The sequence below is a fragment of the Anser cygnoides genome, chromosome 3 (genome assembly GCF_040182565.1).
Source record: "Anser cygnoides isolate HZ-2024a breed goose chromosome 3, Taihu_goose_T2T_genome, whole genome shotgun sequence".
In the NCBI taxonomy this organism is placed as follows: Eukaryota; Metazoa; Chordata; class Aves; order Anseriformes; family Anatidae; genus Anser; species Anser cygnoides.
In genome coordinates, this window is record NC_089875.1 from 112,720,453 (window position 1) to 112,863,704 (window position 143,252).

Here is a 143,252-nt window from a genome sequence, read left to right on the forward strand (position 1 = left end):
GCTCCTCCTGGAGCGCCGGGGTTGGGAGGAAGAGCACACCGAGCCGGGGAGGGCAGAGGGGAGCAGGGGACGGCCCCGGGAGGCTCCGGACCCCCCAGCGGGGCACCACCACCCGCTGCCCGGCACAAAAAGAGGTCCACAAAGGCACCTCCCCGGCCACAAAGGGCCCGATGCGAGGCTCACCCCAGCCCCGAAGGACCGGCCGGGGGGGCCCCGGGTGGCCGCGGCGTGCTCGGAGCCTCGCAGCGGGGCGGAGCCGCCGGCAGGTCGGGAGCAGCAGCAGCAGCAGCAGCGGGGCTGCTTTGAATTAAGGCTCCCGCCAGCACAAAAGGCCATTGAATCCCCTCCCAAACCACCACCCCGAGCCGGCCGGACGAGGCAGAGCCCCCAGCCCCCGCAGCCCCCCGCCGCCGGGCTCACCGGGAGGGCAGCGTGCAGGCAGAGCGCCAGCAGCCACACGGCCGCCGCGCCGATCATCCTTCCTCCGCGCCGGGCTCGGCACTGCCCTTTCCTCTCGGGCTCCCCTCTCGGAGTACGCTTTAGAAAAATCTGCCGGCTTTCACTCTTGAATTTCCAATATTTTCCTCTTTTCTTTTTTTTTTTTTTTTCTTCTCTCACCCTCCCTTCCCCAGCCGCTCTCGTGCTCTCTCTGCGGCGGCGAGGAGTTGAACTCTGTCTTTTAATGAACCCACTGCAACAACCTTCACCTTACGGCCACCCCCCGGCCGGCTCCGCCTCCCCTCGGCTCCCCTCCCCTCGGCTCCCCGCGCCGGCCCCAGCCCTGCCCCGGCCCGGCCCGGCCCGGCCCGGCCCGGCCCTGCCCGCCCCCGCGCTACCTGCGCCGCCAGCCCCCGGCCGCCCTCCGCCGGTCCCCCCCTGCCCGGAGCCGCTGCTCCCCTCGCGTCGCCCTTCCCCGATTTCCTCCGCCGCCGTGCTCCGGCCGAGCTTCCTTCCTCCTGGCTAAAAATAAGGAGAAGTTGGAAAGCCCTCCCTTCCCTTCCCGCTGTGGGAACGATGCTGTTGAACAACCCCCCCCCCCCCCCCCCCTTTTGTTTTCCTCAGAAAGAAGTGGGGAATGGGCCGTGCTGCTGGTGCTGGGACAGGGGTTTCCAAAGGGGTAAAATCGAGTTTAAAAAAATGCTGCTTCGGGTCTGCGGCACGAAGGGGCTGCTTTCAAAGAAGCCCCTTCCTGCCTGGCTGTGCCCTCCGGAGTTAAAAGCAACTTGAGCGCTCTCCTGCGCTCTTTGCACGTCTCGCCGTAGATAGTGCAAATGGAGCAGGCAATAAAATACAAAAAAAAAAAAAAAATCCTGCACAAAATACAGCACGGGCCGAGTTTTATTACCCCGCTCGCACGGCCGGGGCTGCAGTTCCTGTTTGCTCCCAGTCCATTCAGTTGTCGGGTTGTTTTTCTTTTTGCCTTTGTGTGTGTGTGCCAGCACATGCTGGAGTGTTGGCTATAAACAATGCAAGCAAATGTCTGCGCAGGCTTTAAAAGAAAAAAAAAAAAAAAGGAAAGAATTAAAAACACTTTTTAAGAGCTAGTGCTGCTGCTGGGAGTGCACGTTGGTGGCACTGTCAGTGGGCACCGCGTGCCTGTGGGGTGGTCGGGGTGGAGGAGGGACACGGCCAAGCTAGTGGCCATGGGGCCGTGCTGTCCTAGGATGAAAGGGGGGGGGCACACAAAAAAGAGCTGCAATCAGCGCTTCTGGTGTCTCTCAGGGCCCTCGGGCGGGTGTTGGAAGGGGACGGCAGGACCTCTGCCAGACTGAGGATCCCTTTCCGCAGCTGTGGCCCAAAGGCTAATAGACCTAATTGGATATTCAGTGTGGCTAAAACTCTCATGATTTTATCACGTGTCTTTAATTAGCTCTCTTTCTTTCCCTCTCTCTTACATTACGCGTGCAGCGTTCCTCTGAACAACCCCTGCCATGCCGCCTTTCCCTCAGTGGGGCCGTGGCCGCCATGTTCCGCTCCCCCATGCTGGGGCTGCTGGGGAGAAGATGGCGCCGCTGTGGCTTTGTGGCCAAGATGGCCACAGGCCGTGAGGCGGTGGGGCGGAAAGGCAAAGTGGGGTGGAGAAAGGAGGCAAAATAAAAACTATGGGGGCACGTGGGTGCCTGGCATGGCCACCACATTGCAGTCTGTGCTCCGGGCGGGACAAAGGGGTGATGGAGGCTGACAGATGTCTGGAGCTGGTGGCACCCAGAAGTGCAGCGCTGGTGAGGTGGGCTTCATGTGCAGGTGGTGAAGTCCAGGCAAGGGGACATCCCAGCTGCGATGGCGTGACGGGCAATTAGCATGCAGCCCCTCATCACCCTTCTCAGCTATTTTGATGTGGCAGAGGCCGGTTTGTCCGGGCTATGTCCAGTGCTGGAAGCTTGCGGACATGGAGGAAACGCTGCCATGAGGGCTGCCTCTGTGAGCTGCGTGGAGGCGCTGGCAGGGCCTCGCGACATATGGATTTCATGCGAGTGTGTGCGCGTGTGTGTTCGGGGAGATGGGAGACCAAATAGCACTGTGGTACTACTTGCTGGATTTGCTAGAAAACATTTAAAGCTTGATTGGGATGTTCTGGTCAGGATCTGTGAATGGGGTAAGGGGAAGAACAATGCTGTGTTTGGGAGCCAAGTGTTTTCAGTGACATTCCCTTGCCCTCTGCTTGATCATTGAAGCATGCTAAGTATTGTGGTTTCAGTCAAAAGAGCTCCATGCTGAAAAGCCAGATGAGACTTGTATGGAAAGGAGTTTCTTGGCAGCCCCGCGCTCAGGGGATGATACGAGTTGGTTGTCTCTGCCCAGTACAGTGGAGCTGTGGGGATTTCCCAGAAGTGGATCAAGGGCTTCCAGCAGCGTAGCCCAATTGAACTCGGCCTCCCCGGGGACGAGGGGCTGGTTTGAACTGTGTCCTGCCATGGGAAGAGGGGAAGCACAGCCGGGGGAGGAACCCAGCCTGCTGCTTCCGCCACCAGCGGAGGCAAGGGGGGGAGCTGGGATGGCGACTTGCTGTTGGGCAACCACCACCATTCTTCACAGTGTTCTGCAGCAGAGGCCATCGTCTCTTGTGCCCTGTGAATGTGAGTGTCATGCAGCAGTGGGAGCTGCCTGCCTGGCTTTCCAGGTGCTGGACCTATCTACAGCAGCATGAGGTGGTGGCCACTTTCACCGTGTGTCCTCTCGTCGCCTGTGACCACCAGCAGCTGTGGAGCCTGCAGGGCAGATGACCGCTGCTGAAGTCTGGTGCCGTGTGTCCATAGAGGGTGCATTAACAGAGTGCAAACAGATGGACTTGGGTTAGAAAAAGCTGAGTTCCTCAACAAGGTCTGGAGGACCTTGTGGTCACACATCACACCTCAGTGACTTCACCTGTAGACAAACTTGTCTAGGATATTACAGCCTGACACTTCGGGATGAAGAAGGGGAGTATATTCCCTAATACACGGGGGGAGGTTAGAGTATATGCGAAGAGTGAGGTGGCTTTCAGTGTACAGGCAGTTTTGCCTGCCTACTGGGGTTGTTGTGGAATTGACAGCTCAGCACCGATGGGTGCCATCTCTGGTTGGCTTCAGATAATTGGCTTCCCTGCTGCTGATTGCCTGTGTCTCAGCTGCTGCTTTTGTGACAGAGGGGAGACTTCCCTCTTGGGTACCTCAGTTAATTAAAGGGGGTTTATAAGAATGGGAAACCCACAGCACCTTATGTGTTCCACTTCTCTCAGCTATAAGGTGTCAACAAGACCTTGATTGAAAGCCTTGAATCTATTGATCACTGGGCTGCACAGAGAGGTAAGAGGTACACTTATGGGATGTTAAATGCATTCAGATAAAGTCTGCCCCAGGAACTGGTTGGAGTGAGGTGGGAAATGCATCCAAAACAAGTGGTTGTATTTGATGAGGGCTTGAAGCACTGTCAGTGAAATTCCCTTCTGTGTCTGGGTTTTTCCCATGGACGGTGCCTCAGAACGGTGAGCTGGCAACAGGAGACCTGTGGTTGGTGACCTAAAACCTGGGGGTGGAAGAGGAAGATTTTTTTTTGTCCTGAAAGGGCCAGGAGGATGTTAGGGCAATGTGGCTGGCGGTCTGTTTGGAGACTGCAGAGACCAAGAGGATTTGCAAAGTTTTATTCTCTGCTAGTCTGTTCCTTCTCTACTCCTTCCCCTTTAAGTTCCCTTTAAGCTTCTGTTACCCATGGATCACATCCTGCTCTTGCTAGCTCCCTGCAGCAACAAAAGAGCAATCCGCCCATGCCTTAAATCAATACCGAGTGCAAGAACAAGTCTGCGGAGGAAGCAGCCTGGGCCTTCAACCTTGCGTTACCAAAACTTGTCCACTGGTGCGCAACATTTGGCATCCAGCTCGTCTTCTGGGAGCACAGGCACTGCGGTCCCCAGTTCCCCAGACTGTCACTCTTTGTTCAGGGTCGCAGTACCGGCTACACTTAACTCTCTTCCTGCCTCCTCCCATGCCTGGGCGAATGTTGCTCAGTTTGTTTTGGCTGTCCCTTTGCGCTGACGTAGAAATAACTGATTCTGACCCTTCCGAATGCCGATGGTGAGTTACAGCAGGATCACCTGAACCCACCCAGTGCGCTTGCACGGTGATATCTGATTTTGCTTGTTCTGTCCAGCCTTCTTTGCAGTGAGTCAGAGATCTCTGAGCAACTCTGTTTGCCTCCTGGCTTTCCCTCCCAGGAAGTGAGAGACCAAAGCAGGTTCCCCACAGCTCACCCCAAGGCGGGGAGCGTGGAGCTGGCCTGAGGGGATGGATGTCTGCTCTGGGCTCCTTTCTGCTCCGCCATGTAATGCTCTGATGGAAGGGATGTCCTGGCTTATTTGGACAAGAATAAGTCTTCTTGCAAAAACTCTTTTTTTTCTTCTTGTTTTTTTTTTTTTTTTTTCTTTCAGTATGAACAATGCAATGCCTAGTGGTCCAAGTGTCATTGTGGCTGCAGCGCTGGCTTTATAGATAGCAGCTGAATCAACTTGGCTGCCTCTCCCACGGATTTTGGTGGCTTTTTTGTCTTCTCCTCCATCCCCTTTCCCTGGGTCCCGCTAATGACAACTTCTGGGTGGACACCAAAAACTATATAATACTCTGTGCCACTAGCCAAGTACTTCCCAACTGAATTTAGCAGAGCTTCGTTTGGCAAAAGCCCAGCTGGCAGTTGCATGCCACCTCTGTGATAGTTTTCCTAAACAGCTGTGATAAAAACAGCTGCATTGCTTTGATGCCGCACGTGAGGGCCTGGTAGGATCCTCCACGCTCAGAGCTGGATTTTGGGGGCTGGCACATCAGAGTCTGTGGAGGGTTTCCCATTAGCCTGCATGGGGTTTGGCTGAAGTTACGTGGATGTTGCCCACAAAAAAAGGCTGACTCGTTCTCTCTTAATGAGACCTTTTGCTGTAATTCTGGCTGGTGCTTTCACTGTTGAACTGTTTTGGTCTACCAGGCCCAGGGCTCGTGGACTAGGCAGGTATTTCTCAAAGCACTCACCTGAATAACCACTTTTTTTTTTTTTTTTTCCCCTTGGCCAAGACTCTTCAGTCTGTTCTGCATTTCTGTGATTCACTTACCCGTGTGGTTAGCTCAGGACAGCTCACTGGCAGTGACTCACACTGGCTTGCAGTGTGTGATCCCTCAACCTCTGTGACCCCAAATAATTTGAGCACAGAACGGGGTTTGCCCTGGCACGAAAATGAGCACGGAGAGAGAGAAAGCCATCACGTTTCCCAGGAGCACTCGGACGGGAGGCTGCTGCTGCTGGGAGCTTCAAAGAAGAGGGAGGAGGCACGGGGAGGCCAGAGCCGCTCTATTTCCACCACATCTGCTGCTGGATACCTGCTGGCTCTTGCAGCGGGTGTTTCTGTTGGTCCTACAGCCTGCAATTGTCAGGGGCTTTCCTCTGCGTGTTCACCAATACACATCGGTGCTGAGACGTGGATGAACAGGCTGGATGCCTGAGCTGCAGTCCCTCCGACTCACGGACGGGAGCTGGACACTTCACAGCTGCCTGCCGTCCTGTAGGAGAGGGGCTGTGATATTTCGTGCCTTTTTAGTGCCTTTTTAGTGCCCTGGCGACTGCTGTGAGAATAAAAAATATGCATAGCTTTGGTTCTACGGCCTCTTCTGGCAGTGCCACAGAGACCCATTATTTGCCTGGGAGAGGTAGGGATTTCAGAGGAATGAAGTACTTAATCTCTTATCAAAGGGCTCCTGTATTTCCTCTGTGTACTCCTCCACTGTCCTGGTTTGAGAGAGAGGCTCCTGGATGCTCGAATAACTTGCATAAAGCTGTAAAAGTTCTCCCTGTGGGATGTCGTGCCCGTTTCCCTCTGACCGTACCAAATGCACAACGTACCCTTGAAGTCAGCGAGCAGCATTTGCATAACCTGGCGCTGTGCTGCTGGTTAAAAAGTCCCGGATGGAAGTTAAGGACCTGTAACCAAAATCTAGAAGTGTTCAGTCCACGGCTGTACAAACGCGTTCACCGTGTGCTCTCACACTGTCACTTGCGAGCAGCCAAGTGACTTGGGCTAGGTGTTTCTGCTGCATCTGAATGAGCACGTATAGCTCCAGGAGTTCTGCCAAAGCAGGTTTAATACGCCCACGTATGCAAAAAGGGCTGTGGTCTGGGAAGAAGCAGATGCTGCAGCAGAGCAGCCATTGAGGGCAGGGTTAGGCTGCATCAGAGGCTTTAGCTCAATTTCAGTAACTGCCTGTTAGACGACATTCGTAGCATTGTGAAAAAATCTGCTTTTTTGATATTTTTCTTTTTTTTTTTTTTTTTTTTCAGTAAGCTGGTGTGATCTGGAGCCCGGACTATCTGAGGATCTCTGAGGAATGCTGCGCTTGGGCTAACTTCAGCTCCTATAACTGACTCCAGCTATCAGCTGTGACTACGCCATCAGTTTCGTGTGATATAACACACAGGCTTTCCTCCCGATTAACCAAAAGGGTGCATCCTGCTGTAATTATCATCCTTCATTTAGCATTTTGAGGCCACTTACACATTTCCGCAGATACCGGCTGGCTCAGACACTCCACCACCGTACCCCTCCGGGCGGTACGAGCGTCTCTCAGCCCTTGCTGTCACAGCGTTGATTCACCCACCGATTTTCCACCCGTCCTGCTGACCTGCGTGTCTGTGGGGGACAGAGCTGGGTTCTGCACCAGGTTTAAGCTGTGCATGGCCCGTGTGCCCGCTGCCTGCCCTGCTCTGAGCAGCACTGGCTGACGTGGTAAATTTTAATTAGGTATTTTAATATATTTTTTAATTGTTTTAGGTATTTTAGGTGTAAAATACACAGGTATTTGAATTGTTTTTTTTTTCCTCCCTTTTTAAAAAAATTCTGATTCACATATACTTCATATGGAGGCCTAGAGTGAAGGTTTTGCTGTGCATAAAGGTGCCTTTTTATTATTATTGTCTTTTAAAGATACCACTGGGTTCCCCAAGTGCTCCTTCTCCTCTTCCTCTCCTCCCAGTATTTATAATCAGAGGAGTCCTGATGCTTCATAGAATCATAGAATATCCGAAATTGGAAGGGACCCATAAGGATCATCGAGTCCAAATCCTGGCATCACACAGGTCTACCCAAAAGTTCAGAGCATGAATTTTATTACATGGTGCTTACAGCAGCTTTGAGTGTGTGCATGGGGATGCATATGTTTCATTTCTCCATTTCTCATCCCGTCCTATTCCAGCATTTAGCTGCTCCCACTCCCACCCCCAGCAAACCCTTCGGGCCTATCCCTACCTTCTACCCTCTTTTAATCACCGATTTGTTAAAAAGTTGCTAATAATTTCTGGTGCCTTCTGGGTGAAGAGACCCATGGCCTATATGCAGGTGCCTGGTGCCATCATCGATGCCCTTCTGGAGCAGAAGCTAGAGGCTAGGCTGAGGCAATCCCTTGGGGATGTTTCCTTGCCCCGTCCGGGTGTCTCGGGTACCCCAGGGTGCCTTGAATGGCACCAGGCACCGCAGTAGGCAACAGGATCTTCTCCTGGGGCATGTGTCCACATGGAAGTGTCCACACCTACACAGCAGAGGCTGTGAGCTGGGATCCCGGGAGGATCCTGGGATCCTCTCTGAGAGGACAGCGGGAGCTGCACAGCACCCACAGAGACGTGGAGTGACTGATCCTTAATGCCCCAACAGATCTCCGGGCTTTTGGTTCCCCGTGTGTCCTAGGGAGGGTAGGGCTGGGTGAGAGCCCTTTTCCCAGCAGGACCCAAGTGCGTAGTGCTCCCAAAGTGGGGTGAATAGCCAAGCCCCAGGTTCTGAGACACATGCCATTTCAAGGAAATGGGAGATACCATGTGAGTCTTTGAGTACTTAGGATAGTCACTTTTTGAACAAAAAGGCTTTTTTTGAGAGCCACGTGGCCCACTTGAATGAGATCAGCGTATAGCCTGGAGCTGATGGGTGAACTCTGCTCCATTCATCCCATCCCTCCGTGTGGGGGGAGGAATTGGTTCTGTGGCTTGCGCTGAGATCGTCCATCCTTGGCTCTTCAGCTCTCCGTAACCCTTGCTTAACGAGCAATTGCTTTCATCGTTCCACCAGCCTCCGGGCGGCAGCATCTATGCAAAGGAACAGGGAACAGGGCTGAGGCCGACCCACCTGGGAGAGGAAACCTTCCCAGGACCTTGCTTGTGTGAACTCGTGGGCTCCTGACTCCCTCCTCCTGGACTGAGCCTGCGTGGGGAGCGCTGAGAAGAGTTCCCGGTGCTGTATCACGGCTCTCAGAGAGGGAAGGCGGTAAGGATTATCCGTGGCGTGCGAGCCTGCCTTGTGATCAGCAGCCCAGCAAGCCAGCCCTAAGCAGCCTCCGGCGCCTGCACCCTGTGGGAAGGGGAAGGGGAAAGGGAAGGGGAAGAAGGGGAAGGTTTGTCTCCCCCCTGGCCTCCCAGGCTTGGCAGGGAAGAAACGTGGTTCTTCCTCACACAACGAAGGGGGACTTCAGGAATAGACTCCTTCCTCCATTTCAGCTGCTACAAAAAAAAAGAAAAGCCTCACAGCATTTCCGGTTAAGGATGGGGATGTGCTGCTCCCAAGATGTGTTTTACATTAAGGGAGCCTGGGAGAATCAAGGTGGAGACAAGGATCTCAGGGGCAGGGCCTACCCACTCCCACCCGCGCGCTTCGGAGTCATGCTCCATCTTGTGCTGATGTGATGCAACGAGTGGTTCAAGCCCTGCTGCAAGCCCAGCCCAAATCCAGCAGAAAGTGAACCCGCCCAGCTCCCTGCGGTTAGGCCACGCTCCTGTGGGGTGAGAGAAGCGGGTTCAAACCCCTACCGCTGATAAAGGAAACTGATTCAAAGGAAAATAAGCTCTGTCCACGGGGCCGATGGAGGAAATGCTCCTGCACCACGCTGCTGAGGAGCACCGGCAGGTCGGTCACACTGAATGCTTCTCTCCTGGCTCCTGACACAGGGTGGCAGCTTTCTGACAGCCTCTGCGTTACAAAACCTAGTGTGTAACACCGGGCTGTGGTTCAGTCTCTGATAAAGCAGTTGCCTCCTGTCCCTAGCACAGGCACGGCATGAGCAGTCAGGAACAGCCCTGACTGTGTTGGAGCTGGGGTGCCGCCACTCTTTGGCCACCTCTCCGTCCTTTCCGAGTGCGAGGAGGTGACCCATGGCTGCTTTCCGTGACAGCGGTGCCACTTTCTAACCCCTTCTGGTGACGGAGCAGGGGAGGCCTGGGTTGCTCTGCCACGCAGGAGCGCTGCAAACAGCCCCGGCTCCTTCTGCAGCATCACTCTGAGCATCTTTCGGGGTGGCAGGATCTGGACATCTGCTAAGTTTTCCCAAATCTCTAGCCCAGTTCTGGACTTTGAGGAACCAAGCACGTGCCTGACAGGATCTGCTGTCCCCGAGAGAAACCAGGCTTCTCCATTCCCAAGCCCAGAGGTGCTCGAGTAAGCAATTTTCAGGCACAGATGGAGCCTGTGAGAGCTCTGATGTTCTTTACAACCACAGAGAATACTCCAAGTTGAAACTCTTCAAGCAGCGTGACATAAACACGTCTGTAGCACACGCGTCCTGTCACCAGCATTGTCCACAGACTTGGGACCGCTTCAAGCACTACCAGGAACTCTGTAAGACACGGACCTTTGTGTCAACAAAGTGACAGCTGCAGGTTGGGGACCAGGACAGGGACAGCAGAGATCAGATACAACACGTGGTTTCCTTTTTTCTCAGGCAGCAACACAGAACTACACCACCACCACTGAGCAAAGCTCCAAAACAAGGTGCCAACCACCCAGATGGACGATGACCAGCGACTGTTCTCCACATAAAATTCAGCATTAGGGCTCTGGGGTGACCTGATGACAACCATCGAGTAGAAAATTGTTTATCTGTGGAGCTGGCATTGGGTTTTCTCCCCAGCTGCATGACTTGGATGTAGTCTGCAATATTCAGCACCAGCCATGAGATCTTAAAACTCTTTCGCGATTTTTCTCTCATCTATATTTCCCTGAATGACATACAGTGGGAGCTGCCACCTCACTCTTTACTCTTTTTCCTAGGTACTAGCATGCTGAACATCAAACATCCTCATGGCGTGAAACTGGTCGACAAATCAACCTGATCACCAGGCTGCTGCCCAGCAGGCCAGGAGGAAAAATGCCTGATCCCCAGGGCACAGCGAGGAGTGACTACAGCAGTGTCTCAGTGCCATCAGCACCGTGAGACACCTACACATTATGGCCGCAGAAGCTTCAAGGTTCCCTGGACTCCAGTGAAAGAGTATGAGTGGATCAGCAGTCAGCGATGGAAGAAGCATTATGGCTTCTGTGTCCATAACGGGTCGCGGGTTTATGCAACAGCAAAAAGTGCACCCGCTCCCCTGCAGTTAGACCACTTCACTCCCCACCTTAAGCCAAAAATGGCCCTTTGAAAGAAAATCCTGGAGTAACAGAAAAGACTGGGTGCAGCGATGACAAGAGCAGCCACCGCTCCCAGCCCTCTCCAATGCTCGGGGACTCATCGTGGTTTCAGCAGGGCAAAGAAACTGCTGCGAGGCTGTAGCCTTATTCCCCCACTGGTAAACATTTTTCTTTAGGAAAACATGAAGTTTAGCTGCTCAGAACTGGAATCTGAATGACCTAATACAGGGTTCTCAAATAATTGACTGATTTTCCTCAGATCACTAAGTCGATTGGGTACCTTTTCAAAGCTGAGCTCCACAGATAGCAAACGAGAGACGTTAACTGAGAACAAAACGAAATGCTGGTTTCCTGCACGAAAAACACAAGACCAGATGTATTTCACACAGTGTTATTCACACATTTTCATTTTGATTTTTTACAGTATATACAAGTGAGCATTACATTATTCAATATGAGCCACCTGGAGTCAAACCTAATCAAACTGGTCCATAAACAATGTATATCAAAAAGCGATATTATAGCAAAAAGTCTAGTGGTTCTACCCAAAGCCTAAAGTAGTTGGAAGGAAAACCAGTGATCATGTTCCTGCATATAATTTGTGCAAAAAAAAAGGTTTTAGGATAGCAAGTGGAAGATGTTCAAGGTACTGAAAACACTAGGGATGATGGTTATAGGACTGTTTAAATTCAACCATGGCATGAGTGCTACTTGGACACTACCAATTTCTGCCTGGACATTCCCAAAAGCCTAATTTAATGCCTCATGTTGGAGAGAATGTCAGCTCTTCAGCTTATAACATACAACATTTATGCACAAGAAAAAAATACTCAGGAGAATTAACACATTCAAGAAAGATGCTCAAATGCCATCCTTTGTGCGACTACAGGAAAGCCCTGGCTCCAATGACAAGGCTTGTGCCTCTTGAAGGGAATTTTGTAACTGCCATTCAAAAACTATTTGGCAATTAGAAATGCCATTACTAAAAATAATTAGGCCTACTACATCACTTAATGCAGGCATTAAATGACAGATTCAGAAACTAAAGGTAGGCCAGAAGAAACTTTCACATTTGCCTATTAATGATTTAACACTATCATATAAAAAAAAAAGTAGCAACTCAGATGTATGCTTTAATAAGACTTACATCAACCTGATATAAACAGTAATACAACATAATTCCTTACACAAGTTAATACCACTACTATTTTCTTTCCTCATGATCAGAGCCCTACCATTACAGCCTTTTATTTGATCGATGCTCGACACTGCTTTCAACCTATCTTGGTGATCAAAACTTCGGGTTATGCCATCCAAATGAACGTTTTACACAAAATACTTACTTCGACAACATACAAAGCACTTTCTTTATCTTTCAGAAACTGAATATACAAAGTAAGCTTTTTTTTTTTTTCCAAAATATTTCCATAGGCAAAGGATTAAAAAGGATTTTAATTATACACATATGGTCACAACTCTGCCTTAAAAAGATCATTGGGAAATGTACATAAGGCCGCTTGTAAATGTACATCATCTTTATGTTACTGTTACAATGTCATATGTCCAGAGAAAAAAATTGACAGTATCATACATATTTGCTTTACGCTGGGAGAAGGCTATTCAAAAATACAGTACTCTTCTGTACAAAAAAATCATGCCACATTTATTAAGATGGAAGAAGCATTGGTTTCTGCGATAACCAAGTATTTCAGTCCACTTCTTTCTTGCTATGCTTATTATCCCGACTTAAAATTTGAACAGATTGATTTCCCAAAGTGTCCATATTAACAGAATCAACAGCTATGTTATAAACAAAACATAATGTTTCTCACAATAGATAAAAAGAAAGCCGGTTCATATTTCTGAAACCATATAAAGATAGAATTTAAAAAAATCACTCTTGATTTGCTGAAATAAATTTACATTATACAACACTATATGCCAGGGGGAGAAAAGGGAAGGGGGATATGAATATACACTAAAATGCAAATTTTTGTCCCAAAAAGGGTAAAACAAATTACATTTACAGCATGAAGGTTTACAAATGTACATCTGTACAACCAAGGTAAGCATCACTACTAAATTAGCAAGGCTTGTAATAAACATCGAAACAAGAGATTTGTTTTCAAACTGTAAACTTACACCTATTAACTACACGTATACAATGCATATATTTATAGGAAGCAAAAAAGCTATCTGGATATTTAATCAATCATGCTTAAATGTTGAGCTATCAAGTTTACTTTTCAGTGGCCCCTTTTCTCTTCATCAATACCTATTTTTTGCATCTACAGTGAGAAAGCAAAATAAATGCTCAACACTTTCAAATCCTTACAATTCTATATGCAAAATAAAAAAATACAAATCTCTACTCTTCCTGCATTGTAAAACTGACTGTAAAGTTAATACAGGGTTCACTCCTTTTCCAACAGTGTACTTTACTGAATGGAAGTACCACCATCATTTAATTCCTCTACCTTGTACAACAATTAAATATATAAGTATATACAGCACTTTTAGTTTTAATACATCGCTAGAGAAAACCTTAGGGCACTAATTAAAAAAAAAAAGAAAAAAAAAGTGTGTCCACAAAGTGGTGAAAACTGTCTTTTGAAGTTTCCATTGTTTCATTACTCCCTATTTTAATTTGCTGTGCCCAGTTTATTTTTTGAATAGTATGTTGTGAACCACCAAAACACAACTTAACTTTTTGACGTGTTAAATAATGTTTATGCAGCTGATCAATTTTAATCTGGTATAAAAGACTTCACACGAAAGGGAAAAATAAGGATCAATTCTATATACAACTCTATAAACCTGTTGTGCTATGATGTTGGGTAGACCTACCAGATTGCAAGCCAGTGTATTAAAAGAATACTGTACTTTTTCCCTTTAAAAACTATTTCAGTGACTTTACAAGGTAAAAATTTACAAAATATGTGACAGCTATTTTGATACAATTACATCATATACAGGCATTCTGTGCTTTGCCAGCCGTCCAATCTGATAGGTCTCCGGATCAGGGCTGGAGTTTTTTTTTTTATTATTTTTTATAATTCACTCCCCAAAAATATACAAAAGAATAAAAATTTTACAAATGGATGAACAAAGTCAATAAATAGATTTAAAAAAATCAGAACATTTATAGTTAAGTTGTATGTTTTGATCATTCACAATAAAATTTTTTTCCATTTCCTTTTTTTTTTTTTTTCTTCTTTTTGTCTTTTACAGCATCCCATTTGGTGGTCCACCAATTGGCCCCAGATCAGCGCTGTTCTTCAGGTAATACTTTTCCAACTTGGCCAGAATGTGTTTGCCATAGGTGTATTTACGCAGAGTTGTGATGTGGGGTCGAATCTGTAAGAAGAAACCCGTCATTTTTTTCCTCAAAAACTGTAAGCAGAGTTAGTACACTTGTGAACAATTCTATAAGAAATAACAGAAACCTGTCATTTCATAGTTTTGGAAGTTTCTGGAAAGCTGTAGAATTGGTGGATGAATCACAAAGCAACTGATGTACCTGTCACATTATAAATAATTCAACTGATGACTCTCCACTTCTGCTTTTAGATGATTGAAACCAGACTTTAGACTACTGGATTTCTTAAACATCAACAAAAAACAAAAAAAAAAAACCTCTTGGTACTACACAATGTAAACACACCAGGCAAACCTAAGGGGGGTATTTAAGGGGGGTATTTTCACGTGTGACCTAACCCACAGTGCCGGATGAGGCCGAGCTGTCCGATCCCTACTACATTCCCTGAATCCGACCCAGCACTTGAACAGCTGGGGGCACAGTAGTGCAACGGAGAACACCCCCAAAAAGTTTTCCCATGGGAGCAAATAGCCTGGGGCAACTGGGGCAATGGCATTTTTGTTTCTCTCTGGGTATTCTCAACTAGAAAATGTGACCACCTGTTGGAAGTACGGGAATCTTTTCAGAGGAAACTGCAGAAGGCTTTTATATAATAACAGGTAATGCTAATATAAATAAGACAAACTTGTCTTTCTTCTATTATGTTAATAAACATGACAAATAATTTCAACATAAAAGAAGTATTTTCACAGAAAAGCTGACACCAAAAGAGGATTTGAAATCCAACTTTTAGGACTTTTCTATAGATTTACATTTTCGGCTTACAGAACAGTGCTCAGAGACCTGAATACATTATGCCTTATCAAGTTCCCTCGAATGTAACATTTATACACCAATTTCTAGATTACAGAACCAGCTAGTTTTAAGTCTAGAGGGAAAGAGATTCTAACAGATAAGGTAGTAGTATAAAGAGAAAATTTTCTAAACCAATATACCTTGTGCATTATGATCTTCCGCTGAGCAGGTTCAGCCATATCAATCATCTTCTGAACAACATAGTTGGCGTACTGGTCCTTCATCATGGTGTATAAGGCACTGTGAGGACCATCGTTCTGGCAGCAGACCTCATCGATAAGTAAAGCTCTTTCAGCACGAGAAGCGTGAGTTACACATTTTTCTACCACATTGCTGGAAAGTAAGACAAATGCACTCCGTGACTTCGTATGTAACATTCTTCCAAGTAGCAATTTTACATTTATCTGAACAAGTTCAGGTGCCTTAATGTCACTGAAGAGTCCATTCTAAATATGTTAAGTCCCCATTTCCAAATCTTTACTCTGTAATACCTGAGGAAGGTAAAGGATTACCACCAAAAGTCATTTTCTGATACTTTTAGGAGAGATTCTCCACTGGGCCTATGGTAGATATACTGGACCTTGGGTTGCATATGTACTGTAGTACATCTGTTTTTAGTTGTGGACCCTTTTAGGATAGAGAGAAAGCCAGGTAGAAGGCTTTCTGCTTTTTGAATAAAGGATCTTCTCAGGAGCATGCCTAGATCAGAGAAACCCTCAAATATTTCTTCGTGTAGATGAAGTCCCCAACCTCCAGATGTCTCGGAAGCTGAAAATGCCATCCGTGATTATAAGCCAGCAAAAAAATTATTCTTGTCATGAGTTTGTGCTTTAGAAATTAAACAAGTTCCAAGGAGAAGAAGAATGTGAATAGTTCTATTTAGGCAAAGAAAAATAAAATCCAGACAAACTTGCTGCTTTGCATACAACTCATTTTTAAAAACCCATGCCCTCAAAATATCACAGCACATTTCTACTTAAGATTGGCGACAAGGTTAGTCTCACTATACCATCCAGGATGAATTCTGAAGTATATTTTCCTTTGAAAAAGGTGCAATCTACTTTCCAGTTAAAAGCACCGAAGGATGATTTTTAGGATCTAAAAAAGACTGAGTCTTCCTAGTGAATAAAATTCTTGTCATGCTGAAGCACCACGTTTTACAGCTAGCCTTTTTATGCTTGGAAATTGCTTGACTGGACTGATAGAAAAAAAACAGGAGGTCTTAGCTCAGCAGTGTATCAAGCAACTTCTAGGAGAGCTTTTCATCTGGCTCTGGGGATTCTCATACGCCTCTCCTTGGAGTCTGGAAGCCCATTCCCCGAGCTCATAGAGGGTGAACACAAGACACTCCATAAAACCCACAAAATCTCATTTGTTTTACTGGAGAGCTGCATTTCCCCTTTTCTTTCCCGAAATCTAGTATTTCACAGAGGGTAAGATACCACTACTGTTCATCTCTATAAAAATATGAAATTTCAGAAAACGTTACACAAGGGAAAAATAACAATCTTTTTGTAACGCGATAAATAAATCCAATACTACAACTTTAGAAGGTTAGTGAACCTTTAATATTGTATGAAAGCTGTGCAATACCTGGCAAATTTGTGCTGACTCAGAGCTAGAACTTTTCCTCTTATTTCTGAAACGATTTTACTCTTGTCTTCAGGACGACCATGCTCCAGTACATGTTGAATAACATAATTTCCGTATTGATCCTGAAAATAAGATGACTTCAATTTTCTTTTGTGTTCATACCAAACAATCCATGTAGCTATTGTCTATTTGTATAAACTTTCAACTTACTATTTATATGGATATAAGAAAACTGCTGTAATGTCAACAACACAGAAACAAAGGGATGCAAAAAATACTGCATCAAGAATTACTTAATGGACCACAAAATTTACATGGAAAATGGAAATACTCTGTAAAAATGGCATTTTGCTAGAGTACCTTTTATTCTCTTAGAGAAACAAGTCTTCAAAATTAAGATCATCACTCTGTAACAGCCGTAAGATCTCCCTGAAATTTGGTTCCTCAAGACATATACAGTCTAAGAGAGACTTTATATACAAAAAACTGAGAGGTAAACTAGACTGAAGACAAAGCAAAAGGCAATTCATGCCTTTTAACGTGGAAATTCCCACTGAACAAGTCTCTTCCAGTATTTTAACCTGATTCAATTTCAAAACCATTAATTTTCTTCATTTGAGACCAAGACAGGAAGTCATGTATAAGGTCTTTAGCCTGGCCTTCTTTTAGAAAAGATGTCCTAATTGTGTATATATATGCAACATATATTTTGTGTGTAGGAATGTGCAACGTACATTTCTGACAACATGTATTTTTGATAATTTATTTGTATTTAGATATTATTAGAAGTTATGTGAAGGACACCGGAATGAACTGAGAAACTACAAAAAGGCAATCTTTGCAATAAATAAATATAGAAAGAAATAAACCCAAAACCTAATTCTGTGCATGTACAATGTATACTTGAAGCTACAGCCAAAAGTGTAAGGAAAAGGCTTTTTATATCTTCTTTGCCTCCCAACTTCCAAATTCATTTTCATTAAAACTATGGAAGGAAAGAAAGACAAAAATCAATGTCTACAACGCTAAAAAGAAACAAATGCATTTAAGCTATTTCATACACTAAGAAACGGGAATAAATTATGATAATATCAAAAAGCTCTACAATGCGTTACAAAAAGGAATATACTAACCTGTACTAGTTGTTCTGTGTGCTGATGCAGTTCTTCTAAGATTGGTAAAGTCTGCTCAGCAGTGCAGTGCTCCAGAATACGCTGAATTACTCTACAACCATATGGATGAGTAGAAAGTACGAATACCTTAAAACAGAATTGCAAATTTAAGTTAATCCAACTGAAGTTTACAGATGCGCTACTATTACCATGTTCAAAACGGAACTGAACTTGTCAACTACTTCTATATAAATATGAACACTTTTGCCTGCTAGTATCAGAGTTCCATCTCCTGTAAAAGCTAGAAAAAAGATCAAGGGGCCATTTATCCTATCTCTTTTTATCAAGGACTCTGGTAATGATAAAGCTGCCTAAGAACCCAAGTTTTCACTATGATGTTTCTGGCCTGCTTAGCTGCAAAGAAAACCCTGGAAGTCTGACCCTCAGTTAAAAGGAAAGCTTGAAAGGTGAATAGTGTTTAACTTTGTTCTTCATTTTAAGATTTGAAGATTGTCTTTTATAAAAAGGAGCTCAAATACTGTAGCTGATTTTCACAACTTTCACATTCCCTCTCACACATATATAACATTTGTAAACAAGTATTTAAAACGTACAGTCATGATCTTACTTATTCTTTTGTCTACTTCTTCAGGTTTGTGTTTTGGGGATTAATTCAGAATATTTGAGAGTCAGTATCGGTCAGAACTGAACAGAGAGAGTCTTGGCTGACTAGACAGAGATCCACAAGCAGGTGACAAAGATACATAACCGTTGGGTGACATGACTGAAGTGCAGTATTTTTCATTTGCCATTTGAGATTAGCTAATATGTGTATTTTTTGAAATATACGACTTGGTTTTGTAGATGGATGTCCAGTAAATAGGCAGTCACATTTTAGTCAATGCGGCTCTACTTATAGTTTAGAAACTGCACCTCATCTACCCCATATGCATTTTTTGATGCAAGAAGACCTGCCCCTCAGCATCTTGGTACACCATTTACTGCTACGTACGACAATAATTCTGGTAGTGCTGTTGTAAGTGCGAGAGAATTTATCGTAGACTTTGCTAAGAAACACATATGGTCAGCCATTAAAGTAAAATTTAGCAACACAGCCAAGTTAGTACGATGTTTTACAATTCTTTGCGACTATAAAAGTACATGTTTGTCACAGAATATTAAAATCTTATTTAGCTGCAGCGTATTCTCTAGCCCGCGGCACAATACCAATCTTGTATGAATGTAATTTTGTTGGAAACATAACAAAAAAATCCTTAAATAAACAAATACCTTCTGCCTCTCACTTAACACTAGCCCATGTGTAGGGAACAGATTACTATTTCTTCAAAGTATTTCCTTAATGATAGGTATTAATTGGAAAACACTGAGACAGACGTATAAGCAACAGATAAGCAACAGAAGAAAAAAATGGAAATTTTAATGAAAAGTATATGCCACGGATCAGATACTTTATTATTACATCAAAAATAGCAACGTTAAAAGTTATAAAGGAAATTTAAAATTGCACATCACAAAACTCAAACAGCCTGGCCATAAGCCAAATACTTCTATCGGTATTTACAGCACATCCAAACAGGTTTTCCAGATCCTCAGCTCCAACATATTCATCTTTTTACAGCGTGTAAACTGTCTATTCAACAGCTTTTCCATTTTATCATCCCCTCCTTTAATCCTACTTAATACGAGCTGACTGGTAAAGTGTCAAATGCTATCTTGTATATGCAAATGATGGAAAAAGATCTGCAAATCAAAGCAACCCTACAGAAAAGGAAACAAACTGTTAACACTACCTGTCCTTTGAATGCATCAATGATGAACTGGAGCGACTGCGGCTGAACACACTCAATACATTTTTGGACAACATGGTTTCCATTTTGATCTTTCACACATTTCAGAACGTGACCATCCAACTCTTTCACCATTTCGTTCTGGAGAAAAAAAAAAAAGGTTATCTTTTCAGTGATTTTTTTTCTTCAAAAAAATGAAAAGTCCCCTTTTCATTCTAACTGTCCACTTTTCCTATTCACTGGTCATCTACTTGCATATCACAACCTTATAATTTAAACTATTTTTGGTCCCTAGGGCTTTTCATAATGAAGGGAACCATCCACAATTTAAGCAAGTAAAAAGGTGGGTGCTGTTAAAAAGAAATAAAATACAAAAAAATATTGTTCTAACTTACAATTACCTGCTGGTCAGGTGAGATAGACTCAAGTGCTTTCTGAATAACACGACAACCATACATCTGTAGGGCTAATGGCAGAACGTGACCACGTATGCGTGTTGCTAGGGCTAACTTTTGATCCAGGCTTCCAAACTAAAAGAAAATAAATATGCTGTTAACAAATGAAGACATGAAGTATGCTGGAATTTACATGACAGAGTCAGAACTTTCATGATGTGTTAAAGATTTACTGGGCCTTGAATGATTTTTCCCTTTTTACCTCTGACAGGTATATTTACAAAAGCTTTCCCCCACCCCTCAGCGCAACATTCTGCAATATTCTACCTTCCAGTCACACACCTGCTTTCAACTGCATGACTTTAAAGGCAGCAGAAAAAAAAAATCTAAGTAGTTTATACTTGACCGTCTGTAGGAATACAGAATAAGATTTAAATGCAATAACCCACTTATTTAGGCAAATGGTATCAGCCAAATTAATTACATCAGATTACCAAAACATACTAATTCAAATTACATATTCTCCAGCATCTCAAATACGTATTGGTCATTATACCTTACATCTTATATACGGTAAGCAAGTTGTAACAGGAGAAAGAGAAACCAAAAATAACAAAAAGAAGCAGCTGCCCTGTAGCAGCTTCTTGGTAACTTCGTGTGACTTGAAGGATGATTCCCACCATGAGCACTTTGGAAAATATAAAAATACCTGAGCTTTGTAGAGCAAAATCAAAATGCTTTTATATGCTGCCTGTATTAAGAGTATAATCCAACCAACATTTTTTAAGCAGTAGCTAGCTCCTGCCAATATCATTCCCTCCGCAGTGTCACTACAACCTTCAGTTTTCCTTCCTGTTTAACACAGAAGAGGCCAGACTGGCTTCAGAATAATGCAACCCTGTGGGAAATCTTAAACCCACACCTGTAGTCACCAAAAGCTCTGAAGAAAGCTCCAACAACTTGTCCCTCCCACTTAGATGATGAACAAAGTCCCTTAATATACATAAGGGCTAATGCATTTTTCTTGGGAACTCTTACGCAAAATTAAGATGAAACAACTCTCAATTATCAATAATTATCTCTCTTGAGCAAGATCAAGAACTTATATACAGTACATCATCCACACTTTTCAGAAGATATTCTGATTTTGTAGAAAGAATATCAGGACAAAAAAAATGAGCACACTATTTTGTAGGCTTTGTAGACTTATTAAAAATTATATTCCTGTTTAGAGTGAGCATCGTATTTCTAATTGGGCAACTTTTTCTTATTGAACATTTTCCAGCTTCACTTTCCATCCAACAAAGTATCTTGATATGGTCCTTGATTTAAAGTACACCATGCTTCAGGTCTGTCCTACGTTGTTTTTTTTTTTTTTTTTTTTTTTCCCACAAGACATAGGCATTGCCTTTTCTCCTCTCCATAGGTTGAATCTTGTAGCCCTTTGGTAAGGCAACAACAACACAAAAGCAAAGCAGTTTTAAATACTAATTTTACTAGTACTGAACGTATCATACAATAGCCCTTCCTCATTTTTTTTCTGCCTGAACACAGTGTTTGATAAAAGTTCCTTCAGAGCACTGGCCAAATTCACACATCTATTTATCTGGGTGCAAGAACATTTTCCAGACCCATTTTTTTGCCAAGATGCAGTAACCACTACGAGTATCCTTCAAATCTTTGTGTTCCCCACCACTAATTGAAAGTCTACGTAAATTAAGCTAAAAGCTTGAGTGTGCAGCCAATGCTGCTCACTATCATGTGCATCACCAGCGCAAAAGAAAGCAATGCCTATAATCCTCAAGCCTGTTATGGAAAAAGAGGGTGGAACAGAACAGAAAACACGTGTGCACTATTAGACCCCTGGGTTCTGTAGTGAGAGTCCAGTAGAACTCTGCTATGATGTTAAGAAAAAAAATAAATTTAAATTTAATCAGACTTTACAGCTTTTCATTCAAGTTTCTGTTCATACACTTTGTGTTAGGCTTACCTCAAAGAACTTCTGTATTACATAGTTTCCAAACACATCAGTCATCAATTGATATGCTGCTTGCAAGATCTCATTAAATACCATCTGGCGCTCAGCTGGAGTAGCTCGCTCTAGCTTTTGCTGTATAAATCTAAGTGCAAAAAATGTACATTATGCTTTACATGAACAACAGGAAAACCTCTCAAACACTGTTTCAATGAGACACCTCAACACTCTGAAGTGAGCATTCAACATTATAGAACTTATTAAAATGAAAGTAGTGCCTCTGCATATGAAAGGATGCATTTCGGTATAATGATCCTTAAAACTTTCATTTGAAAAGTATTAAAGATGAAAAGAATAAGAACAATAACTAAGTACTTGATGATGTATTGCTAAAAATGGTTTTAACATTCCAGACGCCAGCTATTTTGTTTTCTTAATCAACACCTTCTTGATACTTAAAAACTAGAGTTTACAAGCCTAGTTATAAGGCTGTTCCTAACCTGAAAACTTCTATAAGCAGCTAAATTTATACTACTGTTATAATGAAATTTCCTAGAAAAGAAAGGGGTCAGTGTAAGAGCACGTGCTCCAATTACTGGCATGCTTTGCATTAAGAAGAGTCCCAGCTCATTCGCACGTTTAATGTTAATATGGCATTATCAAAGCAGTAAAACATCATTAACTTTACTAGAGTAATTACCTAGAACCATGCTGATCTTGAGAAAATTCAACAATATGTCCAACAAGGTCTCTTAGTTGAAGATTAGGGAAGCGATTATTTCTGAAATCTTCCAGCAATCGACTGCGTCCAGAAGGCATAATATCAGACCTACTGTAACGAAGGCGTGAAGGAGGGAAGAGCTGACTGGTGGAGCTAAAAAGACTGGAGGTACTTGCCGCACTGCGATACTTTGCTTCTGCTCCAGGTGCTGCAGAAATATAGCGACCACTACCATTTGTCAGTCCTCCTACAAGGAAGCAGCTCTGTCAGTGAAAGCCGTAAGGAAAATAAACAACAGCAAAACAGTAAGTGTACTACAACTACAGATACCCTTGGAGCCAAAGGAAACAACAGTGGTGTCTCGTTATTTACGTTTACCTCGTTTTGGTTTGAGGAGTTAGATAGCTTTATCTGCCAAGAAATAAAACCATTCTCCTCCTCGTTTTCATTTTACGTGAAGGGCACCAGGAAAAGAAATCTCGTGAGAAGAGAATAACGAAGCAAGTAAAGTGACCACCCAGACATACAGAAACTTTAGGGCTGGGTGGGCCTTGGCTTAGCGGGCAGATTTCCACTTCACAAGCAACGCCGGTTCAGACTCTTGTTAGTAGTCTTGAAGTTAGCCAATTGTTTCAAAACAGACCATGAAATCTGAACTACCCTTCAGTCCCTGCTGAGGCACCTTTCTGTCAATTCACAGCGTGAAAGGGCCTTTTTGGGGAGGCACGTGTGATGCCTCTTGTCAGGCTGTACCTGTTCTGCAGGATATTTGATGACTTCAGCATCCCAGGCTTTAAATCTGGTACCTCTCTCTATGCACTAAACGTGTCAAATTTCAAAGCGGGTAACTAAGAATGCTCTACTTAATTCTAAAACAACCAAAAGACATATTAAACAAGTTCCTTTTAAAAACATCAAGTCCTTCTCTGGCTGTGAAAACATGCACCACTCACTACGTTTCGTCTTTCCTTCCTTTCTATGAGCTGAACTGCTTTGCTTTGGTCCTTTTTCCTTTTCCTAGTGGTCCCACCTACAGCCATCCTCTCCCAGCCCTGTGAATTTCCCCTCTCACACTGCTCGCCCATCACTTCTCATCCCTCTGAACTCTGCCACAAGGCCTCTCTCCTGCACAACAGGCAGCAATTATCACAATAAGCATGCAGACAATGCATCTTTTGCAACTACAGTATGCTTTCTCAAAGGAATGCTGCTATAAAACAAGCAGGACGTAATACCTCAACTCTAGTATGCAAAAAATACCAAGCTAAAACCACTGAGTAAAAAGTGAAAAAGAAAAAGTATTTTCATTTTCCCCACGAATTGTCTAGAAAGTAACTGAAAGCCCTGTCAAAGTCAACAGAAGCAACTAAATTTGAATTTAAAGCAAATTGCAGTATGTGCTGTTTGAATGGTGCTCTATTACAAAGTGAACAAAAAAAATGTATCAGCTGACAGTGCCCCAGCCAAGCCTTCTTTTGGTTCCAAGCATTTATAAGGCCAGGCAACAACACAGTTACAGTGGGCTGGTAACATATTAATGGTCAAGTATTTTTTACGAAAGGTCAAATCGAAATACCAGGATCTGATATGTTAGTGCTCTGCAAGACGTATCAAGCATCACATTTATTGAATTCTATAGGATTATGCCCTAAAATAAATATAGTATTTCTAAATTTTCCAAATTCAGTGGTAAGAATTAGTAAAGAATCAGTAAGTAATTTGTCCCACAATACCTTAAAAAATTACTATTTTTTTCTGTGTTTAAAATTAAAGCCTCTTAATTCTCTCTAGCCAGAAAAAAAAAACAGCTTCAACTATCATTTTTAGTTTTCATTGACTACAACTATTTCCAGAAGAGAAACGACAGCGACACGATACTAACAGACAAATAGAAAAGAAACCCAACATTCTGCAGGTGAAGCAGGATGCAGAGGGATGCTCTACAGTGATTCTCCTCCTAGGAACGGCCTTCTAAACAACAGAGAAACCATGTACCTGAAAACATGGCATTTGTGATCTAGATTATTAAAACACTGGAATGAAACCTATCTTCCTTGAAAGTGCTGTGCAGTAACAGTATTTCATGCCAGTAGAGGGCAGCAAAGCCCGTTTAAAAGAAGCCTTATTGGGCTGTTTTAACATTTCTACTGCTTTCCTGATCACATGCTCGATTCTCTGCCAGAAACTAAACGGATAGTTTCAGTTATGAGTTTACATACTGCATGGGTCCAATTAGCATGAACAGTCAAATTGCACATGGGAGTCAGGAATTGTTTCTCCATCTTTATGTAACAATATATTAATAATAATAATAACATATTTTTTCAACTTGAGCCTCCATGTAAGTATGAAATAAAGGCGCTAATTTATCCAACAATTAAATTAATAAACTTCCTACTTTTTAACAACTGTTCTATGTGTGTAGTAAAACTGCACGCATACAATTCACACTCAAGATTATCAATCAAGTCCTTCCTCAGTCTAATTTGGGAATGGTCCCTTTTTAAGGCTTAAGAAGACAATGCTGCACCTGGGAGACTCCTGTCTAGCCTGCAAAACTACCTAAGATGATCACAGTAAGCAGGGTCATAATACAGGATGGCTAAAAATATAATATATCCATCATTCCTAGAGAGAACTGTCACACTTCAAAAGCTTAAGCTGTAAAACCCTGGAAACTATTATAAAAACTGTGATTTGATGGACTTTTTTCACAAAAATCAGATTTAACTTTTTTTTTTTAATTTATTTCTGCGGTAATGTTGTAGTTCAGTGACAACTTTTCAGATTTGAAAAATAAGAAAGCCCGCAAAATAAAATCCTACTGCCACAGGTACTTACTTATACTCTTGTATACAGAGGACTATTTTCTTAAAATATTATAGTCTCATTAAATTCTCTGTCCAAAGCCATCTAAGCCTTAGTGTGGACACTGAAGGCAATTGCTCTCCTTCCCACAAGCTTTTACTATGAATGGCTTAGAACTGAAAAACTGAAATCTGAGTTCTAGTTACCCAAATCCTCGTGATGAGCCTACCACATCCCCATCCTCTTCAAGAACTCCTAATACTGTTTTAAAGAGTCTGACTCCATACCAGAAGGTAACACAGACTAGTTCTCACTAGTTATTTTGGGAAAAAACACACACAGAAAACCACACCCTACTGGATCAAACACCTAGTCTAAACTTCTCTGCAAATGCTGGCACTTCAGAAGACTGCTGTCAGGAATCCGTGCGTCCGCACAATTACAAACCACTGGGGAATAAAGCACGCAGCTTGTAGCTAATCACTTAGCTATCACTCCTGATCTTGTAAACGGAAGATCTCCAATGCAAGGAATATTATTAAGTTGTTTTACAGTTTAATTGAACCCAAATCCCAGTGCCTAGTCCATAGGGAAGAAGAGGCACAGAGGCATAAAAGGCATATAGGCCATCTAAAACAGAGCTTTACTAAGCTTTAAGGAGATAAATCATGTTAAATTATTAACTCCTCAACTTAGACAACATATTTAATGTAAAAGACAGTATGAAAAAATATTAAAACCTAGATCTATGCAGATTTATTGATAGCATTAGTCTGTTAGTACTTATTACCAAAGCATTTGGTTCAATTATTTCTAACTGAGACATAAAACAGATTTATTGCACAGAAACTGCTGTTTAAATGCAGTCAGCGATGTTATTTTCTAGTAAAACATATAAAATTACATAAACATGTTAAACTTGATTTCTACAAAATATTTTTATATCTGTAAAAAATCAGCTTAATCTCATCCTCAGCTAAAATGAGTAAACATTTCATCTACTCCTGGGAAATAATAGACTATGTACGTGTGTGTGAGACTATATATATACATGCATATGCATTTTAGGAATCAGTGCAAGTGCTTATTATGCCTGGTTTACCAAAGTCCTACAGAGTAGGTACACGACAGAGGCAACGCAAGGTTCCCCAGAATGGAGGTCCCTTGGCATAGCCCTATTACCCAGAACAACCCGTTCCTAAAAACACTGACCTGATCTACCAACAAGCTTGGTTTGCAAAGCACAGACTGAAAATAAGTACCTCCAAAAGCCCAGATTTTGAAAATCCTATCCCTAAAACCAACCCTTGAATTGCTTCAACGTACCACCCAACAAGTAAGCGCTGCCAACCTAAAGGAATTTTTATAACACGGGAAGAATACTTCTGTTTGCAACTTTTTGTCCCTGGGAGTGAAAGGGTAGTTCAAATTCATGACCTTGCTGCTCCAACTGATTACAGTAAAGAAGCAGTTACAAACAACCGATAAATCCCTTCAGATACAGGAAAACTGACACTAGACCAAAGTAATTAGTGCGTTCCCATTTTAGGACATTGGGTAAGAGTTGGCGAGAAGAGATAAAAACAGCAAAATATCACAAGTTTCTTGTAAAAGGGAAACTGTTGTGGTTTTTTTGTTTTGTTTTGTTTTGTTTTTTTTAAGCTACAAATTGCAGCAGTGTCTGACAAAGGGGTTATAAAACCATGCACCCTTCCCCACGATTGTGCTCTAGTATTCTGGTGGCTGAAACAGGAGCAACCGAGTTTGATGCCCATTTTAAAACAGGAGTTAAACTTAGCTGAACCTGTTGATACAAGCAGGCAGGACAACAAGTTTTGAAGGTGGAGGGAGAGCTGCATTTGACAGGCATTATCAGAGTACCAATGGAAACTGCATGCAGACATGAACTTACAATGTTGTTCTACTCTGAAAAGTGACTGGGTGACCCTTCGCAAAATACACTCCCTGCTCGATTTCAGGTGTAATTTCTTATTTGGCAAAAAAGCTTCACCTTTATTAGTTGTTTTTTTTTTTTTTTAATGTTAAGAACAAAACAAATCTTCTGAGAGTGTTGGATGAACACAAGCAGAATAAATTTAACAGGACAGACAACTGCAGAAAAAGTCTCCAACTTTTTGCAATGGTGCGCCGTGGATGCAACTGCACGATGACATAACACAAAGGGCAGAGTGCAGGAAATGCTAAAAAAAATTCACTGCATTTTTTTAATGAAAGCAAATATGCAAGAGAGCCTCAAATTCAAAACTTCAGATTGATTTGGTAAGGCAGCAAAAAGTTTACCCATCAACAAAGTCCACTGCTTGTGGAAGACGAAGAGGCTGCAAGCACGGAAGCCAAAAATGTGTCAATTTTCAGAGTACAACTGTACGTTCTGGCTTTTTACACACTGATCTAGTACATGATTTTAACAAAATATTATACTTAGTTCACACTGCCAAACAGTCTGAAATAGATTATAATCAGTATATATTAACATTTTTTGCTGATAGAGGTAGTCCTCTATACTGACTGCAGCTTATTTTCTCCAAAACTTAAAAGCCTTTTATTTAGCATTTACCAGATGTAAAGCAACACGACTTTAAATGTTTTGAATTTTAGATAATGCCTTCCAAAATTTGGCTTAAGTATAGTTTTCAGTAATATGAAAACTATTGTGAGAGTACTTTGGAAAGAAAGAAAGAAAAAGATTTCCATGATAACCCCATTGTCAGATGTTCAGAACTTTCTCAAAAGCCTCCATTTGGGCTGAAACTTTCCATGCTTGGTCTCAGCCCAAAGGTGCACTTTGTAGACCTGGAAAAGGAAAAAAGGTAAGTAAAAAAAATAAAACGTGCTGAAACATCCCCTTGCCCAGTTTTACTTTGGGTATTCAGCACATAACCATGAAGGGGATACTGAACTGCAAATGTAATATATTTAAATTACTTTTAACATTGTTACAGAAATCACACATTTCTCACAAAGTGTATTTTGTTGGGCACTTTTCATTATTTTTTTTCCTGTTTTATTTGCACTAAACCAAAGTATAGGGGTTAGGTTTCCTACTACATGCCCAGGAGTGCACACTGGAGCAACAGGCAACTCAATCTCATAATCGTACCCAGTTTTGTCGTACAATTTTAGCATTCAAATTAAATGTCTGCAAATATTTGCAGTAAAAAAAAGGAAGTTTATCAAGCAACCTCAGGTTAGAGGCATTCTCTTTTAAATATAATGTAGGCTGTGGTGGAGTTTCTTTAGATTTTAACATTTATTTATTTTAAAGATTGAGCTCCCGTGTCTTCTAGCTAGCTGAAAAAATTCTGAGATTACTGTCATCATTCCTTAAAAATACATCTGATAACAGAGAGCCACCCCTGACAAAGCTTTTGCTGTTTCTTTAATAAATACATTTTCTTTTCTTCCACCAGCCTGGCGGTAAAGCACTTGTCTTCCTGGCAAAGCATCGGGGCCGTACGGCAGCAGGCTCACTGATTCAGAATCACCTTTCAATGCACATTACATCGACAGCTTTGCTCACTTTATCATGGGAAGGGACAGCAGTGGAAGTCACTTCACTGCTCAACACAAAACTCGTCTTAAAATGTTCTTAAGTGGGAACACACTGGAGCACAAACAAAAATAATGCACCTTTGCTCGGCATACTGCAGACAGTTCACATAGTACAAAAGGGATGGGTAAATCTTACTGGGCCATCTGCAAGGGAAGAAAAATCAGCTGTTGGCCCGATACCGCAAAAAAGCTCGAGTGCCCTCCACTGTCAAATCAACGAGCATTTGACTGTGCTCTTCAGCCTTCAGGAAGGGGCCCTCTTCATTACAAAACTGTTTAACAGCAAAGGTAACGTGACATCTCTTATGCAACATATAATTTTACACATAGAAATACATACACACAAACAAACAAAACGTGGTTTTTGGTTTTTTTTTTTTTTGGTTTTTTGTTTTTGTTGTTTTTACCTAAATGCAAACTGGATGAGGATCCATGTGATGAAAGTGATGGCGGTGGCGTAAGTGAATGTCCTGGAGTTTGGCTTGGCAGAGGCATGCCTATTGGACTTGGAGAGGAGGAAAATCCCAGACTATTGTAAAATGGCTGCCCTATGGGTGCTAGGCTGCTACTAGATCTTTTGTACAAGTCAGAGCTAGTAGATAGAGAATCTCTCCTTGTGGCACTACTACTTGCAGAACTGCCAACTGAAGAAGAAATAAAAAGACCCTAATTACACAGTGTCAACTGAATAAAACCTAATCCCCAACTACAGCTGGGCAATAACAGATGCGATCACAATAATTACAGCAATCGTTATGACAAAGACAATTACTGTGATAACCACACATGCTTTTAAGTAAATCTAAGTGGGTATAAACATACCACTGGTAAGTAATTTCATCAATGCCCATGTCTTTCAACATTTCATTCTAGACTTCTCACAGTAATATTGCAGTACTCCATTTGAACACCCTGGCTTCAGGCGTTGGGACAAACACGAGATTTATGAGATTACAGTGTCACTGCATATAGTAAGTGCTTCTAAAGATATTCCCACTAAACTCTTCAAGAATTTTTTTCCAACAGAAATTATTAGTCAGCGATACTTGAGTGCAGGCAAAAGGCTAGAAACAAATTTTTAAGGGTTTAGAAAATAAACTATGTCACTATTCAGCTGTTTCTGAACTTCCTCTTGTTTGTGAGCCCCTCATCTTTAAGAAAAAAAAAAACAACAAATGACTACTTAAAATTCCCCGAGATAATTATGATTCTCAAAGAAGCATTTTGGAAAGATAATATAAAGAGGGAGTAGGCTAAGAAGAAGAGGAGAAGCAGAGCAGAGATACGAAAATTAAGGTGAGAAACTGAAAACATAATTTTACTGCTATCACTACTTCTGACAAACAAATTAGACTACAAGCTTTGTTTGGCTAACAGAGTATTAGTGAAGGACTGGTTATCCTGCACAGCATCATTCAGCAGGGCGATGAACAGTCTAGGATAAATTAGGAGAACAACAGAAAGCTTTTAGAAATGTTAAATTCTGTTATCTGTTGCATACTAGTGAAATATTTAACTATAGTGCCTATTTGAAACACTGGAAAATTATTATATCAATGAACCAAGACTATGGATATTTTGGTAATGTAAAGCTGCTTCTTCAGCTGAATTTGGAAGATTGGTTTCTACTTCATCTTAAAAACGAAAAGGTCCAAGTTTATACTTCCATAATCCTTACCCTCATCAGCATAAAGGTCGCCTGATACTTCCCATTTTAAGAGACTAGAGGTTGGCTGTTCCTAACATCAGCAACGTGGCTAATATTTTTCATGGCAAGCACCTCCTTGGACCAAACTGTTCAAAGAAGTTCTGCCCAAATGTCACAGCCATTTTAGGAAAGCAGGAAAGATGCTTCAACTTTCATGAAGTAATCCAGCCACCTATTATTTGAGAATTTAATGCTTTCATTTACTCAGATCATCACGCTAGCAACAGGAGACCTTTATTTTCATGCTCTCTTTGAGCCAAAAATCTTAGCGAAATCACATTTCATCCAAGTTCAGCAGAGATCTGGTACAGACTCGTCGCTGAAAACTCAAACTCCTGCCCATTCATGGCACGTCTGAGATGGCTGATAAAGGTTTTCCTGCAACTGTACTTCTAGGCTTCTGTGTACCATGCCAAAAACGGACTCTAAAGCTGCTGTCCAAGATCCCACCTTGTGTTCAGAAGACCCTCAGGCAGTGTGGAACGGAAGTGATCTACTTCAAATGCAGAGGAGACAAAAGCCAAACACAAGAAATAGACCAGAAAAAAAAAAAAAAAAACAGAAACCAGAACCAGGAGGAGAGAAAGGCAGACAAAGGAGCCAACAAGGAGACTGCAAGGAAACTGGCAGGCAATTTCGGAAGTGGTGGAACTGAGGATGGAAAAGAAAGCAGATCTGATGAAAAGTTAGGCTATAGAAAGTGTATGCAACTGTGGGGCAAAGAGCCTGGAACGGTTAGCTGATGATGGGAACACCACACAGTACGAGCAGCAACAGACACATACTGGGGGCAGGAGGGGAGATAAATGTTGCCTGGAAGCTGGGAAGGCACACATACTGGAGGAGAAGCCAGGAGGAAAAGATACTGGGCTAAATAGGCAAGGAGACTGAGAGTAAGAAGAGCAAATTAAGGGAACAGTTGAAAGAAATCTTGAGGTTTGAGACTAGTTCTACAGGTTCTGGCTCAGCTGATGAACTATGTGCGTGTTAATACAATGCTACAGGATGGATTGTTATTTTTCCAACTGACTATGGAGGGGGGGGGGAAGCTAAACCTTAGGGTTTCTCATTCAGCTAGATTACTGCAGCTTGACAAGTTACCACGAGCCAGCTGAGCTGAATCTTTACACACACACAAGCAAAGCTCACGGAAACAAGATAAATTGAATTAGCTCAGCCCTCTTTATCACTAAACAAATTTAACTGTGTTAGCTACAAGCCGAAAGAAGTCATCTGGGAAGCTGCTGTGGTCGATCTAATTCTCAGTTACCTGTTAAGCTGCAGTACCTTATCGTGTACCTAAATATTTAAAGTGGAGTGTGAATAACTTTGTAATAAAAGAGGACTGTAACGTGATTTCATTTACATGATACGCTCGCCTCTTCCTATTTTCTCCTTTGTTGCTCAGTCATTCTGCTAGAACAGGCTCAACTTTGCCTTTTTTTTTTTTTTTTTATTTTTTTTTTTAAACAGAGCTTCTCCCCCTCCCTCCCCGCAGCAACTGAAAACATAAGCAAGGTGTAAGGGCAAGATCAGTACTGCCATCTGTCAGACCTCATGGAATACGTTAACTGAAATCCAGCCCTTACAACACGCTTAGACAAGCTACAGATAAGCTGAAGCCTTGGCAAATCAAAAATTAAACTCGTTTTTAATTTGCCTCAACATGCATTAACAGCGTTTTTATAAGTACTCATCTGTGTAATTCAATTCATGTGTACATACAGCTCAGGTTTTTTTAATTTGTTGCTTTTTTATTATTTTTTAAAATCAGGAAGCATATTTTTAAGTGGCTGTTACGGCAAGTACAATTTATACTTGGCAGAAGGGCACTTTCAATGTACTTTTACTCCAGTAATACTACTAAAAATCTTTCAGGTTTACGTAGCACCTTTCATCAGCACTTCTCAAACTGCAAAAGCACAAGCTTCCTGCTTCCCTGTGGAAACTAGCAGGCTAATTAAATCACCTAGGACACGGCTGCAAGATTTCAGAACGTGCTGTCTGTGCTAAAGGCTTTGCACGAGGCTCTGCAACTGAACTTTGCTACAAGAAAAAGGCATCATCTCCTGTGCCAGGAAAAAAAAAAAAAAAAAAAAAGCTGTTCTGTTTCTTCTTAAGGAGACAAAACTAAAATTTGTATTGTATGGAGGTCCTTGTGATAATGCTGGATAGAGACTTCTGTGGCTTAAAAGTATTCTATCTAGAGACTTAAAATGGGTGCGCTGCATTAAATATGCAGATATGCTTATGACCACATCTATCAATGAAATGAAACTGTATCTAGAGCGGAACAGAGCTGCTAAGAATTCACTGAACTCCTGAAAGTAGCTGAGGAAAAATCTGCACTACAAAATACAGCACTGGGATAGCACGATTGTTTTGTGAGATTTACCTGCTGTGGCACTACAGAAAATTGTTAAGAAGCCCTACCCATCTGAGTGGCCTTTTTTTAAAAAAAAATAAATAAATAATTGAAAAAAGCATGTTTAGAGTTCCCTACTCCACTCTTTAAAGGCAGGGGTTAGAGAGGACCAGTGTAAAACTCTATTCTGGATTTCCTAGCATTAGTTTTGTTAAAGCAAATTGTCAGATTATTTTTTGAAAAAACAATACTGAGATCTCAGCGTTGGTATGCAGTAATTGGATGTCACTATTCTCCACTTAGTTACCAAATGAAAGGTATCATGTTTTAACACTGAAGGGTGTGTTTTTCCTTCTGTTTTTCCATATACTGAGCTATATTGTAATAATAGTCACTTTCTACGCCCCTTTCAACATTTTTATAAAGTCTCACGGGGCAATTTGCTTTGAAAAATACCATTAAAGTATAATTTTTTCTTCCAATTTCTACACATCTGCAGGATACATAATATAAATATGCTCCATATATCTCATTAAAATAATAAAAGTAAGCAAATCAGTTCTGTAACTTAGACACTAATAGGCCAAAGGAAATACGCTTTAGAAAAGACTCCTAACTTCCCTTCCTAATGCTGAACCTTAAATATAGGAAAACCTACCTTTTATATTTAAATCTGTGAGAATAAATTTCTGCTATAGAGCATACAAAAGATGACACTATTTTATTTTTTTATTTGATAACACAAACAGGAACATCTGTTGCTATAATTTAAGGCCCCAAACTCTGCTTAACTGTATCTAAGATTAAATCTATTGAAATTAACAAGGACTATTATTAGATTTTAAGTCCTTCCAGGACGACAGCCTAAATCCTCAAAAAATGTTATGGAAAGAAACACTGCAATATTAGATTAAATTTAGAGTATCATGTGATATTAAAAAAAAGAAAAAGATGGAAATTTTCCTGATATAGGAAGAACAACAAAAGAATGCGTATCTTAAAAGTAATCAATTGTTATTTTAAACATAAAATGAAGACATGTTTGCAAATAAAAAAAAATAAGCTTAATAAAAACTCAATATAAAGTTCTGGGGCAAAGTACAATGCTCAATATGGAAAAATATTTTGGAGGTATCTATAACTACAGGGTATTTTTCAAAAATTTATCTTGAATACAGACTGAATTTAAACCCCCTTTTTCCTCTCCTATAATTTGCTTTGAACTTGAACAACCTTTTTTCAACACTGTTTTTGGAAATGTATGTGCATATAATGTGTCTGGATACAGATACATTTTTTTTCCTTATCACACGAGTCTCACAATGTCCTCACTACGTTAACGACCTACCTGATGAGCCAAATCCACCAAGTGCAGAGCCGATAGCTGCTCCTAAAGAGCTGCTACTTCCAAAGCCAAGAGATGTACTTCCTGGTTGGCCAGGACCATGGGAAAAAAGGGAACTGTTTTGGGAGTTATTGGTCAAAGAGTTACTGCCATAAAATGAATTGGATTGTAGGCTACTATTTGTTTGCTGTTGCTGTTGTTGTGGCTGGGCACCAAGGGGCCGAAATAGACCGTTCGTGGCTCCCGCGAGATTGTTTGCTGTTCCTCCAGCTGAAGCAGCTGCAGCTGTAAAACACACGTTTTCAATCATCATTACTCTCTCAAACATTTCTGACTGAAAATGGACTATTCAGATCTAAATCTTATTTTTATGAAACCCTCTTAAACAAGCAGAAATTCACATATTAAAGGACTAAAAGAGACTTTATAATATAATACAGTCTTAATTACAACGGGAAAAAATGAAGACAGCATATGTTATAAGCTATTCAAAGATGCAGAATTTTCAGTGTAAACATGTAAGACATTACTGTTCACTGAACTGTGCTTCGATACTCAAACTCACAATGGCAGAGTTGCAGCTAACAAAGACGTCTTCAGCAACTAATGTCACAGTAGGAAGCTTATAGATTAACTTAAAATCTCATTTTCTAAACATTAATTCATCTCGTGTTAATATTTTGGATTTTAATTTAATAAATACGATAAATACACTGTTTTAATAAAGTGGTACCAGACTGAACCTAAGAAAGCTCTATAGTTTTCACATTTCTGATTTTCCTTTTCTGCTATCCATTAAGTATTTTTTTCCTTGCCATACTTCTCATGAAAAAAAAAAGAATACTTTCATAAGAAGAGCATAGCAAGGCCCCAGAATACTCTTATCATCTTCTGCCAGGCTGAAGCAATGAAATGATGCTTCCTAGAGGACACCATTCTGGGGAGCAACGAGCAGTGCATGTTATATGCATGGGGAGAGGAAAAGGGAAAATGTTCTCATCAGAGAAGCAACAGCATTTGCAGAAACGTGCCTGTATGTGGATGGGGAGTGGACTGTAAATCTGAATTAAAAAAAAATAAAAGGAAAGCCGCATCTCTGAAAAACATCAAAACAGCAGTGTGTGGTGGAGAAAGGGAGGAGAAAAAATAAAGAGCATGTATGGTATATCCTCTACAGCTGGAAAGCCTCACAGGATGCATACCAACCAAATCAACAATACAAAATACTAGTCAACTAACATTACTAAAATTCAGTACAAAATGGGAAGAAAGCTCCCTGTAAGACCCAGTACTTACCTGCTTGTGCTGCTGCAGAACTGATTATAACAGGGGTTGAGGCCACCAATCTGACTGGTGCTCCAAGGCCAGTTCTTGCTCCAGGGCCTACTACTAAGGCACCAGTCTGATCGTAATAGGCAGTGGGAGCTAGTACTTGATAGCCTACACAATACAGAATAAAAGAATTAGGAGTATAGGTTGTCTTGATTAGCCAACGCTTCTCTGATTTAAATATCTTGGCACCAAACCACGATAGGGAAAACAGCATTTCTGCAGTAGTGCCCCAGAACATCAACCAGACATCAAAAAAAAAAAAAAAAGAACACTGTAAAAGTGCCAAAATCTTCTAAAAGCCTAGGAGTATACATCATCTTTAAGAAACTAGAACAGCTAAATTTAGTGATCTGAAGTTGTGTGTATCTTCAAGGTTAATAAATCTAGTTTCCAATACCCCAGTTGAAAAGGGTACAGTAACGCCACAACTTGTCAGAATTGGATCACTGCTGAATGAGCTTTCTCTAGCAATTTTAAATATTCTACAATTCTCTCATACTCCTGAAAAGGTATTGAAACCTATACAGTTAAAGGGCCAAACCATGTGCAAGTTTGGCAACTCCTTACATTGCCTGGCCACATTTTAAAGACCACTGACAAAAATACATCATGAAAGGAGTGCTCCACACACACACACACGAATATTTTAGAACAATAAAAATGATCTAGTCCAGTCAGTTTCACAGAACACAGACTGTAATCCAAGTACCATTTCGTTCAGTTGACAGAGTTGGAACTGGGGGAGAAAGGAAGTTGAGTTGAAAACGGAAAAAAGCAAGCAACAGGAAGAAAAATAGTACATAAGACATGAATGAAGCAAAGGAAACGATACAAAAGAGCAAAAAGCCACTTATTTAGTACAAGAGCAAGAGGATTAATTTTCAAGCTCTGATACTTTATAGTCAAATTGGATAACTGGAATAAGAATCCCTAAAAATGGAAGACAAGAGCTAGAATAACCTAGGAAAGGATACTGACAACGGAAAGGTAGCGCTAATTTTTAGTTTGACTATTCCTATAAAGCAGTAAGAAAAGAGAATTTCAACATTCCTTCCATATTCAAATATATTACTCATATTATTAAGGAAAAAAAAAACCACAAGATTTTGCAAAAATCACCCAAACGACTGTTTTTGTACACGCAAGAACCAAGATTTTGCACATTACCTGAAGTCAATATTTATGTTGAAATCTAGGTCTAACAGAGGGCATAATTTCTTAAGTTCTCCCAGAAACAGGTACAGACCTCAACATAAGGACCAGGGCCTCTAATTCCAGGTGGGTACCTTCATCACCAGGCTCTCAAGTCATATTCTGTTCTCCTCAATTTCTAAAACAAGATGTATAATCTCTTCTGCTCAGATGCCTTGCTTTAAAAACAGAGCTAGAGACGCTAGCTGCCTACAGCCTGGTGGCTATGGGCAGGGAAGCTGGAGATTCAGGTCCAAATTCTCTCACACTATGAAAATCCGAAGATATGAAGGAGACTCAGATATTAACCGAACTGGAAAGGAGCAATGAAAATCCAGAAGTTCAGGTTCATTCCAGGTAGAAGATGAATGCACAGTACTGATTATGAAAACCCGTCAGCACTATCATCCTCGACCTGTTTTTTCTCACTGCTCATTATTTGCTTTGCATTCTAGGTGCAGGTGCATCTACCTTCTCTTTCCCCATCAGCAACACAGGGAGACTTAGCTGAAAAGAACCAAAGCGGGGGTCTTACAATGAAATTGGTCAGAAAACTTTAACTGCCGGTGCCACTGCCTGTTCCACCTACACAACTGAGCTGTGCTGCTCCACCACCTTCACCACTGAGACTGCCGCTTTCCCAAGCTAGGGAGAAGTGAGACTGACTACTTCCATGTTTAATTTAACAATATTTAATTACCTTTTCCTTTCCTACTTTTACTCATAGCATGTTCAATTGGTAAGATCATGTTGGTCCTGCTTTTGGTTGTTGCTGTATCACAGAAAAACACTTTTTCGAAACTCAGAACTGGTTAACAATTACCAATATTTGCTCTGCCCACCTACTCTCTCCAGACGTTCGAACCCATGGATAATGCTACAGCTACATAAAAAAGGACTGATCATATATTTACACCCTTGTGCTCACCTGAAACTAATACACAGCACTCTATATGACTTCAGGCCCGCGTAATGTAAATAAGCCTATTTTCCAATGTGAAATACTTGGGGTGGGGAAGAAAAAGAAAAATCAAAAAAAAATTTACACTATTGTAGTAATTAATTTTTCTGGAATTAATGCTAACGCGGTTTAATATGTTAATTTCAGTTTTCCTAAAGTAACTGACAAGGATGACCGCTGAATTAACAAACAGAAGCAACTTGCACTTGCCCTTTGTATTACAAAATCCGCAATTCTCTTGACGCTTACTTGCCACTCTCACACCAACCACAAACAGGTCATTTAAAACTAGTAATAAGCTAGGTCGTTAGCATTGAGATACAGCCCATCCAGAAGGCCCGAGCTATGTAAGAGAACTGAGGGATGCTTCCATACTCCTTGTCTCTGAAGTGACACATAATAAAATCTCTCAGCCTTCTACTCAAACCACCAGAAGAAAGCAACACAGAGACTATTTAATAGCTGAGACCTTGCCAAGTGCATCTGGAGTCTCAAAGCAAGGTCTAAAATGATTTGCTTTGACATCCTAAGTATGATTTCAGAGATGCCATCTCAGATCACGTAACTGAAGAGCAGCTCTCATAGCAAAACTGAAGCCTTCTGCTATCCCCTCCCTCATCACACCGTATTCGACAAGCTTTGCGCCCTACCCCGGAGAGGTATGCACAACGACAGACACTATTTCCCAGCTTTCACCCTCCTCAAAGGCATGATGGTGACTTGCCAGGTCTTCTCCACTCTAATTCCCTCTCTCCTCGTGTTTTATTTTTTATTACCTCTCCATCAAATCTCCTCCTCCCTGTGGCTATGCGATTTCCCCTTCAAATTAACAACCATCGAACCTCATTTCGGTGACTTCACATTCAAGCTTCCTGTGGTCTTAGAGTGGAACAAGAAGAAAAAAAGCACACTCTGCCTCCTAATCATATCCTAAGCACACCTTTCATCTTAGAACTCGGCTGCTCTATCTACACTTACTGTCTTAAGATCAGCAGGGAATACTAAAATAAACATCCTGGTTTACCAGTGTTCTGCTTTACTGAATCACTTCCAAATGTCTCCGAAGCCACACTTTGAAAAGTTTTTGGATTCTTGTCACACAAACCTTAAATGTTCTTAAAGAATGAGAAAATGAGAGGAGATTATGTTCTCTTGGCTCTTACAACCCATGCTCAGCGTTGCTCTTATCCATCCAATAATTTCTTCAGTGCCTTTCATTGGATAGTTCATACACTCTTCTCACTTTGTTATATATATAATAACACAAAGCTCTGCCCAGATCTCCTACTCCTTTCTCTCTATGCATCTTCCCTCGCTGATGACACAGGTTTACGCCAAACATATGTCAAAGTTTGTCACTTCTCTCTGCTCAAGTTGACAGATGTGACACTTCCTACTGCCAGCTCAATTATCTGCCCCTTTTAACACCACCACCCTGACACCTCTCCCCGCACTCTGGATCATAACCTGCAAGTCACTGTGGAGTCCCTGTGTAGAAAATTTACAGCTTCTTCCTTCTGAACATTCCCAAGATCCGGCTATTTTCCTCTGCATACAGATTTGAAAATTTATTCAGCTCTTCATCTTCCTTCTTTCTTTAAATGTTGCATCCTCCGCTTCAGTCTCCCAAGCTCACTGAGAACTGAACTGCTATATCCTTTTGCTTGTCTTGACAAAGATATACACAGCCTTATCTCTGCGCTTTTCCTCTCAACAAATCACATTCAGAACGTATTTTCCTATCAGTAAATGATTTAGACTTGCTATAACCATTGCAACTTGCCAATACCCTTAACTCCCTGTATACCTGCCACAATTAAATTTGACTTGTATTTCGTATCACTAGGAGGTACAGAACGCACAGCCCTGTGCAATGGCTCACTACAAATTCTTCTAGGTAATAAAACTTGCAATGCCAACAAACAGAAACTGTTGATTTTAATGTTTTATGCACATAATTCAGACAACTTATATATGTGTTCTTCACTCAGCGGGTGGTGAGGCACTGGCCCAGGCTGCCCAGAGACGCTGTGGATGCCCCATCCCTTGAGGTGTTCAAGGCCAGGCTGGATGGGGCTTTGGGCAACCTGGTCTGGTGGGAGGTGTCCCTGCCCATGGCAGGGGAGTTGGAACTGGATGATCTTTGGGGTCCCTTCCACCCTAAGCCATTCTACAATGACGTCCATCTGCACGCTAGATGCACCATTGCGGTCAGTGTCAGCTAGACTTGGGTGAATTGGATATAACTGAAGTTACACCTGACCTAGCCTATAAAAGCAACGAAGCCTCCAGAGTGATTAAGCCACCAGACACCTAATTTAGGGTAAACTGAGCAGCCCTGCAGCATCTGTACAGCAGCTACATCTCCTGGGAGCACAACAGCTCCTCAGGCAACTGAGGCCATGGAAATTCCCAAATCTGGATGACTAAGCCGAATGCAGCCCTCCTCTGTGATAAAGACTGGTTTTATTTGTAGAAACAAATGTGTACTGAACATAGACGATGAACTTGGGAATACGCTCCGACTTTGCCTCATGCATTCTTCTTACCAGAAACTGTCTGGTTTTTAAGAACTCTTGTTACTGAATGACTAGCTCCATTAGGACCAGAAGAATTCAAAATGTAACTGCTCAACTCCAAAGACCAAAGTATTTCACTTCTGATGATTTTAAAAGAGAACAATAATTTTTCTGGAAATAGACTTAGTGGCTTTCAAACATTCTCTTTGCAGTTCAGATGAGAGGGGGCTTTTGCCTTTTGTGCGCTTTAAGAACTACCCTTGAATTATTTAAGATGGATACTTTTAGAAAATAATGCCATATTTAAGTCTTCCTATAATGCAGGTCTTCTCACATCTGACTACAGCTGAGTGTCACAACCTTGTTACAAGGCACAGGCCACTCCACAATCCTCAAGCTCCATGTGCAAAGGAAGAACTAATAAGCAGCAATAACAAACAAACAAAAAAACAAACCACAGAACACACACAAAAAGGCACAGATAAGCCTTTGAGGCTTTTGCAAAGATGCCTATAGCATCTCTGATAAGCTGTACTGTTTGCAGGCCTCTGCTGCTTTGGGGAGGCGCAGAGAAACCACTTGAAAGGTGCTATGACAGCACACTTTGATGACTTCTCATTTTAGGAGGAAGAGAAAGATGCTAAAAGCTGCAGATAGTACTGCATGGAAGGAAATAAAAATTGCTGTTATAAAACAGCAAAGTACAATAGTCGGTCTACTCTGCAGCGAGATGTATGAAATCCCACTGCTGGATGAAGCACACAGTGCAGTCCCAGAGCATCCAGTGACAAACCATATCCACCGTCTGCAGGCTGCAAGGCATTTTCACAGTACTGCTAACAAGGGACACAACCTGTACAAGTCAAGTGCATTTGCAGCTTCCGTCAACTTTACCTGATTTAACTGTGTAAAACCTTAACTTTGATACCGAAGAAGGGCCAAGTATGCTTTAGCTGTTCTTGCTCAGGTAATTGTACCTAGCATTTAAAAAGGATGCTAAAATTCAAACCGATATTATGAATTTATGACACACGTACCGGGACACAGAATAACCATTCCCCAGAAATCAGAAGTCATGCCTGCTAAAAACATCTGAGCCTTCAAACTTTGGAGTACCTCCACTTCAAGCACATTGTGGTCTTCAGAGGAAATAAGGCAGTAACTTCCTTTTAAATTTATTTTTGGGTTCTGATTTTTAGATTTTAAATTATTATTATAATATGCCACAGGTAAAAAAAAAAAAACTTCAGAAAGACAAATTATTACTTCATGTTGCATCAGAGTAACTACTTAGACAATTCATAACCTTTTAAGACAGCATGTAGTTGCTTCATTATATATGAAATTATGTGATACCCCTTGTGCATACATTTGTAACAGCAGAGAAAATGCTTCAAATCAAAAATGCTCGATGAACCTGTGTTTGAAGAATCCCGTCCGATTATTTTATGAACATGTAACTATGTAAAACTCAGTTCTAAGCACTTTATCATAAACGAAGCAGGACTTTGATAGTTAAGTTGGTATTTAGTAACACCAATATTTTAACAATTGAGTACACTCTTAATTCACTGATAGACGTACATACCTGGCATGCCTGTAGCAAGACCCTGCCCAAAAGCCAAAGCTGGATTTGCTGCTGCAGCTGCTGCAATCGACTCTGCCTGCTGCCCTTGCTGACCCTGATTGGGAGTAAGTGGGCGCTGAGTTGCTCCAGCACGCAGAACCTGCAGCAGACCAACACGACACTTTCTTAAAAGGTGAAAAAGCAAGTCCATTATATGCTGCAAAAGGTCTAGAACAGTTGCTTTGCATATTTGATGCAAATTGATACTTAGCTCTGAATTTCACATTGTGAATACTCCACCTTATCAGTTTCAAGGATATATAAACAAAAACAAGCAAATGAATTTGCTCACAGGTGTGACAAAGTATCTGCCCTGCTCCACAGATCTCATGTATGCTCCATCAATGATAATGAGTATGAAGTAAGAAAGAAAATCTGAAAGTGGTAACATTTGTGATCCAGATTAACTGAACACTCGTCCTTCCTTGACAAATACATTTATTACTTGCTCACATTACTCTCAGGCATTGATCAGTGTTAGTATGAATACTTCAAAGCTTGTAGTCTAAATAATTAATACTACTCTGCCAACAATGCTGTAAAAATGCACCCATTAAGGTTTAAAAATTCATGTAACGCATCACCCTACCATACAAGTTTCCTTTATTATGTTCTGACAGCCTATCTATGGGAATCAATCAGATTGAAAAGTAATCAAAATTATTGCAACTACTTTATTCCTCTCAGCTTAAATATTTTCTGGGTCCAAAATAAGAAGAAAACAGTGTCATAGAACGGCTCGGGTTGGAAGGCACCTTGAAGATCATTCAACTCCAACCCCCTACATTGACAATATATCCCCAGAAAATATATTACATGTGATTTGTACCAACTAGATATTAATTTTTATAGACAAAGCAAAAGGCCACTGGAGAGAAGATACAAATTCAACTGTCGATGCAGTTCACCAATAACCATGATCAGTAGGAAGAAAGCTCCACCCAAATAGCAAAACAGCAATGAGGCAACTTGGAGTTCTTCATGGTAACTCAAAGTCATCTCTTATACATCAAAATCCTACAAATGGCAGTGAAGTTAACCATACAGCTAGTAGAAAATGAACTAACATTCATTCAAGCATCTATCAAGCGTAACATTATTGTAAATCTTGAATTTTTCGTTTGTGGAAAAAAAGGCCATTTGTTTGTACTGGAGTATCACATTAAGGCTTCAAAAATGCATCCAGAATAACAGTAGAAAATTAATATATTTGTTAAAATAGCTTAAAGAAAATCCCAATAAGTTCTTGTAGCAATTGCTTAGTCATAATTTACCAAGGTAAAAACAACAGGAAACATAGGCATGTTGTAATATAAACTACCATTCTCTCTCTTTTCCAGCCCTCATATTAGTTTTCCTAAATTAGTTTTAAATTTTACTTTAAGTACACACACTGTGTTATCTGGACAGGTAAACTCATAACAGCACAGCAACCTAGATTCAAGGAATTATTTTTCATCTATTTTTAGAAATTGAGATTGCAAAACAAGCCAAATATTTGGTATGTAGTAAGTGAATTTTAAGACTATGATAATCAGTAATGTAAAGGAATTGAGAATTAAAACGAAATCAAACATTAAGTTCATTAATATTCACTCATTGTTACAACAGAACAAGAAGGAGTCAAGTAAAGTCTTCTTGAATCTGATCTGCTTTACAGATTGAAAAAGTTAAGTTAGGGCTTTAAAGGCATGTCTCCTTTACACGAAGAACATACCGGTTGCTGTCCCTGTTGTGCCTGTGAAGCCGCTTGCTGATTTGCTGTGGTGTTTGCTGCTGCAGCTTGCTGCTGAAATAAATTGGCTGGATACACCCCCCATGGAACACCGTAATACTGAGGTGGAACCACAGCAGGACCTAAAAACAGAAAACGTGATTATTCTATCTGTTGCAGCCAATTAAAATAATTGTTTACATTGTTTGTAGCATCTCTCATTGATCTATCTTCTAAATGCCAAAACAAAAATCGGTATTAAAAAATAAATTCTCCCATATTAGCAAAAATGACACATTAACACAAATGGGTTAATTTAAAGGATTCTTAAGAAGCCATAACTTCTCTAAGAAAAAATAACCTTGTGAGGCTCAGGTGATAAAAGGAAAAACTTAAGAGTAATTAACGCTTAATCAAAGAACACTCAAAATCAGTTCCCACAGCTGGAAAAAGGATGTCATGGAATGAGCCAAATTCATCCCCCCAGCAGTGATTTACTGAGCCTTCGGCCATCCACTGTTCCTCCCCTTCCATGTAATTCCTTCATGTGCACATGACTACTGCCTCTCCCTCCCTGCCTACTAAATCACAACCCTCAGCGTATGCTTAATCTTGCACGCTTACCTTTCAACCTGCTGGTAAATAAACATTCTTCTATGGGTTCTATTATTTCTTCTTATAAACAGCTTTTTATATCGTTGTCTTGTACATAAATAAAATATGCAAATACATAATACATCTGTTCTACTGCCTTTCCTGTGAAACCACCAACCAGAGTTCTAGTGTTTTCCGAAATGTTAGGCTCAGGTCTGAGCACTAAGCTGGGACCTGAATACTCAGTAGTGTTGTTTCACAGCGCTATCAACTTTTAAAGAGATTTTCCTGGGCTTGGGGCTTATCTGGTGTCTGGGCCTCTTTAGCACACTGGAGACCCACTTTATTCTCATGCCCACTGGGAAGGAGAAAATCTGGAATTAGAAAACTCATGCACTGAGTAAAAATGTAGGAGGAAATGCCAGCTGTCTTGTCTTCTGAAAATAAGACGTTCTACTAATGTCAGATACAACCTTATTAATGATAAACTTTTTTTAGAAAAGAAGAAACCTAATTGTGGCTTGCAAAAGTCCTAAGGAAAGAAATGTTCAGAATGCACACGTAACAAGAACTGAACCCCTTTACAGAGTGAAAAATTTCAAAACTGCAAATATTTCCCTACAAGTCCCTCCTTCTAGAAATACATTTAACAAAAAATAAACAGGATGGACTTTCTTTCTAACTTCATTCAGTAAAATTATCAAGATAAACACTAGAAAGCATTCAGTTACCTGCTAGGGTGGCTGCTGCAGCTAATCCAGCTGCAGTGTATGGGTCAGTACCTGGAGGAGCAGCACTGATAATGTATGGGTTTGGCACAAAAGCAGCTGGAGCCAAGCCTGCTGAGAATACGCCCGCTACAGTAATAAACAGAGTTTAATTATAGCTAACATACTTAGCAAGCATTATCATACTCAAACCAAACATATCACAAGGCATATCTGTTAAAATCAGAACTGCTTACACTTTGGAAGTTTGTCAGAGCAGATACAGTATTATAAAAGTCAAAGCTTCTTTCTCTCCTCGCCAGTCCTTTGTTACTGCTCCCAGAGCCTAACAGCTTTGTGTTGCTGATATACAGACTCCAAAGAAATTGATCTCGTATACAGCTATCCACCCTTAAACAGAATGGATTATTCCAGGTGGAATTTACCTTGCCAAACATTAACCATCTACATGTCGCACTAGTCTTACAACTAAATCTTCATCAGACAAACCATCTGGTATCTTGGGTGCATCAGCCAGATAAAGAATCACCTGCTAGATGCATAAATCTCTTTTCACTGACAGTAGCAAAAAAAATAGTCAACAATCAGATATTTAAAAACCAGGTATCTGATTTAAACTATCCAGTTATGCAATGCTAACCCCACTTCCACAAGCATCTAAATTTGATGTAAAGATTGTAATGGAAGGCAACAACTGAAGAATCATCAAGCCAAGCACTGCTACCAAGATTTCCTCTTCAGCCAGGTTCACACACCTTCTCCAACGATGAGGCACCAACTAGCCAAGCAAGCACAGCACATCAAACTACGTTCCTCCTTCCAAATAGGAGGTTGGCTGCTAAATTTGTTACGAATGCTGAATGCTCTGTCAACACTTAGTAGGAAGGGGCTTCTTTGCAGTTCAGAAGTCAAAGCAAGGCATTAGAGAGGACTCGTGGTCTCACACAGATGTCTCAGCCTGCCGTGCTTCCAACCCCATGACTGTACCCCTCAGCTGGATGATGCTGAAGAGCCGCCACTTTTACAGCCCAGCTGTAGGCTGCCGATCCCTGCTTAAATCTGCCTGACCTGGCGCAATCCAGCTCAACAAGCTGATGGAGGAAACTGAGCCCCCACCATACCACAGGAGAGCGAAAGACAATAGTTTGGAGATGCTGCTTCCTCCTCCTTTCTGCCTTTCTGATACCGAGAACCCTTTTTCCCCTTGCAGTTAATGCACGGATGCAGAAACCTCAGCAGCCTGGTGGTGGAGAGCCGAAAGGGCCGAAATCTTTACATCTGTCCTACAGCGCCAGAATTTGAGGAGCTCCCTTCCGTAAATGAGGAATTGCTTCCTCGTACGTGCCAACCTCACCCGCTTCTCCCTCCCCAAATGCACATCTTTGCCACAGTGGCTGATAAAACTGATACTGGTGTCACTGAAACAGCCTCCTTGTTGAGCTGGTAGCGAGCTTCATGCAAGAACTTTATCCATTCAACTCATTCACTGCATTACTTTAACAGACAGCAAAAATTCTTGCTAAAGAATAATTCCAGAAACCAAAAGGTATTGTTTGATGCCATTAACAAAGAAAGAATTAATCAACCCAAACACTAAAAGTTTGATTTCCAAATTCTACTATATAATGGTTTTAGCTGGACTACCAAAAACATTGAACTGCATAACAGCATGACAAAAGTGCTGTTTCTATCACTACTTATAAGAGAAAAACAACTTTTTTTGAAGTAACTTTCATTTCTTTGCATACAACAGTTCAAAGTAAAAAAAAATACACAAAAGAATGAATCAGCATACAGCATTTTCTAGGGGCAGGACAGTCAATAATTTGGGGCATTTTTCAGGAGGACCACTAAAATCAGCCAACCAGTCTATATAAATTAGAATAGAGCAGGTGAAACAAAGGAGTATACCAGAGCATCACACACAAACATTTGCCACAGACACCTGCTGCACTCGACAAAAACCTCACCTATGTGTGGCTGCTGAGCTGCAGCCAGTGCGTATTGCTGCTGCTGGGCTGCTGTTAACTGTTGAACAGTCAGAGCATTAGTCCTCTGGAAAAGCTATTAGAAAGAAAAAAAACAAAGAAAAAAGAAGCACTTCAGTTTTCAAAAGTCAGGGCTATAATTGACTGGGATTTATTTATTAAAAAAAAAAAAAGAAGATTAAACCAAGCTTCTACCCTAAGAAGTTACTTAACTGGAAAATTATGCACCAGTATTCTTCCAGATTAAATATATATTTCCCTTTAACTACATCAAGGACATATAATAAAACAAAATTCATTACATGCTTAAACAACTATCAAAGAGGATAATGCATAACTTAAAGGACCCATCTGGCGTCTTTTCAAGTCCAGTACTAACCTGCTGCTGAGAATTGTAGTCAAAAAGTCCTACAGTAGCTCCCGAAGAGTCCATTTGTACCTGATTGCCAGGATAGTCAAATTGTAGAGAATCAAGACCAACTTGTTCCATGGCATCTAGATTCTGATTTTCTGGATTTGAAAATTCTTCTACCAGAGGCTTGTGGGCTGTAGGATTGGGAAGTGGACCTAATCCTTCTGTGGTGCTAGGATTGGGACCCAAGCGTTCAGCTACTTCTGTTGGGGAGGCTTGTCGACTTCCAGGGGTACGACTGTTTAGAAGAAATTCAAGATAGACTCTTACAGTCTTAAATAACACCGTCTATTGACAGAGTACAGCATTTCTACTTTAAAGGGATCCCTGAACACAGAGATGTTACAAAGGAGCACAAGAGACTGATTTTAACCAGCATGCACTGATGGCTCAAGATAAAGGATACATTTCATTTCAAAGCATAATTCCTTTTTCTTTCTTTTTTTCTTTTAAACTTTAGAATATACATGTCTCTAAATCACTGTAAGAAGAACAACAAACTAATCTTTGAGGCTATTTACAGTGAAGTGGAGTGAACTGCAATAACCTGTAACTTTTGGGATGGCTCTTTACTGCATGTTGGGGGTGACAGAATCACTATAAAACATACTGAAGAGAAATAATTAAAAATAAATAAAAGGACATGACTAAGTGGATCTCACGTCAAAGGAAGAGAAGGCAACAATAAAAGTTCCACCAGGAAAGACAAACATACAATGCAGCTAGTATCCTTCACATCTCAAAGCAAACAATACATTTTTCACCTCTAAGTAAAACTGAAAGTCCCTCATTTAGCAATCAATTAAAACATTTCATTTCCTACACAAGCGATTTAATAGACTACACCAGATGATTGCTCAGGGGAAAAAAGCGTCCCTAGTAAAACCCCATTAATTCCATCTCAACTTTCCTAAGAATAAACACAGCCCATTGTTCCGGAGGAAAATCCTTAGGATGGAGCAAAAATGTGAGTGCTCTTTTTTCTTCTGACAGCAAGTCAGAGATATGCAGCTGGAAACTGTTTACTGTGTCAAAACCCTGAAGTTCAGCTTTCCAAACGAGAAGAGCTGGAGGCGACTGTCTGGGATTTAGACAGCTACACTTAGGCATCTGTAGGTGCACTGGTGTTTAAAACCCCACTGAGGATGAAAATTTAATTAGTGCCATTGACAGAGCCTAGATAGCAGCTCAACTGACCAGTCACTAGGAATTAACTTTAGGGTGAAAACTGAATCATTCTCACATCTCCACAGCTGTACTGACTGCACCTCCACTGACTGCAGGGGAATCCCCCAGTGCACCTGCAAACACCTGCACGCAAACACCTGAACTGAGACGTCAACAGATTCACATCCTAAATAGATTCCCAACCCTGTATTTGGTTAGATTTAAGGTACCTTAATTTGGACTGGTATCTTACCTGCTGTTTAGACTAGCCTTTCTTTACTGACAATAATTTAAAGTCAGCTACCAGGAGTGAGCTGTGTGAGAGTCTATAATCCCTTAACACATTAGTTGTGTTGAGCACTGTGATTATATCTATCTATCATTTCTCAGGAAACACACAAATTCCAGTCAAGTCTGCTTTATCTGTGAAGACTGGGTTCATAACCAGAAAAAGCAATCTTACAGGACTAAAATCGTATCTATTCCAACACTACACTGCCAGAAGACTAATTCTAAGATAGAGGCACAGCCTTTAGTACCTGTTCTCCTCCCTCCTCAGGGCTCCAAAGCTGAAGTCCCTCTTCTTCACCAAAGCGTAAGGTTAATGCAAAGAAATCTGCTAGTACTTATGCACTTGCTAATATCAACTCTAAAGAGATATTTAGTGAGCTAAGTCAACAGCACTATATGTTCTACTGCTTTGGACAAAATACTTCAAGATAAAGCACAGTTGTACTAGGGTTTTTTTTTGTTTGTTTGTCATCGGTTGTTTGCTTTGTTTGTCACGTTTGTCATATTCAATCATCTATAACGTACTGGCTATCATCTAAGTATCCTAGCTAGTAACTGTGTCTTGCTCAATGAATAAACCTGAGTTTGAAGCCATTTAACATTCCTTATTCTTCCCAAGTGACACACAGGATCAAAAAAGTGAAGAACAAAAGGAAGAGGCAGTTATTTCAGTACGTATTTTAGTTTAAAAAATGCCATGAGTAAGTACAATAAAAATACAAGGAGGCAGACAGGACAAAGTTTCTTTGTTAATACTTATGTTTACTTAGCAGAGGATGCTCCTCATATTGGTGCTGTTCTTGCTATAGTTAAAGTTGTGTCAATACTTCAATTATAAACCTCTACGTGGAGGGCCCTATACCATCACTTTATACGGGCCATTTAAATCGGATGACCTTATGTTTTGAGAGGTTTACTGGCTTTGGATGCTTTTTTGCACTCGTTTTTAGTCATTTCCCTCTTTAAATAGTACAAAAAGTACTTTACAAACAAGTATTTTAAAACTGAAATAGATTCTGGAAAAGAAAAGTGGGACAAAATTTATTCTGCATTTGCTACTTATAATATTGGAAGCAAGTTTATTTCACATATGGCGGAATGCATCCGAAAGGAGGTAATTAGTTTGAGCTCTCTGATATGGTTGATACGTATTCTTTTCAATAACGTGTCCTGAAAAATAGGCCTGAAAACTCCTTCCTTAGCCTCAGGTGACTACATTTGTTTTTTTTTAAAGGATAGGAAATACTTACATATGGGATTCAAACACACATTTTAATATACTTGTTTAATTATAAACTAATGAAATCACAACTATTCGGTCACATTCATCACATTGATACCAATTTATGAGCAGCACTCTAGTTTTCTAATCCTGCTAACTCTTCTGTGTGACAGTTATAAATGCACCAGTCATTTAAAACCAAAGATTAATCCTCTAAAAACACCCAATTTAAAATGCATTTTATTATTATGGGGAAAAAAAAAAAAACAGGCTGGCTGTGCTGTCCTATGCGAGTTTGTACTTCAAAAACATTGAGCTTGCTCCATTTTGGTTCATAAGAAAGCAATTAAACTGTAACATCATTCTATATTGCGAATAGATAACATTCAGCTGTGTGAATAGAGAAATACATTGTTTCTCCTTAGCCAAATAAATGGTTTCTACAAAAACTTTTGTGGGGAAGTAGCTGTGTTAGACTGCGGTATCCACCAGCAAAATTAGAAGGCAAATTAAAATTCTGTAGGACTATCTCTCTACAACAACAATCAGATGCAAAAGTTATAAAGTATTAAAAAGAAGCAGAGAGAGAAAGGAATTTTCTTTGCAATTAAAAGGGTGAAAGCTTTCATCCCTCTTTAATTCACCACATCGAGAAGGTACTCATTTACTCTGAAGAAAGACTTTATTAAGATGAACCTGTCTCATGAGAAGTGATACACACACTAATGACATCCTAAGAAACATGTGGCACAGTGGGAAAGGGAGGACGTGAGGTAGCAGCAAGAATCAATCTGCAGCTGGATAATGCTTAAAGCTGACACACAAACCAGAACTGTAATAATGCCTTAAGAGACATGCTTGTCTTCTTGAGAAACAGTTAAAAGCTTACTTAAAATCTTTGCAATCGGCATCCATTCCATTTGGCAAACCTCTGCCATTTATTTTAGTAACATCCTCATCATCTCCTTGTTTAAGATCTCTGTTTTTGTCCTCCTCAAATGGAGAAGCCTTGCCTTTCTGATCTCCTTTCTCAGGTCCATCTGTTTCAGCATCTCTAGTGCCCTGAGGAAAAAGAATCTGTTTGATTCTGAGTATTTAACAGAACACAATAGGAGCACCACAAGGTGACCTAATTCTACACTACAGTGCACGTAAACAATACAAACAGTTTGTTTTCAATGAAATTGCATTTGGTGGGTAACTTGGTCATCAAGTTTCAACCACATGCAATTAATAACTGCCAGAATGTGAAAAGGAATGCCTAGATTTATAATGGAAGAGCTAACTCAACCTTAACTATAGCGGCACTGTTAAAGCAGTAACACCTCAAATTAAACTTTATCTTACACAGTTAAAACATCCAGTACATGAAACCCCCTTACACTGAAACACAAAATAGAAAGTTCTAAAATAAAGCCCATTACAGATTTTAAATTAATGGATTTGCAATCTTTTTTCCTACCTTTATTTAAAGGTATTAGGAAAGTACTGTTTTTAAGACAGCTATTTAGTCAAGATTCCCAAACCACTTCCCTCTGACCTCTTCTGCCCCCTCCAACCAAGGAAGAAAGGCAGATAGCAACTACACACTTCCTTCTAAAAAGAAGAGATAAAAAAAAATGGACAAATTAGGTGGAAAATATAACCATGTAAATCAGTAAGACTACAGTAGATAACTAAGCAAGTTTAACACTATATTACTTACAAAAGCTCCTTTCCTAAACCGGGAATCCAATTTATCAGCGGGAGAGGAACTTAACACATATTCTACCATGCTCACTCCAAGGCCACCACTTTCTGATCGCGGAGACAATACAGCATTTACTTCACTGTTTCCATGAAAACCCTGTCCAGGCTTTCTCTGTACCATAATAGGCTGGGACATAGAATGGTCTGTTAAAAATAAATAAATAATCACAATTGTACTTTCTGAATACAATTTGTTATATTTTTGCATTTCATTACAGATGAGAAATGAAATGAAACCAAAATGCAATTACATAAAAAATTCCAAATCTCACTTTCAAAAAGTATTTCTAGCACACAACCACCAGTGCAACACAGATTTCTACAGTTAAAACAAAAGGAAAAACGAAATTTAACATATACCTAACACTTATTGTACTGTTTTACTTTGAAATAACACTAAACGCGACTGACTTTTCAGTACATATATTCATCACTTACGAGGAGTTCCCCATGCAGTCTCTCTCCACTCATCACCAAGGAATATCCCTTTTTGTCCATCTTTTGCTGAATCATCAGGTTCCCAAAACTTTTTGGCAGGTAGAAGCTGTTTAAAAAGTGAAAATTGGTTAATTTAAAATATGCTTATAGATAGGTAAAAAAAAAAAAAAAGCCAAAAAAAAAACCAATATAACAAAGAGGACAGGCAATTTGTTTTAGAGAGGCCAATACCAAAGTCAGCTTTACATAAGGAAGCGTGCACAGCCAAGAAATAATGAAAAAAAAGACTAAAAAGTTGTTGCTGATGCTGCATAAAAAATTGTTCGAATGACCCCAACAAGACAGATTCTGAAGTTATGAAGAACTGATAGTGAATATAGAAGCAGCTCTGATAGAAAGTTAATCACATTAATCCCTGCGTTAAACTAAGTCAATCCTCTCAGAAACGTTAACATAACACTGCCTCCTCTCTGTTTTGGCTCAGAAGCTTGGCCTTCAACTAACACCATCATAACGAACAGAAACAGAAGCAGTTCGTTATAAAGCTCTGCTCACTCAAACACATCACGTTCCAAACTTCAGAAAGCAACTAACCCACACCGTGACAAGTCAGCTGCTCCAGACCATGTGGATCTGCTGGTTACAAGTCGCTGACCACCACATTTGCAGCCTCCACGTACCAGCCGTTTCATTTAGCTGTATGATTTTTTTCATTACTCCTTCTAAAGCAAAGTTTCAAGCTCAAGTTGAAAAGTTGTCAGTATCAGAACCACTTCTGTACTGCCTTCAGGAACAGAAGGCTTCGCGTGACATGACCGAAGCACCACACAAACAAGAATCTCTCTCCTGTTGCTTAACTGACAGACAAAAATCATTCAACTTCACATCTGCCTGACATGAGCCTTGATGAAACTATTAACAAGAGGTTTTTTTCTTAATGTAGCTTTGAAAGAGTTCATGAAAACTGCTTAAAGTAGAGGTTAAGACTGCCATTAGCAGGTCACAGATATTAATAATGAAACAACAGAGGTGAAAGGAGCTCCCCTCTGGTAACTTAAGGATTGCTGATTGATGTTTCCTGTGTCTCCCAGAACTCTTATCACAAAAATATTTTGATTAACTAAGCTACATACTGAAATCCCTGCGTTCTTTATATAAAAAATTCAGTAACACAGAAAGACTTGGGTTAGAGATGACCAACAGCCAAAGCCCAACATAACTATTTATGGGATTGTACTGTAATTGCAGGAGTATCGCAGTTATGACCTGCCCTGACAGATGTCCTCTCCCTCAATACATGGGAGAACCACCACCGCCTTGGGAGCACCAGGATGTTAATTTAACCACAGGTTTAAGAGCTGGATGAAGCCAGCCATCAGAAGGTTTGAAAACAGATTCATGGAATTTAGAACTACGGCTCAACTAAAAAGCAAAAGATTGCAAATTTCAGATCAACCTAGACAATCTATTAATCTTCTTCTGCTTCATGTGGTAATTTTGTACCAAGCCCACGATACTATTTATTTTTCATTTTGTGACATTATTATAACAGCAAGCAAGCACTTCATGACATCTGTGAAATGTCAGTGTTGAGAGAGGGAAAGAGAACCACATTTTATATTAAATGCAACCCAACAGAAATTCAAAGATATTTCCAGCTGAGATTAGAGCTGTAAGGAATAACAAAAGCAGAAGTCAGAAAAAAACCTGATCAAACAGTGTCTTAGGTGTCATAAAATTAGCAGGTACCTTCCAGTATGAAAGTGGAGCATCGTTTTTACAATTCCACCGTCACACAGGTGTTCAGACAAAACTATGGCAAACAGTAAGCAAATTCAAGCAGAACACACTGCAACACTGGCTTTGATTTCAAAACTCATTTGCAGGATTTCTGTCAGAGGAAGAAACTGTCCACTGATAAAAAGGTGCACAGGCTAAAGTACGTGGATTAATTTCTGTTTGTTTGGGGTTTTGTGTGCGTTTTTTTTCTTCTGCTTGAAACTGCATACTCAAGTTCCAAACATACACTCAACTTCCTACAGCCTTACCTATTCCAGTACAGAGAGAAAATCTTCAACTCGAAACATAATGCCATCATCTATACCTCAAGAGGCTAAATTTAAGATTGAACAGATTTAAAGAAAAACTTTTGGCTGAATTTAACACATACAAGAAGTCCCTCCAATATCTAAATATTTTTTTTTTTTAAGATTAAAGAAAAAATGAGTAATTGTGTTCCTGTTTAAGAGGCAAGAAAAAAATCATTTGATTAGTTCCACAAAAAAAAGGTAATCAAGAACAGGTCATCACAAATATAAGAAGTAACTATAATCACCTTGCTTTACCCTTTGGTATGCCTTTTGCTCAATATTTCCTGCATTTAACACAGTCAGTTGTAGTTGAAGAGAAACTTTACAAAAATACATCAATTCCTAATTCAAAATAATGGAAAAAAATTGCCATATTTCTTACTAAGCTCTTCCAACAGTACCCTCAAAGTATCTTTTCCAGTACTGGCACTGAACCCCGTTATGTCTCTGCTAGATGAACAAAGCCCTTTCTATGCATAGACGATAACCACTTACACTAAAGCTGCCTCTCAACCAGCTCAGATAAGTAACTGCAGTCTCAATTACTGGGTCTTAAAATAAGGACTTTTTTTTTAGGATCAGAAGTTATTCCTACACAGCTTTCTACAGTTTCTCCAAATGAAGTCTTGACACCAGAAATGGATACACTCTCCCTATAACAAAATTTATGTGCATATTGATTCTCTCATTTTCTGTAAGAAGAGATGTTATTGAATAAAATTATTTTATATTCTGTTTGACAATTAATTTTTATGTATGCCTGTATTAGGTCAAGTAAGGGTCCTGAAGCCCAATATGCCAGCCCTGAAATAGCAAACAGCAGATGCCCAGAGAAGAGAAATAGCAACACGTGTCAGTATTTCTTCAGAATATCATCGTGACCTTGAGGGTCATGATAGCTTCTGCGAGCTGGAGCCAGAAGCAGCATCTGCGTTCAACCAGTCTAACAGCTAGTTTTAGGAGACCTTTTTAGAAAGATGCCTGCAATACAGCAGATCGCTCGCTAATAAAACTTTAGGCTGCTTCTTTACAGAAGGAATGAATTAGCAGTGAATTGCAAGACAGACAGAGGCCGAGGATCATCCCGTGACTCTACGAACCGGTACTTCTGGCTCACGTTACCAGTCCTGTTCCCGATACTGACTCACACCAGGCTCTATCGGAAGCCAGCTCAGATGAATACCTTCACAGAAGGTCTTCCAGGATGTATTATTTCCAAATATTTTCTGGTACAATGAAAACAGATTCTGTACTATATTCCTTTGTGTTAGCACCTGGAAGTGATACTTGCTTGAGGATTCACAAACAATCTTAATTTCAGTAACGATGTGAAAAGTAAGACCTAATGGGCTCCAAATGTTAGGAAGCATTGAATCCCAGTGGGTGGAAAAAAAAGATCGAGAAGACTAAGAATTATGAACAAGAAACTAAGTTCAATTCAGAGATATTTACCTATCTATGGAGAAAAATTAAGGGAGAAAACTCCCCGATAGCTAGAAGCAGAGCCCTTGAAATGACCTGCCTTTCAAGCCTTCTGAAGCAGTCAGAATGACAGAACTGCAGGGGTTGGAAGGGACCTCCAGAGACCATCGGGTCCAACCCCCCTGCCAAAGCAGGTTCCCTAGAGCAGGCTGCCCAGGTAGGTGTCCAGACGGGCCTTGAATATCTCCAGAGAAGGAGACTCCACAACCTCCCCGGGCAGCCTGTCCCAGTGCTCCGTCACTCTCACCGTGAGGAAGTTCTTTCACATGTTGGTGCGGAACTTCCTGTGCTCCATTTTGTGGCCATTGCCCCTCGTCCTGTCCCCACAAACCACTGAAAAGAGGTTGGCCAAATCCCTCTGTCTCCCACACTTCAGGTGTTTAGACATTGGTGAGATCCCCTCGCAGTCATCTTTTCTCCAGGCTGAACAGACCCAGGTCTCTCAGCCTTTCCTCACAGAAGGAAGCACAGAACGTACAACTACCAATTCTAGTTTACACAGCTAATTACGAGGGTATTTTCTCTAATAGTTTGGACAGCTGTTAAAACAACAAAAAAGAAGGTCAAAACATCCTGGAATACATTCCATGAACTAATCTATTGTTGTGCAATACATTAAGAAAATTACTAAGTCAACCCACTGATTTGAAAAGCTGTGTTAAATGAAGACACCTGGAAGACACTATCAAAATGAAAGGTATAATAGCCTAGTAAGCTCAGGGTCGCAATATAATACCAATCTCTGATACTAGATTACTCCACCAGAACTGCTTTCTTTTTAAAACAAATCTTCATAGTTCTGCAGAATACATTAAATGCTTCATTAACATCAGAAAAACCAAATAAGAATAGCAACGTGTCAGCCAAGAAGTGTTCAGCACCTAGAACATGACATTTGTTTTTTGTAAGTTAAAGCTTCCCTTCAGCATACAGTCCTGTAATTTTTTTCAAAAAATTAAGCAGAAATATCACTCATCACTGGTTCAATTATCAAAAAGCTTTATCTACTATCCAGCAAAACAAATGGACCAGTATTTGAAATCTTTGTTCAATAGGAATTTATTTCATTACCATATCCTGCCATGGCAAGTAACCCTAATGCACGCTGATTACTTTTCAAACAGTTCAGGTCCTTCAAAGGCAGTTCCCTGAGTTACCCTCTATTACCTTCACAGCTTTTTCAAAAAGTACATTGACAAAAAAAGAAAAAAAAAAAAAAGGAAATTAAAAAACTCCTCCTCTCCACCTAGCTAGATTAAAATCTTCTTTTAAGGAGTAATTAACAGGAAAGGCATAGTAAATTACCACATATTTCTGCTAGGCTGTGCCAGTGCCTCTTTCCCTGAAGCCAAAACCCCTTGCAGATCCTAGCCTCCTTGGCTTGTTGGAGGTAGCAACTGTTTTGCTCATTTAGACAGAGTGGCAATGAAAACCTGCCTCGTTTCATAAAACTGAGCAAGGTTTCAAAGAAATGACATCGTCACTTCCCCAACAGTATCAGTCATCTGCTGAGACTGACACAGTAACAGCACCCATCCCAGTGCTCTTGCAAGCCACTTAGTTCATTCTTCACCTTAGGAAGGAGATCTCAGCGGCCTGAAAAATCAATTTGGTCTTAAAAGAAGCTATATACTCCATTTGATATAGTTTTTGACTTCTTAGATTGTATCAAAATTTCCAAACCTCCCGCTGGATTTTGAGCCCTCGATAGTTACCTCTCCCATTCCCCGAGATTCTAGGGCAAGAGCTTGAAACTCATGATTCATCTCATCCACAGATCGGACCTGCAGGAAGGGAAAAAAAAGAGTGATCCGTTACACAGTCCAATGTGTTTTCACAAGTTTAGCCTGCAATACTCCGCATTTTTAACACTTGAGAGCACACAAAATTTGCTACCCAACCTACGCTGGACCTGAGTCTCGATCTTGTGAACGGCCACGGTTAATGACCAGTTTAATGAACGAAGTTAATACAATAAACAACGTGCAAGAAATTCCACGGAAAAACTTAAAAACTATAAACTTCATATATCCAGACGGAAATCACTCACCACGGAAACAGGGACAATATTGTATTTGCAATAAATAAAGGGAAATAGAAGACCTGAGCACTGAATATAGTTCGGAAAGGGGATGGCTGGTTGCACACAATGTTACTACGTACACTTAGCAGCAAACAAAGAAAAGCTCACAAGACGGGTCACAAAAACTACTCGTAGCGCGTTGCTATCACAGCCTAGTAAGTGACTGCATGACTGCACGAGCACAATTTCTCTTGCCTTCTTCCAGGAAATAGCACTCTTCTGTGTGTGCGGGGGGTGGTGGGGGTGGATTTCGTATTTTTAAACACAGAAGGTGTACTACAAGTGCAAGAGCTGGTGCTGAGACAAGCAGCCCCCTTTTCCACGGCATGCAGCACCAGGGGCGTTCTCTCCTGAGAAATTTGTTTCCACCAGGAATTTTTAAAGCCATAATTAGCTTAGAAAAACAAATAAAGGGAAGTTCGGAGTTGTTTCTTCTCTTCCCGTCTTTCTCACTAGGGAGATGCAGCAGGGTAAAATAATGAAAACAAATTCTTCAAGTGTAAAGAAAGGAAAATCGAAGTTTTCCTCCTGATGCCCGTCTCTCCCAAGGCTTTTGTCTCCCCTAATAAACCCACCTGTTCACATTAACAGATACAGCAAAATAAAGTTATTCCATACAGCTGATAACACATTAAGACCACTTTTAAAAAAAATACTCAAATGCTAGGCAAAGAAAATCTTGTGCTTATATTCCGGCACAAGCAGCTTCACCAATTCGTTCTTAGCTTTGAGGAAGTTTTTATTGCCTGCCAATAGATGTTTTAATCTCAACATTCTACTCTTAAAGTACTGTTATTGCCCCATAATCATTATAAACCATTACATTTGAGGTTGTGTCTATACTTCTGAAAGTTCACAGATCAAAGATGAAATCTTCTCTCTGAAAGTCAGATTTCGAAGCCAATTCAGAACAATTTCGGTGAGAGCAAATTGAGTTTCATAGCGAATTATGAAAAAAATATCAGCACCTTGGCCTTTTTTCCAGAGATGCTGACATTTAAGTTAATTATGTTGATTTTATTCTTTTAAACACTGTAAGCAGATTGTCATGTATCTTTAAAAAGAAAGCTAAACACATTTTTCAAATTAATTTAAAATTAGGTTAATTGTAAACTATGTGAAACAAGCTCTTCATTAGCTCAGAGGGATAATCAAATCTTTGTGCGTGCACATGGAAAAATGAGCTGTAGAAGAACAGGAATTTTTTAGAAAGGAAAACTGAAGTTTCAAGTTTTGAAGAACTTCTGAATTTATTAGAATTCTGTCTGTAGATGGCTGGGAGACTTGAGTATCTTACCGTAAGCCGCTCCCCAAAATAAGTCATGCACTTTAGTTTCAATTACAATTCAGAAGTACTTTAGGTACTTCTGTCTCAAGATATGTGGTTGTGGTCTAACAGGACTTCTAAACAAAATTTATAGCTCATGTTTGCCAAGTTTACCATGAATTCTACCCAAATAATCACCGTTCAACTAACTAACTAATTAACTAAATAAATAAATAGGTGTCTTTTTTGTACAAGACCTAACAGCAAATACTTATTTTTCCCCAGCTCAACAAAGTTCAAGCACAAGGCTACACGCACTTCCGAATCTCTAAGAAAAGGCACTCCAAGAAGCGGGGTAACAGCGCAGCTAACTCTTTTTTCCTGCTGAGTTTCAAGTCAACTGAAGTTTCCTGAAACTGAAAATAAACTTGAGTACGCTGAACTTTGGTTCTGCTCACTCGCCCCTTTCTTACAAAGACGAAATTTAAGTTAGCGTTATCTCTTGCTACCAGCAGCACGAAAAATAACAGTCCTATTACCGGAGCAAAGAGGGTCCCAATTTGCCTTTCCATCAAGGACAGCAGCCACAAAATGTTGTCCCGTATCATGAATACAGGTTTCAGATTAGCTTGCAGACTGGCGAAAATGCAAGCAGCACTAATATCTGGAGAAGATCTGCTGTTGTCAGTGCTAGCCCCGATCTCTACAACCACAGAAGAAAACATCTACAACACAGGCAAGCCAGCTACACCTAGCACCACGCATACAGACCTGCCCTCTCCCGAGAAAAGAGACGTTGGGTAGTTATCCACATTACCAGGAAGTTTTAATTATGTTTTCTCTAACTCAGTGCCAACGTTCAGCTAATTCATATGCTCCAGAAATATGCATTTTTAAGATACATTTCTCTTGCAGAAAATACGGTCTTACCTTAAGAAAATCAGAATATTCAAAAATGTTTGAGAAAACTTTTATTCCTTCCCTGTCTAGCATAATTCATAAAACAACACCAAAAAAAATCCTTTGAATTTTTTTTTTTTATTAACAAACATACTCAACATTTACAAATTTTTCATGGTTTTGGTTGGTGACATCTATTTTCTCGTTGTCTTCTCCCCCACAATCACTCTGAAGTCTGCTCTTCCTCCATTTGCCACCTACCTGCTCTTGGAATTAGCTGCTAGATCTAATCTTAGTTTTCAGGAGCTGAAAGCGAACAAACATTTCCTACTAGGAGAAGCTGGCAGTCGTTCCACAATTCTGATACATGTCAGATCATTCCCCGGGCCCACTAAATTACACACGAATGGAAACGACACACCAAAAAAAAAAAATCCTTTCGGTATTACAATTCTCACACAGTGATGTTAAAAGGATGGATCAGAATTTTCTATCAGTATGTGAAAGGGGAAAAAGTTCATGGATACTCTGAAACCGTTCTTTTTCCACTTCCACTGAAACTGGATACAACGTGCTGGCGTACATTAGTCCATTATTCATCACAGTATTAAGCAGGAGGTTTTAACGCTGAGTCCAAAAATAGTGTTGGTTTTTTTAAATATAGACGCTTTCCTTCTTGAATTTACACTCCCTCTCTGCCCTGTCTGTAATATATACCAAAAATATATTTTAAATCTAAACATATATGTAAAAACCTTCTTTTACTCTGTTCGAACTCCCGGAGTAGGGCTCTCATTTCGACTCTGTCTCGTTCCTACCTCGCGGTCTGTCCACCAGACAATCCTCCCTCTGAACGCTGCAACATCCAACCGCCAACCTGAGCTGATGCTAGAGGTAAAAAGGCCTAGGGATCTACTGCTGAGCGGGTCAGCTCAGCCATTCTTCCCGTGGAAGCTTTCGCCACTTCCCTTGCAATTAACTCGGTCGTCATTAAGTAAAGGGTTTAACCTTTGATTCAGGTTTTTCTTTCCCTTCTCTGCGCATGGGGATTTCACCAGCCCAGCCCGCTGAGCTGGCTGCAGCACGGATTTGGGACGGGGAAAGCAACGAGCAGGAGCTGCTCCGGAGCACGGTGGAGTCGAGCACCTGCGGTACCAGGTGGAAACTGGAAACCGTGCCCTGACCTCGGGGTGGCATCAAGGAGCCGGGCTGCTGACTGCACGGCCATCTAGAATTACCCCAAGAAATGCTGCTTAAAATTATTTCCCCTACTGGAATCTAGGCACCTGAACCCTAGGAGAGAGGTAGGTACTCTCTCCAATATTGTTACAGAAGTTATATGAGTATTATATAGGAGAGAGTAGTGGTGCTCTCTCCAATAATTCTGAATCCTGCTAGAAATAAGCTCCTAAATATTTTCCGTGATAAAACAAGCAAAGATAAGCCCTTTCTAAATATATATATTTGGGAGAAAAATAATAAAATTAAAATCAAAAGAGAGATGATCTTCTCACTTTACACACCAGAAGTGGGCTAACAAGCTGACCGGGAAGCCCATAAGCCACATTTCCTGCATAAAAACATTTGGATTCCCATCTCTCCCTTCCCAGTTCAATACTGTAACCCCAAGACAGAGAACACAGGATGGGTTTTGCTGCTGAAGCTGTGGTCCTAGGCGAGATTCAACATCTGGCAATTACAACAGCGTGACTGGAATGAAAGGGAAGCTGCTGGTCGCAAGGCGAATGCTTGAGCCTCCTTCTGTGTTTTGCTGAAAGACTTCAGTGCAAAATTCCTTTTCAGTAGTTTTCTACAGGGGGTGGCTCTTCTGCAGCTTTTATCTTCTTATATATAGTATATTCTTACGGCAGAGACTTCACATCAGCAAATTAAACTAGTATAGGTACACAGAAATGGCGGTATTTTGAAACACGGTACGTAGCGACTCTGCCAGCCCTCCAATTAAGTTAAATTCTGTCTTGTACTGTTATGTTGGACACTTGACGAGAAATACAAAAAAGCTCATTTAACATTTCAGCATTTTGAAATGACTGAAGAAAAATACTATTTTTTGTATATAAATTAAAGCATTAGACAAATCTAGCAGAGATTTATAACGAAGAACAAGGGAAAAAAATGCAACAAGCCTAAACTGCAAACCCCAAAGCCTCTATTATCAAATACAGTAGTTCAGGGCCGTACACATGGTTTTCTACTCCAGAATATGTTGCCAGTTTCACAGTTTCCTTACTCTAGTCTTGAGGCTCGCCAATCCTGTGTCCAGATAACAGAAGCGCTTCGGCAGCTGAATAAGCAACTTCTAGAATCATAAGCAATAATGGAACCATGTTTTGTATCTACGTTAATTACAAACTGCTAAATATTTAGCGTAACATTTTAAGAAAACAAGGCATTTGTTTGACTAAAACAGCCTTTGGCTAGATGCATCTACTCACACCTCTTTGAAGCATCAAAGAGCCAAAAGCTCGCTCAATACCAAGCTGCCCAGTAGACGTTTATGCTCCTGAGTTAAACATCTACAGGCACAGTGCATTTTGAAAATAAGTAATATTTTCTGAGCAACATATACGACAGTAACACAACTGCAGACTTGCCTAAATACTCCAACGTGAATTACAAGACAGCTTAAAGAAGCAGTCTAAGAAAACAACATCATTAGGCGTTTCGGAAAAAACACTTAGGCAACCTATTTTAAGTTCTAACACACATCCACACATTAAAAATCTCAAAAGGACAGTATTTTCCCCAGTATGTACTTGACGATTTTCGTTTCATTAGTGTCCTAAAAACCCACTGAAAATTTCCACAAGCAAACGAATTAATTCTTTAATCTGTATATTTTAGGTTTCTGAACTGATACTCTGAGATCTAGATGTTTACTTTTGCACTCCATGACCCTTCACACATTCGGATACTCTAACAAAAGGAAATTTACTGTCAGTTTAGTTGCCCCACATCAGCCATCACTGCATGTTACTGTTCCTTAGAGCACAAGTTTGAGAAGCATCCCTACCAGTGACAGTGAAAAAAATGAATCTACAATATCGAGGTAGTATTTTTGTAGCACATAGTGAGAAACATGCTGCAAGAGCACTTCCTGACCCACTGAAAATGCAAGGCACAAAAGTGTGGGGTGACCCCAACACCTGACGTGTATACACAACCACCAGTGGCTGGGTAACCCTCTGCTTCCTTGCTTGCTTTTCTTGTTTGTCAGTAGGGGCACCAGGAATCTGGAATCATGCAGGCTGAAGAAGGGAACTTCCTAAATTCCTACAAACAGCAATAAATAAATAAACAAATAAAATACATATATGTATCAATATGCCGGATGACATCCCACAAGACACTGGCACAGCTGCCAATTACAGATCCATTTCCCAGTCCTCTACCAACAGAGAGTAAAAACCAAGTCCAACAGGACACCGCCTCCACCAAGAGAGGCAGAGGAAAACGAAGCACATCTTTCCACCTCCTTCGGTCCATTTGGTGGTTACGCTGGCCCTGTGAGATTCAGAAACCTTGGGTTCTGTTCCTGGCTGTGAAATGAAATGTGCTCTAGGAAACCTGCAATACCACTCGTTCCCCACAAACAAGCCTTCTGTCATGTAAGAAACTTATCTCTTCCTTGCACAGGCTTTTACGCCTCTTTCCACCCAACCAGCACAAGTTTTGCTCAGTGGCACAAATTTTCCTCAACTACCGTCAGATGTCCTCAAACTCAGGACTTTAATCCCTACAGTCACCCACAGGCAGGAGTACCAGCCTCACAAATTAATAATAACGCGGCTGTGAAACCAGAACTTGCAACTGTTCCTAACAGTCACTGTTTGCTCCATTTGAAGTGATATGTTCCTACATGCCTTGAAATACAAGCCAAATATCTTGGCAGATTTCTCAATGAAGTCTTAATTATGTAAAAAATTAACCTCTCCAAAGAGTTTCTAGGGAAGGTAACAGGAAGACAAATATTACAGAATTCTGTAAAATGAAAATCTGAAGTTGCTTAAATGTTTAGGTATAATTTACCCGACAGCTTCAACGAGGAAAGAAAAAAAAAACCATAAAAACTTGTGCAGTGAGAGTTTTTGTGAACAGGAAATTTATTTTAATTTATTAAAATAATATTTACCCACACATTATTTAGACACTTATTTTATTATTTAAATGAGCTACAAGGAAAGGCAATTCTTCCCCCCCAAAAAAGGGGGGGGGGGGGACTGACTGAACTCTACTCTTTGTAAATCAACTGAAAACTTTCATACACAAAAATTTACAGGTTTATCTTCAGCAATAAACAGTTATGGTTAAGGTGAGACTCTTAACCTTCCCCCTACTGCACTGTTATGTTATTCAGCATCTCTAACCCCACTGCAGAAATATTCCACACACAAAAAGGGAAGCCGCTAAATCCATTCAGGTTTGAAAACTAAGCTGTGAAACAAAGCCTGAATTGCAGTTGTCTAAACATGCTCATTATTTAATTGATGCTGATTACTTAATGTATGCACATTGCAAAACTGCTTTTTTCTCATTTTAAAAACCTGCACTTTTCTTGTTAAGCTAGTCAAGTAGCATCACCTTGCCGTAACACGGTGGTAGGTGACACCGGTAAGGTAACAGGAATTGAGGAACTCATGAGGGATTTCCACCCATTAGTATTTTATTCTGTACTGAAAAGCTTTGTCAGTGAGTATTAATACTATACAGCTACTGCTATCAGGAAGCGTGACATGGAAATGATGCACTGCTATTTTAAGACACCAACCTTCGTGACTTCATAATTAGCTTTTATTCAAAAAGTTAAAAAATTGACAAAAATTTCTGTGCTCGGTAGGTTATATGCTACGCAAAGGCATGAAATTTGCCTTTTCTGAAAATGAAAACTTTGTACAGAAAAAATCATCTACACACAGACAGGAACTAGGGACAATTTATATATAGTAATGATTAATTAAATATACATCTACTACATTCTAACAGAGTCAACAAGCTTTGATTCAATCTGTTAACAATTCATAAAGAATCAGAACAATTAAAATGTACATGACTAGAATCAAGTAAAAATCTCCATAAATTAGCTTTCTACACTGTAATCAAGGCTTCTTCTTTGCTAATGTATTTTTTTTACATAGCAAACAGAAAAGTGAATATAATTTAGATATCATAGAATCGGAAACAGGGAAAAAGTGGAAAAATAATAAACAATGTACCCTGAGGAAAAAAAAAGAGAGAGGTCATATCTCCAGCAGGTAAGAGGGAACCAGGGAACAGCAGCAGTTGGATCTGTGCTGGGTTTACCTGGCAGGGTTTGGTAGTGAGGGGCTGCAGGGGTGGCCTCTGTGAGAAGAGCCCAGCAGCTGCCCCATGTTAGATAAGAGCCAGTTTCAGCCGTCTCCAAAGGGGCCCACCACTGCCAAGAGCCAATAAGCGATGTTGTCTGCACCTCTGTGAGAGAAGATTTAAGAAAGGGAAAAAAAACTGCTGCACGACAGCAGCTGGGAGAGTGAGGAGTGAGACCCAGCCCTGCAGCCCCCAAGGTCAGTGCAGCAGGGGGGCAGGAGGTGCCCCAGGCACGCAGCACAGTTCCCCTGCAGCCTGTGGAGAGGCCCCTGGTGGAGCAGGCTGTCCCCCTGCAGCCCATGGGTCCCACACGGAGCAGATCTCCACGCTGCAGCCCGTGGAGGAGCCCCCGGTGGAGCAGGTGGATGTGGCCTGGAGGAGGCTGCGGCCCATGGAGAGCCCCCGCAGGAGCAGGCCCCGGGCCGCAGCTGCAGCCCGTGGAGAGGAGCCCACGCAGGAGCAGGGGGTCTGGGGGGAGCTGCCGCCCGTGGGGGCCCCGTGCTGGAGCAGTTTGCTCCTGGGGGATGGACCCCGTGGTACGGAGCCGTGTGGGAGCAGTTCTTGAAGAGCTGCTGCCTGTGGGCAGCCCCCGCAGGCTCAGTTCAGGAAGCAGGGGCAGAGAGTGACCGTGAAGGAGCAGCAGCGATGAAGTGCCAAGGACTGACCACAGCCCCTATTCCCCATTCCCCTGCCCTGCTCGGGAGGTGGAGGTAGAAGAGGGTGGATGGGGGGAAGGTGGTTATAGTTTCTCACTACTCTAGTCTCTTAGTGATCAGGAATCAATTTTATTAATCTCCCCATGCTGAGTCTGTTCTGTCCATGATGGCACTCGGTGAGTGATCTCCCTGTCCTTATCTCAACCCATGAGCTTTCTGTCACCGTATTTTTCACCCGTGTTCTTTTGAGGAGGGGGAGTGAGAGAGCAGCATGGTGCAACTTGTCTGCCCATCAAGGTGAAACCACCACATCTTCTCAAAGTGATTACTAAAGCCAGAGACGAAGAAATGGAAGTGCCTAATTCTTTAGCCAGCGAGTTGAATCACACTAGTACAAAGAAATTCACAATTTTTAAACTTCTCACTCCCCTATGTAAGCACGGACACCTAGCTGCTTGAAGGATAGCTGCTGCTAGAACACACAACTCCCCTGCATCGCCACCATAAAACGTCAGTGAAAAAAACAAAGTTTCAAATGTATGTCAGTCAGCACCAACATCTACCTTCGTTCTTCAAGGCGCTACTCTCTGCGTAACATCAAGGACAGCGGAGAAGGTTATGCAGAGAACACTAAAGCGTGCTTGTTCCAACGCATTTTAAAATAATTACTATAGGGAAGAGTATGTGTCTTCTACTTTATCTGCCTACAGCAATGGAATGGACACACAGAAATGGCTGTTATCAATTTTTTCAGCTGTTTGCTAAGGATGTTCTCTTTCGACAACACGCATTTTGAAATTAGCCATAGATTTCTACAATTGCCTAAAAGCCGAAAAAACAGCCAACTGTACAAAAACCTACAAAGAGACTACTTCTAATTCAATAAGCCTCATTTCTAATTCAGTAAGAGCAGCAGCTTAGCCTTGGACATTAATATCCCATTAAACGTTAGCCAGCATAGTCCTTCAAAGGAACTTAAAAAAAAAAGTCTCCAATAACACCGCAGACTGATGACAATTAAGCTACTGGAAATAAAGTAGGCTATTTACAATTCAAATGAAAATAATAAAAGGTTTGTAACAAAAATGAGTTCAAAGATTGGCATTAATACATCTGCGTAACAATAGATTAAAAGCCAAATTCTTCAATCTTTTCAGTTAGAAAACCAAAAATTTAAGCGCACTTGTCTATGAAGGTAGCTATCAGCACGTAAACAACAGAACTTACAAGTAGAGAGAAGCAACAACTGTGGGGGAAAAGACAAGCCCCCAAACAAACATGTGTATTACCAACACTATGAATAACCATCTATCAAATTAAAGGAGATCTTATGTGTTATGTGCTACCTCCCTGCTTCCCTTCACATACTTACCCACCACTATGCTTCTTGAATTCCAACCTCCTGTCTTCGCTAAAGTGAAAAAGCTTTCACATAAATCTTCACAAAGACACATAAGCATCCCGATTACCCTGACTTTACTGAAAACTACCAAAGCAAAGTAGTTCAAAAAACAGAAGGCAGCACCTCCGTGCAATAAAGCAGTGTTACACATTTTCATAAGCCCTGGTTTTAATCACACGAAAACAGAAAGCTAAATACATTCTACATCAGCGGGTAAGAACTTGTATTTGAAAAATAATTAACAATGACCCCAATTTAAAATACTTTTATTTCTCGACAACTTGAACAACAAGATATTGAATTAGAAAATACGAAGAAATACATCATAATTGCAGAAAGCCTGAATGACTACTTGCAGCCATTTTTTCCAAAACTAACCGGCTCCCACCAACTCATCCTGGGTGTCTACACAAACTCCTCTAGAGTTCCTCCCAAAAGTATTAGCTCTGGAACAAAACTCCACTATTGGACAGCAATCAGGTTTGGAACGAGGCTCAGGCATACACCCGCCTAGAACCAGGAGCACATGGGAATAAATGCAAAGAAACCTCAACCAGCTCCAGCAGCAGTTTGGGGTCTGTGCATCCCATTGTGTCAGTCTCCAAGGCGCATGAACGTGTCTGCTGCTTGCAGCCCACGTTCTCCACGCCATCTCCAGAAGCAGCACTACCATTCAGATTTATGCTGCTGTCAGTAATTCCTCACAGACCCGAAACGATTCTGCACAGAACTACTGCTGTACAAGTATAAAGGATAATTTATCTGTATGTAAATCAAAGAATGCTGAGATGACTGCGTGCCATTTGTTTTGCTGGAGTACCGTATCAGACTCACTACAGTAATTACTGAACAAGAAAGCATAAAGGGCTCTGCTTCAAAAAGCTTTCAGTCTAAGTATAAGGCAAGTTACAAAGACTGATACAAGAAACTGAATTGGTAAAGTAAGAATAAAGTAACCATTCACACTAAGACACTTAACAGTGCACAAGTGCCAGGTATTCGGAGGCATCAGGGCAGGCAAAAGGTTGAGGTATGTCAGAAAGCACAAACAAATTCAAAAAAAAGTACAAGCACACTTGTGAATGTACTTACAGTAATAGATGCAACCAGTACTGAAATTCACAAAGAGGAGGTAGCAGTTCACAGGTTGACAGCATCTGAGACAGTATGCAGATGCGGGGACTGGCCGAGTAACTCAGAGCTGAAACTATCAGCTGTGGTTCGAAACGGTGAACAGGGTATGTAGGAAGTATGCAGATGCATCAGAACAGCGAACATGACTGGAAGGAATGATTCAGTAAAGGTCTCTGAAGAACACCTTACATGCAATGAACTTGTTTGTACAAGGCAGAATGTGACTGCAATTGCTCTCCTCAGAATCACAGAAAATCCCGAGTTGGAAGGGACCCACAAGGATCAGGGTCCAACTCCTGGCTCCGCACAGGACCACCCAAATATCAGACCAAGTGTCTGAAAGCGTTGTCCAAACACTTCCTGAACTCCAGGAGGCTCAGTGCTGCGACCACTGCCCTGGGGATCCTGTGCCAGTGGCCGACCACCCTTTGGTTGAAGAACCCTCCCGACGCAGTTCTGTACCGTTCCCTTGGGTCATTGTCCCGACCATTAAGACAGCTATTCCACGTGCTGTGTGCTCAAAACTGATAAACACAAATCAGGTATCTGCAGAATTCATAGCTAGAGAGGGTTTCCCTCTCTCTAGATAAAGAAACATATTACAGACAAGTTCCCAGTGCTTTTTGGTCTGTTAAATTACATGAAAACACCTTGCAGCACGCCATAAAATACACTATTTTACCTAGTTCTGATGAAAGAGACAGGAACAACAGTTACCTCTTTCCAGCTATGAAAGTTAAGCCTGCTGCCAGAACTGTGGCAGTCTCAAGCACGTAATACAGTGATTTTTCAAAAATGCACAGTGCAAGACTTTTTTTTTAGTGCATAAGAAGTCACCACCTTAAAATTCACCCCAAAAAACCTTGGGGGACTTCCTGCAAATTATACAGCACTAGTACGATGAAAAATGTCATGAACTTATTAAACGAGTTTTAACAGGGCATACGTTTTCCAAAAGAGGAATCAAACACCCTCACCTGAGCTCTCTGTTAACCAAAACAAAAAAATCTTTCTAACATTTCTCTTCGTAATTTGTGGGGTTTGAAAAGTTTTGCTAGTTTGCAAATTTGAAAAGCTGCTTAAAACAGTAATTTGACATTCATTAACTGGGTTTCTAGTTAAGTGGAGGAAAATGCTCCTGTGATTAAATAAAGAAAATAGCAAAATATAATTAAAAATGCTGAAAAACACCAAAAGACAACACTTGTAACAAGGTTATTACAGAACCTGTGAGGCAGAAACAGAAATGAACCATCTCCAACACAGCTTCAGACTGATGTAAACTTGACCAGGAGAAGGAAGCATCAATCATCTAGCACAAAACTTACGCTTTTGGCAGGACTCTATTTACGTGCTGCATAGTTGCTTAGCACCTGAAAGTCTTAACTATCTGTTTATGAAGGCTACTTTGAAAAAAAATTAAAATTTATTTAACAACTGAAACTATTTTTAAACTAAATTAAAGGTGCAAAGTTAGGAAATAAAAAAAAAATACGGTGTGCAAGCTCACTCAGATTTCTAGGGATGGTTTTACGTGGGTTCTACAAAAGGAAGAACTAATGATTCAGGAAACGCGACTCCCACTCTAAGGTGAGAAAACAGATTTTGTTGTTCCCAATTTGAGCGATGAGACGACGATCGTTGTTCCAAGGGATGGCTACGTGGATGTGAGATCTCATACGGGAAAAATATCTCCCCATTTCCACTGCACAAATGTATGTGCGTATCTTATTTGAATGTCAAAAACAATTTTATTGTTTAAATCGAAGGCAAAGTTTTTGCTAGGAATTGTCCATTTGCTCCTGGAGGCAACAACGTTAAAACATTTGCACATTTTATTAGTTTAATAACAGCCACGCATTTCCTTGTAGCTAAATTAATTCAAACAGATCCTCGTGAAGTCATTCTCAATACTTGTAAAAACCCATACACAGTTTCTCCTCCATACCACGAGTGCAAAAAAGCTCTGGAACTTAGTAAGACACTTCTTTGCTCTATTACCCCCTCCCACCCCAAAAAGGATTTTTTGTCAGCAGCCATTCACAGAACTTCTCCAGAAACCTATAAATTCTACCAGAAATGAGTTACAGCAACTGAAGCCTAACTGAAGCTTTGGGCAAAGATGCAATTTATATTCTTTTGTTTACAGCGCCGTTATCCTTAGGAAGCTCCAAAAAAGCTGCTACAATCACGGCATTTCTCTTTTGCTTCTCCAGGATCTGACAAAGAGGCTCTGGCAGACCTAGCTGCAAGACTTGAATGTTTTCACCAACAGTTCCTACCCTTCCCCTCTACTAGGACAAAGAGAACAGAAGCAGCTAACCTCATCTTCAAATTCATATCTCCATTTAAATAAGTTGACGAACTTCTTATTGGTATGAGGGAGTAGTAGATAGGGCAGACAGGGAGGAATACAGAATGAACAGCATGGACAGCATCCCCCTGCTGTACCTCTCTGCTTCAGCATGTGCAAGAACATATGCAAGCACTCTGACATCCAAGCAAAGATATCCTGAACTTCCCCAAACCCTCATCTGTGTAAAACCAAACATTACCAATTGACTGCTGATCACTAAGCCTCAAAAATTCACACAGAACTGACGTGCATTAATGATGATCAGTAACCTACCTGCAGCCCTAAGGGGATGTTAATGAAAGGATGATGCCACAGCGGACAGTGGTCTTCCTCAGATATGGTACCAGCAAAGAATCTGATGCACATTTTTGTTCTTAAGGGAGGGAGAGAAAAGGCAAAAACCCAACTGAGGCAGTTTTTTATACTTAGCTTATTATCCTTTATAACTATTTCCGATATTAAATATTCTAAAGGAAGATGAATGAAACCCAGGTACAGTTAGTTCGAGACTGAGAAATTTGTGCTTAATCCTGTCATTCACTGAACAGACGTGCTCCCTTCTGGTTTATTTTAAGGGGTAACAACGGAGGCCACCTGACTCAAATTACAGTTTGGGATTTGTCATCTTGGATCACGGACTTGTGCATGCGTTACGTTTCAGCTAACCAATGCCAAAAGACTTTTGGATATCGTCTCTCATGCAAGCGAGTGCTTCTCCAGCCTTGCCCTCCCTTATGATGCCAATTATTCTGCACAGCCCTCCCCTCTGGCGAGTAGTTCAACTCTTCCCAAATGAAGTTTTCGCCATGCGAGTAACTGTTGTCCATCACTTTAATTTCCTGTTGCTACAGCTGAGGCAACCTTAGAAAAACACAGAATACAAGTGTTAACAACATCACACGTTCATGTGACTGTTACTCTGAAGCCTTCTTTGAGCCAATTATATCAGCCTCCAGGCAGAGTGGCTACTTAATTTAAGACACTGGGTCAAACAAGTTTTCACATCAAAGATTTTTCCAACTCAACTGAGAGGTAAATTCCATTCAACTGTGGTGTGTTTGAACTTCCTTGCTCTTCTCTTAAATGTGAGCGGCACCTCAAGTTTTTCCACCATGGTCTTCATGATGAAGGTGCAACCCTGGCTATACGTACAGACTGGGTGACGAGACGCTGCAGAGCAGCCCCGCAGAGAGGGATCTGGGGGTTGTGGTTGACAGCAAGTTGAATATGAGCCAGCAGTGTGCCCTGGCAGCCAGGAAGGCCAACCATATCCTGGGGTGCATCAAGCACGGCATTGCTAGTCGGTCGAGGGAGGTGATTGTCCTGCTCTGCTCTGCGCTGGTGTGGCCTCACCTCGAGTACTGTGTGCAGTTCTGGGCACCACAGTACAAAAAGGACATGAAACTGTTGGAGAGTGTCCAGAGGAGGGCGACGAAGATGGTGAAGGGCCTAGAGGGGAAGACATGTGAGGAGCGGCTGAGGTCACTGGGCCTGTTCAGCCTGGAGAAGAGGAGGCTGAGGGGAGACCTCATCGCAGTCTACAGCTTCCTCACGAGGGGGAGCGGAGGGGCAGGCACCGGCCTATTCTCTTTAGTCACCAGCAATAGGACCCGCAGGAATGGTGTCAAGCTGAAACAGGGGAGGTTTAGGCTAGACATCAGGAAGAGGTTCTTCACTGAGAGGGTTGTCACGCACTGGAACAGGCTCCCCAGGGAAGCGGTCATTGCACCAAGCCTGTTGGAGTTTAAGAAGTGTTTGGACTGTGCTCTCAGACATATGGTCTGAATTTCTGGGTAGACCTGTGTGGTGCCAGGAGTTGGACTCGATGATCCTTGGTGGGTCCCTTCCAACTCAGCATATTCTATGATTCTATGATTTCCAGAGCAGCACGCATTAAGCTGCCAGTACTGCCACGGAACTGCAGGACCATCCAATCCACTTGATGCTTCCTCATGCTATCAAGGCCTCCAATGCTACAGTTTATTCATATGAACTGCTTTCCAACAATTGACACTTCACTGATAATTACCATAGTTCATTTCTAAATAATCCCTTACAAAAGGACACTGACAAGCAATTTTTCAGTCTTAACAGCAGCAAAAATTAAATAGCCTACTAGACAAATAATTATCTTTATTATGTTGTCTTGCCTTATGCTTAATAAGATGTTCAGTTCTTTCGCAGACATTTCAGATGGCTTTCAAGAAAACAAAATAAGGTTTCTCTAGTCTTCCCAGGAATGAATTGAGCATGTTTATTAAGTTATTATTCTGACTTAGAACAGACTTCTTCACTTCCTTAACACTTCAACTAATTCGAAGATTCTTCAAAATCCATCGGTGATTCCAACCAAGTTGATGTTCCTCTTAAAAACAAACTGCGCACAACTGTATTGACTCACTTCTCCGTACCACTCAGTCAGTCAAAAGTCTCAGGTATCTTCTATTATGGAAGAGAACACAAGGCTTTTCCACGTTCTGTGTTTACTTTATCCTCCTTCTAAGGCCTCGGGCTTATGCGTGTTTCTTGCCGTAAGAGTTATAAGGTTTCACATCACCATAAGAATTTTTCATATATTATAAATAAGGATTGCTTTATTTTTACTTGAAAAAAAATCCCTGCTGAAATTGCTAACTTCCATTTTGTATTTTACTTTCTATACAGTTTAAGTTCTTACTGGAAGCAGTGGAGCTAGAGCTCTGCTGTCTTACAAAAAATGGTTCAGTCTTGCTATTTATATCTAAAAAGCATTTTTAAAATTGTTTTGGCAGTCTCACATGCTGTGACTTCACTAAAATGTGCTAAAACTATGTCAAATCCACAGTTTTAAGATATGCTTAGATAATGTATGTTGAATAAAAGATTTCAGTGTCTTCATTTCTACTTACTTAGAACAACTGTTATCTACTACACTTATTTCTATTAATGTTCTTTGCAATCTCTCTCCAAATGCATCAGAAAAAATTATCTCCATATATTCATCAGAGATCTTATCTACCCAATGCTTAGAGAACAATAGTGACTAGTTGAGTTCCTACCAGTCTGCATAAATTAAGGTTTTAGAAAACCCACTTGATCCAGTGCTTCTAAACTCAAGAGTTGCCTCTTTAAAGTAAATAAATAAATGCAGTAACTTCTCTCTTAACAAAAATCCCCTAAAGCACTGGCACACAGAGGAAGACTCAAATCAGAGAACTCAAGCGGAGAAGTCTCCTGATCTGTACGTGATTTCTGCTAGTTCATGTTTCCAAGGATGAATGGGAACAGTGAAAAACAGCAGAACAGAGGCAGTATTGATTACGGCAAGTTGGAAGATACTATTTTCCTACAGGTAATAATGCACAGCAGTTTTCCCCTCACCAAATTTTTATAGTGTATAAAATTATGAAAGCGCTACAAAAAATAAGAGTAGTTCCCTTGAATCTCTCACCCAAGTTACCTGAAAACACACCTTATGTTTATGACATTTACCTGCTAAAGGAATGCAGAAATATTTTGATGGATCTAACCAATTATTAAACAAGGCTGTTGATTAAGATGTAGCTCTGATTCCCACTGAGGATGGAATAATTTTATCTACACAACCTATGAGCCTTGTGAAATGCTAGTGAAAATCAGCACAGCTGCCTTTGTAACAGACTGAATGTTAAAAAAAAAAACACATTTTCACACATTCAGGAAGTATGTCCAAGTGGACAAGTAGAATATTGCAGTTTTCTTTTTAAAGAGCTGCACTACAGTTTCTGTATAAATGTAACGCAGAAGGTTATATAGCATAGAGCTGAATGTCAGGGCAAAAGATTTATTTTGCTATACTGATCGGTGAAAAAGGAAGAAAAAGAGTGGAAGAGTAAAACCAGAAAAAAAAGTCAAAAGCACCAAAGAATCAGAAAAAAAAAAGATTGGAGAAAAAATAAACAGACAGATACTCCTGGTTTTAAGAGCAGCACATTTTATTTACACTTGCTCCTGCGTTTACTACATCTTTGGAACACATCCCGTAAGTTCTTGTGCTTGGGAAGGTAAAACAAGTTCCTTGTGGCCCTAAGGGTGGCACATTACAAGAGTCACTGGGGAAAAACATTCCTATCTGAAGTTCAAAATCAAGTTTTTAAAGAAAAACGAGGAAGCTCTATCAATTAAACACTTGCGAGTAAGAGCTTAAAACTGGATTTTTTTTTTCCCCCCAGGTTATCATCTGCAACAGGAGTATGTTAAGTTTTGATCTACACTTAATTGTACTGCTTCTATTTCACCTCAACCAAAACTTTTTACCTGCAAGCGTAACAAGTAAGATTGTGTGGAAAATCCGTATTACTTCTCATAAAGCTGGCAAGAAGCTAGTCCCTTTTTAAACTAGAAAAATTGTTTTGCATGAATTCAGGTTTTATTTGACAGCATTCTGATGAAAACAAGGTACTCCCAGAAATATGAAATGCTTATACACATTACATGAAAGGTCCAAACTGAGCATTTGGAAATTATTTTACGCAGTTTGATTTATAACTGCTTTAATAGAAGTAACTGAGTATTTTAGACTTTGGATTGCTACAGGCTTTGAAAAGGTGGCTTAACTCACACGTATCTTTCTTAAAGATGGGGACTGAACACCAAACATCGCTGTTTCAATGTAAAACAAACAGGCTACCTACCGAACGATCTATATGAATGCTATCTCCTGTGGGCCAGCGGTGTTTCCTGGAGTAGCCACTCAGCTGCTCACCAGCCTGTCTCTGGAAGAAATACCCAACCATCCTGAGAACATCCACTGAGGACACTGGAAGCACCTGACACTGCAGTTGCAGGGATGGGGTGAGGAGTGTTTCCACCTGCACTGAGCCCTGCTGCTGCTCCAACTACCGTTCCAGCTGGGGCAACCCCTATTCCAACCCCACTTGCTTCCTGACCAGCGTTGGCACGTATCATTCCTCTGGTCTCCTGCCAGGCCACTTCATTCATGCCTAGGAGGACACATGGAACGTCATTCCACATAGAAACCTAAAAAGAAAAGGTCTTAATAATAACACAAAAGGCTTTTCTACGTATCTTTAAATGCGCAGTTCTTAGAATTAGGATTTCAACAAAAAATCCAAGCCATTCATTGTCAAAAGTTTTACTGATTTATTTAAACTTTAAATTTTAAATACCATTATCAAATTAGGCCTCTAATAATAAATAAAATACTTTTTTCAAGACAGTATATTAATATGGTAGAATTTCATATATTATAAATGGTTGCCTGCAAATTTTCTAGCCAGAAACAATCAAAATATGATTTCAGATCATAATGGCAGTAGTTTCTTTTGCATTATTACTCAGCATGATGTGTAATACCACTAACTCTGTCATACTGTTATGTCTGATTTTATACATTTGTAGACCATGAAATGAAGTAGCACAGAAAACTAACTTCTCCACCTGAACTACATCTCATTCTTGTATGTCAACTTCAGTTTTCCTTTCAAGTTTGGTACGCTATGTAACTAATGGACATTAAACTCCACTAACCCAGTACAGTATAATATATATTATATATTATATATTATATAGTATATTTTGGGTTTTTCATGAAACAAAAATTTCAGGCTCAGATTGAAATGAAGTTTGCCAACTCCCTTTTGAAATACTTAGTCTACTTGAAACGAGTATAAACAACAATAGCAAAAATTGCTCTCCGATGTTGGAAAAATCCTCTGCAGGTAAAAGAAAATAAAAAAAATAAATACCTCTCCCTGGACACACGATTCTCAGTCTACCATAACTGACGTATTATCAATCTTTAGTAGGTAAACGGTCTAATTTCTAAGTCAATAGGACTACAAATATAAGAAACCAGATCTCCTCTACAGTCTTAAGTAAGCACTTTCGTGGAGAAAAAAAAGGAATTACTTGAATTTTCAAGTTACAGAAATATCTCACTTTTCATGCTAAACAAGAACGTCAAGTCCAAACAATAAAAACTGACATATATAGAAAGATACTTAACCAAAATAGGACACTTAGATCTGAAGATGTAGACAAAAGGAACCACAGCCCTCTAATCCCTCTACATGTTCCTACATTTTTAATCTAGCCTTTTCGACTACTGCATATCCAATCATTAAGGGAAAGTATGTATGTGTAGATATATGATAGCAGGATGGTTTTATAATCTTGAATAAACATGGCTTTGTGAATAACAAGATCTAAAGCTACTTTGTCTTATTTGTATTGCTACAGTAGGTATTTGCTTTACTATGGAAACATGTTACTAAAATCAGTCCTGTGGCTTCTCCACACTACACAACTCATTCAGCATTCACAGAACTGAAGTTTAAGGAACTTATAATGGAGATAAACAGCAAGATGCTTAAAAAAAGGATCAAAAAAGTAGTATTTGCTATTTCTAGCTCAAACTGCACAAGGTTAGTAGAATCCAGTGAGTCCAGCTTTGTATTTAAACAATAGGCACGTGTAAATACTCGTGAACTAAACACACGAACCCAGCTTTTTCAAAATCACTTCCCCTTTGAAGAAATTTGTTAACGAATTCCATGTAAAACTTCAGACCAGCCACACAGCATAGAATTTATACAACTAGTTTGATACCTCAGTCTTAAACTTCTTTCTCAAAATAAAAGGATGAAAACTAAAAGCAAAGTTCTCAAACACAGGTCTGACACAATCTTTTTCAATTAGGATTTACCTGCAGAAAGCTTTAAAGCATAAAGACAGGCAGACCTATTACTTCTAACAGAGTTCTGCCAATTCCTCAGTGAAGTAAGAAGTAACCTATTTTAGAACTTTATGAAAAATTAAATCTGGAAACAATAAAAATTATGAAACGTACATCAGATCATTTAGATCAATGCACACAAATACATATTGTAAAATTGTGCCTGTTAAAAAGGCTGCAGATGTGGTATTAGCACAGCCTGCAGAGGACAGAGGATCACACTGCCACTCTGAAGTTTAGTGTGGGACTTGAATGCAGAAATAGATGCAGACTTGGAACTAGCAGTAATTCCAATTTTAGATTATTACAGAGATACTCTTGCTGTATTTCAGAGTTTTATGCTTTTTTCTCTACTAGAAAGATGGTCGTCATAACCTCTTCAGACACATTTCTTCTGTTTGTCTAGAACTGTTCCTAAATAGACGTGTTTAGAAAAAAAAGTTAACGAATTACGAGATAGAATCTTTAAAGATATTTCTAGAGATAACACCTGGTCTTGATTTGTAAGCTAAACATTTCACATAACAGCCTGGAAAACACTAAAAGCCACAGCAGGTATTCTGAGAGGGACTTACACTCAACCTTGCCATAAAGCTTCAGCGTACAAGCCATTACTATAAAATAAATTTTATAGAACTTGTTCGAAATTACACCGAGGCAGCTAGGACTGAATCTGTTCACATGTTCTGATGCCATTTGAAACTCTTTTCTACTACGTGATGATGAAGTGCCTCCGACTTCGTTATTAGAAGCACGACATAGCTGGTATTTGTTGTTAGGGCAGGAGGAAACAAGCTGTTAAGCGAAAGCCTTCTTGTCCCTTTTCTGGGACAGGAGCCTGGGCACTGGCTTTGTGACAACACTGGAATGGTCGCATTGTGTGGAATAATCAAGACAACAGCTATGTTATGGGTGGGGGAAGTTCACATCAGATGAGGTAAGCATCTTCAACTAAATTTATTGGAGATCAGAAAGAAGATTGATAACACTCACATACCTATACACGTGACACATACAATGAAAAGTATTTATAAAGCAAGTCTGTTCTACGGCCTAGTGTGGTTTCCTTTCTAGATTTTCTATCAGAAATGTTTTTAAAGCAGGGCATTAATGCTTGCTTCACAAGAGAGCCCAACACAGAAATAACATTCAAGAGAATTTAAGGTTCTTTTTAGTGCAATGCACAGTGAAATTTTCTTTTTATACTTCTACATTCAAAAAAAAAAGGCATGAAGACATGCAAGAATTTAAACAATCTACTGGATTACTTGCCTCTGTGTATAAACACCTGGTCTAATCTTTTTGGGGTTTTAGTAACCACTGTACAAAGAAAAAAAAATGAAGTTATCAAAGAGAATGCTTTTAGAAATTCTACACATGCAGATTATTCAATACACACTCGTATCATTAAATCAAAGGGGAAAAAAATAAATCTAAAACTGAACCAGAAAATGCTGCTGAAAATCAGATCTAGTTCACAGTACTCAACAAGCTGATGTCCTGGTAATATACTTGCCCCAAACATCTGCAATACCTTGCCCAATGAGAACACGGCAAAGAAACTCTTCCGAGAGCAAACCATGAGGAAAACACGTACCCAAAGCTTTCAGTGCACCACAAGGCTACACAACATCCCATACACACTGCCACAATACAAGAGAGCTTCTCTTTAAAACACAGGCAAGTCCAGCTTCTTCAGCCAACCGCTTCTCGCACTATGAACTCAGTCATGACATCAGATATGACCGTAATTACCTCAGCACTGTGCCAGGATCCCAAACACCAGAGAAAAACATTAAGTAGTAGAGTGATGCTACAGAAAAAAGCGACAATTTCCAGTTAACCCTGAAAAAAAACCTATACAAATAACATACTTCCCTACCTGCAATATCTACAGAATAAACCACAGAACAAACCACAGAACGTGCATTATCAAGCAGTTTCTCACATGCATTTGCCTACTAACCATTCTGCTGGGACAAACTCCAAATTTTCAACTCTCTGAACACTTCAGAAAACCGCCAGGTGATTTCGTGTCATTTCTACACATGCAACCCAAGCTATACCACCATCAAATTATCACTTGCCTTTTCAGTCTAGCCTCCTTCTCCCAGCAAGCTAACACACTGTGCTCAGATTGGCACGGAGTTGTAGATCAGAGAGAGGCAGAAAATAATTCAGCTTCTCAACAAAACTGAATCTATTGTCAACACTTGGTTTTAGACCTAGACACTGCTAAATATAACAGAAAACCACGTTCTATATCTGAAAATGGTAATGTGAGGTAGTAATTATGTCTTAAATGCACTCATGTTCCACAGCCCAAGATCCATACCATCGACTCACGGTAAGTAAAAAAGCCTCACCTCTCAGTTGAGACTCAACAAAGAGAATAAAAGATACACTAGGAGAAATCTCCAAGTACTCCGTTAATATGTTGCACATGAGTGACAATTAGGCGATACAAAAAAGTTTTACCAATTCTCATTTGCAATGACCTATATAGCTCGTGCGCAGCTACACCACTCCGAAAGAGCATCCAAAATCCAGCTGATAAAAACCTCTTTTATCGCATCTCCCGTAAAAACACGCTGCGTGTTTTGGTGGTCAGCTATCGTGCTCCAAAGGGCGAGCCAGACGGGCATAAAGCATCCCGAATATATTCATTTTCTCTCAAGGAACTGGAGCCTGAGCTTATGAAAAACACGAAACAGAACAATGCCAAAAATCTTTGCGCAAGGACTGCCAAGGAGATTAAAAACCCGAGCTGTAAGTCGGATCCACTCGGACAGCTGGCATTTTTCTCAAGTTTTTTTTCCTTATTGTTGTCTGCGCGGCCAGGTCGGAAGAAAAATTAAACCCGAACACTTCTATCAAGCGTTTGGCCTTCTCGTTCCACCCTCAAAACGCGTTTAAAAAAAAAAAAAAAAAAAAAAAAAAAAAAAACAAAGCCACAAGTTTTCACCATTCCGCTTAAACAAAGCCCGCTTCACCCCAACCCCACACGATTAACGAAGGGGGGGGTCCCAAAACGGCGCCCCCACGCCCCCCGGCGGGGCTCCCCCCTCACCCACACCCCCTAATTCCTCCCCCCCAACCTTTCCCCAACCCACCCCGGGATGGGGGCAGTTCCCCGAGGCCCCTTTTCCCCGGCAGCCCAGGAGCACGATGCCGCCCCCCCCCCACCCCCCGGCCCCTCACGGCGCTCCCTCCCCACCTCGGCGCCGCTCCCCGGCGAGGCGGGAGGACACAAAGGCGGCGAGGCGCGGGCGGCCGCCGAGCAGGCCCCGCGCCGCCCGGGGACCTGCCACAACATGGCCCCCTCCCTCCTCCTCTCCCCTCCTTTCTCTCCCCTCCTTTTCTCTCCCCTCCCTCGGCGCGCAGCCGAGGCCGGAGACAAAAGGGGGCTGGAGGAAAGGAGGGGGGCGGTGGGTTGGAAGAAGAAGGGGGGGGGGGGGATTGAAGGAAGGGGGGGGGGGTGTGAAGCAGCGCGGCCCCGGCTCTTCCACCCCTTCCCCGCGGGTACTCACGGGCTGGCTGGCGGCGCTGCTCGCTGCGATGGAGCCGGAGCGGGCCCTGGGACACCCCCGCCCTCCTTCTTCCTCCTCCTCCTCCTTCCTCCTCCTCCTCCTCCTCCTCTCGGCGCCTTCTCCTTCCTGCCGCCTCCCCACCCCCCCCCTCGGCCGCGGCGAGGGGCTCACAACAACATGGCGGGAGGGCGAGCCCGGAGGGAGAGGAGGGAGAGGGACAGCGAGAGCGCGGCAAACCTCCCTCCCCCCCTTCCTCCTCTCTCCTCCTCCTCCTCCTCCTCCTCCTCCTCCTCGCCGCCTCTCGCCCCAGCGCATGCGCTCCCCAGCACCGGGAGGGAGGCGGCGGCGGCCCCCGGCTCCTTCCGCCGCTCACGGCGCCTGCGCCGCCATCTCGCCGTCCCCTTCTCCTTCCCCTTCTCCTTCCCCTCTCTCCTCCCTCACGCCCCCCTCAGTCCCCCCCGGGCCGGGGTTTGGGGGACAAAAGGGTGGGCGAGGGGCTGAGCGGCGCCTTCCGTGCGTTCCGTCCCAAGCGGGCGGCGCGGGTCACGTTTTGTTTGTTTGTTTTTTTTACAATAAAGAGAAACGCATGGCCGGAGTTATTAATAAAGTAGTGCGCCGGTAATTGGTATGTGGTGGTGTGGGGAGGATTCGATTGTTTCCTCCCCTTGAGAGTTAAATATTGGACCGTGAATACCACGCTAATAAACACTGCTAGCAATGGGGCTTTGTCAGACACGCCGAATTCCAGCCTAAATTCTACCCATTTAGTAGCCCCAAGGAAAGGGGGGGGGGGCTCTGCCTGCCCGTGGCACTTCAAAATACAGCTTTTGTCAGGAAATGTGCTATTTTGTCTTCTTAGTTCCTAAAGGAGCCCCGCTGGGGAATACTCCATTTCAGGAAGCGGCACGCGGATGCCATCCACAGTCGAACCGTCAGGGATCGCGTTATCGGTTACGCGGAGCACGGCCGCCCGTAGGCAGAAGGAGGCCTGGTCCGTGGTCCCAGGGCTAATTCTGGGTGCTACAGGACAAGAAGAAGAGAGCTGGGGTGCAGGAACGCCACACGTGTCTGCTGCCGCTCGCTGCAGCCCTTTGGGGACGAGGTGTTGTGACCACTAACTGCGTTCTTAAAAATAGGGGTGTATTGAGGGAGAAAACTCGCTGTTTTCACTGTTTATAGATGTGATTAAAAGCACAAAAGCTCCCAGCTCCCGATAGAGCTGGAAGCGTTTTCCCAAGAAATGAAGATGATTTCTTCAGCTTAATCCTAGTCAGCTAAGTAGCCAGACGTCTGATGCTGCTAATCCCTGTGATCCCCAGCGTCCTGTCCCACTGCCACCTCCGGGCTCTCCAGGGGGGCTGCAGGGCCAGAAAGCCAGATCCCCTGCTTGCTTGAGGAGAGAAGGCCTCCAAGTTACAGCCCCCAATTCACAACCTTCCCTTCATGCGGGCAGGCTGGGACTGAAGAAACCCCATTAACGGTTCTTGCCCTCCCAAAGTTACAACAGCAGCTGGTCTATGTTATGCCAGCTCTACAGCGCAGACACTTTTGAAGACCCAGTTTGTCCGGGATAATTCTGATCGGCGTCAAACTGTGCTTGTATAAAGCATTAAGTGTTCGGGAAGAATTCAACGTATACACGGTAAGCACAAGCTTGAAGAACTTCTACATCGAGCTGCTCCTCAGTTCTGGAAAACCCCAACTGATCAAGAAAGAAACAGAAAAATGCTCAAGTGCGATCAGTTCAGGATTTGTTCTGAGAAATATGATCACTGTTATTTTCTGAAGTGTTTTTCTAATAAAGAAATACCACAACCACATACATTGCAGTTTAACAACATCTCTAAGGTTTATGGCTCACACACACACACAAAAAAAAGTTCAAGAAAAGTCTTCCTCTCTCACCTTTCTTCTGAGAAGAAACTTCAAAAGTACTTAATACTTTAGATATGTTAACTTGGTGTCACTCCCTTACAAAATGCTTTTCTTAGCTTTTTTTTTTTTATTATTTTTTTTTTAAAGGAGGTATTAACAGCTGACTGGGCTCTGCTTACACTCCAAATGTTTCTGATAAACTAAACTAACACAGTTTTGCTTTTTTTTTTTTTTTTCCTGTGAATAATCATCCTCAATGAAAAACACTAACCAGATGTACAGCCTACAGTTTAGAAAAATACACAGGGACGTGGAAAACTGGGATAATGTTGCCTTCCTCCACAGTATACCTGTGCAACCATAGGCAAGTCAATTAATCGAAGAGCACTGACTCAAAATGAAAGCTGCAGTCCTAACCATCCCCACTCAGCTAGTGTCTAATCCTGAAGATGTCTATGTTTTCTAAAGCCACATACTTCAGGTCGTACAACTCTCCACATGAACAAAATTCCTCTTGCTGTGCCAGGACATCCACGTCTGCCAGCAGTTCTGACAGACCGGGCTGTTAGATCTTGTGTGGCAGCAAATAATTAACCTGAATTAATTAAAACAGAGGTATTTCTCCATGGAAATTAAACAACTCGATACATAGACCTTCTCAAAGCATCTCCAGAAAAGAAGCACGTTCCTAAGGAAGGCTGCAGTCAGTTAAACCAGTGTGAACCCCTTTACACTTCCAGGACTAGGGAGCACCCAGCTTTGCTTCCTTTCCTTAAGCCCCACAGGTCTGATTTCCTTACAGAGCATCCTGAACATCACCAGACTACTTCGGCTGTCCTCTGCTGCAGCTCGGTCACGGTGCAGAGAAGAATTCCAGTTCCTTCGTCTCAGATCTTCTTGCTGGCCTTGCAGTCTAACTACCACGCTACTGCCTGTGAGGAGCAGTCATAAAAGGGTGAGCCTGGCTCGGCTCTCTGAAATAAGAGCCACAGTTAACTAACTACCTACCGCCTTCACAGGGAAGCACAGCACTGCAGATCTGAGGCGATTAGAGCTATCTGTCCACATTCCAGAGCAGGGCCCTGGAGTGGTGGTATATACCCTCAGCACATCCCTCGTTACCTACATCTCTGAGATATGCTGACCCAGATGTATGCTTTGTGCATCCACAGGAGCAGATCCTGTTCTGAAGTTATTAATTGTCCCACACGCTGCATAGTACATCTGGGCAACTAATGCACAGTCCTGGATTCCACTTTGTCAACAGACATACAATTTGTTAATTAAAAAACCAACAACAACAACAACAACAAAACGAAAGGAATTCTGAAATCCTACATTCACCAGACACACTGCTAAATGCATGGCTATAGGAATCAGTTGGCACTTCATGTTTTAGGCCACCTGTGACTGTGATACTTAGGAGTGTTTACTGAGATAAGAACTCTAGCCCAGTGCACCCAAAGTCCCCTTTGGCCAGTCTCTCCCTAGGGCCTCAGAGAGCTCTGCTTGCACGCTGCAGGCTCTTCATACAGAGGGACTTTCCCACCCGCACATCCTTTTGCCAAACCATTGCTCCACAAGCACAGCTGTTCCCCGCCATAGCCATTCACCATGCTAACTCGGGGCTGACTCTTCAGTCCAGTTGCTTTTGCTGATGCTGTTGCCTTAATTCCTACAAACTTCACAGCCTGCTCCTGTCTCAGTCCTCTCTCTTCTGACAGAGAAACATTTGGGCCCATGTATGCAACTGCCTAATTTTAGTGGTTAAAGCTACACATTTTAAAACCCTTTTCCATGTGTGTATGGGGTGAAGAACTCTTCCGAGTTACCTTAGCATCCTCAAATTCCCCATTTAACAACATAAAAACTGTTACAAAAAGGCCTTCCTTTAGTATGATTCCTGTAAACCATTCGCCAGCAGCCACGCTACCAGCGTGCTGAAGGCCAATTCCACTATATTGCTCAAAATTGTTCATTGGTTTCCCCTGTCCATCTATTCTTTTGTGGGTTTTTTATTTTTGGACAAGCTAGCAATTGGCATAAGGTACTAAGTACAAATGAGAATGCTTCAGTTTAGAACCAACAGAAGATTCAAAGCTGAATTTTAATAATTTTTGTCACTGATCCAGTTTTTGGGCTTCCTCATTACTATGCTGTTGTTTCCAAATGTAGGGAGGCTGAATTGCCCTTCAGTTAGATGGTCATTGCTTCTGTAAACGTTATCATCTTTTCCAGAGGAGCTGTTCTGCAAGAGGTTTAAAGGAAATGCATGAAGGAGGTATCGCTGAATGGCGTGCGCAGCCCTGCGGTACGTCTCCCTGAACTTGTTACAAGAAAGAGGTATCTTTTGTGGAAGCGCTTTGCCAAGTAAGTCTATGCTAGAATCACAGAGAAGGTGTCAGCTGAGCACTTGTTTCACCAGTAAGACAGCTTTTCTCCCTGACTCATTCACCTCCTGGTAATTGGCTGAGGTATAAACAAGGTTCATAAACATACCTCAGAGTCACAACAACCAGAGTCGGTCATTGTAACTGAACAAGAGTGACTAATGACATTACTTCGTGTACATGAATGTGAATAGCTGCGGAGTGGCAAAGCCAGAGATAACGCCAGCTGTTTTTTAGATTCATATTCACCTCATTCGCAACAGAGTGGCTATCAGTGCTTATCTCCAGAAAAAGCCTGCGTGTCTCAATAGAATTATGTTTTTCTTTCCATTGTAGAAATAAGTTCCAGAAACCCTTCATGCTGAATGCAGACCATGGCTCTGAGAACTGAGGATCCTGTATTTTACTCTGTACAAAGAATGACGCCTCAAAGATAAGCATTAAATTGATTCTCAGTCATTTCATATATCAAGCGGTAATAAGTAAACACTCTAATTTCTGACAGAAGGGAAAGAAGTTCAAAGAACTATCCCAGGCAATGGAAGTAATCACAAGAGCTCTGAATAAAAGATAATATTTTCTTTTGTGCAATTAGAAGAGGAGGAAGATAGTTTAGACATATCAGAACAAGGGAGAGTGGGAAGAACACGGGATTTTTTTTTTTCTGCTAAGGAAAACCATTCTAAGAATCCTAACAGCACGTCCGTAAATTGTAATGTTGTTGCATGAAGTTTCAGTAACTTAAATGAACTGGAAGTTCTCTGAATTCTTACAGATCAGGAGCCATAGTACAGAGGATAAACTTGAACAAAGATCTGCGACAGTACTGTGTGCTTCTATCACTTGTCTCTTCTCAGGTTCATCAATACCTCATATACCTATTGCTGTATCCAATACTGATCCTCCTGACCTCAGCAGGTTCTTCTTATAGGGATCAAAAGAACTAGCTCTGCACCAAGGGGACTTTGCTTAAGGTAGCCTTGGACATCAGTGATCATCCTTGCACTTGTGTTGTAATTACTATATTTTACTACAACACATCCTTACACTTGTGTTGTAATTTACTGTATTTTTTCTTTTATCTTTAATGATACTTGAAGCTCCCCAGAATTTCCTGTTCTTACTGTGTCAAGAGGGCTGACCAAAAGCAACAGAATATGTCTACATGGCTGAACACATCATCTGAATACCAAAACGCAGCACAGCCATATCGACTCAGAGCTGGTAAAGGCCACCCTTCTGGCTTGCCATTTTCCTGTGAGGGCACACCCACGAGCCCTCCTTGGCACATAAAGAACGCAAAGCATATTCTATGCCAAATGTGCCTTCGGAGCAACAAGGCATCGCACAATGAATACACAACGCCAGAGAGGGATTCAGGAAGGAAAATACTAGCTTGCTTCCTGCACATAAACAAAATGGTCGAGCACTGTAATACTGAAAAGTAGGTGTCAAAGTTATGCATGCATTGCATAAAGTATTGCATAAACAGTGCCAGTGTACTCGTACATATGTGGGCTTACCTTTAACTACATCTGCAGGTTTTACAGACTTTTGAAGTACCTCTTCTGTTTCCAACGCATTCCTCTTCCTAGGCAGTTAGTTAAACACAGAGCCAAACAGAAAAGCCATCGCGACGATATAAGCTCTCCCTCCCTTGCAGTACAGGACCCCTGTCTTCACCTAATCTCCTATCTGGGCCCAACAGCCGCTCCTGCACCCGCACCCCCCAGCGCAGGGGTGGGGGCCCTGAGAGCCAGCCGTGTCTGTGGCAGAAAATGGAAAAGGCGGGGCGAGAAGGAAGAGCAGCACTTTGTTTTTCTGCAGGAACCGCTCGGGGAAGAGCCCACCACCCACCCAGCTATGCCCTTGCTGTTCCTGTACCACTGGGGGCAAAGAGCTTCGCAAGTGGGAAGCAGAGATTAGCTGTTCAAAGGGGAATAATCAATTCCCTTTCCCCTGGCACAGGAAAAGTAGGCACCGGCCCACACCCCACGGCCCGAGGCTTGCTTTGCCTACTGGCTTTAGCTGGCTCCAGACGGAAATCCAGTTCAGCTGGAAAACTTCTTCTTCCCTCCTAATACATCCTGTTAGTGGACTGCAAAACAGGAACTTTATGTGTATAAATGAGAGTCCCTTTCCACTCATTTTAGCTAAGGGCTAAAAACTGGAAGACATCTGTAGATTCACCCAATTGCATTCAAGAGAACAGCATTACTTAACAGGGATTCTTGGACATCATCGTTATGTCACGAATTTATCAGCTGACTGCATCACTGACAAGGGCAATTAGGAAGCTATGATCTAGGACCAGAAAGAATCCCGCAAGCCTTTAAGCACAGTCCTTTTCATCATACAATCTCGAATGAAAATACCAAATGGAATTATAACCTGGTAGGATATTTTTTTCCCCTCTCCCACACACACTTCCCCTGTAAGGCCCACAAAAAGATGTGTAATTCATTTCATCCTTTTATTCGTATCTATTTATAACTTCAACCAAAGCTACAGATGGGAGTAATTACAATCTCAACACATCACTTTCTTCCCAAGATCATTAGTTTTTCTATTGGTAACGCCATGAAAGACGAGCCATTAACTGCAAAATACATGTTCCAACTTCATAAAGGACCAGCCAGAGATAGATAGAGAAGAGCATCATAACCTATGTGGCTTTTCCAGGCAAACATTATTTTTTTTCCTTGACATTTGGCAGAGTCAAAGCAAGGTTATAATTAAATAGACTGTTAAAATTAAACGCCTGTGCTGGCTTTTTAAAAAGCTAGGCAGTAACCAGCATGGAGATGGGATGAGCCCCCTTGTCCCTGACTAAGCTTATCCTAGGATGAGATCGACTTCGCAGTGCTCCGAGCATGGCCAGGAGCCCGTGGTACAGCCCATACCCACTCCACAAATGAAATGCTTTGAGCATGCGTGGGCAAAGCCTGACCTCGTGCTGTGCCCGACGCGGCGCTGAAACACATCCCACCCCAGAGGCGGGGAAGAACAGTGGAAGGCAGATCTGCCCCACATGCGGATGGCAGTGTGAGGCAGGGATAAGACGACCCAGCCCTGCCCTGCACTCGCACGGTGACCAAAAGAAGGCAAACAGGCAGAGGGGCAGCCCACAAAACTTCCATGAGCTGCTGCAGGCCATGTTACTCTGTTTTTCTTCCGTGGTGTGGTTCTCTAAGTGTCTTTCTCCGTCCCCATCCAGGCCCTTTGCTCTGCTGCACCACCAGAGCTGGATGCAAGAAGAAGAGCGGCAGACGGGCGAGCAGCTCTTCAGGCACTTGGGCTGTTGGGAGGAAGATGCTGTCACAGCAGCGATGGCAAAGGGAGCAGCCTTCAGGCCCCCAGCTGCACCCCCCAGCCACAACACTGCAGCTGCACAGGGCGGAAAGGAGCAGGCACAAAGTGCAGAAGTGGCTCTTTCAATGGGTGTAAAACACAGCGTTGTAATTCATTTAACAAACGGCACCTCAGCTGGTCCTCTGTCCTGTTTTCTAACAGCCAGTATAACCATGAATGTCACATACAGGACAGGGGTTCATTAAAAAATTGGTGTTTTTTCGATCAAGTCTTGAGGCTTCGAGTTATATACATCCAGTCGCTTTGTCCCCTTTTCATCTAAGAAAAATTGGAATGATTTTGACCAGTAATATTATGATGTTTTAAAAAAGAATTGTACAGACAACACTGTTTTTTATAGAGTGATACCTAACATAGTGAACATGAAGTTATAGATTAAGCTCTAAGCATGCGTTGTAAAAGTTTGTTTTAAAAATAATAAACCATTTAGTATCGGTTAAAGTACAATTATACATCTGTTCATAAATTCAGGAGAGGATTTAAGTGATTAAACAGAATTTCCAAGTTGAAAATACAGCCGTGTTTTAATTCTATTTTTTTTAATCTTCCTTAGCAGAAAGTTTTCAGTGAAAATGTTGATTTGTATCCTGGTATTTAGAAAGACTGCACTCATTTGATAATGAGTCTGCAAAACAGACTTCATATAGCACAAGATAATCTGATTTTGAATTAAACTTAATAAATAAAAATAATTAATTCCAAGATTTGAAAGGAATCCTTAAGAGTGCAGACAGGTGCGAAGAGATTATTAAGGCAAATTTAAAGCAATGCTGGGAAGAGAAAAAGAAAATAGGACATGTTTGGAACACTGTATATTTACGCATATATACACTATTTGTGTATATGGATATATAAAATCAGGAAATATGGATGTGGACAGGAATGAAGGAAAAAAATGAATATAGTATTCCTTTCCTGGGATGTATCAAAATGTAGCAACAACACATGGTGTAATAACTGCAAGGCCAAGGCAGGGAGTTCTGGAGCCAGCATAAGTCTAAGGCTGTTGTTTTCTGATAGTTTTGGTTTTGTTTTGTTTTGTTTTGTTGAAATCACTACTCCACCAGCCTGGGGGATGAGCACTTACACAGATATTCTCCTGTTTCCCTCCATGGGTTTCTTGGGATTGTCTCTGCTTGTATTGGTTTCTGATGTTTGCAGGGTCCACTGGTAAAAATGCAATCTTTATTTGCCTGTTTACCTTCAGAATGCTACTCTAAGCATATTAGAAGCAGAATTATCTTTTCTAATTTCATTATAAACCTTTCTAATGAAATTGTCTATTTTTATTTGATATTTGTTTAAACTTCAAGTCACTACTCCTGACCTTTGCAAGCAGCGGCGGGATCAGTACTGATAAAAGCGGTAATTATTTTCTTTTCAGCTATGGTTCTGGTTTTGTGTCACTCCATTACTATTTTCTGTAACATTTCTTTTAATTAAGTGTATTTCCATGAAACACTGAGGAGTGGGGCTACTACTGCCCTGTGTCCAGCTCCATCAGGCAGCACAGAGAAGGTACAGTACGACAGGAGTAACTTCCTCCTGAACACAGTAGGATAACCGAACAAAATGTTTACTATCTGATTGGCAAAATGTGGGATACCAACTACCTCTTCATGCAGAAAATCAGCGAAACTAAAGGAAATCTTTCAAAGTTTAATAGCTGCAGACCCAGAACGTGCTGAGCCCTTACTGAGCAGCAGCAGCAGCCTCGAGCTCACCTTTCGGAGGCCCCAGCTGGAGGCTGCCTGCAGACCCAGCCGGAAGAACTAATTCAGTTTATGGTAAGTTCTTATTTTTGAGATTCCCTCCTAATCCCCAGGGCTCAGATATGCTATTGTAACATGGCAGGGCAAGGCAGTTACTGTCCAAACTTACACAAGCTCAGTGTTAGTGATTATTGTGGTTGTGAAGCCCAGGGCTGCCACGCATTTCTATTTTTTTCATCCCACTCCCAGTAGCCCAGGCTGTTTGCTTTTGCCAGCTGCAGCTCACACACATTGGCGTTTTTAGAATCACAACCAGAGTTTATTTGCTGACCCCTGGGGGGATAACCAAGCCCTGCTGGCCCCTGGGTCAGACAGTCCTGGCGAGTCCAGACCAACTCCAGTGGGGTGAGGCTGGCTGGGGTCTCAGCTCCAGGAGGCAGTGGGGAGGCAGGGGATCAGGGTCCAACACTCTAGGGCACCCCTTCTCCAGGCAGACATCTCTAAATGAGTCCTCTTTTCCTTCTGCTATTTTCATGCAGGGCACCTGGGACATGTTTTCCTTCTGCCCCCATTTTTTCTTCTGGGCGCAAGACCTATTTCAGAGCTCCACTTTCCTAGCCTTTACTCCCTCCCTCTTTCCAAGCAGGCATCTCTAGTTATATTGCAAGTACAGATACCACGATCTGCCCGCAAATACAGCTCAAAGCCTGCATTGTGGAGGTGAGGGTATCCTTCTTGGATTCAAGGCTTCCCGTGTTCTCAAGTAGAGAAGGCCATCGGACCCACATCTGATGTCCAGGATGAGTTCTCTAACTGTTAGCTCATCTCACACAACTTGTTTTGTTTGTTTGTTTGTTTGCTTGCTTGTTTGTTTTCTAAAGAAGAAAATCTTGATCCTTGCACTTTTTAAAATTTATTTATTTTTTTGGTGGGTATAAAGGTGCCTGCCTGAGAAGGAACTTACAGGCTATGGCTTTGGCCACTCCATCCTCAGACTGTGGGTTATTTTTACTTCCCATTCTGAGATTTATAACTCTTTCCCAAGCACAGTACAGGGAAGCCAAACCTATAGCTGTGTTCCAAATACCACTCCTGGGGCCTAAAATTAAATATTGCGAAATAGTTGCCCACATGTTTTGTCTAGATCTTACTACTGACATTGGCCTTTACCTTAAATTAGCTTCCTCTAGTCCTTGTAGCTATTGCTGGGATAAAAATAGCCCTAATGACATTGTGGAGAATTTTCATCCACGAATCCAGTATGCTGTCTATTTGTGCTACATTAATTTTTAAGAACTAATATTTATTGTAGGATTCCTTTTTAATCTATAATGCAAGATATAAAAAACTAATGTAGAGTGAGCCATATTTTACTGGACAAAGCTGCTTTATTGTTCAGAGACCAGTAGATGGCAACCACCCATCGCAATGTCAAAGGTACATGAAAAGTGAGAGTTGCTTGGGTAGCAGATTTATTGCACAACAGCTTGAAGAACAAAGTTTTGCTACTCCCCAGAAGGGGAAAGCAGTATTTTATTTTCACTCCTGATCATACACTTTTTTTTTTTTTTTTGAAGTGGAGTGGTGAGGTGCACTTTTATATAGCCAGCTTTGACAAATGCATTGATAATTGTGCCAATCCATTTGGCTAAAATATCTTATGGCTACTCCACGCTGCTGATACCTGCCAAAAAATGAATGAAGTCAATGGAAAAAAAATCCAGAGAAGTCAGACTGTCTCAGCTTCAGCAGGAATAGCCTCAGGTTCTTATCATGATTAATTAGATTCATTATTACCTTAGGTAGCAGCAGTTAGAACTGAGTAACAAAGATCTTGGGATTAGAAATAGATTCCCTTTAGGAACTGACTGAGGCTATTGACATACCAATTAATTAATCCGTGTTATCTGAGTGGTCTTACAGAAATTTTGACATGATCAAGTTTGAAGAAATTCAGTTTCTACAGCATTAGATTAGAAATCCTTTATTTGTACAAGCAAGAACTGCAAAGGTTTGAAAAGCTCCTCTCAGCTCCTTCACAGAGCTTTACATTTCTACTTCAGAAAAGATCCTTCATTAAAACAGGAGAACAGTTATTGAAATAGTTCTGTAACATGACCAGAAGGGTGCTTAGCTACCAGTAGTCACAATAAGTTTTCTTTCAGCATTGATTTAGCCATGTTTTGTGAATACATTTTCAGATTGGATCAATATACGTAATATATGTATGGATGCACACAGAAGTAGAGTGTCTACTGTGCAGAAAAAAAAATCAGGCCTTTAGACCTCTGAAGGATTTCACTGTCACCTAATTTTAAAAAGAATATGCTACAGATAGCTAAACCAGCTAACAAGACAAGCACTCTCACTTAGTAGCAGTAAAACAAAATATTCTGCCAAATGTGCCTGCTTTCAAGTTTTCCAGCACTTTGCAAACCATTAACTTGAAAGGCATTAATTTGCATCCTTGCAGTACAAGGTGCATACATTTATTCTCAGAACTCACATCTTTACTGGAGAGACTTAAAAAACTTATTTGATACAGATAAAGTAACTTTTCATTTTTGTTAAAGCTACAGTGTGATCAGCTGTGAATTTTTATAAGTGACTTTGAAATTATGACTATCAAAATGGGATCCATTTCCTGGTGAGTACTAGTGAGTTGGTATTAGGAATAATATCTAGCAAAAAGATAAACTTTTTTCATGATTTTCTTTGTCTGATAATAAGATTTATACTGAAAACCTACCTTTTAATGAGATTTTCTTTTTTTTTCTTTTTTCTTTTTTTATCTTTGAAGAAATTAAAACCTGAAGCCTGATGCTAAAATTTATTCTACCTTATTTGCTTTAGCATGAAAAATCGTATGAATCATATACCTTGTTTTTCTTACGGGTGCATGAGTTTTGTTAAGAGTCCAAGAGTTATCCGTAGAAAACTGCAAAGCTAAGAAGATTATTTCATGAAAATAAAAGCAGAGAAAGAGAAATCTAAATGATTTAGAAGAGAAGGAAATTTTAGACAAACAATAAAAATACTTCTCTATTTATATTCATGCTGTTTTTAGCTGGAATGGTTGAGGACAGATAGTTTTAAAGATTCAAGGTCTGCTGTGTCTATGAAGGGCTGAGGAAGGTCTTGCCCCTTCTTTCTGGCATCTATCACAACAGCGGTCTGAACAAGACCACCAGGGACAGTAAGTCTCCTTCTTTATGGTTGCAGTCAGGAAAGTTTACTCCATGTCCAAAGGAATCCATATGGACGTTCCCTTCTGCTCAATGCTTCGCACATATAACAGATCACAAAACACATCCTCATGCGTTGTAACAATCTTCAGATTTCTAGCAGAACCCTCCCCAAAGTCAAAAAACTTATGTTAGGTAAAAAGTTGCCAGTGGCATTGCCAAACGGTTGCGCTTCGACATTTCTCTTGAGCGTGCAATGAAATGTGTATATGATGAGCGGCGACAAAATCCTCTGATGATCATGGTCTGGTAAGAGTCTTCATACCTCATGGACACTGGCAAAAAGGGCCCATAAAAATTCATTTGTTGCCTCTTCACTCTTCCCCTGTGTCTTCTGAAATTTGGAAAAGCCAGAACTGCCCCAGGTACTCTGCAAGAAAGCAGTGTCTGGATTGTTGCTAGCAGAACACTTCTGCGTCTTTGATTAAGACACTGGAAAGGTTCCTCGCTGAGCGGAGCCACAGCGTGCTGGGTGGCAGGCTTGTTAGGGTCACGTTATAGTGGGGAATGAAAATATGATTCAGCACTGAAGGAGGTGCTTGAGCATTGACTTTGAAACGAAGAATAAAGTACAGATTTGCAATGGGATTTTGCTTATCTTATATTTTGCTTCAGGTGCCATTTGAAGCATAACTTAAAGGAGAGGCAATCAGGGACACAGTCCGGTGAGGTGCTGCGTGATCCTGAGGTGGTGCCGAATGCTCTCCATTCCCATTGCTTGTAACGACAGCCAAAGATCATCAGACTTGGCCGCATCTGAACCATCATAAATTAGCGAGATAAGACGGGTAATGAAAGAATGCAAAACAAGGAAAGCGAGTTTGTATTTCTTGACAGTGTTCTGTGTGACTCTTGTAATTATTAACCTAACCCTAAAAGCCTGAGGTAGTTCTTACTCAAATGACTCAGTCTTATTCCACACTTTCTCTGAGGAAACATCTCCCAACAGGTCCATAATGAGGAAAAGGAAGACAACACATTCACCTCATTCACCCGCAGATCCGAGTGAGGGAAGGGAGAAATTGAGACTGAAGCAAGAGGTCGGCCTGATTAGCGGGGTGTCGTTAATTGCAGGCACCATGATAGGCTCGGGGATCTTTATGTCCCCCGAGTGGGTGCTACATCACATGGGGAGCCCTGCCAGCAGCCTGCTTATCTGGGCAGCGTGCGGTGTCCTGGCCACGTTCGGGGCCTTGTCTTACGCTGAGCTTGGAACCGTAATTAAAGAGTCTGGAGGCGAATATATTTACATCCTGAGGATTTTCGGTTCTTTTCCTGCTTTCCTTTTCGCCTACACTTCTGTCATCCTGGTGAGGCCAGCTGGTTTGGCGGCTGTCTGCCTGAGCTTTGCTGAGTACGCCGTTGCGCCCTTCTACCCGGGCTGCTCCTCTCCGCAGGTTGTCGTCAAATGTGCAGCTGCCGCCTGCATCCTGGTTTTAACTATCATCAACTGCCTCAACGTGAGGCTGGCGACGTCTATCATGAACGTTTTTACAGCTGCCAAACTCCTGGCTTTGTTAGTGATCGTGGTGGGCGGGCTGGCGCTGCTGGCCAAGGGACAAACTCAGAGTTTTCAGAATGCTTTTCAAAACACGACCGCGGGGATCGGGACGGTCGGGGTGGCGTTTTATCAGGGACTCTGGTCCTACGATGGCTGGAACAACCTGAACTATGTAACCGAGGAACTGAAGAAGCCTGAGGTGAGCGAGCTGGGTTTTACTTGCTTGGTGCTGCTGCTAATGTGTTTGTTGCTGTCCATTAGCGTGTTAAGAGGGGTAATCAAGGGATTAGAGCTCAAGGAAAGACTGCTGAGCTTCCCTCCTGTTTTTTTTTTGTTGTTGTTCTGGGGCAGGACACCTATGGATGTGTCTGGAAAGGTTACAGGGTCTTTAATCAATTTAGCATCCTACCCACAAGAAAGCACTGCCTAAGTAGCTGGGAAAAAAATATCTTGGGGATGAGCTTTTGTCTTAGAGTTCAGAGGACAGCACTCTGGACACCTAGACTTATGCAAAAGAAGCACTGCAGCCTCTCTTCTGCTAAAATTCATAAAGGTTTCTTAACACCAAGTATTCCAAAAAAAGATTTGATCTATAATGTGTCGTTCAAAAACCACTTCTTACTCCTTGTTGCTTGGAGGGGAACTTTAGAGAAAGTCGAGCCTCACTGGAGAGGGAATCTAAGTCTGTGAACAACCCGTGTCTTCAAATATCTGCGTTTTGGGCATTGTTCTGTCTGTGGTATAGGCAGCGAAGTAGCTCACTCACATTTCACAGCAGCCCTCTCTGTGCCACAGAGATCACAGATCAGACACTACAGCAGCGTTGACCCTCTTTTAGAAAGAGCTGTGTGAGTGCAGCAGGTATAGACCGTGCTTGTGCAGAGCACATGATATTACAGATTAAATGAAAATATGCAGTTGAATATTAATCTAAATGGCAGCAAAGATCCCAGAGTCACGTGGCACTTGCTCCCAAAGGACTGTGTGCACTGATACTGAGACCTTGGCAGGGTGGAAGCCACAGCATAAGGAATTGCCATATCTTGTCCTACAGTGAGAATAGGGAATGCAAAAATTGATATTTCAGGTTTTTCAGGTTTTTAGACATACAAATTTGCTTTGTGATCACCTTGCTAGGTTCTCTTTTCCAGTGCTTTCGTCTGCATAAAGCAGTGTTTGCTGATTTTTGTGAGCCTTAAAATGGTCCGTGGAGTTCCAAGATAATATCCTATCATTAAGAAAAACAAAATTCCTTCCTAGAGCAAATTTTCCGTGTGCTGCCCAGCTTTGATTTAGCCCTTAGAGTTGTTAAATATGATGCAACACCCACTTCAGTGGGATGTTCATGGGAAGATGTATCACATCAAGAGCCGTAACACGCCAACAACAAATAAATTGATATTAAAACAACCAAGAAGCTTCTTCTAACACTGTTGTCACCCCTTTTCCAGGTGACCCTTCCCAGAGCCGTGATGATTGCTATTCCCTTGGTTACCTGCCTGTACTTGATGGTAAACGTGAGTTACTTTGCAGCCATGACTCCGTCTGAACTGCTGACCTCGGGAGCTGTGGCTGTCACTTGGGGGTGAGCTCTGCTTCTGGTAACAAAGCAGCCAAAGCAGTCTAACAAAACATGGGTTTTCCCCTGAGTTTCAGGAGATTTAGGTGCTGTTCCCAGTGGGAATGGAAGCAGACAAGGAAGCATGCTGACATGCGGCTCCCTGTCACCTTCAGAGCAGCAGGTAGCCTTCCCTGACCAAAGACCAAGCTGACCAGCCCCGTCTGGCCCATGGTCTCCGAGGTCTGCCAAGACGTGGTGTTCTGCAGAGCCCCCCTTGCTCCCCATCCCCACTCATTTACACTGGGAAACTGTGGCTCCCCTCCAGCCCATGCTTTTCCCTGTGGCGAGTGGCTGTAAAGAAAGGGTGAAGAGCACCAGGAGCATCTCCCCCGAAACAGTGAGGATGCAGTAAGGGTATTATGGTGGTTTCACCCTGATGGGCAGCCAAGTTCCACCACACCGCTCTCTCACTCCCCCTCCTCAAAGGAACAGGGAGAAAAAATATGGTGAAGAAAAAGCTCATGGGTTGAGATAAGGACAGGGAGATCACCAACCAGTTATTATCACAGGCAAAACATACTCAGCATAGGGAGATTAATGTCATTTATTGTCTGTTACTAACAGACTAGAGCACTGAGAAACTGAAAGCAAACTAAAACAACCTTCCCCCCAAACCACCTTCTCCCTCCTCCCCTTGAGCAGTGCAGGAGAACAGGGAATGGGAGCTCTGGTCAGTCCCTGACGCTTTGTCTCCGCCTCTCCTTCACGGTCCCTCCCTGCCCCTGCTCCCCGTGGGGTCCCTCCCACGGGATGCCGTCCTTCCCGAACTGAGCCTGCGGGGGCTGCCCACAGGCAGCAGCTCTTCAAGAACTGCTCCCACACGGCTCCGTACCACGGGGTCCATCCCCCAGGAGCAAACTGCTCCAGCACGGGTCCCCCACGGGCGGCAGCTCCCCCCAGACCCCCTGCTCCTGCGTGGGCTCCTCTCCACGGGCTGCAGCTCCGGCCCGGGGCCTGCTCCTGCGGGGGCTCTCCATGGGCCGCAGCCTCCTCCAGGCCACATCCACCTGCTCCACCGGGGGCTCCTCCACGGGCTGCAGCGTGGAGATCTGCTCCGTGTGGGACCCATGGGCTGCAGGGGGACAGCCTGCTCCACCAGGGGCCTCTCCACAGGCCGCAGGGGAACTGCTGCTCCGTGCCTGGAGCACCTCCTGCTGCACTGAGCTTGGGGGCTGCAGGGCTGATTCTCTCACACTTTCTCACTCCTCTCTCCCAGCTGCAGTTGCACAGTTTTGTTGTTGTTGTTGTTGTTTTTCCTTCCTTCAAGCTGCTCTCCTAGAGGCCCAACCAGTGTCACTCCCTGGCTTGGCTCTGGCCAGCAGCGGGTCCCTTTGGAGCCGTCTGGAGCTGGCTCTGATCTGACATGGGGCAGCTGCTGGGCTCTGCTCACAGAGGCCACCCCTGCAGCCCCCCCGCTACCAAACCCTTGCCATGTAAGCTCAGTACAAGTGAATATCCAGGCCTGGGGACTGGGAAATGTCCCACATTTTAAGCATTTCCAGAAGAGTGGAGAGAACAATGTGCTGCCCCACCAAAGTAGCAGCAGTGGTTTGGGAGAGACACAAAAGCCAACTGGGTTAATCCTCTCCACTCAGCACCTGGAAATTAGACCAGACCAGAGTGTGTTGGTTCAATTTCCCCATCTGCTTAGAAATTGTTTGCACCTTCCATCGACTTGAAGTGTTTAGTGATGTAGAATAGGCTCTGTGTGCAACAAGGATTTTAGGATAGGAAGGAAAGGACTGTTATGAGAAATGTAGGCAGCAGTGACTTTGAGCCATCTGATATTCCCACCAGAATATCCAAACTCAGTCTAAATATTTCCAAGGACACAGAATCTATGATATCTATAAATGAGTTTGGCAGAAACGATGACACATTATATCCAGAGATGGTATAGCTGCTCATCCTCTTCCTAAAAAGTCAGCAGTGGCTTTGCCACAGTTGTGCATTTCGCAAGATCTCCAGTTTGAAGATCTGAACGAGCTCTTGTGTTCTCTAACAGCCTTTCATGTCATTATAAGCAGGAGCTTTTAAAGGCCTAGTGCTTTGTTTGAACAGGTTACAAAGCCTTACTAAGCCGCAGTGTCATGAACTTTGTCTGCACTTCCTTTCCCATCATTCCTGATTAACAACTTATTTGTGAGCTTCCTCCTTTTTAACACCTCTCGTTTTCCTGCCTGATTAACCTTTTCACCCCAAGAGCACAATTCAGGAAGAAACTTTGAACTAGCAACTGGAAAGCTGGGCACTCAGAAGCCTGGGGGACAGGTGAATAGCCACTGGCTAAGGAGGGTGTAATGTTTGTGGTTCATGAGCAAGAGGGGCAGCTATTCAGGCCATTAAGGAAGGAGAGGAGGAGCATAAAGAAGCCAGAGGAGGGCACTTTACATTTAAATGCATTTATTCTCCATGTAGTGAGGAAATTGCTAGATCGAAACATTGTTTAGAGGTGAGAAGCGCAGCCAGAAAATGGGCTCACAAAACTCTCCCCAACAAGTCTTTGGTGCCAGTGATTTAACAGATCTCAGTTCACTTATATGAAATTGTTCATGGGAGCCCCCGTAGTTCATTTTGAGAGCCCAAGCAGCGGAACACTAATCTCAGAAGTGCAAAATACCCAATTGCTAAATATTTTATTACAAATTTTGTGATATAAGTTGTATTCCCCTGAGATCTTGAGGTTATGGAGTCTTGCGATCATGTGAGATGCCCAGATTCCATCATTTTGAAAAAAGGAAATTTTCAGTTCTCTATGACAAGTAACTTAATAACTTGAATCCCAAAGGCCCATAACCCAGATATTAAATTTATATATTATGTTTTTGAAATTATTATGGTACATAAGCTGCTGCCATAATGTTGGAAAGCCCAGCTCTTGATTTTTGAACATTTGGGATTGGTGATATTAAAAAATGCTACATAAGGCTTAAAGTCACACAATTCAGATGGAAATCTGTCCTAAAAAAAAAAAAAAAAAAAAAAAGAAAGAAAAACACTTTCAAACTTTGGATTTTTGCCAATTTGATGAAGACTGTGTTTGTGTGTTTGTACATGTATGTGATAATTACCCCAAACTACCAGCACTTATTACTCAATTAATATTCTTCGTGCTGCTTCATTCCTAAAGACAGGCTTCACTTCTAGGTGAGAAAATTACATATCCTCGAAATATTTGTAGCCCTGCTACTTCTTCTGTTCTGAAGAAAGCAAAGTGCAAATGTCTGAGCATGTTCTAAAACCAAACTTCTGAAATTCAAACTATTGCTTTGGTTCTAACCTGGTTCACAGAACAGAAATAAGTGCATGTGAGATTAAAGGGTTAAATTCTTATGCCTGTTGGGGAAGGGGTTATAATGCAGGATATTTTTTCAGCTCTGGTGGTAATGGTGTTTCTGTATTTTCCATTCTAATATTGTTGGCGCTAAAAGCGTTTATCCTCAGGATTCACACCACAGCAAGCGTACACACACAGAGTGAGTTTTGTGTTTTGTGACAGCTTTGTACACCATTGCAATGTAGACTGATTTAGATGTATATATACCAGGCAGGAAGCAAAGCTGCCTTTTCTGGATGAGACGAACAACTAAATATTATGGGAATGGAGAGAAGGCTTTAAATCATTAGAAAGACTTTAGGGAAAAAAAATTAAAAAAAAACTTTCAGTGAAAATAATGGAGAGAAGAAACCTGTCTGGTTCTAGGATGTGTATCCAGTACACCTGTATGCTGGATGTTATGATGTGAATTGTTTCCCACCTCAGGGACAAAGTCCTGGGCCGCTGGGCATGGCTCATCTCCCTGTCGGTGGCACTGTCTACGTTTGGCTCATCGAACGGCACGTTCTTTAGCGGAGGCCGCGTGTGCTACATTGCTGCGAGGGAAGGCCATATGGTAAGGACCAAAAAAGGGGGTCTGGTTTGCTTTGAGCAACTCTTATCTTCTTGTGACACTAAATCAGAAAGGAAAACACCGCATGCATTCAACTGGTAGAGCAATAGCTCTTCAGTGGTTTATTTATCGATCAAAGACATTCTGCCCCATCCTTTTGTAGTATAGCATATACATTCACTCCTGACTTTCTTCTCCAGTCACATAAGTTCAGAAAGCTTCTGTGGAAAGACACATGGCTTACATCTAGCTTGGATTTTAAGAACAGCTTTGAAGCAAACAACTGTGGTACTGCTCTCCAGGTAATACTGAGCTCACCAGCTTGTCCCAGGGGTGTTCCAGGCTTCCCCTGGGGTGGTCCAGTTCAGTTACAGCAAAGGATATCTCTGTCACTCAAGCTTCGTAGCAATTGCAAGGTGACACTGATCCTTGAATCTTCCCTAGCTGGGGTTTTTAATTAGTCTCATTAGGTGGGGCCAAATCCAGACAAAAGAGCAGACTTCAGCGGCCTGCCAGTCCCTGTGGCAGCTGGCTGGGACTTCCCCGGTCCCTCTGGTAGCCAGCCCGCCCCTGGCTCCCAAACCACTTCACGTGCCCACCAGCTAACCTGCCTCGATCGTCACCATCGATCACACACTCGTGTGATCACCCACACTCAGTCTGGTTGCTGGCACGGCGGACATGTAGGCCTCAGCCTCCAGGCCCCCCGCACTACACCTGCGTCTTGGCTCCGCTTCGCCCTGTCAGAGCTTGAGCTGAGCTGCCTCGAGGCATGCTGTGCCCTCCATTTCTGCTCAGGGGCAAAGGATACCACTCTGCATCAGCTCCACTCCTTTGCACAGGAGGGAATCTTTTACAGATATGAATGACTGGGGTGGTGGCTTCTCTCACCGGTGACAGTGTCTGCTGCATCGTGGCAAGCTTTCTGCCAGGCAGTTCACAAAATTGTGGATATGAATGTGACCATACCAACCAACCATCCCTCTTGCCCCATTTCTCTGAGCTTTAGCGGAAGTACTTGGATATATTTTGGTTGAAAATTAAAATAAAACAAGAAACCTTTCCATTACATTAACCTTTCCAAGAAACATTTCCAAACCTTTCCAAACCTTTCCAAAAGAAACCTTTTCCAACCATTCCTTGCTTCACCAATGAAGCAAGAAATAAAGAGGCTAGTAATCCTCTCCACGTTCTGGAGCAAATCCTGGTTTGCTTTACGGTTGGCTGCATGTATATATTGGGAATAGTTTTTTCATTTTCCAGTCAGCCCAGGACAAGTCCCAGACCAAGGTGACGGGGGGGCAGATGAGCAGGGCCATGCGCAAGGCCAGGCCACTTTCCTGGTGATGATCAGGAAAGCCCCGGGTTGACTCAGCCTTCATCTGTCACGCTGGTAGTTTGAAAACCTCATCGTGTTTGCCTGAACTGAAGCCAATCTGATAGGAAATCAGCGAGACACGATAAAAATATCCTTGAGGGGGGTCCGTGTTTACATTCCTTGGAGCCGAATGGCTTTTATATCACGGTGCTCGCTTGATGATTAAGAGTGGGTCTGGCTGCAGGCAGAACCCCCCCCAGCTGCCGAGGGGATGGGTACGTGTCTGCGCGAACGTGACGTGACCACACGCTGTTGTGCTTTGGCTTGCAGCCAGACATTCTGTCCATGGCTCACGTGCGATGCCTCACGCCCTCCCCTGCCCTGCTGTTTACATCCGCTATGTCTTTGGTAATGATAATGTCAGGAAACTTCACCAGCATCGTGAACTTTTTCAGGTAAGCGCAGCGTTTCTGTTTGCATCCCTTGTAGCCCCGGTTCTTGGCATTGTTTTGGAAGCTTATTTGTTTATTATTTTTTTCAACCCGGGCTACTGCCTTCTGACCGATATCGGGGAGGGAAGCAGGGAAAAGGGCTTAAGAACCAGCATCTTTGCAATGCATGAATGCTTCTGTCACTACAGACTTAACTGGATGTGATTCATCCTCATATTGAAATGAATCTGCAATATTCGGGTCATTCTAAAGTTCTCATTGTTTGTGCTGGAAAGGAAATGAATGCAAGAACTACTACATTTATATCAATATTCTCCTTTTTAATTGGAGATAGTGACACTTGGGATATGCAAGGCAGGACTGACATTGCTGTATGATCTCACCCCATTTTTTTTTCCAGCTTTATAGCATGGTTTTTCTATGGCATGACTATTTCTGGCCTCCTGTATTTAAAAATCAAGAAACCAGAACTGCCAAGATCTTATAAGGTGAAGTAATAATGTGAACCCCCCCCCAACCCTTTTCCTTGATTGTCCGAATGAAGGAGACAGCATTATGAGGAAAGGAAGAGCATTGGGGTTAGTTGTCTTTGGCTTTAATGTGGTTCCTTCCTTTTTTAATTTCACATTTTGTCTCAGAAAACTCTACACAGGGCGAGGTAGTGTGAGTGTGCAGGCATAAGTCATGTCTGAATTCTCCGTCTTGGTAAGCTAATAACGCATCGCCCTCTCACTGTGGAAAATATATCTACCATATCCTCTTCTTTCCTTCAAAATTTAAGAGAAAAATTTAGGATGATTCTGATCAGCAACACAAACACCTGGTTACACTAGGAGAGCTCAGTGACACTCCTCAGAGGGTAGCCCAGGTGTGAGAGCCTGGCCGAAGAGAGAAAACTCAGCCAGAATGCCCCGAGTCCTTTGTCATGGCCGGGGGACGGGTTTGCTCTCCACAAACCAGCTTAGTGGAAGGAAATCAGGAGTTACCTGCTGGAAGGAAATCAGGAGTTACCTGCTTTATCTCAGGTGCCATGAGCGAGTTGAGTTGCAGGGCCTCCTTTGCGACTGAGGGAAATACTTCTGCAGGAAAGATCCCGGGAACAGGAGGCTCAAGAGACTGTGAGGGTGGGACAGCGGCTTTACCCTGGGACAAGCCGAATGAGCACCCTCATTTTCGTGGGGTTCCTCTAGGTGATAGATGACAGGCTGACACTGCCAGGCTGCATGAAGCAATAGCGAGCGTCCTGCAGGGCTTAGCATGATGAAGAGCAGTGCTCCGTTAGGCCTTCCTGTCACCCGCTCCTGTGGCTCTGTCCTGCGACTCGGACGCGGGGTGAGGACGTCCACCCGACCTGTTGGCTGAAAGGGCTTCAAGCAGATGAAGTTCTGTTTCTGCAGGAACGTTTTGTGTGCTGTATAAAACTCCCAGCACCCTCCAGGCCAGTCCCCTGAGGGTGCAAGTCTTCTGCAGCCTTTGGCTCGATGGCCTGGCTCTTTCCTCAACTGGAAGCAGCTCAGGTCTGAAGGTCCCAGTTCAGCTGGCAACTTACGGCTGATGTTCTGCAGAATCTGTATGTCTGCTGCAGGTTTATGTCTAAGGAGGAAGATTTCCCTTGGTTTGAAGACAATCAGATTAACTAGCAATTTGCCCAAAGTGTTAGGACACTGAGGGAGGAGAGTGGGGCATCCCACTAGCAGGTGAAGCCAACAAGCAGGTCTTCTCCATGCTCCTGCAGCTAACCACAAGCAACATTTTCTTTGTTTTGTTTCAGTGCCTTTGGGTTGGACAAAAGGCACAAAAGTAAAAAAATGGAAAATCCCAGCTTGGAAGTTCAGTTTTTCACTTTGTGAAATCATTTTGTCGTGTGAATTCACTAGCCTTTGAGGGAGGAAGGCTTCAAATTTAGATGCTTTATGACCAGACTTAGAGAAATAGCCTCTGAGGTTGCTTGTCCACCTGTCTGTGAATGTATGAAAAAAACCTTTTGCCCAAGGGTGCTAAGACTCAATTATGTGATTTTTGCTCATTGCTGTGCAAAAGGCACAAAAAAAAATGTTTTGTGTAAAAAAAAAAGGCTTTGTATACAGCTCAGGTTTGGGATACAAACCTGAGTAGTATGGGGAGCAAGAACAGACCTGGCACTAACAAAGCAGTTTGCATCTTCAGTTCTGGGAGGTCAGGGAAGACAAGGGGTTAGGGTATGTGGTGGTGGTGTAGCTCTTGCAGCCCTGCAGCCAGCTTAGAAAGGAGTGGGCTGGGAAACAGGATGCCCGGATTAATTGGGATTTCTGGATAATACCTCAGGCTGCAGCAGAATTTCAGCTAAAAAGCCTTCTGCACAAGTTTCAGGGTTGTCCAGACCCACAAGGATTACTTGAGTCTTTATTCTGATGTTTTGCTTTCACAGGTCCCAATTATCATCCCCATAATTGTGCTGATGGCAGCCGTGTACCTGGTGTTAGCTCCCATCATCGACCAACCCCAGATTGAGTTCCTCTACATCGTTCTGTTCATTTTCAGCGGCGTCATTCTTTATTTCCCCCTGGTGCGCTTCAAGTGCCACCCCCGCTTCTTACAGCGAGTCACTTTACATCTCCAGTTGTTCCTGGAAGTTGCTCCGACTGCTAGGGATGCAAACTGAGATAATGTCCTCCTGGCGTATGGCTGCCTGTCCCTCCTGCTTTATTCCAACACCGTGGTTTCCAAGGCTCAGGAATTAGTCTCCTGTGAGAGAGAATGAAGAGAATGCAAGTGTCACCAAAATGTTTAGTTGAGAGGGTCTAGACCCATGACTCCTCACATTTCCTTAACATTTTGAGCACATATTTTCCCCATTTTCATCTCTCCCTTGACAGATTACATTCAGATTCCAAAGGCATACATTTTTTAGTTTTCCATCCTGAGAAGAGCTGTCCATCCTGAGCAGATCTAAATCTTAGCTCTTATATTTTAAGGCAACAGGCAACAGAAGACTGACAATGAAATATTATTCCTATAGCAGGCTGTGAGCCTAAGCCATTCCTGGCAATGCCTTTAATTATTTCCACCTAGCTCTGCCCACTGTGCCGCCAGGGCTTCTCAAATTCTAACCCACTTCTAACACACTGCAGTCACTGTAGTTTCCCATTTTCCTGAGTCTCAACCCTTTTCCTCTTGTTATAGGGGCAAGAGAAACATTATATGCTGTTTTCTTTCCGTTTGCCCAGATTGTTTCTGGATGGGGCCTGTCCTGTCATAGACTAAAAAGGTGTTAGTCCCTAAAATGTCTCGTTGTGTCTCAAAATTACAAATGTTGCTCAGGTCAACTTTTTGTCAGCGTTTGCTCTGCAGACCCGTACTGAGCACTGCGTTCCTGGAACAGGGTCACTTGATCCTCCAGGCCTCCTCCCGCCCATCCCAGAGCTGTGTATCTGATTACAATCTCACTCTGCAACGCCACACCTCCTGTTCCTCTGATACCAGCAGCTACAGAAATGCAACAGATAATGGATTCTGGCAGTTATTGTCTTTTTTGGAAACGATCTCTGTTTCTTTGACTTATTTATAGAGCCTGCCACGTGGGGCTGTGTTTCCTTGAAGATCCACAGTCCATATGCAAAAAGAGGGAAGTTTAAGGTTCAACGTGCACAATGTTTGTGTCTTTGGCCACCTATCATTGCATACCTAAGTAAAATCAGGCTTGGTCTTGTTCACGCAGTTCTTGTGGAACAGGAGTTATTGCCCCTGCTTGATGTTGTGGATGTGTAGTGTACTACAGAAGGTGAGCGGATCAAAGGATGGATCATGCCTTGCTCGAAGTCACACAGGAAATGTGTGGAAAATATGGCTGTTTCTCCCAAAGTCCAGTCAAGTGTCTTATCTTTAGCCCATCCTTTCTGTGCACCAGTGACATATGAATAATAATAAAGAACCCAGATAGGCTGAGCACTTTCAATGAGTAGCCTTTATATATTACTGCTTCGTATATAGATGAAAGGGAGCTGAAAAGCTGCAAGTATCACATTTTGCACCAACTTTCTTTTCTGTAGATAACATTGTAATGAAGTGTTCTTTTTATTTATGTTGCCTAGGGTTTACAAGCACAGGTGCTTATAATGCCAAAAGAAGAGGCTGAAAGCTCAGAGAATGTGGCAAGATGATTACAATAAAATGGACATTAAAATGAAGTGAGTTGACGTGGTTGTTTCTGTTTTTCATCCAAGAAGAATAATTCTGTAGAATTTTTGCTGCATGAACATAAACAATCAGCATCAAGCTCATCTCTCCTTGGATGGGAGGTTTAACTACATGCGTGGGTGCTTGTATGTGCGTATACTCATTTTTCAAAATGATTGCTTATTTATTTCAACCCCTTCTCATGCAAATCAGGGTTTCTCTTTCCTTCATCAGATATTTTTAATAGAAGTGGCAGGGAGAGGCAGCGCATCCTTGCTGCTCATTACTACAGCACGTAACAAACGGGACGGCAGGCAGAGCTCTGTAGCTGCTGTGTGTGCAGGTCATGATGTGAGACCACGTTGGCCCCGTCTGCCCAAGAGCTCCAGATCCCTGTGACCTCTGCTTAGCCCCTTCCTTCACAGGCCCTGAGGAGCAGGAATGTCAGCAGTGCCCCCAGTGTAATCATCAAATCTTCACTCCACCTCGAGAGGGTGCAAAAAAATCCTCCTCTGACGATTTTCTGGTAAGCGCTGCTCATGTGCCCAGGTTCAAGTGGTTGTCATCGTTTGGTTGAGGAGAAATTTCCCCTTTGGTGATAGAGCAGAATCTGCAAAGATTTTCATTTTCCTCTGTTGCAGGTACACAGTTAACCTGGTTGAATTAACTGGATTTATCTTATCAGCTCACTGCCTGTGCAGAAGGTTTGGTGTCCAGTCCCTCCTGCTCTTTCCTGGGATATGGGGAGTAACCGAGGCCTCACTGGAGCCCCCAACAGTGCTAACTTGCTCTCTAGGTCATCTTTAGGGCTTTTAGCATCTTTAGCATCTTTAGAGCTCTTTGCTGTCCCCTCTCCAGTTTCTCCACCTACATTTTGAACTTGGAAGAGGTCAGAAAATGGGATGCAACATCCCAGTGTCGAATCTATGGTGATACTATTGTCCCTTGATCTGTGTTTCTCCTCCCGTAGCACACTGTGGGTGACCCTGGCTTTTTTCAGCCAGTCACTTCCCAGCTGCTGGTGCTTAGGGACATGGTTTAGTGGGTGACATCGGTAGTAGGGTGATGGTTGGACCAGATGGTCTTGGAGGTCTTTTCCAACCTTGAGGATTCTGTGGTTCTATGATTCTATGATACATGGGGTTGTTCCACCCCAGATGCAATGCTCATGCGTCTCATTGCTCAACTGCAGGAGGTATCTACTGGCTTCATCCTCAAGCGTCTCCATGTCCCTGTGGACTCGAGCTCCACCATTTGGTGTGCCAGCCAGTCCCTCCAATCTAGCACCATCCACAACTTGCTGAGCCCAAGAAGACAGTGAACAACACGGGCTCCAGGTTCAACTCTTGCATCACCAGCTGCTGCCCAGAAGTCAAGATAATCTAGCCTTAGCCCTTATTTTATACAGTCGATGCCAGTATTAGAAACTTTGGATGGGCTCTGGTACATCTCCCCAACAGGATGAGTCAGTTTACAGTTTAGTGGGAGCTCAATCTTGCGCTTTCTTGACTAGCTAGCTGACTATCATCAGGGTCTTCGTGTATGTGACTCATTCCTCTTGAAGGAATGATTTCTGCTAAAAAAGGATTCAGATCCACAGTCGTGCAATAAATGGGTGGTCTTAGCTTTGTGAACTAGCAGCGAAACTAACGGGTAGCACAGCAGCCCATCTGTTTTTGGTATCAAGCTACCATGTTAGATTTGTCCTTTGTAGCAGTGAACCCTACGGCTTGAGTGTCTGACAGATAAACGATCATCTTTTTCTTCTAAAGGTTAGTCATTAATTCTTACTGTTTAATTTCATGGACTGTGCCCTGGCTTACATACAGTGAGGCAATGGCGGAGCTGAGAAAAGGGAAAATGAGAAGTAGATGGAAAGAGCATTCTTGTATGCACGACTCTTGGCTTGTATGTCTGAACTGCCTACATAAAAAACAGATGTGGACAACACCTAAGCAACAAAGACGCATGCCTGGAAGTTCAGAAATGCCAGAATAAAGGTTATTGGTTCAGCAGGAGTTCCTTTCCTTTCTGTTTTTGCATTCTGGCCTATCAATTAGAGCACAATGTAATTTTTCCATGTCACCTCTGTGTCCCTAACAAGTAGAGCAACAGTCCAGTATTTTGCCTGGTCCTGTTGTTCGGTCAGTTGTTGTCATACTTCATTGTCCATCCACGATTCTTCTGAAGCAACAGCTCCAAAACAAGCCAGATTTTCAGCAGGAGGTGTGAGCTTGGGCAGAAGAAGGCATCAGCACAGTCCCATTGCTCCTGATTTAAGGATCAGAAATGGCCCTTAAAAATCCCCCACAGCCTTCTCCAGCTTCCCAATGGGATCTCTCAAGCCGCTCTGCCCCAGCACCAAGCCTTCCTGCTCCTCCTGCCCAGCGCCTGCCTGCTTCTCCCCTCTCATTTTGTTTTTAGTTTGCTTTGTGCAAAAACATCTTTCCTCAGATTTGCAATGCAAAAGACCCCTGCAGGCGACTCCGAAATGCTTTTCTCAGGAGGAGACCCGAGGTGGGGCTGAGGCAGGGGTCGGGCGGTTGCAGAGCTGCGGGGATGAAGGTTCCCCACGGCACACAAGAGGGTGATGAGGAGGGAGGTGGGCAGCGTGTTCATTGCACAGCCTCAGGTTAAAACCTCGACGTCCTTAGGTTCTGCTTTGGGACGGTGCGGAGCTGCAGAGCCCAAGCTGTGGGCAACCACCCCACCGCCTCCAGCCAGCTGTTGGAGCGAGGGGCGTTGGTCTGGCAGCTGAAAGCCGTGCAGATGATTTTGCAGAAGGAATAGGCTCCGGCAGATGGCAGTGGCATACATCTGATGAAGTCCTCAGCAGCATCAGCCTCTCCCCCCATGCCTGCAGCAGGCAGGCATGGCAGAACAAGCAGCGAGGCCGTGCTCAGCCCCGCAGGAAGGCCCAGGGAGGAATTGTCTCCATGCCTGTTGTTTCACGGCACTCCCCCAGAGCCCTCTCTGGGCACCCACGGTACAGTTCGGCAGGTGTTAGCCCCAGTGCTTTCTGGCTTCGAGCAGCAGCAGTCAGGAAGGAGGACAGTTTCCCAGCCTTAAATCCGCAGGAATTCTTACGAAGTTGGGCGAATTCATGGAAGCTGAATTATTCATGCCCTCAAAATATAAGCATTCCCCTGCCATGCTGGAAATCCGGATGAGATGCTTTTGTGCAGGATGCCCCCCGAGGTTCTCTGCTTTCGTGGCACGCTCTGCAAACCCAGCTTGGTGCCTCGCCTTGAGATGGAGCTGAGCAGCCGAGGGTGGCGGGAAGCCGACTTTTTCATTCCCCTGTCCTGATGGCAGACAGCACGTGGGATAGTGGCTGAGGACCAGTTAGATGTAAATTTTCTGTAGATGGTGCTCTAGCTGAAGACCGGTGGCATTTGTTTGGTTTGTCTGTGGTTCGCAGCACAGAGAAGCGGTGGCTGTGAGTCGGGGTGTGCATTTTTCGAGGTGCTGCACGTATGCAGAAGCAGTCTCAAAAATAACTGTACACACAAACAAAATCTGTATTGTAAAGCTTGCAAAGCAAAGGAGGCATGTAAAAGCGATATACTTGTTCTCTTTTGTAAGAGGACATAGAAAAGAAAGCACAGAAAGAGCAAAAGCTTTGGTTGTGTGCTCTGAAAATGTTCTCGGCAGATGTAGTAAGCCGGCCACGAATGCATTCGCTCTAGCTAATTAATTCACTACAAGTACCGTGAATATTAGCAGGTTTCTGTGACCTGGTAACGGTGCTGTTTCTTTTTTACTACTCCAAGCAGTGAATTCTCCAGGGTTACGATGCATGATCTGGCTTTTCTCCAGCCCCTGCCCTGGGACGCAGGCTGTCCCCTGGGATGCTGAGCACCCCTGGTAGGCTCCGTGCTGAGCAGGGCCACGGGCCAGACTCTGTGCGGGCGGCTTCGGCTTAGACTTGGGTTCCTTCCTGGGGTTTGCCTGGTGGTGAACGTGCAGCCTGAAGAAACCAGGAGAAGGAGGAGGAAATGAGAACAGGGTGAACCTGGGAGAGTCCCTGGGAGAGAAGGACACGGAGACGGAAGAGCCAGAAGTCTGTCGGAGCTGGGACAACGCCACAACCTGTACTGCTGGGGGGGGGGGGGAGGTTCCTGATAGAAGGAGAAAAAGGGTATGGTGAAAACCAAGGTATAAGGGGTGGAGAAAACACCCTGGCACTGCGTTATCCATGGCTGAGGAGAAGAGGAGGAACAGCCACAACCACGGGTACCACCAGAAACCCTAACCTGGTGTAAGGTCCACCCCATTTTAATCGCAAGGGGCAGGATGTGGGGGGCTGGCTCCAGCCTGCTGTCCTGCTAGAGGCTGCGAAATGGGATCCAGCTGCGTCCTCCAAATGCCTTCCTTCGGAAGGAGGTTTTCCCAGGTCCTGCAGTTGGGGTTTCTCTGGTGGCATGTGGCCACTTGGCTTCCCTCCAGCTCCTGGCCATCAGCTTCCTGCAGGAGCTTCAGCCAAAGCGCTGCCCTCCCTGCAGCGACCGTGGCCAGCCCCGAGTTTCCTCTAGAGTCTGGAGCCCCGCTGCATTTACCTAAGCTGCTGCTTCACAGCACGCAGAAAGCAGAGCAGGGAGCCGAGGGTGGAACCTGGGTTCCTTATGGGTTCCCTGCCCCGTGCCAGAAATTATTACGAAATGTTTATTGACTGCAGTGAAAGAGCGCTGCACGCAGAGCTCAAGCAGCAGTCCGTGTGGCCCGGCGTTTCAAATCTGTTGCCTCAATATTATTCCAGCTGCCAAAATGTATTTTTTTTCTCCCAGGCAACCTGAGGGGCCCTCACAACTCGGGCCCATCTCTGGGAGACCGGCGGTGCACATGGAGCCCTCCGTCTTCACAGGCTCCCCAGAGCACGTGCGGTTGCTGCATCCTGCTTTTCCAGACATCTCCCAGCAAGAGCACTGGGTGGGTTGCACGTAACCGAATATCAGCGCTGTGTCATCGTGTATGTTTATTCAGTGCGTTCAGATTTTCATACGTTAGTGCAACAGGGAAATTCAGCAGGGACTTCACTCGGGGAAAAAGAAATGTTGCCTGGGACTCCAAGGCTGAGGAATTTAAATCAAAATCTCTTTCAATAAATGCAACCCATTAAGAGTCTCTTGATTGTCTATTTGAATATTTCAATTTAAAACGCTACTTAGAAAGAGTAAATAAAATATTCTTCACTTCTGCAAATTAAATTTATCTGCAGTTAAAGTCCATTGAGAGCTACCCCATGGGTGAATTTGCCCTACATCTCATTTCTGCCCTGGGGTGTTTTCACAGCAGTCTGAGTCATCCAAAGCTCCCAAGCTGAATTAATTCCTGCCGCTTTCTGAATCTCACAGATGATGTCCCACAGACAAAGCCACGTCTGTGATTCAGAGAAGTGCTGATTAATACTGAGCAGGAACGAGCCGGGCACCGCTGTTTGTTCCTGGCCGTCTCCAGCCGGCTCTCTGGAGCCTCCGTGGCTTTCTGAAGACCACAAGAGCTTCCAGACAGGGCTGGGGAGAGGCAGAGACCCAGCAGAAGAGATGTGGAAGCCACAAGTGGTGGCAGAAGGGTCCCTTCCTCACCCCAGGAGCCAGCCCCAGCCCCACAGCTTCCAGCACTCGGCATGCCCTGACCAGCAGTACTGCTCTCTAAGGCACCCCCAGGTCTTCAACCACGGCTGCTCCCCCTGCAAACCCAGCCACGTTCCTCGCTCACGTGCGTGGCCACGGTGTGTCACCAAGCTTCAACCCTGCTGAGGACTCCATGGGTTTGGCTCCAGCCTCTGCAGCCCACCCTCGCCCTGCAGGGAAGGTTTCTGCTTTGTGCTTTGCCTGCTGGTGAAGCACCGAGCCCGGTTAGGAGGTTGGAGACCTGCCGCCAGATGTTTTCCAGCCACTGCTGCAGCACTGCTGGTGAAGGGGAACCTGCTGGAGCCTGGCATTGCAGACAGGAACCGTGGGAGCACCCCCAGCACTTGCTGAGGGTTGCCAGAGCCCTCCGGGGCAGCTGGAAACCCCATGTGGCAACACGAGGTCCTCTGCACCCAGCGAGCTGTGCCTCGGGGTTTCTCGCATCCTCCGTGCGCTTGCGGGGCATTGAGGAGCTGCAGGCAGCAGCGGGGACGCCTCAGGCAGCTGGATTTTTTTGGAGTTTTTGACTGGAAGCATTTCACATGGCACATAGAGCAAGTCCTGCCGTGCTGGGGCTTGGCAGCCACGCAGCAGGTGCCCGGGCAGCTCCCCGCGGCGGTGGGGCGGCTCTCCGGTTGTGCTGTGGCACAGAGGCAGATGGCGCCTTCAAGAAGATTAACAGCACCGAACCCCGTTTGCCAAGAGCCTATTGATTTTCCAGAAGGGTAACAAATTTCCTCCTTATGTACCAGCAACGAGCCTGACATAATTTGCTGTATAGCGGGAGGGAAATCGGCTTTCGGTGTGATTTAGGGAGGGCTGTGCTGCATCCAGACACATAGCAATATGATCTTTCTCGAGTGCTGTTACACACCGCCTTAACATTTAATTAGAAATAAATAACAGTTATGTTCAGCGCTAATTTGTAGCTGAGTTAGAGGGCAGGCCGAATGCCAGGATCAGGTCCTGCACTGGGTGGAAGGCTTCCCAGTGAGTCACGGTGAGGAGGGAACGGCCCTGGGCTCTTCCTCTGCCTGGGGGTCCCTGAGATCAGGTGGCTGGCCATGCAGAGAAGCGATAGGAAGAAGTGGTGCTGGCACTGAATTAACCTCTTTTCTCGACAGATTGAGGATCTGGGAGGTCCTCTGGTTAGCAGAATACGCCAGACTTGATGACTTGCCTTTTGTCTTAGAGTATTTACATTGTGGACAACCAGCAGTTGAGGACAAAGACCTTAGCACCACCAGGAGTTCCTCCTTCTCCTCTTGGGAGGTTCAGCCCCTTGTGATAGGTGCTGTACAAACACCTAACAAAGAGATGATGCTGAGTTTGTCATCTCATCTCTTGATCCATAGAATCATAGAATATCCTGAGGTGGAAGGGACCCACAAAGATCATCAAGTCCAGCTCCTCTCTCTGCACAGGACCACCCAGAAATCAGACCGTGGATCTGAGAACGTTGTCCAAAGGCATCTTGAACTCCGGCAGGCTCGGTGCCGTGACCACTGCCCTGGGGAGCCTGTCCCAGTGCCCGACCACCTCTGGGTGCAGAACCTTTCCCTAATCCCCAGCCTGACCCTCCCCTGTCCCAGCTCCATGCCGTTCCCTCGGGTCCTGTTGCTGTCCCCAGAGAGCAGAGCTCAGTGTCTGCCCCCTGCTCTCCCTTGTCCACATGGATATCAGCAAAGAAGTGTGTCAAAAAAGTCTAAAATTTGTTCCAGAACCAGAGAATAACAGAATGGCTGAGGTTGGCAGGGATTTCTGGAGTTCATCTGGCCCATCCCCTGCTCCAGCAGGGACACCCAGAGCAGGGTGCCCAGGACCACGTCCAGGCGGCTTCTGAAGATCTCCAAAGAGGAGACTCCACAGCCTCTCTGGGCTCCATCACCCACCCAGCATAGAAGTGCTGTCTGATGGTCAGAGGGAGCCTCCTGTGCTCCAGTTTGTGCCCATTGCTTCTTGTCCTGGCCTCACGTGGCAGCAAGAGGTCCTCTGTGGTCAGTGAGCTGCCTTGTGGTTTCTCATATCCTCCACGTGCTCCAGTCTCTTCATCTCCTTGGTGGCCCTCCACTGGAGTCCTTCCAGTATGTCCAGTCTCCCTTGTAGTGGGGCGCCCAGACCTGGACACTCTACTCCATGATATTCCCTTCCTTACCACAGTACTCTTTTTCATATCTGCTTACTTACAAAGCTGAGTCTGTCTTGTGAAGGCAATCTAGCTGTCTGGGCTGAAGCAGAGAAAACAAGTCTGGTTTTGAGCCGTTTCGTGCCACTCGTTCCTGAGACCTTCACTTGGGTCCTGCTCCGCCCGTGGCCCCGGGGCTGACCGGGCCTTGTGGGCCTCAAGCTCTGGTTGTGCCCTTCCTCACCACACTGAGGTGAAGAGAAACAAAAGTCTGAGCTGCCTCCCCCGTGTTTCAGAGCGCTGTCATCTGCTGGCAATTTAGTACCAACGCAGCATATACCATGTTAACGGCAGGTCACTGGAAATGTACCTGGACCCATTTGTCGTTTTTAAAAGCAAAGCAGTGCTTCTGTGCAACGTTAATTTAAATTTGACCTCCTGCAGAAAACTGGTGGGCAGAGAGCCTTCCAAAAGATGCATTTTTATGAGCTCTCTCTTCCACTTCTGCCCGCTGATAAATATTTATGTAGACTTTCCCTGCCAAAGGCCTTAAACGCGGCCACATTTCATTTCCTCCGTGGGAAAGCAGTGGCAAGGAGTGGTCGGTGATGGACTGGGCAGCGGCAGGAAAAAAAGCCCCAAAGCACCTCCCCACGGTCACAAGGGAGTGCCCACAAACACGGAAAACAGTGGCACAGCGCGGGGAGGAACCCCAGTAACCTGTCAGAGACACAAGCCCCCAGCCCAGCCCCTCCCTGAGGGACTGGTTACAGGTAGAGGGAACAGTTACAACCTTTTGGGACGCAGGATGGGGCGCAGAGGAGAGGCACGCAGGGGTCGCACAACACACTGTGGGATGTTTAGAGGGGGAAAGGGAGGGGCCCGGGTGGTTTGGGGAGGAACAAGGGTGGGAAAACAGAGCAGCGAGGGGATGAAAGGAGCCAGGAGCATGTGAGGAGCTGGCTGGTCGGTATGCCTGGCCGTGCCCCGTGCCTGGTGAGCAGGGCCTGCCTTCTCACTGCTCTCTGCTTGGGTGAGGGACTTGATTCTGTGTGTGGGCGTGTGTGTGTGTACGGAGACCTGGGTGCCAGAAATCCAGGTCGGGCCCCCCAGTCCCAGGGCCACACGCCAGAAGTGCATGTGGAGAGAGCGGAGCGTGTGCGTGCAGAGAGCTGGGCTCCATCTGCTTTGCACCATCCTTTGTGTGTGTTTGTGCCAGAGCTGCCTGGGGACGAGAGGATCCAGGGGCCAGCTACTGCACAGGCCGAGTGTCCTGGGCCAGCTAGAGGGATCCACGCCACACACACCTCTCTATAAGCATATATTTTTTTCATCACTGGGCTTTCATTCTGACCCTGAGAGCAGAAGGGTAGTGTTGCCTTGTGTCTGTGTGTGCTGAGCGTTTCTGGCTGGCCGTGTATGTGTGTATATACGTGCTGAGTAAGTGTGTCCATGGGCTTGGGCCTGCTGGGTGAACACACTCGGCCTCGCTGCCAGATGGAGCTGGGGCGCGGAGCTGCAGCAGCCTCACCTCTGTCGGGCCGCTGGGCTCGGCAGGCTGCGACAGCGATGTGTTCGCTTGGGTCGAGGTTGGGCTGAGCCGAGGATAGTCTCTGCAAAGACCCCTGGAGCCCGAGGGAAAGGATTGAAAGGCAGAAAATCGCGCTTTTTAATGCCTGCAGGCTTGCAAACTCCCTCTCAAATTTGGATGTTGACTGGCAGCTAAATGCCCCTCGGCACTGAGGAACCTTGTGACACTGCTCGGTTCAGACACACCTGAGCTAACAAAGTTGCTCCCGATGGCATGGAGCTGCTCAGAAGCCAGTCACTGGTGATTCATGAGTTGGATGATCCTCTACCAGTCTGTCTCCTAAACAGGCACAGCCCAGGGGTGTGCTGAGACAGTCACCCCCCAAAACGGTCTCACTCTGACACAAGAGGCAGCACGTGTTTGGGAACAGAGCACAGGGTTCATGCTCTGCTCTGGCCAAGTCCTGTCTCCATCTCTCCACACCGTGAAATGCCAGATCAAACAGAAATACCTACAGCATAAACGGGTATGAGAGGGCTGAGAACAGCGGGACCGAAAAGCCCACGACACCCTCGGTGTGAGATTGAAATATGAACACATCAGCAGCGTGAAGCTGGTTTCAGTGACGCACGTGTCCACGAGCAGAGATGAAGCTGAACAAGGAGGCTTTGAGGCCTTAGGGACACCTAAAGTTTTGTTTTGGCAAATAAAATTCCAGTCCTTCTGCCTTTTCATAAGCTCCTCTGAGCTGCTGTGGAGGAATACCATGATCCAACCCCTTATTTCCATCAAAACATATTAACAAATTACAGGCTCTTGTATCAGTTTGTGATTCTGTGTTTGCGGAGAAACACTCTGAGCTGATGAATTATTTAAAACAGATGCAGTACATCTCAGAAAATGGATTTGATTAAGTGGAAAGATATTATGAGGAAAACTAAGACAAAAGACTAGGAGAATCTATTTTCATAAAATATAGCATGCTTCCTGGTTCATTATAATTTTGAGTAAAAAGATGAATTAGTAGGTAGACTGATAGATTGGCTACTAGAAAGACATAATATTTACACAGGAAATTAATATAAAATAGAGAATGGTCTTGCTAAGCAAGACATATTACCCTCCTTCCAGCCCATTCCCAAAGCAGGCGATGAGCAGCCTACAAACTGGAAATAACAGATGGGTTTTTATTATTTCAGACTTCTCTTTCCAAAGCCCTGTACTGTGCACAGCGCAGGTATGTTTTTGACTGCTGATGTGTCACTTTGTAGATGACACTGAAGCGTATAGGTTCTGCCCAAATCTCCCTACAAAAACACCTTCTAGATTGTTATGGCTCACGTGGCTCATCACAATATGTAGAGATCTATACAGAGAAGTCAGGTCCTTGATCAGACCAGATGTGGAAAAAAGTCTTGACTTGGACAAGACATGGACTTGAGTGTCCATGAGCCTGTTTTTTTTCCAACAGTCAGATTGTCTACAAACCTTGTCTTGACCACTTTCTTAGAAGCTACTACAACACTATCAAATCAAATACAATCTTTGCACCAAAAATGGAAAGTTGCTCTCACATATCCCTTTAATATGCCTTAATATTGCTATGTACTGATTTCCTTCCTTCATCTTTCTTTCTTTCTTTCTTTCTTTCTTTCTTTCTTTCTTTCTTTCTTTCTTTCTTTCTTTCTTTCTTTCTTTCTTTCTTTCTTTCTTTCTTTCTTTCTTTCTTTCTTTCTTTCTTTCTTTCTTTTCTTTCTTTCTTTCTTTCTTTCTTTCTTTCTTTCTTTCTTTCTTTCTTTCTTTCTTTCTTTCTCTCTTTCTCTCTCTCTTTCTCTCTCTTTCTCTCTTCTCTCTCTTTCTCTCTTTCTCTCTCTTTCTCTCTTTCTCTCTCTCTCTCTCTTTCTCTTCCTTCCTTCCTTCCTCCCTCCCTCCCTCCCTCCCTCCTTCCCCCCTTCCCTCCCTCCCTCCCTTCTCCCCTCCCTCCCTCCCTCTTTTTTTTCTTCTGAAAGACAGATTTATTTGCATCATTGCTTCACTGACATCACAAATATCCCTGTGGGTTGATATATGAATGTCCAGTCAATTTCCATCTTCTCTTCCACAGTATTTATTTCTTTCGCTTTTTATTTTCCCTAACAAAAGTCATAATTAATATTTATTTATTTAAATCAACAAAAGTAGAAAAAAATGCTTAATAAAGTAATTTGTGTTTTCCCCTCTCCCCTCTATGTCCTCTCCCCTCCTAGCTAACCTCATCTAGAGGGTTTATGTGTGCTGCAGGCTGCAGAGGCTCATGAAAGCACAATCTTAAAAGGGAAAGATGGACGAGCACCCGTGGAGCTCCATGCTGCCAAGGGGGGACTGCTTCTTCCCAGGCACGTTGCAGTGTGCACGTGCACAGTCTCTTCTGTATGTCATACAGACTGTGTAGCTTGCGGTAGAATAGAGAAAAAAACACTGCTACATATGGCTTAGGCTAGTATCCTGACTACTAAGCTACATCCTCTTCTTTTTGAATCACAGGCCAATAATAATAATAATAATAATAAATAATAATAACAACAGCAACAACTATTAGGTCTGTGGGTTTCTCATGGGAGCCTGATGCCCTAAAATATGGACAACTGATCAGTGGGTTTCTTGAATAGCCATGTAGTAACCTGGTCTTGCAAAAGTGCTCTGAGACATGTAAGAAGGAAAAGCATTTGCATTTTGGACAAAAGTGGCAAAAAGAAGGTTTATACTGCTTTAGCGAAAGGATGATGAAAAAACTCCCCCAGATTTCTCTTTTTCAGTTGCAGAGGTGGATACAATGCAAAAAGATTACTGACTTTTTATTTCACGTAAAACAGTAAAAAGGTTAATGTTTAGAAATATACTCAGCCCGCTGTAACTGCAGTTTGATTCAGAGATACACACAGTGAATACCAGGAGTGAAACCAGCTACCTTTATCTTGAACAAAACACCCTTCTGGAGAAAAATACTTGTTTGGTTAGACTGACACCAGATGCCAGTATACGGACCGGTATCCTGCTCAGCAACAGGCAGCGTAAGCTCAGATTCACCAAAGTGGTCTGTGCTTCCCCAGTAGTGGGAGCAGTCAGTGCTTAGCATCTCTGCAGAACCGTATCTCTCCAGTTCAATACCCCACATCAGAGGCACCTGAGACACCTGTGTTCTTTAACCTATCTGCAGCCTAATCCTGCCCACCCACACATGCACATATAAAATGGAAATAACAATTCAAACCTATCTACATAAATGCAGCTCTTTGAAATGCACTAATGTATGTTATTACCCGAATCTGGAGAGCACTTATGCGCAGCGCACGCATCCAAGGAGGAAGGGGAGAGCAGTTTTAAAATTTGGGTACAGTATCAGGTTGCACAGAGGGGATTGCTACAGACAGAGAGGGGGAGAAGTTGAGGTGAAAATTGTCTCTGGAGGAAAATGAGAAAGGGCAAGGAAAAAGAGTAAAGGAAAAACAGAACTCCACGAAGTAGATGGTTCACAGTTACTTCAGGCAGCAGTTTAAGTTTCTCAGTTTCGAAAATAACACTTACTTATCACCAAGAGATGGGTTGGTAATTCATGCTGAAAAGCGCTCTGAGATTCTTAGAATAAAGGTACTTTTGGAAATGTAAAGTATCATCCTTGAAACATTTATAATTATGCCACACTGGGATTGTGAACTTTGAACCTACTGCTAAAAAGTAGCAGCAACCCATCCAATAATACTCGGCCAACCCCACACTATGCCCATGATACCATCAATACACAAATCTTTGTGGGAAGAATGGGTAAGGAAAAAATATTAAGTGTGTATTTTACTAGGTCTCTCACCTGGGAAAGCTAGTTTGCTAAGCGTACAGCTGCAGGTGGCATGACCAGCCTCAAAATTTGTGTTTACTCTTGTTTTGTTTCCCCTTGGGAAACTGTAGACAAGCTGCTAGAGTGATGAAACCACCACTAGGTAAGTCAGTAAAAGGAAGTGTTACTCTTCATGTCTTCCTAGTTCATGACAGTTATGCTCAGTTAGTCCTGCCCCATTACTTCAGGATCCGGAGTTTACCTTAGAACTTTTTTCTGTGCATTTACTGTGCTATAGCATGCGTCTTCAAATCCTGCATTACTAACCATCTCCCAGACTTCTATCTTTAATGTCAGCCCATAATTCAGTTAGATCCTTGGGCTGGCAGCAATCAGTGCTTTGGAGAAGGGAAGAGTGTGGAGATGCACCCGAAGTCTTTCTTTTTTGCTCCATCTCTGCGCCTCTCTGAGATCCTCTGCTTAGGTTGACAGCATGTCTTAGTCTCTTTCCAGATTGTTGATGACTTGCAAAGTGGAGTGTGGTTGTTGGCATTCCCTTTGCTTCGTGAATTCTGCCTGTAAGTGCTAGGAAAAAACAGGAAGATTTAAGATACATTCAAGCCATAGAGAGAAAGAAGTTTAGAAACTGAAATCTGTTTTTTTTGCCTCTCTCATTTTAAGGTAAGAATTCTATCAAGAAGCAGATCCTAATCCAGAACCAGGCTTTTTTATCCCAATTTATTTACCCATGCCTGAAGAAGAGGTAAAGAGTACTTCCTTCATTGCACCCTATACTATATATACGTTGCATCCCTAATGCATTTATGGAACCAAGCCCAGGTCAGCTCTACGAATGAATCCTAGAGAAAGTCAGACCTGTTCTGCCAGTAAGAAACCCGCCGCTATTAGTAGGGCAGACTACTGGATACGTGTGTGTGTCTGTGCGTGTCTGTGCGGTGACTCCCTTCCCTAAGGACATCCTTCAAGGAAGTGTAGGGAAGGGAGTGAACACTAGTAAACCTTGTCAGCACAGCTGCTTGCCACTAAGCCTTGCTGCCAGGAAGCTGGGATTAGATCCACTGAACTCCATGTTCTCGTGATTGTCTCCGCATTGCTGGGTTAGGTTCCTGTCTTAGTCTGTGTCTGTCTCCCTTGACCAAAACAACTCTGTGGAGAACTGTAGCTTGGTCATTTCTATTTCTCAGGGCTGGTTCTCAGCTCAAACCTGGAATTGTGCTCTTCAGCCTATTTTGGAAGGGGAGAAGAAACAAATCCAACTTTTCAAGTGCGAGACTTTGCAGACTTTCTATCAATGACATAAGTGATTATTTTTTTCTTCCTGTAGCTTAAAAGCAGCCCTTACAGCACCCACACAACAGCAGCAAAGACATCTACTTACCCTTCCACATCATGAAATCTAACAACAAAATAATGTTCGCTCCTCTTACAAAATTTGGCAGGACCTACAGCGCTTCTTTCTCTTCCTTTTCTCATTTAACGCACATTGGCTAATAATCTCCAGGGCTGTATCGACACCTTCTTTTGTCTTGGCAGAACACTCCAGGTAAGCATATGCCCCAATCCTGGCTGCTAAAGCTTTTCCTTCTGTCATGTTTATCGGCTCATTGCCTGAAGTAGCTAGTTTCTTCTGGATACCTTCATCATCCCTCAGTTCTATCATGGTAGCCACCAGAATAATGGGAACTGTGGGGCAGAACAGTTTGATTTCTGGAACCCAAAGATCAAGGATGTTTTGCTGTGAGTCAGGCCTATCCACCGAGAAGCATATTAAAATAACGTTGGTGTCCTCATAGAACACTGAGCGGAGATTTTGATAACTGACTTCATCCTTCCCTGACACATCAAACAGAAACAGTTTCATTTCGTGCCCATCTACCTCTATGTCAGTGGCATAAGTGTCGAAGAGAGTTGGCTCGTAGCAGCTGGGAAGCTGTTCATGACGCAGAGCGAAGAGGAGGCACGTCTTACCACAGCGGTCATCTCCGACTACAGTAAGCTTTCTCCTAACAGCAGCCATTCCTTGAAAATCGAGATGAAGTAAAAAAATGGATTATTCCTGTGCTGTTTTTTATTTTTTTTCCCCTTTTTAAAGCTTTTGTGAAATGTAGAAGAAGAGAAGAAACTACGTTAGTTTGGGATTCTTTTCCCTTATCTCCTTTTTTCTCTCCATATTCCTGTCTTACCCTTGTTCCCTGTTTTTATTTTTTTTTATTTTTTCTCTTTTCATTTCTCTGATATTAGAATCTTCTGAAATTGTGAGTACCTTGCTTTCGACATTTTTATACATCAAAAAATGAAGGTATAAACCAAATCTGGGTGTAACCAATATTCCTTCAGTGTCCTATATTTCTGTTTTACCATCTTCAATGTTATTTATTGCCAGTGTTCAGTCCATAACAGTGGACAGAGTGTTTCCATAACATTTTCCACACTGAATGCCTTAATTTTGTGAGATGGAACATAAGCCACTGTACTGGACAACCATCCAGATTGCCTACATTTTTCCCACCACTGTCTGCTAGTAGAATTCTACCAGTGGTGATAGCTATGCTGGATAAATCCATGCTGCTTTTGCTTATAGATCTGTTCTCATGTGGGAGTTAAGGAAGTGTTCTCTCTCTTCATATATTCATGGTCATTTTATATGAGATAGAAGTGTTGGACTTACAGGATAGTAATTTCCAGCATCAGTCTTCTTCTCTTTCTTGATGTTCAGTGTGAGATTGGCTTCTAATATCGCTGCTGCCTCAGCTTCCTTAGGTCACTGTTTCCATCTAGAGAGAACTTACCACCACTCTTCAAGGATTGTCGTGATGAACACTGTATTTAAAGGGATAGGTTGATGTTTCTTAATATAGCCAGCCAATCTACAAAGAGAACCTCATGACATCATTGCTTTTTAAAGAGTCAACTTGCAACAAAGTGGAAGTTGCACAATTCATTGACAGATCACAGCATGTTTGCTTCAGAAATTTCCTCATTCGTATTGCAAAAGGCTCATCCTGAGTGAGCATTTCAGTACTGAGTGTGCCAAACTTCTTTTCTGGGGGGTGAGAGTGGGTGGGTGACAGTACTAGAGAGGAAAAGAGCAGTAGAGCTGTCAGCCAGACCCTCAAGACATCCATTTTCAGATCTGCTAAGGCATCTCACAGAAATGAATTACAGAGCCAAAGAATGGATGAGGTAGGAAGGGATCTCTGGAGATCATCTGGTCCATTCCCTTGCTCCAGCAGGGTCAACTAGAGCAGGCTGCTCAGGACTGTGTCCAGTCAGATTTTGAATATCTCTGAGGAAGGAGACTCCACTAGCTCTCTGGGCAGCCATTTCCAGTGTTTGATCATCCTCCAAGTAGCGAAATAAAATCCGTGACAGTCTAAAGAGAAAGAACTGTCCAGTGTAATGGATACTAACTATCTTGGATTCCAGAGGTGGAAACTGACCTCCCCGATATCTTGTTGGTGTTGGGCAAGTCATTTCTCCTTTCTCTGTCTCAGTTTCCCTGGTAGACAAAGCCTGCAAGGTGTTTGCATCCACCAAAAACTGAGAACAAAGGTAACCAGAGGTGGATTACTTTGGTCTCTCTGCAGAGAGAACTGTTTGCAAAGGCATTGCTGGTGATGCAGACACTTAACTGCTGATGTACAGTTATGTGGTCAGCCCATTTATTTCACGCAGCTACTGAAGAGTTCTTCAGCTGAGGGTTTTTAGGAACTCATTTTCTTTGATTGGAGAGAGCTGGAGACCTGAAGGAAATTAGTTTTCTATGGTGGTCTAATTTTACTCTGGTAGACTGTATTTCTTGTGTCCCATTGACGTATAAGCCTGAATAAAGTTGAAGTCACTGGATTCTGACTTGCTCTACTTATGTCCTAGAAGAACAATGCCATCGGGTCCCGTACAGCTCTTTAGGATCATAAAGGCATTTCTTCTTTGGGATGATATTCTTTTACTTGTGCTGTACCTAACCTAAATGAAAATATGCAGGCCTTTCCCACCTTCTCTTTTTGTGCCTTGGCATTCCAGTCTCTAGGTAGATCGATCTGGCTTCTTGGCTGAGCACACTGATCACCAAGGGGTCTGAGAATTGGAGAGCTGAAGATCTGAGAGTTGAGTCCCTTTTTGTCAGGGACACTGGAAAGCAGTGAACCTGTTGTGACTTGCAACAAGTGGTCTACATATGTCAGAAACTCTTAACAGCTTAGAGATGGACACTTACCATTTCTACCTGTTTGCCAGTATCTTCTCAGAGCTTTTTAACACTGTAAACTGCTCATATTTAGCAAGTTCTTGCTTCCTTTAGAAGCTTCTTGTTTCCCTGAGAAGCTCTGCGTGAGGACGGCAGGATGCTTGTTGCTAGCGTTACGGTGCAAGTCAGCGAGCAGGACTCGGTATGCTGCTACTGGCACATACGGCTCCCGCAGCATGTTATGCCACAGCAGGCAATGTACTTACTTGCCTACTTATTGACAAAAAGGAGAAAGATTACCTTCCCCACTGAGCTTTCACGCTTTTGGTGCAGATTTATGCTTGAACACAAATTATCCGAGTTACAGACATGCCCTTTAGAAAATCTGTTTAGCAAAGAGAACAGGGAGGAGGCACATAATCTGGAAGCAATCTCCAGTAATTGACTGAAATTGTCTTCTCAACAACAAAAAAATACCAATTGGATTAAATCAAGTAAAAAGTCCCAAAAGGCTGGGTTTTAATCTCAAAACCACCAGCACAAGCAATGAAAAAAAAGAAGTGATGTCTTCTTTCTCCTTTTCATACTTTTTTCATCAATCATACCAATGTATGTGGTACAGCAGAACCAATAAGTTCTCTGCTTAGAGACTGCACATTTATGGGTTATTGGAAGTGAAGTTTCAGCTTGCTGAAAGAAGTAGAGTTCCACATATGATGGAAATTTGATAAGGAAATACAAAAGCTACAACACAGAGTTAAAAAAAAAAAACAAAAACGTGAGCTGGTTGCGCTTGGTGCCACAGCCATGCTTGAATGCAGAATTGGTCCTGTTCAAAATTCCCTAATGAGAGAAACAAACCACCTTATCCCAGAGCCTGTTATCATTTTTTCTTCTTCTCAGGTTTTCCATCTCTGCTCTCAGTCACCACCTCAGGAAGGAAGTCTAGGTACTTCCACAGGTTATTATCCACTGTACTCTGTTACAGGACTGCTGCAGTTCCTCCTTCTGCTGCACTCGCAGCACTGTAACGCTGGTCAGATTCCTATTTTCCGTGATCTAAGCAGGAGGAAGAAAGGATTCCTGTGTACAACTCCTGATTGCTGCTGTTCTTGAAACTGGCTCATTTCACACTTTCATGTACGGGATGAAAAGAGGATGCTCCAGAGAACAGAAACATATATCTGAAAAAATATAAATTAAGGCTTCCTCACTCCCACTTAGACAGCTCAGTGCACATACCACATAGTGCTTCCTTCTATTTCAGTGCAAAGTCACATCAGGGGAATTGATGATGAAGCTTTCTGATATTTATGGGCTGAATAAACTACAAGAGAAAAGCGGCATGTTGCATATTTACATTTAATATGAAACCCAGGCCACCATCATGTCACAGGTAATAAAGTACAAAGGCATAAAAGGCATTTAAGTTTAAATGTGTGATAACCAGAACACCTTGAGGCCCTTTCCGGAGCATAACCTAGGCCAGTGACATGACAGCAGTCTCAGTCTATGTGAGTCGCAGGACTGGGCCTGTGGGCATTTGAAACCCCACATCCTGGAATTACACAGACTTTGCTGGAGTCCTTCTTGAAAGCTGGGAGACCAAACATTCAGTATAACTGTGTTGAAGACTACAGAAGCAAGATTTTGCCAGTGAGTGAGGCATTCGTAGCTCAGGCCACCAGGGGCTGGGAGGTTAACTGGGTATTGGAACTGTATCTGCTCTGCTCAATTGTAAGAGCCCCTGCTATCGGTGTGACATGGGTTAGCTGGACCTTTTCAGAGCACTTCCTGAGCGTAGTTTGGAAGCTGGGGTGAGCAGATGGTTTGGACAAGACCCCCCTGTCTTGAAGGCTACAAAAGTTAAAGGGTATGAGTGTGGGCTGCTCAAGTTTGCTTTCTGCACGCTGAGGCACACAGGTAACTGCTAGCAGCACTCCGGGTGAACAGCAGAGCGGTGTGCTGTGAAATGAACAAGCTGCGTGTTTCCCTGCCTTTCATGGCGCAGCACGGAGGAGACGATCAACATAATTGCTCATTCGGGTGGCTCTTTCTTCTATGTAATGAAGCGTTTTGCTGATGAAAAGACAAAATCAAACAGGCGTGATTCTTCGTGCAAGCCAAAAGTCAAATAAAAATGAATTCAGACGCATATTTAAGCAGCACCTATCACGAGCTGTAAAGCACCTGCTTGCAGCTTTTCCTGCTGTCTCCTCAGAGGTGTGGGGCTTCCAGCTTCTGAGCCTAAGGAACAGGGCACCCAAGGCAGCAGGGCTGCCGCAAGGTGGCACTGAACTCCGACGAAAAAAAACATCATCCATTTAGTGCTGAGGGAGAGCTTCAAGGAACTTAAAAACAGGAAAGGTATTAAGACTTGCATTGTACTGCAAATCGACTCTGCTTGCCTGTCAAAGTGGTTCTACATGCTTGGGATATTTATAGGGAAAATAGCTACGAGCTGCTAATGCTCCATCACGGAAAGGACATGACAGCGCGGAAAGAAGACTTCTACATCAGTGACTTCTTTGGGGTTCGTGAAGAATTTAAAATTGTGAGCAATGACAATAATGGTAAAGGGACAATGGCAATCCAAAATTTAGCATGTTAGAAGTTCAAAGGTACTGGAGAACACTGATGACCGTGACTACACTTTCATAGGTTGGTTTTTGTTCAAACGTCCGTTTGAATTTTTTATGTTGACTTCATGTGAAAGATGCTGTACAAACTTAAGATCAAGGTACAAACCCCTCCATCACCCAACAGACAGACGTGTTCTTTTGAAAGAGAGAAATAGGAATTACAAAAAACAAAAAAACAAAAACCTCACAGAGGATGAATTACATTTCAATGCCTAGGATTAAGTGAATCATAAGCGAACCATATGCCCTATTAACACACACTTCTGTAACTCTACTGGAAGTCACCTGTCAAGGAATGTGATATGCTCAATGGTGTATTTGGTCTTTAAGTGGGTGTTTTTAAATGCAACTTCTAATAACAATCGTATTGTCTGGGTTTTGTTCTATTCACTAATGGCAGCACTGGCTAACAAGGGAAGGCCAGGTCTGGGGGTGAAAATCGCCTGGGTGGAAACACTTGCAGGGAAACGAGCTTCAGACAGCACCCAGCAAACAGCGGTAGCTTTAACAGGGACAGAGCGAGCCAGTACCAGGAATTTCAGTGAGGTTTTACAATGCAGGGCTACATTAATGTGAGCCGTCTGTCAGTGCCGAGGCACGCAGCCCCAGCCTCCAAGCAGCCTGAAGGCCGGTCATTTATACTCTTATTTTCCACATTCATTTTTTAATTACTGGGACTTCCGATATCTCTCAGCGGAGACCAAAAGGGCATTTCGGTTCAAGCCCGCTGCTTCTCCCGGTTTATAACCCCTCAGCTCCCTTTTGCCCAAAGGCAGGAGACGGACCCGAACGTGACCAGCTTTTTCCTTTCAGGACGGGAAGCGGTCGGGTATCCAACCAAGCCCCAAATATTTAATCCCGAACAGCCTCCGGTCGGCTTTCCCCGGGTTTTACAGCCGGTACCGGGGGCACGGCGGCTTCCCCCGGGGGATTTTCCCTCAGGGGACCACCCTCGGGCCGGCTCCATGCCCTCCGTCCCCAGATCTCCCCTCACAGCCTCCCCGGTCCCCTCAGCCCCGAGCCCGCCACCGCCCCTCAGCCCCTCAGCCCCGCTCCCCCCCCACCCACCTCCCAACCCCGCCTCCCGCCCTCAGAAGCCCAACCAATCGCGTCGCTCCCCGCCGGGGATGACCTCACTCTCTGCCTCCCCATTGGCTGGCTATATTAAGAAAGTCGCGAGCGCCTTTAAATAGCGGCGCCGGGCCGCGGCTTGCGGCAGTTGGCGGCGGGCAGCGGCGCGGGTCGGAGCTGCTTCCCGTGGCCGTACGCAGGCGGCGTCGGTGGCGTTTCCCCCGCCGGGAATTGAGCCCAGCCGGGTGGGACCGAGTGTCCGAGCGCGCCCCAGAGGCGGGGGGTTGAGGAGGGCCTGCCTGCCTGCCCGCGCGGGCCCGGCTCGCCACGGTGTCCTGTGAGAAGCGAGAGGAAGCGGGAGGCGGCCGCGGGCAGGAGGGCGCTGCCATCGTCCTGCTGCAGGGCAAGGCCAGCTTGGCGAGCTTGGCCATGGCCGCCATCCGCAAGAAGCTGGTGGTGGTGGGGGACGGCGCCTGCGGCAAGACCTGCCTGCTCATCGTCTTCAGCAAGGACGAGTTCCCCGAGGTCTACGTGCCCACCGTCTTCGAGAACTACGTGGCCGACATCGAGGTGGACGGCAAGCAGGTGGAGCTGGCCCTGTGGGACACGGCCGGCCAGGAGGACTATGACCGCCTGCGCCCCCTCTCCTACCCGGACACTGACGTGATCCTCATGTGCTTCTCCGTGGACAGCCCGGACTCGCTGGAGAACATCCCGGAGAAGTGGGTGCCCGAGGTCAAGCACTTCTGCCCCAACGTCCCCATCATCCTGGTGGCCAACAAGAAAGACCTGCGCAACGACGAGCACGTGCGCAACGAGCTGGCCCGCATGAAGCAGGAGCCGGTGCGCACCGAGGACGGCCGCGCCATGGCCATTCGCATCCAGGCCTACGACTACCTGGAGTGCTCGGCCAAGACCAAGGAGGGCGTCCGGGAGGTCTTCGAGACCGCCACCCGGGCGGCCTTGCAGAAGCGCTACGGCACCCAGAACGGCTGCATCAACTGCTGCAAAGTGCTATAGGGAGCGGCTGGAGCACGGCGCTGGGCACAGCGCCTGGGTCACCTGTTGGTGGGTGGAGAGGAGCTGGGTTACGCACGCACACAGCATCTGCCTGTTCCCTCTGCTGGGGGCTGGCGATGAACGGGGGTGGGGGTTAAGGGAGGGGGCACGCTCCCTTAGCCTTGGCCAAAAAGGGTTGTGCTGGCTCAGCCGTGGGAACAGAGGGAGGGGGGGGTTGCATGCCCAGAGTCTTGGGAATCGGTTGGAGAGAAGCCTTCTCCTTCGCTGGCCCCTGCGAGTTAATCGCTGACTCTCAATGACAAACAGCTGCTGGGACTGGACTGAGCAGACACTGCGCCTGGCTCTTCCCCTTTGCCCACCACCTGCTGCTCCCGGCTCCCAGACAGCCTCCTCTGTTCCGCAAGAGGAGAGCGGCGGAGCTGAGATGCTCCAAGGGACTGGTGCCTCCTGCGTGCATGTGCCTCCCCTGAGGCGGGCTGGGGAAGGGCTGCATCCCTCGGGCTGCCTGCGGCGTCCTCGCCTCTCCGGCGGGTGTTCTGACCTGCTGTGGAAGTTAGTGCCCCGAGGACCGGGGAGGGCCATCCCGAGCTAAGCCTGTATATATCTTACGTTTTTTTCCTGTCTTGTGCAAAACTGGGGTAGTGCAGGGGGTGCTTATTTAAAGTGAGGTGGGGAGGGGGTGCCCAGCTGGGACTTGTGTTGTGCAAAGGAACTTGCCGGAGGCGAGCTGGTGCCTGCTGGCGGCACGAGCCTCCAACTGTCTCCAGCTGTGGGCTGGAAAGTGAAGCTGGACTGCTCCGTCCTCCTTGCTGGACATCCTGCTCTTGATGGACAAGGCAGGATGAGCAAGGGGAGAGGGTGATATTGCCATATTATGATCTTGGTGCCTGCTCCTTCATTTAATGTTGTCCTCTGCAGATACGTTGATTGGGATTTATTTAAGTTTATTTTCAAAAGAAGTTACTTTGCACAACTTGGAAATTTTTTTTTTGAATTAAACACTCAATGCACTTGTCATCTGCATACAACACTGTAGCATTGGAAACACTCAGCAACCTCATCTGGGCCTTGTTTTTAAAATTGTGACTTCAACACAAGCGTAAATAAAACCACTATCTTTTTGCCTTGAAAAAAAAAACATGGGTGAAAACACTGTTCCTTACGCATTGAGTACATCAGACTTTAATACTAAAGGGCAGTTTAATGAATTTAGGTTTATTTAAAACTTATTTTCACAGGGTGGCAGACCCGGGTGAAAATAATCTTGCGTTTCTCTGGTTCAGAGAACAAATTTATCCATTTATGTTTGTTTACTTTTTTTCCCTTCTTCCCCCAACAGTGGTACTGAGACTGGTTTTTTTGTTTGTTTTTAATAAACTGACATGGCAAAAACTGAGATGTATATGATGTTTACATAAAATTATGAACTGTGTATGCAGTTTTTTATGTAAAGTATTAAAAGATTCTATGCTGACATCTGAGGAAGCAGTGTTGTGATTTACAGGGGCTGGAGGGGTTACAACATGCACCGACGGGGGAGAGATGGACCAGAGTTTGCCCCATGCCCACATCTGCTCCCTCTGGTACTTTCTCCTCTGGCTGAAATATGCCTTGGGTGGTTTTTGGAGGGCTGCTGGTGGTGGTTGCCTTCAGGGGAGCTGGTTTCTTAATTTCCACAGGTGGACGTGTGTGGGTGGTGGTTGATGCGCCCTGGTTGCTGCTCGCCCCCAAGGTGGGCTGGGGGATGAGGCTGCGGTGGGGGTGGGGGCTTCGCTCGCTGCTTCGTGTACAGGCAAGGCTTTGGCTTGCGAGGTGATGAAGCAGGCAGAGAACTGAACGTGGCAAGGCCATAAGAATTATTTTTCAAGATCAGAATTTAGATAAAAACCGTTCTTACGTAGCGAGTGGCCTTCCCTCTGGACAGCACGGCCCCGCTTGCTGCAGCAGGGCTCATGGACTGGCTCCACTTGCTGCAGAAGCCTAAGCCACGGAGCTAACTTCCCGATCGCCAGCCTCCTTAATTGCCATAGCACTGTAAAAAGCCTGGCCACACACTTCTGCCTCTCCTCTGACCGGGTGCTTCGGGGCCCGGTGCCCTGCGTCTGCTGCTGCTGCTGCCTTCACCTGCAGCATCTGTGGCTCCTGGCTGGAGAGGTGGGCTGGTGTGGCGCTGCTGAAGAACAAAGCCCGTGCCCAAAGTGCCGATGTCTCCTCATTTATTTATTTTTTAACCCCAGAAAAACTCCTGTAGGTACCTATGGGAGAAAGCTCAACCAGGTTAACATTTTTGTAAACCTTCTCGCCTCCTTTTGCAGAGGTGTGAGAAAGGAGTCGAGCCTTCTGTTTGTCTCCCATGTGAATCCTTGCTGGGGCGCACCGGATTGTTCCGAAACATTACCCAATACCAGGGCAAACACAACACGTTTGGCTGCTTTTGCTTGTTTGCTCACGGAGGGCTCTGCCAGCCTCCTGCCGAAAGCAATCAGGCTTTTTTTTTTTTTTTCCCCAACAGACTCACGTAGAAATAGCGGGCTCCTTGTTCCACGACTGGAAAGTCAATCAGAAATCACGTGGAAAAACCTGGCTTTGCGTTTTCAAGGCTTTAGATACAACGCAAGGTGCAGTCCGTGCCGGGAGTTTGCTGCGTGGTTTCACCCTGACCTTAGGGAAAGGCAGCTGCGTTTTCACCCGGTTTAGCCAGGATATCTTAAGATACCCAAGCACTGTGTTTTGGGTGCCAGTCTCCAAGGATTTGCATCTCTCCTGATATTCAGAGTGAGTTTCTCATCTTCAGGTTGAGAATCCTAAAATCACGTTTCGGTCTTAAAACACCCTTTGAAATTGAATCTCAGTCTTTAATGTTTAAAGGGCCTCTGCCAAAGGCTCCATTCCCGCAAACTCCTCAAAAGCCTCCACATCACCAACCAGTGACATTAAAATCAGCGTGGCAAACTTTTGCCTTAAAGCGATTGGGACAGCTGCAGAACTTACAAATTCTGTCGGACTGCAGCAATAAGTAATCTTCTCGACGTCCCAAAGGAGAAAGCATTAATATTTGTATTTTAAACACTGGGAAATGAGTTCGCATTGCACCTCTGCATAATTAACTACGCCAATATTTTCCACTAAGGTGCTTACAAGGTAATTACCTTCATTATTTCAAATTGGACGAAGCCTGAAAACGAAGCCACCTGGGGAAGGAAAGTCAGTGGCTTCTTCCATTTTGGAGACACCACCGCAGGAGCTGTAAGCAGTCCTCGCATGGCCAGATGGAGACGTTGTTTAGAAAGCCATCGTGGGAGGGTGTGCCAAAACATGACACATCGTCTTCGGTGGGAGAAAGAAGTCAGTGAATATCCCTGCTAGTTTTGGCAAAGGGAGCTTTAATGTCGCGTATTGAAATCAAACCGCGTGTTTTTGGCAGGTTATTTTAGCTCTCGTGCAACTCCACATACAGTGGGGTTGCTTGAATGTAAGCGGGAGCAGAAATTGTGGCAGTCTCATACAGCCTTTTGTTTTTGCAGCAATAACTTCATTTAGCGCTATCTGCTTCACCATGTATACAGCATATTGCAGATCCAGTTTAGCAGTCCAATAAAAAATGGACACAAATTCCCTGTAATAAGAGGAAAAATAAAGTAACTTGAGGACGACCACAAGTATTTTACTAGAATCAGAGTCACTAACTGCAATTCCTTCATGGGTTTTATTCCTTGGATGCAGAAAATAAAAAAAAGCTCGGTTTGACCTTTCAGATTTTAGCGATCTGTAGCGCTGGTGGATCCAGTTCTTTCTTGGCTTTGCTGGTTTTGTAGTATCATGGACAGAAATTGCATGAATACCTCCTTTTGCTGTTTTGTAGAGCTAACTTTGAAGGATCTAAGACAGGACACTTGCCCCTGTGGGGCTGCAGAGCCATTTGGAGGTCTGGCTAACCCGTCTGTGCATGGAGACACTTCACAGGAGGCAGCCAGCAGGAATGTTGGGGTGCACCAGGCTGATGAGCTTCAAGGAACCTCCTGGAGAAAGGTTTGGATCCCACCGCCGCGGGTCTGTTCCCACAGGGAACCTTCACCCCTCCAGTTTTGCCTGTCGGTGACAAGCAGCAACCAGACAGATCAAGTTTTGTGGCCGGTCGCACCCCGTGCAGAAGCACAGAGCGAGTCTCACTTGGTCAGAGCATCCACGAAGCGGGAGGCTCTGTGGTTACCTTTGAGGTGCCAGTACATTTATTATCCATGCCCAATTCAGTACCATTTGCTATAACGGTAAGCTACAGATGGGCCGTTTCTCTTCACAAACGAAATATCAGAGTCAAGGTAGAAGGTGGGGTGCGAGAGTGAGGCTTAGAACCAGGGGCACCGATGTGATGCCCACACTGGACCCTGGCAGCGCAGCAGGAGGACTATCGGATGGCTGCCTACGGCATGCACTAAATACACGGACACGTTTTTGCCCTAGCCTGCTGGTCTGCCTGCTTGAAACCGAAATCTCGGTGGGATTTTGCCCTAAATGCTTAATTCCATTGCTTTTAAGCCATTCATCCTCATTCAGAGCTTGACAGGACAGGGCTGGAGATAGGCGTTTGGAAACAAAGCGGATTTCCTGGCAGGCTCATTTGCACAATAATGTCCCCTTCCTCTCCTGGAAGAGGAGGGCGGTGGCAGCCCTGGGACCCCCCCAGGGCACTGGAGGAGCCCTTTCTCCTGCTCCCACGCTTTTGTGCAGTGGGTTTCATCCTTCTGTATCCATGCAGGCTTGAATATATATTCCTTTTTTTTTTTTTTTTTTTTTAATTCCTGAGAGGAAAATAATCTTTATGTTTCAGGCTTAAGTCACCCATACCCTTGTGAAAATCTGGAAGAAACTCCAAGTTTCGGGCTGCTCTAAAATAACTCGTAATTTCTCATAATTTCTTCTGATTTTCTCTGACATTCAGGGGGAAGCGACACTACCATTGCCACCACCTAGAGCACCAAGGGACTGGGTAGGAGAGAGCTCAGTGCCTCCTGATGGCTCAGGACACCTCGCATTCCTGCTGAGGGAAACTGCAGCAGTTTCCCTCCAAACCCTCCCAAGCACTAACTACAATGAGGTGCTGGCAAGACAAAGACACACATATACCAGTAAAGAGGTGAAAAGGGAAGCAAACTGCAGTAATTGCCCCGCAGCTAGGAATTTCACAAAGGTGTGCCTAATGCCGGGGCTCCTTGCTAACAGCCTGCGTGGCTCCCACACCCCGCAGCATCTCCTCTTGGGTGGGCTCAGCAATTAACACCGCCCTGTTAAATTTGGAGCTCAATGTGAAATTTTCAGGCTTGAAGAAGGCGCTTTGGTGCCTGGAGGCTTCTCTGCCTTTTTCAGATGGACCAGCGGGGGTTTCACGAAAGGCCGTTCCTCCTCTGAACCTTCTTCATCTGGAATCTTCCTAGTGCTTCAGGGCAGCATCCAGCACGGCCTCCCTCCCGTACAGGTTAGCACATGGCAGGCACGATGTAAGTAACGTATGGATACCCTCCACCAGAGATCCTGAGCTCAGGCACTCTGTTAAGCTGTGGGACTTTGCAGTTTGTCTCGGGGTCAGTTTATCGGTACAGGCAGGCTGACCCGCGGCGATGGCTCGGCCACGTCACGCTGACGTGGCTCCAGGGTCACTGCAGAAGTTTCTCATTTTGCTCCCTTTGATCTGTTGAAAAAGGATCAGGTTTCAGGGGAAAATCAGCCGGGACAAGCCACGGAAGGCTAGGATTACTGGCAGCAAGAAGCAGGGCGAGACAAGATAGAGGTCAAGCTGCAGCCAGCCGAGGCTTGGACCCAGGACAGACAGAGGGACACACTGCTTGCTCTTATTGTTGAAGATACAGGGATTTAAAATTAAAAGCAATTTTTATTAGGCATTCCCAGATAGCTATCTCTAGTCACACACCGGTCTCTGAACCTGCAGCTCTTCCACTGGCAGACTGGCCCAGTGTTAGTTCTGTACACGAAGCGTTTTAATAAAAGCAAGAAAAGTGTACATTGCCACATGTTAATTTTGCAGGGGGAGCTGGTGGCTGCACTCTCAAAAGCTAACAAAACAGACAAAAGAAAGTGCTCACAGTCCGAAATTTGCTGGGTTGGGGAATGAAACAAAGGGGGGTGCCTGCGGGGCTGGGGGCGGCCCAGGACTCACATCTCAGCATCCCTGCAGGGAGGCATCCGTGGATGCTGCCTGCTCTGCAAAATGAAGCGTGGGCTTCTCAGCCCTAACGATGCAAACAAAGAAGAGCAAATTCGAGCAAAGGTTGCTTTTCTACTGCAGAAATATTTGTTGGACAAGGTGAGAAGGTATTAATTTGAGGCTTTATGAAGTTATAGTAATCTTGTCTTTAAAGCTAAGTGTGCTATCATCTTTGTTGTGCAAATATAATCAGATTTTAAGCCTTTTTCCACCCAGGGTGAAGCCCTGGTGGATTTGTGACTGTCTGTAATGTGCATTTCTGAACCAGGGAAATGTTGCAGGTAGGGTGATGGAGGCTCCTCAGCAACGTTGTAGACAACACAGGTGGTTGATATTAGTCTGGACAAAAAATAGGTCTGCAAAATCATATGCAAATAGCTAATCTAATGGGATCACTTCACCCATGACACCTGCAGGATGTAAATTTTCCAGAATTTGTGACTTTCATAACTGTTCTGCAGAATTTCCTGACGTCTCTCATAAAGCACCTCAGCCTTTTTTTTATATTTTAAACAGCACAGATTAGACAACTCCTGTTGTGCCTGGAAATGGTACTATAAAAATAATGAATATCCCTGAACGAAAAAAAAAATAATAAACGAAACACAATACACCAGTTCCCAAGAATCCATTAGATGCTTTCAGCAAAAATCCCCCAGTGCAGAAGGCAACACGCCAGCGCCCAGCCACGCTGCCTGAGTTACTGGGGTGCCTGAGACCGGTTCCCAACCAGCCTAGTCCCTTGGCTAAGGGCTGCAGATCCTAGAAAGTAGCAGCCCTGCTTTTTCTAATGGATGCTTGGTTTGCTGAGGGCTTGGCCGAGCCTTTTCCTTCCCCCTGAGTCCTTCTATCCTGGGCTGTGTCTCTGTGGAGCACAGCACTGAATGGCAACGCCCAGCCCGAGGAAGAGGCAGGGTTGGTTTTTCTCTTCATCTTTGCTGGATGCACCGCTTGCCACCAGGCAGAGGTTTGGTCAAACAGAAGCTGTCTGCCAATCCAGGAGAAATTCATGTTGGTGTTTCACCCGAACTAATCTCTGTGTTAACCCAGCCTTAGACCAGGTGACCTCCTGAGATCCTTCTAACCTAAATTATGCTGATCTTGTAAGCCGAGGGTTAGCTGACACTCAAAAATATCCCGATGTCCTGGTGGCTGTCCTACCCACCATGTTACGCAGGAGTCAGCAAGGGAGAATTTGTCAAAAGTGATCTTTCCACCCTGCTAAACTGGCATGTTTTAATTGTTTTCTCCCCAAACCTCTAATTCTGGCACCAGAAAGCTGCTCTGGGCATCACCTCCTTGTACTTAAAATCTGACCTCCTGCCTATGGGGTTACTGATAGATGCCCAGTTGTCAATGTGCCGAGATTAATGAGCCTTTTCCCTGGTATAGGAAAACCACGTTTCTAAATTACTGAATACACATATTTGCTGTCTGTACAAACTGAAGGGAGCTACTGGATCAAATCGGTTCTTAAATGGGAAGCATTACAGTCCTACAAATGGTCTGAATGTCCTAAACGTCCACTGACACTCACAAATTTCTTGTGCACCTCGCAGTCATTCCTGTCTGACTGTTGTTCTCCTTTTTTTAGAAAGCAGGTAGATGTTACTTGTCTTGGCAAGCCCCTGGGGTTTGGTCCTTTCCTAAATGTTCTTGGAGGAACTGTAGCCTGGCGGATGTCCCAGTCTGTGAATTTGCCTTTATGGGTGGAAAATTTTCAGCTGGACTTCTCCTAGGGAGATGCTTCAGTCCCTGATTTTCTCTTGAGCATCTCTGGAGGAAATCCATCATCCCTATGGTGCGGCAAAAGCACGAGCAGGCAAAGTCTTGGACTATTAATCTTGACTATTTCCTTCAGCCTTTCCCCTTGGCTTCGTGCCAAACCATCTCACCTTTGTTTAGCGATGCTTTTGTCATGGTGAACAATGCGGATACAAATATAAGGTGCTCCTCCCAGCCAGGGAAGACAACCAGGAGGGTTCGGGTGGCTGCGCCCCAGGGCACGTGCAGGGAGGACGCAGCCCAGGGGCACGGGGCTGTGCTCAAAGCCGAGCCCTGCTCGCTGGCTGCACCCTGACTCGTGCCTTCTGCCAGCAGGGAGGCAAAATCAGACCGGGGAAGGTGAGAGGGAGCTGAGTCACCGCTGCTTCTCACGCTGGGCCTGTTTCTGTGGCCAAACCAGCTGATTTTATTTTCCATTGCTGTCAGTCACGGAAAGCAGCTTTGTTTTTCTCTTCTAAATGAGGAGCTGGAAATGGCATTGAAAGCCTGCAAACGCCTATTCGTGATCGGGACTGATGGAGCTAGACTGCACTGGTAAAATGTTTACTCCTACACCTCCAGGAGCTCAGCTTCACTCGGCAAGGTCGACAAATCACTCGTAGGAAACCGTGCTGCGTGCTGAGGTGCGTGCCCTGCTCAGGCTGCAGGCAGTGGTGTAAGGAAGGGATGCTTCCTAGGTGAGTAAATGATGGAGTGCGTAGGGAATTACTTGCTTCTCAAGCTTGTTCAGTGTCTTCATTTAGTCAGAATTATTCCCGCTTCCTTGCAAGCTTTTCTCCCCATTGGTTTTGGCACGTGCGTGGGTCTTCAACGTCCCGATGCTCTGCTGCCCGTGAGCCTGTGCTGCCGTCGCCACCCCATGCCACTTCCAGCAGTGACAACCCAGCTAACCCATTCAGACCAAGACCCGCTGCTCTGTGGCTCCAGGTCCCTCTCCCATGTTGTTAAGCCATCAGCTTCATTGCTTGCTTTGGAGGGCTGGTGACGAGGTCTGAGCCGGTGGGAGCAAGGGGGCAGGATGCAGATCCCTGATGCTCCATGATGGACTGAATTCCTTGCTTCACCTTTGAGCCAACTCCTCTCCTTTCCCTTCACTAAGCAGAGAACCCATGTTAATCTACCTTGGGTTTATTTTAACAGCTAGAAGTAAAAAAAGCAACCCCTCCCAATCCTTCGGTGTGGATGGGGAGGACCTGCAGCAGAGCTGCCAGTGCGAGGGGATGTAGGCTGTCCGGTCCTTCCGTGTGAAACATGTGGCACAGCTGCCAAGCTCCCAAACTGCTTGATGACTGGATAAGAAGTGGCACCTCTATCCACATCTCTGCACTGCTCTTGCCTGGCCACAGACACAACCTGCACCAAATCTGGCCTTCACTCATGTCATTTCTGTACAGCTGGGGAAGCTCTTGGCTCTCCCTGTTCATGTTTTTCCGTGTAGATAAGAAGTAAATGAGGCCAAGGAGGTCCCAGGTCCCCCCCTTCTCCTCAAGTTCCCTTGTAGATGGCTCACAAAGATTTTTATTTTTATTTTTTCCCCCTAAATATTTCTTCTCCTTTTGATGATCAAGTGCCTACTGCTAACAGGACCCAGAAAACATGAGGCAAAGGAAATACAGCCATGGCATCAAGTGAGCTACCTGAAAGGAGCTGGACTTGTGTCCTTCCATCTTACTCTTACCATGTATTGTTCTTCCTGCTGCATTTCTTAGAGTCAGAGAATCATCTAGTTTGGAAAGGACCTTCAAGATCATCACGTCCAACCATCAACCTGACTTACCGAGTCCCATCACAGTCACAGAATCACCTAGGATGGAAAGGAAAGGTTGGAAGGGTTCTTCCTTTCAGGCTGTTTCAGTCCTGCCCGTGAGACTTCTCACCGCACACAACACATCCAGAGCCACCATTCCCCGAAGTGGCCCCAGCTGGCAGTTATGTATTGAACAGTCTGACAGCATCTTTTTAGAGCTTCTATTTCTTGGGATTACCGAAACCTGGGGTTTCATATGATCTGCCAACTGGTTTGGGGGTCTATGGGGCTGTCACTGAGATGCACAGTGTCCCTGGGGCTGGGCTGTTGGTGGTGGGGTTTGAATGCTTCAGGTGAAACCTTCTTCTCAGGGGAAACATGCTGGGGAAGCATTTCTTCCTCCATTTCCAGCCCCTTCTGCACCCCTTGTTTTTGTGTCCCGAGAGTTTAACGGGACGCAGTGGCAGCTGCTGCTCAGCTCCTGGTTTTTGATGGGGACCAGAGGTGGCAGTGGTGGCTGGGTCAGAGAAATGCCACCTGCAGTTTGGCTTTGCTTAATTTTTGTTAATAAGCTCTTATCAGGCAGGAAAAGCGTGGCCTCCTGGTGCACTGCTGCATGGTGTCAGGAGCCCTCTGCTCTGCTCCTGGGCCTGCTGCCGATCCTCTCGGGCAATACCCTCCCTCCTTCCAGAGCCCCTCACAATTCACACAGTTTCCATCTGTTCAGCCACTACCTAACAAAACTGGTGTCTTATTTTTTGGAGTGCTTTGAGCCCACTATAAAACAGTCGAAAACGCTCACTATTTCATTCAGTTTCCACAGTCCTCTTGGACCATCTGATATACTGAAGTTAGAAGAGATCTTCCTGACTTTGTCTTGCAGATGTCTACACCACCATGACTGCAGCTCCTGTGTGAGTCTCCTTTTCTTCTCACTTGGAGCTGTAGCAGCACGCTGACTTTTTCAAAGGCACTGCAGAAGCAGCTAGGCTCGCTGCTGCTGGGCGAGGAGCGGCACTGTGACTGTTCGGACTCGGAAAACTTGCACGGAGATATTTATAGCGTGGCTCCTTCCTGGGAGGGAGGGAGGGAGACTTATTTCTGAATGCCAAAGAGCAGAAATAGGCCAGCTCTGAAGGTGAAAAGGTACGGACTTCTACCTGGGGAATGCTGCACGACTGGAGGTGTGTGAGGAGAGAATTAAGGGTGGGCAGAGCAAGAGCAGCCTCTTCTGCCACAGCTCACGCTATCTCCGGGACCTCTGGGCCAGATCCTGCCCCCTGTGCTCAGTGCCTGACCTGAGTAGGGAAGGTGAATCTGTCCACTCGTTCTGGATTTCCCCCCATTTTATACCAGATCCGTGCTAGGCCCCGAGTGCTCCTCAGGAGGAAACCCGAGTCTCGGCGTCAGGTGTTGACGTCTGGTGTCGGCCTGCGGGGATCCCCAGGCTGTGGCACATTTCACCTTGTGATTGAATTACGTACGGAGCACTCGCTGCCTTTCCATTAGCCGTGCTATTATTGACTTGGACCCAAGTAGCCCTTTAAGCAAGGGCTGCTAGCTATTTTTGCAATTCTGGATTTTAATCATCACCGGCTTATAAATTCCTCCTTCGGAGGCTGAACTTGCTGGAAAGCTTTCCAAGCAGCTGACAGAAGTGTTTTATGGACGGGGCCCCTCTTTTCTCCTGGGGAATTACAACCCTATAAGTCTTCATTTTACCTGACATTCCAATTTGCAGCTTGGATGCCACAAGAAATGCCTCGGTTTTCAGTTTAGCGGGGGAACTTGTGATACAGCAAGTATAACAGAAAAATGAAGGTCTGTAAAGGCCCGGCTAAGCTTTCCTTTGCTAATGTACATAGCCAGCCAGACAGGAAGGAAAACCTCTCTTCAGCTGAGAAATTTAGATCTATATTTAACGTCTAGCATGAAAGACTGCGGTGTCTGGTGGTCAATATTACGGGGAGCCTCAAACATAATATTTGCTGTTGTGGAGCCTCGGGACCAAGCCAGACCACCCGCCACGGCAGGCTGGGTGCAGGAGGAAGGTGCCACCAGGCTGGCTGACCAAGTGGCCATGGCCACAGTGGTTGGAGAAGAGGTGATGTCCCTGCTCAGTGACTGTCCAGCACAGCTCAGCCTCACCTGATTTCCTGTCAGCTCCATTTTTGCCTACTGAAGTGACTCCCTGCAGTCCCAGCAAGGACCTGCTGTTGCTCTGCCATGCCCCGTTAAACACACCCTGCCATGGGGCAGTGCTGCTCCAATGTCCGGTTCGTGCTGGGCTTGGTGGCCATCTGGGAACAATGCATCCCAAATACAGGTGCTCTGTTGGGCTGGGTTGACCACAACACGGGGGAAAAAGGAAAACAGAGCCTTTTCTCTCCTCAGACGGGGTGTGATTTACTGCCCTGTTTTACATTCTCTGCCTCTGGGTTGCATAAGCTGTTTGCTTATAGGGTGGCCAGGGTGCAGCTGGAGAGACCAAAGCCTTGGTTTCATCCCAGGGCAATTCTTGCTCTTCCATCTAGAGAACCTTCCTCAGACCCAAGGGGCTTGGCTGAGAAAGCTGCCATCACACAACCATGGTTGCAAAGAATTCAAGGGTGCCTTCTTGGTCTGAGGGATCCACCTGAACTTCATTTCAATCTCCCTTCCTCCATGAAAATTTTCCACAGGGAGTGACATTTAAACTAAAAAGGATATTGAATCTCAGGGAAATGAGCTCCTATAAGCCAGATTTTCCCTCAAAGCCCAAGAACTGTCTATCTTTTCTCTCCATTTCCCTGCATAGCAAAGGCATCTTACATTGAGTAAGAAGGGACAGGATTTCCTTTGATCCACAAACCCCTCAGCTCTCCCACAGTAGCCTTGGCTGCTGTAAGCCAGCTGGAAGGCAGGGACATCTCACTGTGCTTCTCTATTATTTTCTTTCCAGCCACTGGCAACGTACAGCCCTGTAAGTGTTGACTTTTTCATCAAAGAGAAGGGTGCCCAGGAGGTGGGTGTGCTGTGAATGGAGATTCATCCTTCCCCTTTTGATCATGCAGCAGGGAGAACCTGATGCATGGACACATCCCTGTTCCTCCATCTCTTGTATCCCTTATTTCAGACCCGTGGAAGGTTTTTGAGGGACTCCCTGCTGTTGGCAGTGGGCCTCTGAGTGGTAAAGATATCCACTACCCAGCTGTGACCTTCATTTCTGCAGACCAGCCTTATTTTTTGCTATGCAGAAGACACAGCAAGAATAGTCTTAGTAATTAAATGCCAAATGAGCCAAGAGTGAGCAGTCACAAAGACACGTGTGCTGGGGTGCCCTGTCCCACAGACACCCCTTGTGTTTTCCATGCTCATTACCTTCGGTCTGCTGTTCCCCCAAAATATGAGTTGAAGCAATGAACCATCAAAACTGGGATACCACTTCAGTCTTCTTCTCTCTCCTCATCCGTAGGCTGATGGAGGAAGCTATACTGTGAGGTGGGAACCCGGGGCTGAAGCTGGCACTAAGCATTACCTCTTGGCCTCTGCTGCTCACTGCTCTCTTTGTTTCCCTTATCAAAGGCTGGTGGTGCACCAAAGAGGCTGGGTGAGGAGGCAGGGTGCCTTTTAAAGCTCTCTGGGCTCTTTGACACTGCTGGTGATTTACCTGCGTGTGCTCAGGTGCTAAGTGACCTTGCTCTGGCGTTTGAAGTTCGGTGAATGAATAACCATCACCTGGGCAGGGCTGCAGACTTCGCGCTGTGCTGGGAGCAACGATGAAACCCCATCAGGCTCCTCCAGCATGGAGGAGATGTGAAAGCAGCCCCTCCCACTCTGATAGCAACCCCAAAACGTGTCCTTTCCTTCATGCCTGATCCTGAACATCCACGGAGGTGATTTTCAGCGCTCAGTGCCTGCTGAGCCACCAGCCCCACTGTGCTCTCAACCCAGGCTGGCGCTGAAACCATCCAGCTCTCTGGGCTCTCCAGTCCACGAGCCTTCAAGGGGAGCTCTTATTAGAGGCAATGGGACAGAGCTGAATCTCTTAGGCCTAAAAGCAAGAGGAAGGTGCCCTCTGACAAGACAGCATTGCCAGCTGTGGCAAAGCTCACGTCACCCCTAAGAAGTGCGGAAATTATGGCTTCTCTTGCAGGACATCATCTAGGTTTATGCACTAAATAGCTGTATCCCTATTTTTTTTGGGGGTGGCTGCACGGCCATTAGATTCAACACTATCTCTACATACATCTGCAAGGGATGAATTTGCCAGCTGCCACATGGACTTAGCAAGCAGATAGGCCCGCCTCTTCAGAAAAGGCAGCACTGTTGTGTGGTGTAGTGGATTTACGTGGCAAGGTTTTGGTAGCAGGGGGCCATAGGGGTGGCTTCTGTGAGAAGGATCTAGAAGCTGCCCCATGTTTTGTTAGGGCCCCGCTGCTGACCTGAGCTGAGCCAATAAGTGATGTTGTTTTGCGCCTCTGTGAGAGCATATTTAAGACAGGGAAAAAAAAAAAAGACACTGCTCCACACACAGCAGCTGGGAGAATGAGAGGAGTGAGGA

General features: G+C 43.7%; 5 protein-coding genes across 13 annotated transcripts in view; 2 read left to right on the forward strand and 3 right to left on the reverse strand.

The window, feature by feature from the left end:
* Positions 1–719, reverse strand: part of SDC1 (syndecan 1) — a 25,699-nt gene extending 24,980 nt beyond the window's left edge. Inside the window, exon 1 of the mRNA XM_013194845.3 lies at positions 421–719. Coding sequence (XP_013050299.1) covers positions 421–477 — 57 coding nt within the window. The 5' untranslated portion in view covers positions 478–719. The remainder of the gene's footprint in view (positions 1–420) is intronic.
* An 11,600-nt stretch (positions 720–12,319) lies between these two features.
* Positions 12,320–81,665, reverse strand: PUM2 (pumilio RNA binding family member 2). 6 transcript variants are annotated; one of them, XM_048075202.2, is made up of 21 exons: positions 81,387–81,665; positions 57,695–57,763; positions 52,408–52,513; positions 51,926–52,113; positions 51,110–51,282; positions 47,508–47,778; positions 47,111–47,204; positions 45,144–45,269; positions 43,822–43,961; positions 42,066–42,204; positions 35,771–35,914; positions 34,478–34,759; positions 29,464–29,700; positions 22,655–22,922; positions 21,970–22,099; positions 19,980–20,114; positions 19,588–19,725; positions 17,798–17,923; positions 16,665–16,786; positions 15,212–15,404; positions 12,320–14,254 (listed from the first exon to the last, which is right to left on the reverse strand). In XM_048075202.2, the coding sequence occupies exons 2-21, from the start codon at positions 57,743–57,745 to the stop codon at positions 14,123–14,125; spliced, it is 3,195 nt and encodes a 1,064-aa protein (XP_047931159.2). In that variant the 5' UTR covers positions 57,746–57,763; positions 81,387–81,665; the 3' UTR covers positions 12,320–14,122. The 6 variants fall into 6 exon arrangements, with proteins under 6 accessions (XP_047931159.2, XP_047931158.2, XP_066851104.1 ...); XM_048075201.2 differs by having other exon boundaries at positions 19,986–20,114; positions 81,387–81,664; XM_066995003.1 differs by lacking the exon at positions 81,387–81,665 and adding an exon at positions 81,074–81,186.
* Positions 81,666–92,363: 10,698 nt separating this feature from the next.
* On the forward strand, positions 92,364–112,243 carry LOC106044663 (b(0,+)-type amino acid transporter 1-like). 3 transcript variants are annotated; one of them, XM_066995004.1, is made up of 7 exons: positions 92,401–93,382; positions 94,596–95,680; positions 96,933–97,066; positions 100,866–100,995; positions 102,641–102,765; positions 103,163–103,250; positions 105,170–106,928. In XM_066995004.1, exons 2-7 carry the CDS (start codon positions 94,937–94,939, stop codon positions 105,401–105,403), a joined length of 1,455 nt encoding a protein of 484 aa, XP_066851105.1. In that variant the 5' UTR covers positions 92,401–93,382; positions 94,596–94,936; the 3' UTR covers positions 105,404–106,928. The 3 variants fall into 3 exon arrangements, with proteins under 3 accessions (XP_047931233.2, XP_066851105.1, XP_013050285.2); XM_048075276.2 differs by lacking the exons at positions 103,163–103,250; positions 105,170–106,928 and adding an exon at positions 111,705–112,243 and having other exon boundaries at positions 92,364–93,382; XM_013194831.3 differs by lacking the exon at positions 92,401–93,382 and having other exon boundaries at positions 94,139–95,680.
* A 5,981-nt stretch (positions 112,244–118,224) lies between these two features.
* On the reverse strand, positions 118,225–123,457 carry LOC106044678 (ras-like GTP-binding protein rhoA). Of its 2 annotated transcripts, XM_013194847.3 has the most exons (3): positions 122,707–123,457; positions 121,417–122,057; positions 118,225–120,602 (listed from the first exon to the last, which is right to left on the reverse strand). In XM_013194847.3, the coding sequence occupies exon 2, from the start codon at positions 122,053–122,055 to the stop codon at positions 121,462–121,464; it is 594 nt and encodes a 197-aa protein (XP_013050301.2). In that variant the 5' UTR covers positions 122,056–122,057; positions 122,707–123,457; the 3' UTR covers positions 118,225–120,602; positions 121,417–121,461. The 2 variants fall into 2 exon arrangements, with proteins under 2 accessions (XP_013050301.2, XP_013050302.2); XM_013194848.3 differs by lacking the exon at positions 122,707–123,457 and having other exon boundaries at positions 121,417–122,437.
* Positions 123,458–128,075: 4,618 nt separating this feature from the next.
* On the forward strand, positions 128,076–130,431 carry LOC106044676 (rho-related GTP-binding protein RhoB). The gene has a single exon (XM_013194846.3). The coding sequence runs from the start codon at positions 128,367–128,369 to the stop codon at positions 128,955–128,957; it is 591 nt and encodes a 196-aa protein (XP_013050300.1). The 5' UTR covers positions 128,076–128,366; the 3' UTR covers positions 128,958–130,431.
* The last annotated feature ends 12,821 nt before the right edge of the window (positions 130,432–143,252 follow it).

Bases quoted from the DNA above. Each gene is read 5' to 3' on its own strand.
- PUM2 (XM_066995003.1), bottom strand. From the start codon at position 81,172: ATGTTGTGGCAGGTCCCCGGGCGGCGCGGGGCCTGCTCGGCGGCCGCC. The intron at 42,205-43,821 runs GTATGTTCTTCG...GGTCTGCTGCAG, and splicing joins CACAACAGGGACAGCAACCG to GTTCTGCGTGCTGGAGCAAC. The intron at 16,787-17,797 runs GTTAGTATATTC...TCTTATTTTCAG, and splicing joins ACACAGAACAACTAGTACAG to GATCAATACGGAAATTATGT.
- LOC106044663 (XM_066995004.1), top strand. From the start codon at position 94,937: ATGAGGAAAAGGAAGACAACACATTCACCTCATTCACCCGCAGATCCG. The intron at 97,067-100,865 runs GTGAGCTCTGCT...TTCCCACCTCAG, and splicing joins GCTGTGGCTGTCACTTGGGG to GGACAAAGTCCTGGGCCGCT. The intron at 100,996-102,640 runs GTAAGGACCAAA...TTTGGCTTGCAG, and splicing joins CTGCGAGGGAAGGCCATATG to CCAGACATTCTGTCCATGGC.
- LOC106044678 (XM_013194847.3), bottom strand. From the start codon at position 122,055: ATGGCTGCTGTTAGGAGAAAGCTTACTGTAGTCGGAGATGACCGCTGT.
- LOC106044676 (XM_013194846.3), top strand. From the start codon at position 128,367: ATGGCCGCCATCCGCAAGAAGCTGGTGGTGGTGGGGGACGGCGCCTGC.